The 115,710-nt window shown below is 41.5% G+C and overlaps 6 protein-coding genes across 6 annotated transcripts; 1 reads left to right on the forward strand and 5 right to left on the reverse strand.

Annotated features, from left to right (window-relative positions):
- Positions 1–22,640: 22,640 nt before the first annotated feature.
- Positions 22,641–48,450, reverse strand: LOC118796347 (brevican core protein-like). The gene is made up of 14 exons (XM_036555180.1): positions 48,156–48,450; positions 37,394–37,476; positions 36,484–36,876; positions 35,402–35,576; positions 34,026–34,153; positions 33,268–33,561; positions 31,520–32,707; positions 30,106–31,191; positions 27,284–27,391; positions 25,451–25,609; positions 24,920–25,002; positions 24,218–24,362; positions 23,771–23,953; positions 22,641–23,397 (listed from the first exon to the last, which is right to left on the reverse strand). Exons 1-14 carry the CDS (start codon positions 48,158–48,160, stop codon positions 23,270–23,272), a joined length of 4,158 nt encoding a protein of 1,385 aa, XP_036411073.1. The 5' UTR covers positions 48,161–48,450; the 3' UTR covers positions 22,641–23,269.
- Positions 48,451–55,470: 7,020 nt separating this feature from the next.
- mrpl24 (mitochondrial ribosomal protein L24) lies at positions 55,471–60,741 on the reverse strand. The gene is made up of 6 exons (XM_036555235.1): positions 60,667–60,741; positions 59,671–59,861; positions 58,429–58,524; positions 57,770–57,873; positions 56,966–57,096; positions 55,471–56,579 (listed from the first exon to the last, which is right to left on the reverse strand). Exons 2-6 carry the CDS (start codon positions 59,851–59,853, stop codon positions 56,443–56,445), a joined length of 651 nt encoding a protein of 216 aa, XP_036411128.1. The 5' UTR covers positions 59,854–59,861; positions 60,667–60,741; the 3' UTR covers positions 55,471–56,442.
- A 3,352-nt stretch (positions 60,742–64,093) lies between these two features.
- Positions 64,094–74,832, reverse strand: LOC118796379 (hepatoma-derived growth factor-like). Its single transcript, XM_036555228.1, has 6 exons — positions 74,376–74,832; positions 67,734–67,810; positions 67,202–67,340; positions 66,851–67,018; positions 65,923–66,165; positions 64,094–64,437 (listed from the first exon to the last, which is right to left on the reverse strand). Exons 1-6 carry the CDS (start codon positions 74,460–74,462, stop codon positions 64,417–64,419), a joined length of 735 nt encoding a protein of 244 aa, XP_036411121.1. The 5' UTR covers positions 74,463–74,832; the 3' UTR covers positions 64,094–64,416.
- Positions 74,833–77,909: 3,077 nt separating this feature from the next.
- prcc (proline rich mitotic checkpoint control factor) lies at positions 77,910–85,600 on the forward strand. The gene is made up of 7 exons (XM_036555203.1): positions 77,910–79,111; positions 79,513–79,560; positions 79,793–80,317; positions 80,827–80,919; positions 82,057–82,203; positions 82,619–82,684; positions 83,116–85,600. Exons 1-7 carry the CDS (start codon positions 78,725–78,727, stop codon positions 83,200–83,202), a joined length of 1,353 nt encoding a protein of 450 aa, XP_036411096.1. The 5' UTR covers positions 77,910–78,724; the 3' UTR covers positions 83,203–85,600.
- Positions 85,601–87,529: 1,929 nt separating this feature from the next.
- On the reverse strand, positions 87,530–92,749 carry mrpl9 (mitochondrial ribosomal protein L9). The gene is made up of 7 exons (XM_036555226.1): positions 92,471–92,749; positions 91,097–91,256; positions 90,718–90,842; positions 89,985–90,038; positions 89,199–89,297; positions 88,877–88,960; positions 87,530–88,262 (listed from the first exon to the last, which is right to left on the reverse strand). The coding sequence occupies exons 1-7, from the start codon at positions 92,567–92,569 to the stop codon at positions 88,059–88,061; spliced, it is 825 nt and encodes a 274-aa protein (XP_036411119.1). The 5' UTR covers positions 92,570–92,749; the 3' UTR covers positions 87,530–88,058.
- An 8,839-nt stretch (positions 92,750–101,588) lies between these two features.
- LOC118796354 (leucine-rich repeat and immunoglobulin-like domain-containing nogo receptor-interacting protein 1) lies at positions 101,589–103,436 on the reverse strand. Its single transcript, XM_036555190.1, has one exon. The coding sequence runs from the start codon at positions 103,434–103,436 to the stop codon at positions 101,589–101,591; it is 1,848 nt and encodes a 615-aa protein (XP_036411083.1).
- Positions 103,437–115,710: the final 12,274 nt, after the last annotated feature.

The following is a 115,710-nucleotide window of genomic DNA, read 5'->3' on the forward strand; positions in this document are numbered from 1 at the left end:
GGGGCGACAGGCTGTGAAATCAGGGTGAATTGGAACCCGAGCGATCTCTCTGCAGGACATGTCTGAAAAAGCCCCCCGTCAGGCCCAGACATGAGCGTTTGCCACAGGGGGCAGAAGCGGGGCCTGTTTGATAGCCAGGTGTGCCATTCTGCAAATGGGCCTGAGAAAGTCTGCTTCACCCTCTTGCGTGAGCACTGGTGGTATTTTCTAATGTTTCCCAAGCTGCTCTCTCATGCAAGGGGAATTTTTCCCCTTCAGATATCATTACAAGAGAAAACCCCCACAAACCACAAGACAACTGTGGCAAAAACAAACTTCTTTTCTGGGATTTATCTCAATTTCTGTAATGAGTTGTAAAATTGTTTACAATACAATTTTTGTGTGTGGTTAATGTGCAGTCACTGCAGTATGCCGCATATTAGTGGTATGGAGGTAAGTCATTTTGAAACTCTATAGTAATAATGATTTGCTCTTATCTGATTGATATATAAATTTAACTTTTAACCCAACCTGTGCTGTGCTTGACAATTCAATGTGTTACATGATGTCTTTGTATTTTAAACGTTGTCTTATCTTAATTCGTTGAAGGTAGATTAGATGATCTCGATGTAGGTGATCATCATTTATCAGTTCCTATGGTAGCATTTGGTAGTGTTTAATCCTTGGAGTGTACCGTTACTGTTGTGGTACAATTCCCAAATACTCCTGGCGTAAAACACAAATTCAATGTTCTAAATGTTATGTAAAATGTTGCTAACTAGCTACACCTAATCAAAACATAGAAATTACTGTACATTATTTACTCCTCAATTATTAGGATTATAATTTAAAAAACTCCAGAAATCCTACTTATTGTCATTGTTAACCAAAATGTAAAACAATAGCTCTCTATATGAGAATTTCTGGAGTGATATCCATTTCGTCTAGCTAGCTTTACATTTGAGTGGGTCTGCAGTAGCTCACTAGCTTTCACATATTTAAAAACAAAGGGCATAAAATTTTATACTAGGAATATACTGTGTTTTGAGAATATAAGCGCACAAGGTGCCATCAACAGTAATTATTATTAATGATATCAAGCTCTGCTGTTTGATACAAGCTAACTGGCTAATACACAGCAATGCCCACCTTGAACAAAAATGCTTACTTAAATATGCCTTTTTCCTTCTGTTTCTGCTTTCTCTCCTTACACACAGCAGCAAAGCAGCACCTACAATCAGGCTGCCAGCTTCTGGGGTGAATGACACACACCCATTCAAAATGGTGTCAGGCAGCTGGGTAATGACAAAAGCACACTTGCATCATCAACTGGAGCCAAGACCGTGCTTCCATTTCTGCTCCATTAATAAAAAAATAACATCAAATATAATATCAAAAACAAACAATTAAGTCTGTCTCAGGAAAAAGATGCTCAGGATTTATGAAGACATGAATCTTGTGTGGCATAACTTTTTTGTGTAATTCACCAATCTACAAAAGAAAAGTTTTATTAACTATTACACAGACATACATAATCCCATACTTAGCCCTCCAAAGGTAATACAAAACATCATTCGTAAGTACTCATATGCCATTCATATGAAACTCCATAACAATGAACAGGGCTGATAAAGGTCGAATAGGGTATAAATATTCAATCCTTCTTGTTCACCCATAAACGTTTTAAGATATTTTAGGGTTTTGATGTAGACAAAATTATTTAATGATTTTGATCATTATATATTATGTCATGTATCATATATGTGCATTCTCAAAAATATATTGAACAAATCATTTAAAATCTTAACACTTAGGTCTAAAATTAAATTTTTATCAAATGTTCTACCAAGATTATAAAATGATCATTTAAATTTAAATCTTGCCCATTTTCATTTCTATCTCAAAAATGAAGTAGAACATGCTGTTTAAAGGTTTGAAAAACATACATAACTCACAAAAATAATGAATAGTAGTTTTCAGTTAATGAAAACAAAGTGGTCCAGAATGATGCCTCTTGACAGAAGCTCGTTACGTTTGTCTATACCGTCGAAGAAGGAATTCTGGCGGATTCTGTATCTCCAATTGCTTTCGACCCCAACAGCTGATCCAAGGTCATCTCCTTGCTACTGATCTCTGTTCATAAGATTGGGGATCAATGATCCTGAGCCCAATGATAATATATTAAAAAAAAAATCCAAGGGTCATTTCCCCAGGGAAGCAGGGTGTAACGGAATTGCACACAAATCAGTGCGTTTCAAAATGTTAGCTCCAAGTGGCCACAATTGGTCAATGCAGCCTAATCTGAAAATATGCTCGAAATGAATTATTGTTTTGCACAGGAACTAAAATACATGGACAAGTATTATTTTTTTAAAAACTAATGTTTCAGATTGAAAATCTGAACACTTAACTTTAGATTTAAAACCCCCTGGGTGCTTTAATGCTTAATTCAACAGTTAAGTCTTATGTCTTAAAGTCTTAAAGCGTATATTTTTACTTTATTTACACTTATTGGCACGTCGCATTGGCTTTTATAACAAGATCAACATTTGAAATGCCTCAAAAAATAAACTAGTGTGATCTGCCCAATTTAGATCATTAATAGACAAGAGGTATCTCTTATCAGGATCAGATTTTTCAGTCAGTTATACTTAAAAATCATGCTCAATTTAAACAACCATGCACATGTATATAAAATTTTATTATTCTTGTATGTTGCAGTAATATGCTTATTATGCCTATGTATAGACAAATCCTCTCATGTATGATTTTGAAAAATATCAAGCATTTCGATTAAATACGCAGCCTTACCAATATGAAGCTCAACACCGGTATCACAATCAGTAATTGTCCATTTCGTCTTTTTTGTTGTTGTGTTTGCAGATATATCTACATGGTGTATACATTGAGACAACAGAACAATTTCTTCATATGGACTATAACCTTTTAATTTAATCTTCATTGATGTTTTCCAAGCATTGTCCATGTTCAGCACTTTTGTTCAATTTTGTGTTGAAAAGCCGATTTTTCTTCCGCCTAGCCCCCGATGCAATATAGATGGGGTTCACTGATTCTAAATCTCGTGCCTATTTATTTGTATTTTTCAAATGGCTCAAGGATAGGATCAAAATATACTTGGCCTCCGTGGCGACTAGCGTCGTCAGATTGGCAGTAAGAACGGCATTACTTTACCACATAGCTGCAAGCAGGTGCATGTGGCCCGCATTTGTGTAACGGTTGCAACGAAACGTCATTTGAAGGGGTTAAATGTAGGAAGTAATAAGAAAATTAATTGATTTGGTCATTGTGACTACAAATAACACGCATAAGGGACAGAACGTGGCATACCATATGAATCGCACATTAAATAACAGAACCGCTCAAGGGGAGGAGGAGAAAATATTATTAATTACAGTCTTCAGATGGAGAGCCGCTTACATGCAACCACGACATGGTTGGGATTAATTACAGCCAGACAGCATGCCGTCTTATTTTACACGCCTCCTCTCCTTCGTATTTTCCCAAACGCGACCAGAGGCGCCGTCTCCTGGAACCTCGAGATATAACCGCTGTTACTGCTCTCAGTTTTGACTGACACAAAGCAAAGCGGTGCGTTGGAAACAAGATTAAAAGGTACAGCAGCACAAACTCCAACGATTACACACGCGTATATTAAACAAGATTGCAAAAACATTTAATAATAAACACCTTTAGCGTGATATACATTGTAAGTTTGCTGCTTTAATGAAAATAAAGATATAACCATTTGGCTCCCATATCGGTTAAAATGCAACTCATATTTACATAATTTCCCTAGATTTGAAACGCAAGCCATTTGCAACAAACCATTGCACATGCGTAAACCGCCCAAACTGAGGGTACGTGAGAACTGTTGTTTCCTGCGTCTGGACTCTTCCTATTAGTAGATAGCGAATTTAACCACGGTTAACGTTTTCCAACGTGATATTTAAAATAGCAAAACATATGCCTATTTTTGTCATTATAGCCTACTTTTTCAATGCGTATATATATTATTAAATAGATGCGGTGTATGGATGCCATATATGCTAAATCAAGGAATCAGCCTAAAGGTTTACAGTTAATTACTAAATAAACTCGTCTACAAATGATCTGGAATGTGCCGCACCCACCAGGTTTTTAAATATAAGATTTTGACATCCGTTTTTCTGCCTGTTTAGTGTGTACATTCTTTATGCATCTTGTCACTATACGGAATACTGACACTGTTGTGTTTTTCCTCTGTCCTGTGTGTTATAAATTTCACATTGTAGCGCTTCACTAATAATGTCTTAGTTTATATTATGTAACATTTATCCATTGAGTATCAGCCCGTACAGCCCAAAGAGTTTGACTTGGTGACCATTGGGTACTGCTGTTACTATATAATTAAATAATGGGTGGGGAAAATATATCAGAATGGTGATCAATTTAAATGCAAATGTGGGTTCTTCTGTATTTCCGTTTTCTAGGACACGCCTCAATTATTAATTTAATGTGGGTTTTAGAGTGATCTAATTAGATTGTCCAGCTACAAATTATTTAAAAGTTTCTTGCAAACAACATGAGGTCCCCCCCCGGGTCAATGTTTGGTATGTTGGCAAAGAATGACTGTCAGTCATGGCTCTTCAAAAGACTCCGAATAATGCCTTCAAAGCGTTGACTCTGCATACCGCCATAATGTGGTAACCCTACATTTCATAATATGAAAAAGACGCTACAGGACGATCGACCACTATTTCGCCATTCCACTTTATTGTGAAGCTTCGCATTGAAATATCAAAAGCGATCGGAGACACGGGCCTCACGCTCAATGGTTCACTTTTTTCCCGAAAAACCAAACCAAGACAAAGAGTCGGTAATTCTAAGAACATTATAATCCTATATGCCGCTCTCATTGCCGCTGAAATGAAAACGACAGGTGCAACCTTTTAACTCGGCCAATCTGGACTACGCGTCTCGCAACAAAGGCGCGGTTCCCTTCCTAGCATTCACCCTATAGAACTTTTGCATGCGATGAGGCAACCTCATTAGAGGACCAGTCGTTTAACGCCCTTGGCTTGAGAACCGCACTTCTCGTTCAATTCAGTTGAGACGGCCTAAATCGTATGACCTTAACTATCCGAAAGGTGCAAGGTCTTCGTCGTGCATGCGCAAGATAGGAATGCCCAATTTTTTTCGGGCAAACAAAGATTCTTTGTTTTAACTCTTTTCTATGCGTGTGCATTCTAGAGGTCCTATTCTGCGTTTACGGTCATTACCTCGAACTAGGGACCAAATTAAGGGGAAATAAAAAAAAATGTCAGGGAACACAGTGTCCGAGGGCCGCCTTTGCTCGCTTGTGCCTGTGCCATTCGGGCCTGGAACGGCGTAGTTATCTTTTGAGGCAGTAATTAAGCGCGCTCATTAGGACACGATGGGAGGAGCAAAATGACGCGATTCTGAAGCCATCAAGTATGGCCACACAGTTAACCACACACTCGGGCCTCTGAAATGAGTTGATACCGCGCACAACATTAGTAAACGTTAATATTAGGATGAAATTATCACAGCATTTTTCCCAATGATAATAAAAGAATCATGCCCTTTGGGCTATAGGACTACCAAAAATTCAAAACACAATAAAAATACGTGTGAGTAAAAATATATTGCAAAACATACGGCAGAGTCTCCAATAACAATAATAGTTTGAGGGAAAAGTAGAAAGGAGAAAGGCCGGGTTGCAGTCCTTTGTTTAATAATAATAAAAAAAAAAAACACACCAAGCTGTCTTGTTTGAATTGAAGCATCCTATCATCATATGTAAACTAAATAATTTTGTAACACTGCATCACATTTTAAATGTTAATTTTCATCCGTTACAATATCACATGGCAATGACTTTTTATAATGTTATATCATTATAAATATTGTTAATAGCAGAGTGGTCTTTTACATACCAATAGTCATGACCATTGCTATTTCGTTATTTGATGTCTTAACAGGAACATTATTTCAGATGTAATTCGAAACAGCCTATATAGTTATAAACAGCCTAACTGTATCACAATTATAATTGTGAATAATCGACTATTTATGAAGAATTCACGCAAATGTAGTTGGAATTAAAACAGTGTCACCTCGAACTGAGAGGCAGGATATGTGCATATATAGCATACAATAGGAAAACGACTCATTTTAACTGGTGCATTTTGTTTGCTAGTGTAGTACATGACTTTGTAGGATGTACCTTGATGTCGCCAGAATAGTACAGGTAGGCCCAATACAACCAATACTGCATGTAATAGAAAAAATAGATAATAATAATAATAATAATAATAATAATATAGCAGAAAGAATGCAGTGTGTACGAGACGGCAAACTAACGGCAATGATCATGGATGTATTATTACTGCATAACTTACATTTGTGCTTATCCGTTATGTCTATTCTATATTTGCATTTCAGTTATTTTAACAGGATATTTTAGTTACAGCTATAATAATGATGACGATCACTATTGATGAGTAGATTTAGTACTTTCAAGCAATAATACATTTACAGCATTGTTTTGATAATTGAACGTACAGTGTAATTACGTAAGTAGGCCTGTTCTGATATTAATAATTGCCAGTGATTATACTACAACTGCTATTATTATTTATATAGTTATAGCTACATTTTGAGGTAGGATCTGAACAATTCGCTTCTCTTAATAATGTTTTAAATAAGTATTCATTTAGGTCGCGTAATTTTCCGTTTATAATAATCTGGACGGTGACAGAATTTGTGCTAAGAAAATTATAGATGTTCTGGGTGTTGCGATGATTTCATAACTGTCAAGGGTCCAATCAACAATCTGATCCATAATCCTTAACTTAATATGCCTCAAAAATAAATATGAGTGAAGCCATATTTACAAAGTAAAATGCGCTCAAAGTGGGAGCAGGCGGGTCACACTTTACCAGTGTAAGAGAGTGTAGCGAGCCAAGGCCAGGACGGGGAATCGGAGCCGCTCAGCGTACGTACAGTTGGTTTTTGTGCGCTGAGGAGTGGCTAATGAGAGAGGACAAGCGACTGACGAGTTGGTGATGGGTAATTGGCACGGAATCGTGGGAAACCGTAAACAAACAGCTGTCATTGGCATTTGGTTGTCTCTCTCACCCATTTCTTATGAATAGGTGCCTACATGGGGCATACTGGCAGCTGGGAGCGGGAGAGCTTGAGCGGACGACAAACCGTAGGATTAGTCTACTTTCTGCGTCCCAGCATTGCCCGCGAATTACAAAAAAAAAAAAAAAAACTTCAGAAATCAGAGCAGCAAACGCACGTTCCTATCATAGTTTTGCATTATGCTCCTTTTGACGCATAGCTTATGCTTATATATTCATAGTAACTTTTTAAAGACAATTTAAACTCAACACAATATAAATGTAAACGATACATTGACATCTAATCTAAACCGAGCCTCATTACTGACAACTGTAACTGTCCACCTTACATTAAGTATACATGGTTCAAAGAAATGAATGCTTCAAGACCAGGTAACATTTACTTAAAAGCTTCGTATTTCCCAGTGCATGAAATATATGGAGGGTGAGCGTGTCTGTGATTACATATACGTTTAACAATAAGGACATCATTAACAATTATATGGGCCAACGTGTTCACGACATTATTTGTGCCTTGAATAAATCCGACAACACTGAAAATTGCTTCTAAACAGATAAGAACGGATGCGTGTTACTCAAACTAATACATTTTTATTAAGGTTATGCTTATGATGGTGATGGTACTACTTTCACATTTTGAAAGCAATACCTTCCTTTTTACTGCCTTTAATGTTAACTTTGAAACTGCCGTTTCGTGTACCTGTACTGAGCATGTCTTTAAAGTAAGGAAATATATGTTGCATTGTGTGCATGAGCATTATTGTATGCATCATATGCGTATTAAGTATGGATGTTTGTGCATATGCTCTTAATTCTAAAGCATAAATAAGAGTTGCTCTTCATTTTTTTCGCTGTATGTAGTAAATACTATCGCTATTAATTCTATAAAGTATTTCTGATTCTCTGGAACGTTTGACGACACACCCTGAGAGAAATCACAAGCCAGAACTTAAAATAATATAACAAAGAAAATAAATACACTCAACTATTAGTCAAGCCCTCTCAATAAGGTAAAAAGGTAAGAAACTGGTGGCGTGTACGGTTGTCTGAGCGACACCCTGAGGGTATGCGTTTTCACCGTTGTCGGGGTCAAGATCCTAAAAATGCCGGGGTCAAGTGATTGTGTCGCGAGGGACAAACGCGGTGAACGCACAGCACGGCGGGTGGTTGCACGCATAGGTTTTGTTATAGGTTTACTCCCCTCCAAAGGGGAAAAAATGTCGAGTAACATAAGCGGCGTAATGAGAGGGGGCAATGTCTATGGTTTTCTCTACACAATTAAAACCCACAATCGGAGACTGCGTTGCGACGAGGGTGAAAAGGCGACTCAGAAGTGTTATATGTTTTAATGAAGATCAATGAGGGCTAGGGGTCTCCGGACATGTGCATCGTGTCCAGTTCTCCCCAACGTGTTTTAAGTGGCAATTAACTCAGATGACTATTAGTATGTATGATTGACACATCACAGAGAATATGCAATAATGGCGTATTCAAATCAGCTGTTCTATCATCTCAGTTATTTAAAAATTTGAACTGTAATGTATTCCTAAAACTAGGTCGGCTGTGTAATTCAAAGTAAACATGTACTTAACCCCATAGAATGCAGTTATTCTCGTAATTATTTTAAGTGTAATTGTACTGTAATTATATTTAAATGCAACAGTTATATATTAACAGTTATGGTCTCTACATTTGAGAGGGTTATGCTATAACAGTTGAACTGATTCATTTATTTGATTTATTGAAATAGTTTATTTTGTAAGTTAAACAGACATGCTCATGTTTCTCGTTGGATTACTTACAAAATAAATAAATTCAATTAGTATTGACATCACTGAAGTGACTGAAATGAACATCATAGTGCCACCTTACACAGGTCTTAGATCAATGCAGAGGAGAGGTTGCCAGAGAAAATGTAGTTAGTGCCAGAGCGTCCTGGATCCATGTGGTTAATTACGAAACCATGGGCCAGGGGTGCTCATAGAACCAGTCACTGACAGCAATTTACACCAGAAAAGAATGTGATGTCACAATCCTGAACCAAAATCATTATTGCACCCTCCTCCCCCTATTATCAAGATCACTCACCATCCCACAAGGTACCCTGAATTCAGAAATTAGGACACATCTTCGTTATCTTACCAAGTAGGGTGCCTTCACGTTTGCATAAAAACCTCACAAAATTAAAAGTACGTTTCCCTACACTATAGATACTGCTACGTAGCAGAAGTCGCCACCACACAAAACCCTAAGATGATGTTTTAAAGTGCGCAAAAGCTACTGCAGTAGAAAATCTCTCCAAGTATCCGGGAGATCCTAAATTTTCTCATTCGTTACAGTTGCATTCAACCAAGGGCTACACACTCCCATGCATTCAATGTAATATGATTCAATTTAAACATATTACACGTTCAAATGTCAGGGACTGGTTTTTAACTGTAACCTGTCTATATATCAGTAGTGCAGTCCGTTGCATCCGTTGCACAATTAATGCGACTTCCACAGGCTCTCCAATTTTAAAGGATCATCGTATTCGCCAATCATGAAAGCGGTTGAATATCATTATTCGGACGCCACACGTTTTGGTGGTTTAGAACCGTATTTTTTGTGACTCAAGGTACTGCTGTGCATCGTAGGTGTTGGCAACACTCTTCTTCATTAGTTTATCCCAACTCTAGAGTTATTTGGAAGTGTGCATTGAGACCCGTGCCTTCAGCATCTAACGCGAGGCTTCATTAGATCACTGGGCTTGACCTCATCCCCACCTGTTCTCTAAGCGTCGTGCCCCCGGCCTCTCTTCCTGCCTTCTGGGTAACTTTGATCCTACAATGTCACGCGCGATAGGAAGCGCTACGGTGCCACGTCATGAATAATACTTTTTAGTCCTTACAAACTGGATATTTATGGATACAGTTAACTCTTTGCTCCGTGCGTAATGTCACCACACATTCTTTTCGTGTATATCTTTAAAGGTATATTAATCAATTTTGACACAACTGCAATGGTTTTTTAATCAGTCAGCATTTCTCAAAAAACTGCAGCTCATAACTCCAAATGATTTGTTGCCACAGTATTTTTCTTCTTAGCCATCAACCACATCAAAGCCCGTGTATTGTCCACAAGAATGCGAATCATCATTCTGTGTTTAGCACTGTATAATCTAGTACCATGTGACCGTGAACAGCAGTGGTGTAATATATATTAAAATGCATTAAACATAAAAAAGGTAAGATTTGGTTGTAAGAGTCAATGGCCAAAGAAAAGCATGACTTAAAGGTTTTTTTTTTTCAGGTAACATCTGATAAATTTGGCATGACTGTTGCTGGATGGGTAAGTGAAACTGTAGCTAGTAAGCTATTTACATATAACATATAAAAGGTAAAAAAAAATCTTTCACTGGATGCTGGTGCTAGTTTGTATATAAGCTAGAATCTTATAAATTATGCTGGATAGCTTGCTTGCCAACTGCTTATAAAGCCTTGAGTGTCACTTCCTTTTTGTTTGGGAATACTCCACTTGTGTTTTAGTAAACCATTATATGCACACAGAAAATAATATTTGTATTGAACATCTTGTGTTCCTTGGATTACAAAGGGGTAGAAGCATGCCTTGCATCTGAAGTTATCACAGTGAATGCCAGGAAGTCACATAGACTTTGCCTTAATGGTGCACTATCAGCATTGGCAACACAGAAGTGAAGTGGTGATTGCAAATGAACTACAGCGAAAGAAGATCTGGTTCAGCAGACTGCATACTTTATATGAAATATGAAATCAAGAAATGGCAAATTGCCCCATATATGATGCACAGTAGCATGCACACAAAGATATTATGCCAGAAACGCTAATAAACTGGGACTTTGGGGTGCACTGTGAAGATTCTCAGAGGACTAAAACAGAGCAGGACTCATAAAGGACCCGTCCTCTAATACCAAGTGCCCAGCCTGTTTTTATAAACTTATACCTTTCCCGACTAGCCTAGCAGCTTAAATAGTATCACTACTGATGGAGCTGGGTGATCTGAGGCCCATTGGGCTTTGTGCACCTTTAACCTATAGTTTAACCAATAACCAATAAACATAACCAATAGTTTTGAGCTCCCTCTCCTTATCCACTCATCCCTGCCACTTTCTTCCCAATATATTAGAGTGCACAGAAGGAGACCAGCCTAGTGTGCCAATATCATCAATGTAGAAACTTTGCTGTGTAACAGGAGTTAGGACAGTTTGGCTCTCCAGCTAGACTGAATTCTACGTAGTCAAAAGGGTTTTGATTGTGGGTTTTGAAGTGGGCATACAGTGTGTACAAAACGGAACAGGAATGTCAACACCAAACAAAAATGAAATCCAATCCAAATAAAATCCAGTACTTCTGTTCAGACTGCAACAAGACACAGGATCTGGAGCAGGGAGGAGGACATGTCTGAAGCAACGGCTGTGGTCCCTGACACTATTGCTGCTGGAATGCTGTGGGAAACATTCAGCACGATTGGACAAATAAGCCCCTGTCACAGCTGTGTTTGCTAATCGTTTTAGCGCAGCAATGTTCAGTCGTGGCCCTGGGTATCCACAAGGGTAAAGGTTCAGGGATAGCTCCAACCCAATGCCCATTAAAATTATGGCTCCAAATGAGTGATCAGGACCTGAGGTTTTTTTTTAAAAAAAAAAATAGCAGAAACCTATGGATGTCCTAATGAACTCTGCTCTTTAATTTTGACGTCAAAAGGGACTGACACTTTAGGGGTTTCATGTGATAAACCAACAAGTGTTTTTTTATGTGTGCATGTATGCCAAGAGCTGCCAAATGGCTCAGCAAAGGTTTGATTTATAGAGACCACCCCTCAATGGGTCACATCAACCCAAATGCAAACCCCAGCCAAGACACCCTTGTTACCCATGCCCCTGACTTCAGCTTCCAGAATCCTGGCTGTAATGCCAGTCTTCATGTGCCATCTTGAATGGACACCCAACCAAATCCAGAATCACAAGCCTACCAAGTCTTAAAAATGGAAAAGCTCTGAGGGGTCTAAAGGGGGTGGAGGGGGAAAACTCAGTCGCCCACATACAGACCAAAGCCTATGCTAGTGCATACAGAACCACCGCCAGCAGGTGGCAGTGTCTTCAGCCCTGCAGAGGGGCAGTCGGTCTGTCTTTTGAGACATTCTCCCATTGAGGTACCTGGTCAGTGCTGCATAATGCGAAAGGCACAGGAAACCATGAGTTGGGAAGTGTTCATAATACTGATGTCATTTACATGAAAATGAACACGAAGTATAAGATACTCACAACTATCTAAAATAGTATTTTTACTCTATTTTAAGCCAAAGACAATATTCTGACCTACATGGATGCTTGTCAGATCAGTACCTTAAACTTTAGTTTGCTGATCCTCCACTCAGCACTGAAACAATGATGTGGATGTACATGATTACTGCTGTTCCTGTATTTCAGGAAAATAAAAAAGAACAGTGTAGAGGAGTTTCAGAATGAATGAGATTGCAGGAACTGTAAACCACAAAGATATTCATTAATGTAGTAATAATAATGTAGATGATATGATAAGCTGCACAGATAAGAACATGATGGATTTGGAACCATGAAGTTGAACACGTATACTATCAGAAAATGAAGGCAATATTTAACAGCCTGGAAAAGAGACTGAATTAAGAGAAATCAAGTGATGGCACCTGACACAGCCAAAATGTACTGCAGACATGTGAGGCTGGAAAATTGTCCCTGACTATCAAGACTCACTTAACTCTATCTCTTGGTTTATTATACATTTACCCTCATACACATTTACACACACTTTTGTTTTTACAGTGCTTCTCTATTGCATACATAACCATTAATGAGTTAAGGCTTACATATTTATATAAAAATGATAATACTGGCAATTACCATACAGTGTTAAATTCTGGTTAGGGTGCTTCAGATTCTCCTGTTCTCGACTCACCAGCACCACCTAATGGTACATATGTTGTGCAGCACATGTCCTTAAAACATGCATGACATGGTTGTTTGTGCTTACTCTCCCTCAAACATGGTTACATTTCATGCACTGTGCATATCATACGTCGCCTTTTTTTTTTTTTTTAATTCCCAGAGCACCTGGCCCACATTTCCAAGTGAGCATTGGCAATCCCTATCTCTGTCCGGAAGCTGCATCACATATGGTGTATCCTTGCGCCGCATCCAGGGAGGGATGAAAAGAAAATAGTCCCCTTTTTTTTCCCCTTCCCCACCACCCACCGTCCCTTTCTTCTGCCTCTACCCCTTAGTTAATATGCAGCTTGGGCGCTGTCCCGCTCCTTTTTCATTTTCCCACTAAGACAAAGGGGGATTGTGCACGGACCTTTTGTTTTAATGGCTGTGTCCCAGGAAGTAGGATCGCACTCTGCGTGTGTATGTTTTAAAACAAGCGGAGTGGCTGTGTGGTTGGTGGTGGGGAGGGGGGAGCAGTGGTTGGGATGGTGAAGAGGAGGGGGGGTTATGCAAAAAAAGTGGTGTTGCTTGTTTCATTCATGCAAATTGGCATCCGAAAGAGATGCCGAGCTCACAAAGGCTGTTTGTAATTTGGTAGAGGAAGAGAATGGCAGAGGTTGGGGTGGGGGTTATGGGGAAAGGATAGCGACGGAATTCCCATCGGCTGTGGCCGGCTGCACGCAGCATTTCGGTCTACCCCCCCCCCCCCGCCCCGAACCCGTCTTTTCATGTTTTCATTTTTCCCCTCTCCTCCGCTCCCCCGACCCTGTTGTTCGTTTAGCTGCGATTTGTTGCTCGTTAATTAAGGACCGCCCCCCCCCCTCCACCATCACCACCACCACCCCCTTCCTCCCTGGCTCAATCAGTGCAGTTGATATCCTTCAATCTGGCACCTCGCTTTTTCCCCCAAACAGGGAAGATCTAATATGCAGGGGGCTTGCCCAAGCACGAGTAATCCCACAATATTTTTTGACATTATTTTAGTAATATTTCAGACAAGCATGCCCTGCTTTCTTTATAGATCTTTTCATGCCTTACCATATCCCTGCCTTCTCCAAACAACCTTTTGATTCCTTTTATTGTTTTATACACCGACCGTACACACCTGTCGTCCAGCGGCACTTATTTCCAATGGGCTTATTTTTGGCTATGAGACTCGCATGGACCGGTTGTATGCTCACTTTCTAGACTGCAAATGCATTGCATTAAAGGAGGGGCCCCCAAAAGAATGTGTCGATCAGTGCTGATAAGGCCAGCACCTGCTGCCTGCCCTGGAAGGGCTTGGTTCAGAGCCTAGTGGTCTTGGGTTCTTGGTGCCCATTCTATACCCATTTGTCATTTTACCATCTCATTTCATGAGAGCATGAAGGTGCTCTCTGGTCTGTTGTCCAGCATAGCCTCAGTTTCACTGCACTGGATACAGTTTAGACTACGTGTATAACATAGTAAGGTAAAATAAATTATTCAGGATTTTTTTCAAAGATGTCCCTTAGGATGACCTGCACAACTTACATGTTAAATTATTACATGTTGTTGATATATAGGGAGTGATATTGACTGAAGTGATACATGTTAAGTATTAGACTATATTACACTATCCTCATTTAGCAGACTTTTATTGAGAGAGACTTATATAGGTTACAATTTTATCCATTTTTACAGCTGAATATTTACTGAGGCAATTGTGGTTCAAGTACTTTGCCCAAGGGTACAGCAGCAGTGCCCCAGAATTGAACCAGTAATGCTACACTGCCACTGCCACTGATATTGTGCCCATGAGAAATTATCCTCTCTCATGAGCACAATATCAGTCCCCCTCCAGGGAATCAAACCTGCAACCCTCTGGTTACAAGCCCATTGCTAAACCACCACACCTGTGATATATATTTATGGATGCCAAGTGATCCAACATGTTGCAGCCATGTCATCACTGTGGACTGTGGATGACTTTTTGGATGGAGCAGTGGGATGGGGGCAAAGGCAGGGGTGGGGCTTGTCAGATTGTGTGTGTGGGGGGGGCATCTCAATTAGTATCGCCACCTTTCACTCGACCTTGGTCTGAAGAGCCACATGCTCTCGGAAAAAAGGAACTCAATTAAGAGTTCATGAAGGCCGACCTCACTTAACCCCCCTGACCCCGGGGTCACGCCCCAACAGAGCCCCCCCTCGCTCCGTGCATTTGGAGGCGTGCAGCGGCTGCACTGCGGAGGAAAAAGCCGTGGCCCCTCTCTTTGTTCCTGGCGTGTCCCGCCTGCCTCCCTTATTCAAGGGTTTCAATCGCCCGTCCCAGAAGCCACGTCCCCTGCTGTTTCGGACAGATGCGGCCAGGGTCTTCTCAGGATTGAGCACAGAGCTGTCCTGACCTCGCCGATTTCCCCGTGTTTAGCTGGCATCCGAAAGTGACTCCTTTTTTCCTGCTAATTGCTTGGTCCTATCCACTAGCCCCCACTGTGACTCTGGTCCTCTTGCCCACTCTTGTCTACCTTCCCTCTAACATGGAATCTCATCTAATATTGACTACAAACAAATATTCCTACAAACAGACAATTCATCCAAACTCTCTCACTTCACTTTTCTCTGTCCCCTATGGTAACGGTGGAGCCTGACTGATCCAATCAAAAAAATGTAAAATCTTACACCACAAATCCATTCACCAAATTATTTTTAACAGAACAAAAATGAAAAGGAGATTCTATTATCCAAAATATTTCCACAAACCCATGAAAACTTTTTCTGCTTAGGTTTTTTTTTTTTAATTCAAGCACTGTTTCTGAAAAATGACAGGTGTCCAAGCTTATGTTACATTTTCTGTTATTTATGAAGTCAAATTATCATTAAATACTGCAAAATACCAGCTAAAATAACACTTGCTTTGATTCATTAATCAAAGTTTATGGCAAGTCACAAAGTAGGTGGAATGAATAGCCCCCTCAGTTCCACCCACTCACTGCCAAAACTGCTACCTCACACTTTTACCACCATTCTGGTTCAAAACCCCTCAGTTTCCAGATTCCAGATTCTGAATTTGAAACAAGGGAGGCTAAAATCTTTAAATTGCTAGTCATCCTGAACCTGTTTTTGATTGTTTCTCAAGATTGACATGCATTGAATAAGGATCATCCATCAGCAGCTGACACTCTTATTAGACTATGTTTCATGTGATGGCATTTCCTTTGTAAACTTTGCACACTTCACATGAAAATTTTGATCAGAACACAAATATCTGGGAAGAGTTAATACCAATTTCTAATCTGTTTTACAGTCAAAATTATTTCACATAACCCAATTTCTTCGTCATAATTAAAATGATCTAATGCTAAGGGCACAAATGTAATGCTGCCATATTAGATGTAACCAAGTAAAAAGGGAATCAGTTGTAGATGGGGAACCTTTGTTTCAATTGGTATACTTGTTAATCACATTAAGTATTAAAAAACAAGCTCCAGGGAGTGCATTTAATTTAAACTCTGGTAGTTTGTGGCTTCACCTGTTCCAGGTTTGTTTTACAGATCTGTCCAGTAACTGACTCCACACGACTCTATAGCCATCCAGACCCCCATCTCTGAATCATCTTCTCGTTTTGCCCCAGCGGGCACTGGGGGGCACTCAAATCAGTCAGAGCCGGGTGGAGTCTGCAGAGGGGAAGGCTAGGCCCAGGCTTTGCTGGAGTAAACTGCTAATCCCATTACAATCAGCCTGAGATGGAGAAAAGGGGGTCTCCACCCTGCCGGGAGACATTGTCACCTCTAAAGAAGCCCAGGAGGTGACTACAACAATCCCAACATTCTGTCCCTGCTCTAACATGGATGAAGGCTTTTTTTTTTTTTTAGGAGAGGAACGTTAAATCCATGGGTGATGTCCATGTATTTGTTGCCAGGGTGGTAACCGAACATGGAGGAAGAGGAGGGCACCAGGAGAAATTCAAAATTCACAAATGCACTCTGCCTTATAAGCGCTAAACAAAAGTAGATCAGATATTTGATTTGAACCTCGTTTTAGGCCAGTATTCCTATAAACGAGTATGAAATGCTTGATATTTGGGTTGCATTAAAATTAAGGACTTCAACACAGTAGCTGTAAATCATACGTGCTGTTTATAAAAATATCAGGGGATTAGCCTAATTCTTGAATTGATGAACTCAAAGATTTTTAGCATCCGTAAAGATTATCATACATTTCCAAGCCAATGACGTACACAGCAAAGATCTCTTTTGTTTTTATGCTGATGTCGATCACGATGAAAAGCGGTTTATGTACACAGATTCAGGTGTCTTGGTGAAGACAGTGTAATGTTTGCAGTAGTTTTGTGGACTGCATACATTAGAATAATTTGCATAATCTTGATTATTATTACTTTTTTGCAATTTCAATTGGAGCTTTAAGACGTAATTAAGAGCTCTTATTAGTGTCGATTCATTAAGGCGGCTGCCCACCTGTCTTGGTTCATGGGAAAGGCCGACTGCGCTAGTTCACGCCACGGCGCCATCACAGAGTGGCAATCCGTTTGGGCTGGCTCCCTCCGCCATCGTACACAAACACGCATAGGCTCCAGGCGCGGTTAATAACGCCGTATCAAAACAAGCCCCCCGCTTCCCTTCTGTCGTTTGATCCCAGAAAAAAAAAATGAAACTGTGTTAATTACGCGGTGGAAAAAAAACCATCTGGATTTGGGCATTAACCCATTCTGCACCGATTGTGGGCATCATGAACTATTCATGAGGAGATTAAAACACTTTCCCCGTGCGCTATCGGTTGGAGTTGGAGATTTTTGGCTTTCGCCGGCGGGAAGCTATGTCTCAGAATTGTCTGATCTCAACCTTTTTCAGCTGTTGTGATGTGGGCTTGCTGCATTTTATACAAATCGTTTACCAACGCCTCCATAATGTTTGACATCTTTAAAAACATATAGCCCATGTGAGTCTAGGCTAACTTTGAAAAAGAAAGCCAACAGCTTTAAATCATCGGTTTTAACATCTTAAGAAATTTCGGTTCATACTGCATTCCGCCTAAATCCGGCTCTCTGACCGGTAGTACTCCACACTGCTGCCCATTTCTCCCCACTCACGACAGAAAAGGGGCAGTAAGAATAGACTCAGAACTTTAAAACTAAAAAATAAAATAAATAAATAAATAAATAAATAAATGGAATTCGTCTTTTTATATATGTTACGTTGTGAAGTTTTCTTCTGTTTGTCTCTAAGAAACAATAGAAATAAAAGAATAGAAATAAAAATAGACATTCACAAACTGGAAAATCTCAATCTACAAGTTTGCATTTTATTATGCGACAGTTGTTCAATGCTGTTAAAATGAGAAATGATTTATCAATGATTCTTTGATCCATAAATACTAATACTTTGATAATGCTGACTAAATATAAAATAGACAAGAAACTGATCATATCATCATTAAAAAAAAACTAGTGGTAACATATTTTACTCAAATTCTTTTTAATGGAAACCTATGAAGCTATAGTAATTTAAAAGCAGATAATACATTGAAAACATTTCATCATATAGGCTACTTCAGTTCATTTTTTTCGAGTAAATTGGAAAATATTTGGAAAAAAATGCGGATTTGGTGTACGAAGGTCTTGTTTTCCTGCAACACAGCAAACTGTGTTGCTCTTTTTTTATTATTTTTTTTATTATTATTATTGTTAATACGCTGATATCAAAAATGAAATATAAGACAAAAGTGGTAACGATAGAGTTATATGTTAGAGTAATAACACGCGTTTTAATCGCTCTTACAGTTGTAAAAACTTTTTGTTTAATTTGACAGATCTTAGGCAAATCCACACATTCCTTTTCCCTAGGGGCGAAATGTGTAAAGTAGCACACTATTGCCATCTGGTGGCTGAGTGTGTAAATAAGTGTGTTTGAAAATCTGATGGCAATAGCTGTTTGTCAGACAGACCCCTCGCCCTCACCTGCCCACTGACAAGACAATCAGTTTGCCCTTCAAGGCACCTTTTACACAATTCAAACGATCAAACTTTTCCAGCACTTATTATGTAAGCCATTGGAAATTCTTATCAGATCATTGCCTAACCTCTCAATGTCCAGGTCACTTTCATAAATTGAGTTTAATTGCTACTTTTCATTTATGTGTCTGGGGGAAAAGAACATTTTAAAATGCTGTAAAAAGTAAAATTGCTGTTTGCAGTTACCTGTGTTTTCTCATTGGCCATATGAGCACATTTTAACTGGCTAACAGTCAGTTATATGAAAGTACAAGAAACCAATACATTTTTATCACACATCAGCATATTTAGGCATGTGTCAAAATGTATATTCCATACAGTTGGAATTCATGTAAGACCATACATTGGCATATAATTCTGATAAGGGGAGAACAAGACTCTGAAGTGGGTGAGCTGAGTATATTTTAAATTTTGTGCCCAGACTGAGTCATCTTACCTTTGAGAGCTGTTTTTCACTTGAGAGCTATCGGCTGTTCATCCTTTGCAGATGTGCTGTGATTGATGTTTTTGTGGAAGATGCAAGTAGCCCAACCTTGGGTCACTTCACACCTTCAGTTTATAAAAACTAATTAGTATTTAGCCTCACTATTGTTTCAATAAGCAATTAAGCTTAATTGAGACAGCTGCTCCAACTTTGTTTGAGAGTCAGATATTAACTGAAATATATTGAATGAAAACCTTTTGTTGTGAGATATTGTGAGTGCAAACACACCTTGGACAACACATATCTGTCTTCAAGGACTAGAATCAGGTAATTTTCAGGTCATAATAGACCCAGATCAATATTTAAGCAACAGCTCTCTCAAACCTTGGAGACAGTTTAAACAAAAGCCAGCATATATAGTGTTCCCCCTAGACAAACCCTAGGAAATACTAGGTTAGAGTCCTTATCTTTTTTCAAAGGATGTTTAACCTAGGCAATGTACTGTTCTAACACTACAAAAGCTGAACATTAAACGAAAAGAACTTGGCAGACAAGACTCAATGGATACGCCTCCCTCTAGTGGTAAAACATCCTTACTGTAGCAAGTGTTCACTCAGTAACAGCAGGGCAGTAGCTTTTGTAGGGTTTGTTTCATGTGCTGTAAGACTGGGATCCCATAGTGTCCACATGTTCTCTATCATTCTATATATTAATAAGTATTCAAATGGAATTGCAGATTTTGGAGCGTGGATTATCAGATACTAACCAGTCCCCACAGTTACAAGGGAAGTTGTGTTTTTTTAATAGACTTGTTCAGATCTGTAAGGAGAGAAAGTATTAATTTTAATAACAGCTAGCACCATGGTGCTCTGGTGAGTAAATTGTTGAATGTATATAATAATACTGTGAGACTCAATACTGTGAGAGATTTCATAATCACTGAATGCAGGACTGAAATATTGATGCCAAACAATCTGTTACCAAATAAATGAAACAGCAATACAAAGAGTGTACAGTGAGGCATGGCTTGGTTTAGGTATTTTGAATTTGCATCAATTGGTAACGAGATTACTGATACATGGTGTAAGGACAATTTACATGTCACTATGGCATGCACAGCATATATATATTTTATGGGTGTATCATATCCATTAAAATTATGACTCAGATATATTGACTAAGATATATCACCTTGCATGGCTCATCAGACTCAAATTAATCGTGACAGGTTGTGCACTGTATAATTAGTTCTTTGGTTTTGAACTTTGCATGTCTGGGCATAACTGAGAGGAGTGCAGGAGAATGGTGGTGCATTGGTAGGATATGATGGATGTGGGACATGATGGATCTGATATCTTGGAAATCAGACACACAGAAATGCACAGAGAGATCAAGAAACACACACAATACCAGAGCTGATGTTGGTATGTCACTCAGTGATATTTGCCATCTTGAATTAAATCATTAAATAAAGGCAAATTTGCAGTGTTGTATTGCAAGTATGTGACACCAGAATGTATATGGCAGGGGATAGGGGCTATTCAGGACTTCAGAATTTGTTCTCTCTGTGGGAATGGAGTGTCAAAGTAAGATACTGTATAGCTTTCTGTATATGTAATAAATATGATGCACTTCACATCCAATTCCATCTTTATTCATCTCATGTGTCTCTATCAAAATCAATTTAGTTTTTTGGATGTGCCTTATAGTGTATGCCAACAAAATGACCTGTCTTTGAATGCTAATAAATAAGTAACTTGAAATGACACAATTCTGCACCAAGAGCTCTTTATTCAAATTCATTGCTCAAATGTTCCTGTGGAATTAATTCAAAATTACATTCATTGCAAATTTAGGCTTCATCTGGTTCACATGTTTAGAAATTTTGAAAAATTCTTCCTTTATGTACAAATGCAAATGCTATAAGAAGTTAACTGCATTAATTGAGAATTAACTGCTGACTGACATTAGGGTGAGGCAACTGGGTGTTGTTACTTAATTCTACAAAACTTTATTACAACATAAAGCTTTTCCATAGAACTGTGTCAGTAAGGTTATGCTGTACTTGAGGAAGTGTCTAGGTTAAGAAATTCTTAAAATGGGATTCAGTTAAAATGGCTGGAAATATCTCCAACAATTCTTAGTACTAAACATTACTTGTATACCAAAGGTCTTTTAAAAAAAATAACAGAGTTTGAACATCATTCTTGAGTATTCAAATTCAGTTCAGAAGTAAAGATCATTTTAGAAAAATTGCTTTGGAGTTACAAGACATCATCAACGCACACACATATACACACACACACTCTCCCTCATCCTTATATGATGGTAGATCGAATGTTGGTAGTGATGTGAGTTTGAGGCTTCATCAATCCCATAATAGTGAGAACTATCATCAGTCATTTACCAGCTCATACAACCTAATCAAGATCCTTTCATTTATATAGGCAAACAATGATTGGTTTCTGTCAATAACACACAGACAACACTATAGTTTCAGCTATCAGGGGTTTCATGAAGCCTCAGTCTCCCATCAGCCGTAGTTGATCATTGATGTCTACAGTAGGATCCATCAGAACCAAATCCCATCCAAAGTATGCAATAAAGACCTGAAAGAAGAAGCACCAGATAGTATGGCAAGCCCATAAAAAGTAGTGTGGGGTGGGAAAATCTTAGGTCTCTAGGGGCAGCACCCAAAAATCCCATGGATCTATAGGGAAATATGAGTTGATATCTTCAGTATATGTGGAACGAGTCAGAGAAAATGATTTCATGTTACTTAATTTTAAGGTCCACAAATATACAGCAGGCACAAATAACACTGGGCCTGTTTGTAGAAAACAGTCTTGCAGGTATTATAATTGCCTCTAGAAAACCATCAAACCATGGTGGTTTATCCAGTTCTACTCATTTATCGAAAGTGTTTGAGCCTCAGCTGACTGCTACTAGCCTAATACATTAATCAGGGAGTAAATGGAGACCTTTTCTTAAAAGGCTTTGGTATGAGTCATTCTGGGATTGAACCCCAATTCCATTTTCAGGGCAAATTTTTTACCCGTAAGGTCATTGATGAAGTTCTAAATGAATATAGGTGAGTAGAAAAGTGAGACTCATACATATAGTACAAATGACAGACTCATTCAATCCTTGTGGACCAGAATTGCCTTACACACAGTACACCTGAACAACAGATATGTTTCAGTCCAAGGGAGTGCCCATTGCACTGTGCTGTATACAGTGGACCCTTGCATTCGGATGCTACTGTGGCCCTAAACTGGGAGTATCCCTGCACAAGGGCACATTTAAGGCAAGGGTGCACACATAAGGAGGTATAACTCGATCCAGGTTATTGTCAAAAACCTGTTAAGGATTTTACTTTTCTCCAGCACGGTTGCTGCCCCTGACATTTTCAAGTGGAATATGTCCAGCTTTTAAATGAGCCACAAGGCCATAGCATTAGCTCATATTGACACCCATATTTAGTATGTGTCTTTTTGCCTTATTATCAATATGACAATATGTCTCCAAATGTTGACAATAACCTTACGTAGATTATACCTCCATATTTTAAAGTATAAAGACATAAGGTGAATCTGAGCTGTTTGAGAGTAGTTCAGAGATAGAGGAACAGAGTTGGGCCCTTCTCTGAGGTGGATACAGGGGGTACAGGTTTAAGGGAGGGGCATGTGGTGTTTAGGGTGTTTTGTGAAAAGGTGGGGTGAGAGGACTCAAAAATTCCATTTGATGTCCCAGAACTGTGGCGTGGCCTTCTCCGTGGCCGTGTCCTCCACGGTCTCCTCCTCCTTTTGGGCAGGGAGTGCTGTGACTTGCTCTCTGACTGATGGGTTTGCCGGATCTAAAACAGAGTAGTCATATGATGTTAGGCAGCAACTCCAAAGCTCTAGGACTTTTATTCAGAAAAGGCTAGGGCTTTCATCCAATGAATCATATCATGTATTGACATGAAATATGAGTATGTGTGTCTCATTTCGCCATTTTCCTCTGCGCCTGTGCCCCACCCACTTTAGCACTTTACATAACATTACAGTATGCTCATATTTTAGTACTGATTTTCAACTTGAGTGGTATTCATTTTTCTGCATATGCTGCATCTATGTTCTAGTTGTTTTTGTTGCTGTTGCTGGTGCTTGTTCCCCCATTCATAACCTCTGGTATAAATTTGTCTTCCTTACCTAGCACCCCACCCCAATAAGCCCCCGCCCTCTCACCTGGAATACAGAGGATCTGAGGCTCCTCCCACTTGCCAGAGGGCAGGCACTTGATGACGGGGTAGTGCCTCTGGAGGAACCCCTCCGTGCAGTAGTAGCGCACCACCGAGTTGGTCTCGTAGCGTGACCGCGGCTTGCCGAACACTCTGGCGTTGGGCACAAAGGGGGGCTGGCTGCAGGAAGCTGCCCGTGATACACAAAATCAAGCACCTCAAGCCATTTTAAACAGAGCAATGCTTTTAAACTAAAGTCACTGACAGAATGCCACCAAAAACGTACAATTTAAAAGGGCTATTCTCTGATATGGTATGCCTAATTCCTACTTCATTCAGATTCAGTTCGTTTTCTAAGTAAGTTAAATATTGGCCAAATTGTACTGTCTGAACAGTCGTGACAAGGCACACAATTGACTTCAACAGCAGTCTCGTTTCAACCCACAGTACTCACAGGTGCCTTTCTTGCAGGTGTAGGACAGGTGATAGTTGCAAGGAACGTCACTCCAGCGCCCCCCATCATGCCATACCATCACTACGCAGTCCTCCCCTGACAGGAAGTAGCTGTCCGGCTGCCCCTTGTACCAGTTCTCATACAGCTGGGGAGAGAGTCTGGAGATAAGTACTGTAGCGCATGTAAACATACAGCAAGGGGCAGGGGTGCTGTGGGGGCAGGGTGAGGATAATGACAGACACTGGTGGAAGGAGAGGTTACAAGAACTATATCAGTACAGCTGGAATGAAAGATGGAATTTGGGGGGGAGGGGGTGCTGAGGGAACAGAGAAAGATCAGAGGATTAGGATGAGGACTATACAAATTGTCATCGAGTGGTGGAGAAAGAGATTGGGGAGCTAGGGTATTAGTTCAGTAACAGTTCCCTTAGTGTCCAGCTGTGTTCAGTCTTAGACAAAGGTAACCAGTCTGCTGCTTAATCTGTCTTTGGATGAAGAGAGAATTGGAGTGACACATTTAAGAGTTAAGTGTTAAGTGTCAACTACTAACATGTTTTTTTTTTCAGTTCTCCCTCAGCTTTACAAGTTCAGTGATCACTGAAAGGAAACTAAGATATGGAATCAAAATAACACTTGCTTGCAAGTATGAGTCAAAGACCAGGGCATTGTGGGTAGATTGAATCCGGGCCTCAGTCTCACTCACCACGGGGTTGCCATCGGACCAGCGGAAGTCCCCCTCAATGGTTTTGTCATTCAGGCCGATCCATTGATACTCCTTGTAATTATCTGAGGAGAGAGGGAATAGGTGGAAAAAGAGGGTGGGGTTGTTGCAGTAATATTCTCATCACCCTGTAGAGTTAAGGTAAAACCAAAACACAAATGTGCCCTCAAACACATTCTTATATTCTGGTATTGTCAGTCAGCACAAAGGCAGTCACTGACACACTCTTCATAGTTCATATAAAGAGCTCTCAGTACTCTTCTCTGAAAAATGATCTGTGACCTGTATAATTTAAGAATTAAAATAATTACAGTGCTATACATTTTTATGATTTTTGTGTTAAAAATTGAAAATGAACACCAAGAAATTGGTTGGATATATCAAGTGCACACCAGGTCAACAGCCCTCAAAAGATGCTGGATTTTGTTCAGTCAAAGAGGCAGCCTAGCTTCCTTTTAAGTACTTGTGAAAAGGTGAATGAACAGGGGAGTGGTGCAGAAGTGTGTGGCTTACTGTTGATGAAGTTCTGCTCTTCGGGGGTCATTACGGACACCAGGTGCCCCCCGCACATGCGACAGTGCTGCTCCGCAACTTCCCAGCCCTGCCGGTTGGAAAAGTGCTTGTAGCAGAAGCCCTGGAACTTCTCCCAGCCAACCTCACAGAGCTCGAGGTCTGAGCAATACAGAAAGAGAAAACTGTGAGAGACAAGCATAAAGAGAGAGGGAAAATAAAATAAATAGATCAAGCTGTGAGGTCAAGAAAGATCAAGACTGGTCAAGACTGAAACTGAGGGAGAGAGAGAGAGAAAGAGAACAAGAGAAACGGAAAGAGAGAGAGGTGGTACAAAGATCAAAAGTGAAGAAGAAAAATAGTGAGAGCGAGGTAATGAAAGAGAAGAAGGTAACACAGAGACCAAAAAGAAGAGAGCACAGAAACAGAGAGAAATGGGACCGTAATGGGGCTGAGAAAGTGAGAGGTGTGAAAACTCAAGGGAAAACGAAAAGGAATGATTACATATCCTTAAGTCAGATCACGCAACAAACATAATTTGATGACATTTTTTGCACCTGTGTTCTCACCATGCTGGTAAAGCAACCCTCTGTATGTTGATTTCAAAAGAAAATTAAGATGGCATGACACAGGAAGTAAAATAAGCTGACACAGGAAGTGATTTACACAAATTGCAAATGAGACCCTCCTTTGTTACTACAGGCTGAACTTGCTGCATGTCTGTGTCTGTGCGTTTCTAAGGAATCATAATCAAGACACCAACCATAACGTTTTATAAGCCCTTCACTGCAAGGCACACTTATTGTCGCTATGTGCAACTTTAGTGACTTCCTGTTTGAATAAACGTTCTTTAGTATGACACGTCCCTCTCCTTTTCCATATTTGCATGTTGTGCCTTTTGTGTGAGTTAAAATTTGTTTGACAGCTGAGACCACAGAATAAAGAACAACTAGGTGGGGAGAAAGGAAAACAAAGATGGTGAGTTTCAAAGGAGAGCAAACCATGAAGCGCAAGAATAAATAAGAACTTCAGCATATTTCTGAGCCTTTGTAAAGTTTAAACCTGTGGTATATTAATGGAGTTTCTGCTTCCCTGTGCCTCTATTGATCTTCAGCTCAGTTCGATCAATAATGCACCCCCCTCTTGCCTGCCTCCTCCATTTTGTCTCGTTTCATTCAATCTCACTGGAGGAAGTTAATTTGCATTCCAAGCAATTTGTAAAGAAAGGTTTTAGTCAGCTCAAATGAGTACAAAAAGAGGTGACAGCAAAACGTAACCAAGCACAGAGGCTTTTGCTTGACTGCTGAAATTGTGTGCTGAAAGTGCCACAACCCAAACCTTTAAAACAGCAGGTTATTTTCAAACATTAGCAAACTATATCAGCCGTTATTATGGTCTCTTATATATCAAACTAGTATATCCAACTAGTGTATGAAATCTGAAAAATTAATGGAATGAACATTTATGGAATATAGGCTAGTTCAGTGGTTGGCCCATATATTTTGCCAAGCCTGGCATTTGCAGGATATGGAGAGCTGTGGAACTGTTTCACGTCTTATGCACACAGCTTGATTTGCCAGCTTTCAGATTGCATGGAGCACCCTACTAAGGCCCTAAAGCATCGGAGCAAAGTATTTTGTTGCCCAATACAGGCTGCATGACATTGGCAGACTCTTTGGTATGACGGTCTTTTTGCAATGCTGGAATCGGCTCTGATTGACCAATAGTAATAGCATGATGCAAGAACCAGATGCATAGATGTTGCTGGGTGGTAATATGTCCTTTGGCTTGAGTCTTTTTTTTTTTAAATTAATTTCAGAGGTGTTACCCCCTTACCCGTCTGACAGAGATCCCCTCCATAAGTTGGCAGACAGAGGCACTTGACGGACCCCCCTTCCTCGACGCAAGTACCCCCATTGGCACAGGGGTTCTCCAGGCAGGCGTCTGAAACACAGCAAGAGAGGGCAATACTGGCACCGCTCTGCCAGCCAGTCCTTACCAATGGTCTCACGTGGAACGGGAGGGTTTGTCTATAAAGTGCTCCAAAGACTTCCAGAGACCTATTCTCAGCTGGGTGACGGAAGCAGTAACAGCAAGACAACAGATATGGCTTGATAGGTGTGCTGGCCAGCTGATGCATACAAACCAAGACAAAAGGAATGTGTGGGTGCCAAAATTCCAGAATATTTCTTCAAGTTCTGACATGTGTCCAAGTGATGACATCACAAACTTTATGCTTCTTCTCCCCAGACTGGATTCCCTCAAAATGTAATCCATTATGTTTCAGATGTGTAACAGCTATGTCACACTAAAATAGAGTTTCGAACATACTGTTTTATAGTTTAATAGTTTATAGTCAATTCACTACAATTCGCTGAGCTACTTATGGGATGTGGAGTTCAGAGCTCATTCACACATAATCCATACTACAAATCTCAAACTCAGAGATTCGCTTTTTGTTTTTTTTTTCAATGTTTTGATTATTGAGTGCACCTATAGCACCTATAACAATAATCACTGTCACACACTGCTGTACTTCACACTTCAGTCTGTGGCTTCCAAGACTGTGACAGCGCAAATTGTACTTGAGAATCAATGCCATATTAAATGGCAGTCATTGTGAATAATCAAAATATACTTACAATTTCTTCAAAACACTGTTCATTAGCAACATCTTGTCTGGAGATTCAGTGTGTATGAATTGTGAGTGAATTCACTTTTTAATTCCTTTAATTGGAAGAGTACTGTAGACTCCTGAATGTCTGAAGCCCATTCATTAAAAATAATTGAAAATATATATTTGTACTGAAATGCTAGTCAGCATGCAAAGATGACCATCATCACTGCAACCTTGCATTTGTGCTTACATATGCAGGTCAGGGCAGTAGAGCGAGACATTTGCTACTGATTGCAGCATTGCAATATATAAAAAAGAACCTACAAAATGGATTTTACATTATACTTTGACCTTTAATGTGGTTACACTGTCCCCTAAAAGCATACCAGCCATTATGTCAGTGTGCAAATATACCTTGAAATGTGCATTATGGTTTCACACTTTTTTAAGAGCAACAAATCAAGGTCACATTTCATAATTACAAAAGGGACATTATATAGCTTATCCAATATATGTTTCATATAAAATCTGCCTCATCAAAATAATTGCCATAATCCAGTAGATAATATTTCCCTTTAGTTTTAAATGCAGTGTACCAAGGTAACTTGATCTGCTGTGAACAGCTCAAACATTGACAAAATTCTGATTTATTCTTTTCTGTTTCAGTTGTTTCTCAAATGGATATGACAATTTTCTTGACAGGACTCAGGTTACTTCTTAATGGATCATGCTAGAAAGTACAACAACTGACCATTCATTTGTCTTCATAAAAACAGTTTTATGTGTGTCAGCCTCTCCACAGAGAAAGTAGTAGCTATTTCTTTCTTTCAGGAGTTAGAGGGATTCACAACAGCATTCTAAACAAGCATTAGAGGACATAGAAAACACCTGTACAGCTGACCTCTGTTAGAAAATGAAAAAGATTTGATTGAATCCTTAGAAATTAACACATTTACTTCAGAGACTATACTCTGCAATATAAAAATGTGTAGTCATTTTGTTAACACCACTGCAAAAATATTTTGGTATCAGTTATCAAAATGGTAGAATTAACATATACTGCTGAGGACCTAGAAACACAAAGAACTGTTAAATTGTAGTTCAGTTATCTGTTAAGTTATCATTCAGGGCAGTTGGTTGCTTCAATAGAGTGACAAAATCTTGTAGGTTTATTTTCTTTCTTTCCATACAAGTAACATCACACAGATTCATGTAAGTGATCAGAGGAGCTCTAAGGAGGGTATGAGCACCCTCTTCCTGGAACATAACAGGAAATAACCGAATAGATTCCACCCGAGCTGGTTAATGACTAAAATGGAACAATGTGTCACCTCAATCAAAGAGAACATGTGATACCTGTTTACATGTGAAATACAATGGCCATTTAATTTAATTTGAATAGAATTGACACTTTGGCAATTCAATTAATGTTATTGTATTGCAAGTTACCATAGAAGGCTGAGCATTAGGATAGATGGGTTATGTCAGTATTTCACCAGAGCTTCTCTACTTACTCTGAAAATTTTCAGAATTAATGGTCCTTTATATGTTTAGCCATACATTGATTTTGAATAGTTTCAGGTATCTCTGGTCCTCCACACTAATACAGACACGAAACAGCTACACAGAGAGAGAGGGTGTCTCTTCTTCCTGGAATTTCAGGGGGCAAAAGGCTTTTAATATCATTCTTCCTTTTTCACAGAAACCACTGGTCCAAAAAATGGATTACTTCATAGAAGTCGAGGCATTAAAAATTTTTTGTCGTGCAACAGCAAGAGATTGATTTGTCTGACAAACGTTTAAGTGGAGTTGTCCTTTATGTCAGTGCCCAGTTGAGTGGGGTCACAGAGGAAGAGGATTTTTGGGCAGGGTTGGAGGTGGGCAGTGAGCCAGACAGAGAGATACACAAGGAGTAGAAGCAGGTAGAGGGAGGTGAGTGGGAGTGGGTGGAGGGAGGGGAGTTGGAAGGAGACTTAGTGCGTCATCGAGTTGAGAAGGAGCAGGAGGTTGGTTAGAGTGGTTAGAGTGGCGAAGACGTTACCTGAAATGTTCCTCCCCCTTCCCACCGCTGCCCTTTCATTGGGCAGGCTGGCAAGAGTGGGTGGCTGGGTAGGGGCTAATTCCAGTTCATCCTCATCCCTGTCCGCTGTGGTGGTTTGGCCCTCAAAAATGGCCTCATCCAGGTCAGCCTTTTCCAGGAGCCCTTCAGTGGCCCTGGGGCTCTGGGGCTCGGAGGGCCGCTCGGTGGTTGTTGTAGTTAGGGCAGCTGGGGTTGTGGTGGCAGTAGTGGGATAGCCAGGTGTGGCGGATTGAGTGTCTGGCTTGGAAAAGTCAGGCTCAACTGAGGATTTTGGGATGTGCTCCTGGGTCTCATCAGGATGCTCCTCCCCACTGTATTCAAGGTCAGAGCGGGACTCCTCTGGTGCAGTTGGGGAAGGCCATGTGCCCCAGCTGGTGGTCTGGGATTCGTCGGGAAGAAGTGTCACCACTGACACAGGGGCTGGGGCCTTGGTGCCTACCTCATGCTCACTGTCCTCTTCATGGTCAGAGGTGGTATTGGCGCTCTCAAGGACAACTGTAGGTGTTTCGGTGAACTCAAGGGATAGCACAGAGGAGGCTGTAGACAGGTACCTCTCTCCATAGTCAGTGGTATTATCAGTGTCAGCAGGTGCAGTTGCGTTTGTATCTGTGAAGTTGACAAGTGGTGCAGATGAAGTTATGGACAGTCTGGGGAAGTCTTTTCCAGGGACTGGATGTCTCTCAAGCGAATCATTTGAGGACAGGTCAATCTGATCCACCAACTCCAGCTCCTCCTGATGTTCCTCTTCAGATGAGGCACTTCCTTCTGGGACGAGGGTCTCTAAATCGCTGGGGGCGCTGGCCTCCACCTCCACTGCCCAGGGAGAGGTTGGGCTGGGGGTGCTGAAGGGGACAGCAGAGGAACTGAGCAGGGTGACTGTGACACCAGGTTGGCTTATGTCTTGGACCCCAGAAACTGTCACGGTGGGTACAGAAGACCCGCTCTCTGTCACATCAACTGGGGCTGACCCCTGGTCAGCTGAACTAACAGACGCTTCCACCGACGACTGCCACACGACTCCTGACTGCTCCTGTATGGAGTCCTCCACTGTAGGGAGAAAATTTTGTTCAGTTTAATCACCACAGTACTCTGTATGCGTATAATAGTGATCAATATTGTTGATTGATAGAAGATCCCCAAATGGGCTTCATGAATTGCAGAGTGGATTATCTGACCCAATTTTTGATAAATAACCTGTCACAGTGTGCTCTTCTTGAGAAAAAAATAAGAAATGAAATATACATTCTGCCATTGTTTAATTCTCTCTTGTCAATGTCTATCTTATTGACATATTTTGATGAAGGAAATTTACAACCCTACAGAAAAATACTAAGATGTGCATCTCTAAAAGGAAGTATGTTTAAAAGTACACTACCTGTGGAAATGTCTGTGGACCCTCCCTGCTGTGAAACCTGATGCGTGCTCAGGGGGCCAGAGCTGACTTGGTCCCCAGATTCGGCTGAGGCAGAAGCACCCGGCTCCTCAGGCTGGGCCACCACCACTTCCCAGGGTTCAGCGGGTCCAGGGAGGGCGCTGGCAAGTGCATCCCCGGACCCTTCCAGTGCGGACCCTGCTGAGGTCTCCTGAAGGGGGGACAGAGTGGACAAAGCCGGGCCCTGGGATGTGGCCGAGATAGAGGTCTCTTCAATCCCTCCTGCCATTGGCTCCTCAGGCCCGCGTCCATCACCAGTGAGGTTGTGGGGAGGTGATGGATAAGCTGATGGCGTGCTGGTCTCCGGTTGCTCAGCAGGGCCCTTGGATGTGGGGACCTCACTCTCCAGGAAAATCTTTAAAGAGCTGTTGAAGTGGCTGAGATCGCCCCCCAGCTGGTCAAAGACTATCGTGGGTGTGACGTCTTCCATGCTCTCATTGTGGACTCCTCCCAAGGTGTCATTGGACTCCAGGTTCATCTCCGGCATAGGTTGGTAGTGCTTGGAACCTTCTGAGGGCTCATATTTTGATTCCAGGTTTGTTTCTGGCATTGGTTGATAATGTTTGTGGTTTGTAGTTGAAGGCTCACCGAAATCCAGGTTTGTTTCTGGCATGGGTTGATAATGTGTATGGTTCTCAGTGGAAGGCTCAGTGAGGTCTAGGTTTGTTTCCGGCATGGGGTGATAATGCTTGGGGTTTTTAGCTGAAGTATCATTGGATACTATGTTGGTTTCTGGCATGGGTTGATAGTGCTTGGGGTTTTTTGCTGAAGGCTCACCAGATTCTGGGTACCTGCTCACTTCAGCAGTTAGCCAGGTGTTGTCCGTGGGACGAGAGTCTTTAGGATGGGATGCAGGGGTGGGAGGGGTCTGGGATTCAACCGAGAAGGGGAGCCCACCCTGGGAGGCAATGGTGGGAGGTGGCACCTTCACAGCTTTCTGCCCCTCATTTGGTCCACCGAACATGGGGAAAGATTCCAGAGCACCCTGCGCCTCGCTCTCTACCTGCTCCGTCACCTCACCCAGGCTGAACTCCTCCAGCGGATCCATCAGGGTCACTATGTCTTGGCCAAGGTCCTCTGGTTCTGTGGCCATGTAGTCTGTGGGGGCATCAGTGTGGGGGCTTCTGTTACCTGTACAAGTGGACGAAAACTAACTAAGGGACAAATTCTCACGAATTTAGCAGTTAGTTTATCTTCATCCTGGAGTCACCTTCCAACCCAAGACTGAATCAATGGATTCTTTTAAGTGTAGCTGTTTTTTCAGTAGTCTTGTCATTATTTTATTTCAGTAAACCTCAAATACAATGCATGAACTATAGCATTAACAATAGCTTCTAAACCATTTCACCCTGCTACCCATCACAGATAGTCATTTCTCATATTGATTTTTCTGCTACGAAAATGTGTGGCTGTGGATGGATGAAGTGGACCTAGAGACAGCACTTTGACTCACTCACAGACTGACTCACATACTCACATTCACTGACACAGTGAAAATGTTTTATACCTAGAGGGTGACAGTGCCAAATAAGCAGTCACAGTAATTGAAGGGTTCCAGTTCAGTTGTTGCTTTAATAAAAAAGTTCTTTTGCAGCATGAGGTTAAATAATCTAATTTTATGTATGGAAAGAACTGCAGGATATGATCTCAAAGTTCCCACCTCCTGTGTGCTCCCCCCTCTGACCCCTCACCTCTGAAGCAGAAGGCATCATGCCGGGCATGCGGCTCAGGGAAGCCTGTCTGGTTGAAATGGCGGTAGATGGTTTTGACCCCAGGCTGTGACCCTCCACAGCGCTCCCTTGGGGTGACAATGGGGTAGCGTACACTTCCATCGGCTAGCCAACCAGGGCTGCAGTGGTCCAGGCCCTCGTTCCAGGCCGCGTAGAGCTGACCAGTGGAGGCCAGCTCTGCCCCCGACGCCTGGCAGAAGGCCTTGGCCTCATCCAGGGTGAGGCGCTGTGGAGTAGTGCCAGGAAACACCTCCCCTGAGAATGTGACCATACAAAGACAATTAAATGAAGACAAAACAAACTTACCAACACTCCAGCACATTGTTTTTGGAATTATTATTGTGGTATTTTAACAAAGTTTACATGAAAATGATATCCAAATAGGCAGTAACACCATATTACGCTATTTTACATCATCATGGACAATTTTCCTTTTGAACCCCATTGCTGATGTTCAGTTCCTATAGGTTATGTCTATGTCGCTCATACATACTTCCACATGTTTTATTACATCATCGGTTGTCAGAGGTATTTTTTTCATTTATCAGCTAAAACTTAAAAATAAACCATATATGTAGTCCACTGAAGCCATTGGTTTTGTGAGGATCTGTTCATCATAGCTACATGTCATACATACAGAGACACAATTTGTACTGTTGTGATTCTAGAGCACATTTCTGGAGCTACAAAAGATGAAAAAGGCAGAGTGATCCCTTTACCATCAATATTTTCTACGTAGCAGTACACATCAAATAGTTCCTCTGGGTCCTGCATCCCATAGTTCCTCACTCCTGGAAACCCGTCCATGTCTCCATAACAACCCTCCCGTGGCCTTTGAATGGGGTATCTGGGGGCACAAGGAAACAGTCCAAATGCATTCCAGATGCATGTGCATATGTTTGTGTATCTGAGTGAATGATTGAGTGAGTGCGTGAGTCATTGAGTGATTTAATCAATATATTAAAACTCTGATGTACAGAAATAAATATCTTTCCTTTGACCACACAGATCATATCCACTTGTGTACCTGTATATGCCAGTGTCATGACAAAGGCCAACAGAAAAATGGATTGTTTGATGTATATTTGTGAATACATATTTATAAAACTGCATAATATGTGTGTGCATATATTTACATTTATTCATTTAGCAGACGCTTTTATCCAAAGCGACTTACATAGGTTACAGTTCTTTACAATGTTATCCATTCATACAGCTGGATATTTACTGAGGCAATTGTGGGTTAAGTACCTTGCCCAAGGGTACAGCAGCAGTGCCCCAGCGGGGATCGAACCGGCAACCTTTCGGTTACGAGTCCTGCTCCTTAACCACTATGCTACACTGCCGCCCATATATATATACATATATATATATATATATATATATACAGAAGGAGGAAGCTGAGTATGAGGGGAATGAGCAGTATGAGGGGAAAGGACTGTGCAAGGTCCAGATTAAAAAGCATATGCCCTGGCTGTTCTCTGTCAGCTCATTTTGAATAACCTTGGCCAGCTCATCCCCTGCCCATCATGTGGGATGATTACTTCACTGAATGAGAATGAGAGACAGTACAGGCTGGAGGCAGTAGCAGCTTTAGCTCAGCCACCACTGGCTGATTTCAATCAGATACACAGTCTAATTGTCCCCACGCAAGAATGAAGCTGAGCATTACTGTGGCGAAGGTTGTTAGGGCAGACTTTCAACTGACATTAGAATGACGTTACAAAGACGTCACTGCAGGAGTACATCAAGCCAACTGTCAGACTACTAGGTCATACCTTTGCTGCAGATAAATGGTATATTTCTAATAATTTTTTTTTACACGCTGTCATTTGTTTTGTGTAATTTCATCATTCACAGATATTCAAATCTGATATGTTCTCATAGGATTTCAGAGTCTTCAGAGTGTTAACCTGATATTCGTCACATATTCACATCTGACACGTTTATATAAGGTTGCAGGTTTTAGTTCACCTGGCATTTAATCATGTAGGCCCATGTGAAACATTATTAATTGGTAGCAGCTTGGAGCTGACCTGATATGTAACATACATTCCCTTATGATGTTTACACATGGGTGTGGGGTTTGACTCACCTGACGGTTTGGTCGGAGAGCCAGCCAGCGTCACACTGCTCGTAGCCGCTGTGATACGCTGCCAGGAGCTGCTCTGGTGTGGCCATGTGAGACCCGATCCCCTCACAGGCCTGCTGGGCCTCCGCAAAGGAGAAGGCATAGCGGCCAGAGGCATGCCGGTAATGGAACACCACACCTGTGCACATGCGTGTTCACACACACACACACACACACACACACACACACACACACACCCATACATATGAACACACAGATGCAGATACAGGTGCACGGATATACAAATGCACATGAATGTAGACATGCCCAAATGCACCCGCATGCAAACACACACACGCACACATAGACATGTACAGTATACACAAATGTACACCCATGCACACACACACACACGCACACACTCAAATGCATACCCATGCAATCACATAAATGCACTTGTATGCACAAGCACAGGAAGCCAAAGACACAAAGCTTCAGTGGGGAATGTTGGTAAAAATCTGATGATTGATAAAGTATCCTGTATCAGAATATCTTTAACACAAGAAATGTCATTATCATGAGAGAGCACAGCAGAAAACACCGTTGCTAAGAGAAAGAGGTGTACATTATTTGGCAATAAGGACTTCTGAATTAACAGCATTTCAATAGGAACTTAGACAACTCCTACACCAAAACCAATTAAAATCAGCACCTGCTATTCAACAGTTTTGAAATGCACATAAAGTGCAGACATGTCAATGGTCTGTTTATAATTCCTCTTGTTTAACCCAAAACACAAGAGTCTATATAAAGCTTGGTGTCATTTATTCAAATACAGAGCTTTCAAAGAACTCCCCCCCCACCTAAATTCCTCTCAGAATTATGCTGCTCCAAAATCAATACTATTCATAGTGTACTACGACTGCCATTGCTGTAGTAGGAACATTTCACCATCTCCTGCTTCTCTCACCTTCTCCTTCAGCTCCCTCCTGTTACCTTTGACCTACTCTCAGGTTTGGACTACTCTTATCTTACAAACCCTCTACTCCCTCTGGAGCAGCAACACTGACTCATGTTTTGCTTGTCTGGCCCTGCCCTTTTGTTACCTTTGACCTTGACTTGGACGAGGTCATGGGCGTCCTCCAGGCCCTGCTGCACCTCGCATCGGTAAAACCCGGAGTCGTTGTGGCGCAGGCCCTCCAGCCGCAGGGTGAGGTCGGCAGGGGACGAGGCGTAGTGGAGGAGGGAGGCCCGCTCCCTGTAGGCCTCGCTGACCTTTACCCTGTCACCCCGAGCCACCAGGATCTCCGTCTCTTGGCCCGCCGACAGGACGCTCCATTTGATCCGGGGTGCGGACAGAACGGCCCGCCGGCCCGGGGCAGAGGTGGAGGGTGGTGGCTGGGACAGAGACACCAGGCAAGGCAGGATCAGGGAGCCCCCCAGGGTGGCGGATGGAGGTGGGGATTTGGGGATGGTGACATGCAGGACTCTCGTGTCCTCTGGAGAGGGGAGAGGATATTGGGAGGGAGAGAAGAGAAGAGAGCTGTGGAATAAGACATACGCATTGTGAGAGGAAAAAGGAGAGTGAGAGAGGAGGTGAGAGGAAGGGAGAGGGAGAGAGGGGGAGACCACAATCCCAGATACTGGATGTTTCCAGATGGGATAGGCACAGAGCACAGACATTGACAGACATGATCTTAAATTCATGATCATTGCCTTAAAGTAGCGATCAGTGTTATTTAAGCAGCCAACATGATGCAGAGGAGTTCACTGTTAGATGACCTCACAGTCTCCACTGCATGGAGCAATGAGCTAATGTCTCAGCAGACCTGGGGTACTGTGGAAAGAACACGACTCAGCATTATTACCATACATCTCAGTTCATTTTTATGTCATCAGTTCAGTTCTGTGGCTGTCAGGGATATGCTTGCTTAAATTGCTATCCATGGACTCAATCAATCAAAAATACACATGTTATATTAATAATATGTATTTAAGTAAGAGGGGGGGTCATACCTGCTCCTTTACCTACGTTGGAGGAGGATGCCAGGATTAGCGGACATATGGCACAGAGAAGCAGTGGGAGGGACATTCCAGATCTGCAGGAGAGGAGAGAGAGAGAGAGATGAGAAATGGGATAGAGAGGGAGATGAGAAATGACCGCAGAATGTTAATGTCAATGGAAATTTAAATGACTGAGATTGGCAAAGAGATAAACAGGGACACACAGATCGATAGAGAAAGAGAGGGTAAAAGAGAGAAAAGAATATGGCTAACACGTAGAGGACAGAGAGGGAAAGCAGCCCGAGGGCACAGAGCAGAGGGGCATGGCTGAGAGACAGCAGCCATGGAGGACAAGGATCATAAGGAAAGATTAAAGGGAGGGGAGAAGAGAAACTCTGCCAGCTGGGTGAACTCCATTCAGAAATGGGATGTGAACAAAAGGTTCATGGTGTCTGAGAGGACACGTGTTCTGTTCCCTAGAACAAGTCACACAGGCCTTAAAAATGCATTCATTTTATAACAGCCACAGCAGCTACTCTCCTCAAAACACAAATGGGAAATCTCTGTAGGCAGAGGGCAAGCTGCAAGGTTAAATCACCGAGGTGGGGCTGCTAGCTTAGCAGTACTATTAGTCTCTGAAGAGTTTGCTCCTGCAAAGGCTTGGGGAGACAGCCCTAATTACAGGCGCATTTTGTCATTACGGGCATTTTTAGCACTCTACACATTGGTGCTGATGTATTGCTCCCTTTAGAGAGCAGAGATCCTTTTGCACGCTATTTTCCCTCACACAGGTCGGATTTTGGGGGTACAAAAAGTAAAGGAACCAGTAAATGTTCCCGGTGGAGTTGTTACTCTTATTCATAATACCATATTCATAATATTTGATTATGCAGCAGGACCTTCAGTCCTTCTGGTTTTGCACATTAACTTATTTAAATTTGTTACTCAAAGTAAAGCACAACATGTCATGGTAGTTAAATTGAATGCAAGGAAAATTTGAACACTTACTATGGAGACAATTTCATACTTGCTGTAAAACAGATGTGGCACTGTTAATGATGCAACAGCTCATGCAGAAATGCACTACACATTTCAAGACTGAAGTACTACCAATAATAATAATAGTAGACAACATTCTTACAGTGTCTTTCAGGGTACTTCAAGCGCTCTACAGAAGTGTGGCTTAGTGGTAGGTGAAATGGACTGAGGAGGGTTGCCAGCTTGAGTCCAAGGTGGAGCACTATGGCTGTATCCCTGATAGGGTACCTAGATTAATCTGTGACCTCAAACTATCAAGCTAAGAACTATGAACGGGCTTTGAGTAAACCAATAAGAATGTCCACCTAGGAAACAAAATAACGGAAATAACATGCAATAGTTATTGGAGAAGGCAGGGGCAACGTCTCCAGGAATATTTAACGGTTCTTAAACTCCTTGATGGCCATAAGGCAGCAGCTTTTAAAGATCGCTCTGTATCTCCACCCCCAACACCAACAGCCTGATGAATGCTCCAAAGAACCAGATGATTCAAATGGGTAATTAAGGCCCATTTACAAAGAAAACTGGGAAGCCCTTTGGCCCTCAAGAAATGGAAATAAAGAGAGGCTATGATTCACTGTTTCAACATGACTACTGTGTTGTGCACTTCAGTTAATGTTGTGGAAGTACAGACGTGCTGATACCATGGACACTTTCAATCCCTTCAGAAGCGAAGCCTGCTCTGAAACAACAGAGTTCCCTGTGCTGTAGCAGGCAAAGAGCTGAACTGGAGAAAAAAGACTTTTTGAGTAGCACAGACACAGAAGACATCTGACAATATCAGAGAGAAAGAGAAACAAGCATGGCTTGTACTCAAAGACACTAAGACTGTGTATGTCTTCATATGTATTAGTGTGTTTTTGTTTCTCTGCCTCTGTGCATACATCCCTCTGTCTCTGTGTTTCACTGTGTTTGTGAGTATGTATATGTCTCTCGCTCTATCTGCTTGTCTACATGAGTGCATGTGTGTGTGTGTGTGTGTGTGTGTGTGTGTGTGTGTGTGTGTGTGTGAGCAGTCCAGCTGGCCTGACTCAGGCGTTTAGAGGTGGTGCATGTGAGCAGAATGCTGATCCCAATGCCAAAGCCCACCCCTTGTTTACAACCCCCCCTCAACCACCCCAATCCTTTTTGCCAATGTCATGAGGTTCTCTCCAGCCGCCAAGGTTCCAGGAGACAGCGCTATGTTAACACGATTGGATTTATATATCAGTGCAGGAACAGGGCTAAAGGGCTTCCGTTGCTAAGGGAAGTCTTTTGACTACATCAGGCAGAAAGTAGTGTAAATACAAAAGGCTAGCCGCCAGAGGTATTGGGATGCAGTGCCTGCAGGGGAAACGAATGGAAAAATCCTGGAAAATGCTTAGTGAGCCATTCATTCACAGGCTGAAAAAAAACATTTAAATGAACTGTGTTATATCCAATCATAGGTCCACTTCTGATATGCTCTGTCATCAATGTGCCAAGAACTGCTGATACAGGAGGATCTAGTACCCAGGTATTTATGCACAGCTCAGTAGATGAAACTAAAATATACTAATTTTATTACATTCGATTCTCTCTCAAAGATAACAACTACACCAGACACCAACAGTATGAAAAGCAGCAATTGTTTATGTTTCTTAAGGAATAAAATACATTTTTGCTGAATGGGTTAAATCAGCTGGCTGGTAGCAATTAGTAATCCCTCATTTCAATGACGTACACTAAAGACAGCAATCGCTGGAGTCAGACTCAGGATCTTTTATGTGTTTTATGATCTCTTTTACAAGCCACCAGAAGCAAAATTAGAGGAAGGCAGAGAAGCTGGATGAGGCCAACTGCCACTTAACTACCTTGTTTGTTTGATTTTGAGTGCGGAAATGAGGGTGAATACCACTGTAAAGTATTTAAATGGGACAGGAAAAACTGGAAACCAATGAGGAACAGAATGGTAATGGCGCACTTAGTAGGAAAATTTAAATGATACAATCATGATAAAAGAATCAGCAATTATGGTCGTGGTGAAAAAGTTAATAGTAATGGCTCTGATGACAGTTTTAGACAAAATTTCCTTGACAATTTCTCATTTGTTTTTGTATTTTTTCAGCATTTTACACTTACAGTTACTTCAGAAGTACTTCTTATCCGGCTGCTCTTTTGATTTATAGTAGTCTAGCAACTAGAGACACACTTGCTTCAGTCACCGATCTTCTGTTTGCAAGCGACAAAACTCACTCATCATGTGCATTAAAGTGTGTTATTGTGCAGTGTGGGGTAAGGAGTGGTACAGTTACAATGTGTCATCAAGATTTGAGATTTGAGATTACGTATTTGAAAAGACTTTAGTTTTTCAAATATAAATCTATACGTTTCTGCACATTTGAAAACCATTGTCAGAATAGTTTAATAGTGGTACACTTCCCTTAATCTACAGCGTACCACATCATGGTATATTTTTAGCTGGAGTCATGGCAATTTATAGCATCCACAGCTGCTGAGGAAATTACATTTGCCTATTGAAAACTGCGTTTAGTGGAGTCTGCCGATGCAATGTCACTGCATGCCAAGGAATACACACAACGTGGAAATAAACCCTGCCCAAGCCGGGCACTGCTCCAGTGCTGGACTCGGGTTTGAAAAAAAAAAACACAGCTCTTGGTGAGGGGGGGCTGGGTGCACATGAGGAAATGAAAGAGAGATCACGTGCATGTCGTTTTGCAGGACAGACAGCAAAACCAAACGGAGACAAAAAATCGGAGGCAGAAAACCAGGCCAGATGTCCCAAACTACCACTTAAGCCGCTGGAAAACGCCTGCCCTCCCATTTGTCCCGCTGTCAGTTTCTGGGAACCGAAAAAAAAAATCCAGCAATTTTCGAGCGACCGTTAATGGACTGTTGAAGGAGACTTCTTTAATCTGGTTCAGTCTCTTCTCCCCCCACCCCCTTCTTCTCCACGCATGGCTTACATCCACAGCCACAGCTCCCACAGCCTGGATGGGAAAAGGAGACGGCTTCCTCCGACTGGACTGGGAGCGCGTCGAACAGCTCCTGGCAACCGCAGAGCTGCTTAGACAGGCACCATCACTGAGAACTGTCGCCTGGAATACTCAATGACTTCATTTCAAGGACTGGCAAAGGGAAGGTCGACTCAGGTTGGGTAGTTGTGTGGGGGATACAACGACAAGCAGGTTTGTTGGGGGGGGGTGGGCAGGGGTTGTGAGAAGGGATGAAGGCTTAATGTCTTCCCTTTCAAGTAATGGTCCTAATTTCTCTCTGCTTGGATGTGTGGGGGGCCCCTCCAGCTGTTTCTTGGCCGTCGTTCTCTTTTCTCCTCTCACACTGGCAGCAGTGCATTGAGAAACAGTGAATGGGCCACCATGAATGAGCTCATGCCGGGAGCCCACACAAACTCTCCCTTTCCTTCCCTCTCGGTCTCGTTTTTCTCGGGCCAACACATCTTTCTTCTCTCCCCCATTTCCCTCCGGCCCAACCGCCACCCAGCCCACACCAGTGCCCTCCTCCCTCCGAGGCCCCGGTCGGCCACCAGTTCCCTCCCGTCCTCCAATCCCGCCTCTCCTCACCTCGGATGACTCCGTCGGCCCATCTCCCCGGGCGACCCGTTCCGCCCTCAGAGATGCGGAGCTCAAAACTCGGAAGGGAAACGGCGTGGGACCAGACAAAAAGGTGTAGGCGGGGGTGTTAATGGGCCGGTGACGCTCTGAAGGAGCCTGGGAGCACGTGCTTATTAGGCTGTCTCGGTCACATGGAGACAGGGCTCATTTGCAGTCCTCACACAGACCCATTCGCCCATTCTCAAAGAGCAGCCGCTCACACACTCAGCTCCTCAAGGGCAATACTTGATACCTGCAGTAGCATCCATTCGTGTTTGTGCTACTCATTTTCTGGTACAAATTTCATATGAATTAGTGACAACAATGATAATGATGTAAACCACTGTTTTTATCTACACAGACCCATTGTCATTCTGTCTGTAAAGTGAAGCCTCCTTTGTTTTTCCTTTTAGCTTGACTTTTTTCTAAGAAAACACATAATTGGCCCAAGACCTTTGTTTTCCATTTATTGAAATCATCCTGCAGTTTGTAAGGATGGTTTTCCTTAGATTCATAGTTTCAGGTTTGACTTTATTTGACTTTAACACTAGCTGGGCTTTGACTCTGAGCTGTGACTTATCACCACCGATTCACCAGTTGGCCACCTTTGTCTAGGCTGGAAAATGCAGTATCTCTGTGATCATCACCTCCAGTTTTGCCCAGCAGTCTTAGTACTGACCTTTGAGAAGTTTTCATTATTCAGTATGCAATTAGATTCAGGAATGATCGCAAATTAATGTGAACTGGGTCTCATGCCATTCCATCTTTCCCCTTTACCATTACTGAGGGCAGCTTACAAAGCATGAGAATATTTTAACACCAAACAGTCTAGGATATAGATGCATTTGAGTGCAGTAACAGCATGTGTGTTTGAATATAAATAAGCCATTTTTTTATACAAGAAAATAATTATGGCTCAGATTAAGAACGATCAGATGCTTACCTGCAAAGAAAATAAATCACGGCCAATTAGACAAGTGAATGCTCAAAGTACATTTATAGCATTTCATGAAGCTATGACAGAAGAGAGGGAAGAATTGGGGAAACACAATGGTAGCAGTCTGTTCACCAAGCAGCTGGAGAAGACAAAGAATAAAATTTAGCACAAGAAGACGGAAGAGTTGAGTGTACCAGTACAGTAAACTAAGGATGATGTCAGAGGACTAAGGGGAGCGTATGAGAAAATTATAGACTAGAGACAAGAACAAGGTTTAGAAGGGAATTTGAGTGGCAATGGCGAGCCAGTGGAGGAATGTTTGAGACACATATACATTAACCCATTTTGCATGATATTTTACAACCACTTCACAGATCAAATTTCTCTTATGATTTTTGTTATCCAAATTAAACTGAATATAATACACTGAAGACAAATTACACTGAAGATATACAGATGTAGGGAAGGCTCAGGAACATCAGATCTTTCATTTACTCAATTTGCAGCCTTATGGCAACCCAAGGTTATTGGAAAATATTTTACACTGTTGACTGTGTTATTGTTACTTACAGTGCCCTTCATAACTCCCATAGAGTTTTATGATGTTCTTGCCCTTCTGAGGGGGATTTTGACCTTTATTCCTGGCAGAATTGCTCTATGTTCTTCAGATCTTTTGGTTTTCATTTGTGAGATTTCTTGACTAAACCACTTAAACCACAGTTTAAATGACAGATTGGATTGTGCTTGGGAAATTGAGATGTCCAGTTGCAAATACTGATTTTGTGCTCATTTAATCATTACTTAATAGATTTGGATGGATGCTTTGGATCAGTGTCATACTAGAATGTCAGTTTCAGCCAAGTTTGAGCTTCTTGGCAGAAGGAAACAGGTTTTTGGTCCAAATGTCCTTGTATTGCTTTTAAAGTTCATGACTGCCTCTATCTAAACAGGGGCTCCAGGACCTGCAGTATTTACAGTGAGCATTTTTTTCTCAACACAAGGTACATCATTTTACAATTATTTGTTACATGCATGGACACAATGGATTTCTTCTCTGTGTTACTTTCTTTCATATCCTGGAAAAGCAGGAAGCCTTTGGAAGCCTCTCTTTTTCAGATGCTTCCATTGAGTTTCAAAAACGCAGAATGTTGGTGTTGATACGTTTCTTTTCAAATTTTATTAGATTATTTAAATGTCTGAATACATGTGACCCTCATGTTTTCTGGAATATATATATATATATATATATATATATATATATATATATATATGGAGAACATTGTTTTTGCTTAGCAGATGACCTGATCAAGGGTGAGATACACAGTTTTCATTGTACATACTATCTATTTTTACAGTTGGATATATTTAGTAAAATAATTCAGGTTAAGCACCTTGCTCAAGGGTATAACACCACTGCACCAAATGGGAATTTAACCTGGTTCACCCTGGCTGATGCAAGCAACAACCAGACTGAATATTCCCTCACATTTCTAGTTTAGAACTGCCAGTACTTTCCTTTCCGCTCTTAGTTCAAGAGCACATCTGATGACTCACTATATTTCAGGCACACCAATTCTTACTCTGTCTGCTTTATGGATTTTAGATATAAAATTAGATGATTATAATTAAATTTTAATAATTAATAAGGTGCCCCCAGCAAATACTTTACCCATTCAAATAGAAGGCCAAAAGGAAAAAACAGCAACATCACAAAAGTATAGTTGACTAAAATGTGTGAAACTAAGGTTAGGGAAAGGGGCCAGTATGTCATGGGTTTGAATCCCTGGCTGGACATGGTCTCTCTATTCTTGACCAAGGTACTGAATTTAACAGAAATTGCTTCAACACCCAGCTGTATAAAGGTAAAAATAGCACCATTTTAGTCACCCTGTCCACTAGCATTCCCTAAGTAACTAAATAATGTGCTGTAAAAATGGCTAACAAAGCACTTTCACAGTCACTGAGAGAGGTGATCACCTCGGATCAGGCTGCCATCTGCTTGGTGCACTGCAGTATCCTCTCTGTCAAATAGCGTGCCATCTCCCTCTCTGAGTTCTCACCCTGGACTTAATGTTTTAATAAGTAGCTCATGGCTTCTGCTCAGGCTGATTAACGACACAACTGGCAATGGGATCCAACAGCAGCAACCTCAGCCTCAGTAATCTACTGCCTCTGCCAGACAATAAACTAAATGTAAACACTTAGGTCACTTATGGGACTGCTCTGCTGGATGTTTAGGCTGTTAGTGTTTAACAACTCATGTGTCTGTGAGTGAGTTCAGAATGGGGAGAAAAGCAGTACAGCATCTACCATCAAATATGAAGGGAGGAAGGTGTGAGGGAGAGGCTGTACCACACAGAGGAATCAAAGAGTGAAGAAAAACCTATACCACAGAGATGAAGGAGTGAGAGAAAGGCTGTACCATACAGAGAGATGAAAGAGTAAGGAAAAGCCTGCACCACAAAAAAATGAAGGAGTGAAGCACTGAGGGAGTGCCACTGAGAATGCTGTGCGAGGGAATGAGCTGTAGTCCATACCACACCAGCTGAGGAGAATTAGGGAGTGTGGGAGAGCCTGAACCACACAAAGGAATTTAGGAGTGAGGGAGAGTGTGTACCACACAAAGGAGTGAGGAGGTGAGGAAGAGCCTGAACCACACAAAGGAGTGAGGGGGTGAGGGAGAGCCTGAACCACACAAAGGAATTTAGGAGTGAGGGAGAGTGTGTACCACACAAAGGAGTGAGGATGTGAGGGAGAGTCTGAACCACACAAAGGAATTAAGGAGTGAGGGAGAGCCTGTACCACACAAAGGAGTGAAAGAGTGAGGGAGAGCCTGTACCACACATAGGAATGAAGGGGTGATGGCAAGAGAGAGTGGCTGATTCTTGGCACTTCAGTTTGAAGCTTAAGACGAAGTCTGTGCGCAGTCTGTGCTCCAGTCATGTGATGTCTAAAATACCTCAAAGAAAAGCTGAGGGTGGAGTTCACCTTGGCATTTCTCCATAGTGCAGTCCAAGTCCACGTTTCAGCTGGAGCTTCGCTGATGATTATTATTATCTATTGCACTGGCAGACAGCCTTATCCAGTACATCTCAAGTAGCTTATGGTTTTTATGTATTACCCATTTATACAGCTGGATATATATACTGTAGCACTATGTCAGACTACCTCATTAGGAGTAATTGGCGCCTCCTACCTCTCCGGACTGCATTTGAATCCAACTGTATCTAGCTATCTTAGGATTTATCCCTTGCCTTTTAGTACACTGACATTGGCTGTTGTTGCTGTAATTGAAATTTATTATTGTAGCATTTATGTATTATTATTATGTATTAGCATTATATATGTGACACTGCTTGTTGTATCACTGTGTAACAAGCTGACATTTCAGATGTCATTTTACTTTTTTATGTATTGACTATTATTCATGTGTCCTTATTATATGTACTTTTGCTTTTTAAGTCACTCTGGATAGCTGTGTCCTCCTGATGAATAATGAGGTGAGTATGCAGCTGCTTGGCCGATGGTGTGTAGAGCCCTTGTCCGTTTTAGACAGTTAAATGGAAACCTCCAGATCCAAGCACAACACAAGTCAAGAAAACCTTGCTAAGGGGTACAACAGTAATGTTGCACCTAGGATTCAAGTCTTCAGCCCTCTGGCTACAGATCCGTTCCATAAATTATTATGTCACAAAGGCAAGAAGGCCTTTACGTGCCATGCCAAAAACATCAATGTCACAGGACACTGAGCTGTTCCTACAGCTTGGTCCCTCATAACAATGAACCCAGTCATACCCCTCTTCACAGCCCACCATAACCATGATAACTGAACAGTATGAGTTTCCAGCGACCTGAGTCATGGCATCACTGTAGCCAGGTGCCCTCTGTACTGTCCTTGTTTGAATCAGGACATGATTCACCAATGTTTGCAACCACATGTTATATAGGACTACCACTTCCTGGAAAGACACCTTCAACCTGCAGTGGTGAAAGACTCAGGGCGTAGGATTCTGAAAGATTGAACTGAAAGCCAATGGACAGAAATCACCATCTGGAGCTAGCCCATTAAAACAATGAACCCTGCCCCTGCCAGGGCTAGAACTTCAGTGACTCCATAGCGGAACTGGAGTGTACATGAGATGATGGCTGGCCATACCATAATCTAGCATCTTTACTGTATCAGTAAGTCATTCTAAGTCATTACAATCCCTTCTGACGTCAATTCACAAGCAGTGACAGTGATAGAAGACGCAACGTGTACCAAGGAATTTGAGACGAGTGTCTGTGACCAGTTTTAACGTACGCTTGGCAGAGGTGGAAGGAAAATACTAAGGATAAATTATTGCCCCGGTAAATTTTTCATGCCACTTTCTCTTATGACATTTCTGTATCTTGGCAGAGAACGCCCAAGATACCTGCCATCTAGCTGAGCAACTGAAGCAGATTCACGAGTAAGGCATTTTTAAGGCAATACTTGAAAAAGTAATCAGTCTAACTTTACAATATAAAATTATAATTGTATTCTGTTTAAATTTAATTGCATTACTTAATTCCAGGAATATTTAAACCTGACAATATGTTGCTAAGCAGATAAGCAATTAATGTGATTAAAACAGACGTTTGCGTTTTAATATAAAACAACGCACTGCGAAAAAATAGGCTACTTCCAACTTAAAATGTAGATGCTAGTGACTAACCATGCCGCAAAAGGGAGTGCTAGCGCATAACACGATACAAATGGCGCATCAGAATAAAAAAAAGTAATAGATATGCACGAAATTAAAACTGTATGAGAAAATAAAAACGTTTTAAAACAAATGGGGAAAGAAGTGATTTTATGCTAGGCTACTGATCTGCTCCTCATTTTTTGCTATTTTCGGTTGTGGACAGGTGGACGGAACTTAGATACAAACGGAGTCTGCGCTTAAACTCGCTTTCGTGATTTAAACAGAATAGAGACATTATTGCAACACGAACTTGTTTAAACCTTGAGTGAAGAAATTAAGATGGGCACATGCATAAAATTCTCATTCTCATTCAGGACGTACCGCACCTGCAATGAATTAAAAACGAGCTGACTGCCTATAGCCCACATCAGTTGCGCAGTAGGTTACCTGTCGTGGTAATTACCATAAACATTTTTCAACTTAGTGTCAAATGGACGATGTAGAATGAGCCAAGATTATTGAATGGGTAAAACTCGACCTACCGCATTCTTCCGACACAGATGACACTTTGTGGTTGCGATATCCCTTTATCTTATTGTATTTTTCTCTGAAGTCTATACATTCGATGTATATGAAGTCTTCTCCGTTGCCCTACGGTGTTCGGTGTGAGCGAAAGAGATAAACGGGTAAAAATGGGACTTTCCTGCAGAGAATGATTTTCAGGATAAGGAGCAACCTGGGCTCCGTCCGATCGCGAGGGAGGTGAGACAGAAAGGGGTAGAAAGACGGGAGAGGCAGAAATTGAACCCTGAACAGCCCATTTTTTTCTTCCTACATAACCGGCTTTCTTATTTGTCTTACAGGGTGATGGAGAGAAAGTGGGATGGGATGAATGTCGAGGGAAAAAAAATATTTTGCAACGTAATCACGGCGCTCAGATCTGGATTACCCAATATCAAGACAGCAGTTTAGTTACGTCTAAAATAGGGCAAGAGAAAGGGGTATTAGAAACGTTGGTGCCAGCAGACATGTGACATTTTCACTGCGAACGGGCAGAGGGAAAGAAGTGCAGGGGAAGCAGCGCGCAGAGATAAGAGAGGTGGGGAGTTTGAACAGTGCGGCAGTGCAGAGGAGAGTAAAGTTGCTGATGCTGCACGCTAGAGTCAGAGCTGCGCTCTCCTGAGAAGGAGCCGGCGGCCGGTCAGAGCTTCGCAGCCACTGCGCTTGCGGGGACTTAGCATCTCGAAGCTCGAAGCATCATTTTAATAACTGTGTAGTAAGCATTACTGCTAGGAAGAATAGCCTTTACACAAACTAATATGCAGTTTAAAAGGTTATGCTACAAGCAATTTGAATTTAGTGATAAAATACATTGAATCAACTGGACCACTGCAAACTTGCGTCTGAGGGCGTGATGCGAGTTCTGCACATGGCCATCTGGATGGTCCAGTATATGAGCCAATCCACACATCATAAAGAAGTGTGATTCTACACAGATTGTTCTGGAGCATGATCATTGGCATCAGTTTGTTTGGAAAAGTGCTGGGGACAATGGCAGGTTCGATGTGTTCTAAAGGCTTTCAAAAAGTGCTGGGGACGAAATGGGCCTTGACAAAAAGTGGTGGGGACATGTCTCCAGTGTCCCCAGCGTAAATGACGCCTATGAGCATGACGCTGTCAAACACATGAGTGTCTAGTAATCATGTAAACTGTCAAGCTATCAGCAGCTGTTCATTCAGCTGTTACAGCTCAGAAAAGTTTGTGTCTATGAACACACATTTTTGAGGTCTCAGTCTTTGTGTCTGTTCTTCTTGTCAGTTTTGCACCTATTTATGAGTACAGTGTGGAGTGGCCTTCTGACAACAGTACTGTCAGTAGATGTTACATAAAAAAGGAAATCAGCTGCAAATAAGGATGACTGACCCCTGGGGTTAATATAAGACTTCATTTTTTGTGTTTTTGCTCTTCTCCTCATTGAACTTGTATCCTCTAGGGGCCGCGGTATAGCATAGTGGTAAGGAGCAGGACTCGTAACTGAAAGGATTCCGGGGTACAATTCCCTGCTGGGGCACTGCTGTTGTACCCTTGGGCAAAGTACTTAACTCAGAATTGCCTCAGTAAATATCCAGCTGTATAAATGAGTAACCTATGTAAGTCGCTCTGGGCCAGCCGTATTGAGGGTGTTTGTAAACTACAGACAGCACTCTACACTGATTACAGTAGCACCTGGACCCTAAACATCCCCCTTCCAGGCAACTCAACTGGGCAGCCATAATAGGCATAATAATGGCACAGCATCACTGCAAGCTCTGCTGCAGTTGTTTCCCTTCAAAATCTTCTGAAATTGAAACCAGATGTCTTACAGAGGCAGGCGCTTAAACCCAGACTTGTGAGTCATACAGACCAACCTAAACACATCTGTGTACAAGGTGAGCTACTCTGGGAAAAGAGATCCCACCGATCTCACTAATGGAGAGAATGTAAACGGATGTGAGAGTGGAGAGGCTAGCAGAGGGTAGTGTAGAGTGTAGATGGGAGTAAGAATGGAAAGGCAGGCGTTTGGGTTTGGTTTAGTGCAGAGCTGTGGTAGGGAAAATTGGGCAATTTGATAGTATAATGGAAATGTGTTAAGAGAACGATGCTAAATATAGTGTACTGTCCTACAAAACAGGGGCAGTATAGCATAGAGTACTGTAGAGTTTTCATGAGAAGGTACTGCTGGTTGAAGAAGATGAGTATGCAAAGGTTGATGCTGGGATTAAAGTAGAGAAAAGTAGTATTGTATTGCAGAGTAGTGTAGAGCGGTGCAGTAATGTTAAGTAGAGGAGTGTATATACAGCAGAGAAGTGCAGTACAGTGTCAAACATCACAAAGTACAGTAGGGTAGAGTAGAGTAGAGTAGTGCAGAGTAATAAAGAGTACCATAGCGGTGGGAAATTAGGAGTAATAGAGGAAGGTTAATGTAGAAAATTTGGCATCGTGGTACTCTCACTGTAGCATTCTGTAGTGGTGAGGAGGAATGGGCTATCGTCAGCAGGGAAGAGTGAATACTGCTTTGTAGCAGCCCTCCTCCCCTTGGCAGCAAGCACAAGGTGTCAGGCCCTGGTGGAATCTGACACCAAAGCACGGGTGGGACAGTCAATAGCAGCACAGCAGCTGGGACCAGGGGCCAGCAGGGTGAAAGCACAGACCATAATGACGGGAAGAGGCCATTACTGCTGATTTCAACTTTTATGTCTGGGTCTCTGTTTGACTTTGGCTTTCTCTTCCTCTGCCTCTCCATTCCACCATAGCTGCGCATCTCAGCTGAAAAGGGAACTTGTAAGGTGTATCCCATGCACAGGCTAGACTCAGCAGGCTTCTCTGACGCACCACAGGTCACCACATTTCCTGATGTCACCTTCTGGAGTCAGCTGAGGACACTCCATGTCAGTCTCAGACAGTGGAGTCCTGGGTTTTGTGGCACGGCAGTGTGTGGGTCATTTGTGTGGAACTGTGATTGACATTATGGGGGTCATCGGATTGCACTCTGTATGGAGTCAGAGCTGTGCCATGCAAATCATACTGGGATGACTGAGGCTGATGGGAACATCCTTGAAGCCTCCACAGGTCACACTGATGTCACATCCAGAGCATACCATGCAGATCCAGAGCATCCAGACCAACAGGAAGCCAACAGGTAACAGTAAATCTTTACAGTTTTGAGGGCCATCCAGTGGCTTCACAGACCACCTCTGTACCCGTTAGTCATCATTAACAACTAACAACAATCGTATATCAAAGGCACAGAAAGGGCAGGCCCGCAGGCAGTGGGTCTGTGGCTGGCACTGGCACCTGGCACCGCATGAGGTGAAATCACATGGCAAACCCTCTCCAGAATGCCAGAGTGCCAGGTAGGTGCAATGTCCTGGATGTAGCCAGAGTGCCAGCATCCACAGTGGCAAGCAGAGGGTGTTAGGATGACAGTCGCTGGTGAAGCAGTGTCAGTCAACAGAAGAACTCTTTGTACTTCGCACCACACAAACATGATCCAGGATCCAGGATCTGCTTGAAAAAGCTTGCCCTTATTCTTATTCTATTACATTTCATGTAAAAAAAAACATTGAAAATGATCCGGTGTCAGTGCTTGCGAGCAGGACCAAACTACATTCAGTAGAGATCTGGCCAATGATGACACTTTTGTAGACAACCTAGATATATTTCAAGGGTGCTTGATGATGAACTCCTTTTCTGGTCTTAAAGTGGAGGAGTGACACACCAGTGTCTGTCCATTCTAAGTGCCTCGGCAGACTAGGAGCATGACAAAATGACAGACTGCACCAGCATAGGTACTGTAGCAGCTGCAGCTTGTTACTAATCACCATCTTTATCCTACGATCCTATCAATAACCACCCAGTACAGTGGTCACTCCTGACACCCTGCAACAGTACATTATGGCAGACTACCCCCTTCAGAGGTATAACAGTCATTACAAAGAATTGTCTGCAGATGGTCTACATCACTCTATAATGTAAAATTATTTATTAACATTATTTGATTGAAATATATTTTGACAACAAATACCCTCATATTTAGATCTACTTCCCTTAGTAATTTAATGTTTAGATTTTATTTAGTCCAGTGTGCGCAATTGATAATTCACGTGCCTTTTTTAAAGGCATACAACTGCAGCATTTCACCTGGGACCTGCAATTTTTTGGTTCAAACCTAAACCTTAAATCATTTCATCACATGTTCAATAACCAAGGTTTTGGTTGGCATAAAAAAACAATGAACACAATGCTTTCCCAGGATGGAAAACCTGCTGTACCATTCAGCCATTGAATGAACATAACAATCTCTATTAAAGAAAAAAAAAACATTTCTAAAGTTACAAAATGTTAATCTGTTTTAAAGGAGAGATCTTAAAGTGGGCCCAGGCATCATACTAAAAGTGGCTGGATTCAGAATTATCTGTAACTCAGCTCCTGCAATTTGAAGTTCATCAAATGATCATGCATTACGTGGCCGTTGGCACTAAATCACTAGCATACAAGGAGGAAGCAGCAGCAAGCAAGCCAAGCATGCCCTGTCCCTGGCATGGTCACCCGGTAACCCATCCACAATAAAACATGGCCATCAATAACAGCCTCCGCAAAAGATCAGCTGTTGAGTCATTTTTCCAGCCATTTCCCCACCTCTCCCCTTGCATAAAAACCTCAAAGTAATACTTTCTGCAGACTCTTTTTTTTTTTTCAAATGACTGCGAGATTAGTAATACCTTAGGCAAACCAAGCCCTGCACTTCAAATAGCGGTGTCTTCCCATGAGTTACAGTAAGTACACAGCATTCCCAGCCAAACCGAGGCAGACACCGTTCAACTCTTCCATATTCGACATTGCACTGGAATGCGCAATAACCAAATCTGACAGGATGGGATGGGCACCATTCATCGTGTGCGGTGTCAATTCTCCAGTATATATCCAGTATAACTGGCCAACTGTCAGATTTCAACAGTTGTTCTGCTACTGAATGTTGGGCGGCTCCATGTTATCATGATACAATAGAGATCTTATGATAAAACGGCATGAAGGCAGCTTTGTTGTGGGACACTGGATTTGTCTGCAACTGAAAAGCGCCCAGGCATTTTTAAATAAGCCTCTCTGTAACGAGGTATTGCAGTAGTGTAACACAGAGGGGGTGTGTAAGCTTGTGGGCTCCTTCTTAATATCCTGAATCATCTGCCTTTTCAGAACAGCAGAACATACATACATACATACATACACTGACAGAGCCCAGTTTGGTCAGGCATCTGTGGCAGAGAGACAAGGATTCAGGACAGAGTCCTCTTGATCCCTGTGGCTTTATCATTCCCCACAAGTGGGTGGTGGTGTGTCCGCCATTTGTTGGGGGTGGGGGGTCGTCACTTTTTATCTTCTCTGAAAGGCATCTTTTTCAGATGGCTGCATGCCAGCCAAGCCCAGAATCAAGAACTTGTTAAGGAGAGAGTAGCGATTCTGATGCAGAAGATCACTTTTAAATTCACCCTTTTCTTCAGATGGCAGTAGCATCCAGAAGGCTCGGCCGGGTTGGGAACGGGAGGAGGGGTAAGGGTATAATTAATGTTGTGGTGTAGAATTCACGGCAGACGAATAATGCTGACTCGCTCTCTCCCCAGGCAGGGACGGTGCCAGGGTCTTTAATAAGGGGAATAGTGTCCAGTGAAAATGAGTAAGCTCCTTCTTCTGGGACACACAGGCCAGGCTGAGCAGGCCCTTCAAGCCCACTGCTTTTTTGACTGTATATCCCACTGGGTGACTTCTGATGGCAAGAGCACACAACAACCAAGTTTCTCAAAGTATTAAACTCCCAGAAAAAAAGTATTACTTTTTCCATTACCAAATACAGGCAACCAAGTATCTTTGCAGGCTTGCTCATGGGAGCATCACAAAACAAACCAAAATCCTTGTAAACCCCTGACAGCACCCCTACAAATCTCAAGTCAACATAACCATTTGCAATGAGTCCCCTTACCCCCACTTGAACCCAAACCGACACCTGTCCTCAGAGGGCATCTCTACTAACAGAGCTGTTTTCAACAGCCAAGCCTGCTGGTGCACTGCCAGGATGCACAGTATCTGGGTACCAGTCACGACACTCAAAAAACTAGCTCAAGCCCTTTCTGTTCAATATGAGAATCAAGTGACCCTGTAAGTGTAGGTCTTATATAGACCAGATTTTACCTACTACAATCAAATTAATGGAAGACGTGCAAAACATTTGATTATCCATTTGCACAGCAATCATCAGTAAGTGAGTCCGATTTGCATAAAAATATTTTTAAAAATACAAAAGGCAAACTTGTTTTCATTAACCACTGGGTTAGTCTACATACAGAATTAGTCACTTTAATAAAACAAATGACTATTAGTTCAGAAGTTTCAAGTTGGGTAGAAACCCCTTTCAGAAAATGGAACAAAACACAACTGCAGATCATTTAAAATATGTGTCCATTAAAATTAATGGAATTTTTAAGTATTTTCAAAAAAAATTGATTGTTGTAGTGGATCAATACAGCTCATGGTATCAGGCCTAACTTTCTGGAGGTACTGTGAAAGTAGTGTTTGGCACCATCTTGTGGCCTTGTGGAGAAGTTAAAAGGACTGCCACAAATTACCATTGCTAAGCTATGATGATTGCTGATATGGGTATACAAGAACAATGATGACAGACAGATGGTTACAAATGAATGAATTCTATAAATTTAATGAAATTTTTGAAAAAGAATCAGACCTCCAGTGAAAGGGTACCTGGCAAAATGCATTTGATTATGGCATCTAATAGGTCTCCGAAATGGGCATGTTATAAAATACCTCCCCTACTCCAAACATCCCCACCAAACTGGTCCCCTCCTGTTTTTTATGACTTAAACTGATATAGTCAACAGAGATGAGTCACTGTGAATTCAACATCCTTGAAAACTGATAAAGATCAGCTGCTGAGATCAATCATCTGCTGTTGTCACATTTTAATTTTTGGGTATAAAAAAGTGGTGAGTAAGGTGTCAAAACAGAATTATTTAGTGAGGCATTTCCCATTTCCCCCTCCCAAGCCTATTTTAAGAACAGCCAATGCTTTAATTTTTCCTGGCACTGTGTGCTTCATTTAACTGTCAGTCCGAGCTTTGACGACCTGCCACATCCTGGCTGTTCTTTTCCCAGTCTGACCAAGAAAAATGGTCTTCATGACGACGTCCAACAAAATGTTTTGCCATCTTATTGGTCAGCAGTCAGGACAACCTTACAACAGAATCCCCACAAATAACCAACCAGAACAGACCCGATTAATAACAGAAAAACAACCCTTTCAACCTGAAATTTATTTGGGACATATTTATTTTACCATGTATGGAAAATAATCACTTTAGACACAAACTTTTAAAGTACATGACGAATACAGGCCAACTGTTGTCTGATTTTCCACACTTTAAAGCTATAACAACAGTAGACAACTGCTGCCATTACATAAAGGCTACTTGCCTGAAAACACAAATGGGTTGATTGAGTAGGATACCAAGGAAGGGCAACTTATTTTGCTGCCATTTACTGACATGCTCAACAGCCAACCTGTCAATAATTACTTAAAACTGGCCTAAATTATTGGGGTACATTGGAACTGGAGTGATACTATAAGAGTCATTCCACCTAGAATGAGCCTCTGCCTCACATTATACTCTCATACCTCAAACTGTTAGAAAATAATCCTTCATATGATCAAATCTGACATACTAGCTCTTTAGGCCATCATTTTCTAATATATTCCCAGACTCCAATACCACAGAAAGTAATATATTTTCTCATTTCTGTGTGCAATTTTGCTCTGTGGAGGTCTCTGTGTCCTTGTTAACTCTCACAAAAAAATTCAGCCATCTACGTACATAACAAATTTATGCTTTAAAGCCCAAACTTTAACATTTATTGCAGGTATATCTCACAAACTACTTGGAATACAGCAACTAACTTTCAGATTTTTTTTCTTATGATTGAGGAATATTTGTTAACAATTTGAAGTAAATCTAAGATGAAAGTGAGCCCCCCAAATATTGCTTAATATGAGGTGGAATGACCCATAATGCTCCAGACCACATCACACATCATGAAAGTTGATCCATTTGCAGTCTGACCACAGGTCTGCCCCAGTGGTAGGTGTTTGACGTTTCAGATCCTGTACTGTTGTGCTGTACATACATGGCCTGAGCCATGCTGGAAGGGCTGCTCTGTCCTTCCAAGGCGAACACAGCCAATGTGAGCAGAACCAGATTCATATGGTTTACAATGTCCTTCGGCTCCTCAGTACCAGTAGCTCTTGTGGGCCCTCCTGGTTTCCTGGATGCCCATGCTCTCCATTACCTCCTCCTCTAAGGTCTTCAGGGAGGGTGTGTACGTCTTCTCCAGTGTGTCGTCTGGTGACGTGTCCTTAGGGCCATCTAGGGAGACAGCAGGAGCTCAGGCTTATTAGCTTCCATTTCCAATATATTTAATAACCTTTTTGATGCATTTGGCATTTGATGCATGGATCATTCTTAATTTTGCTCACTTTTTAAGAACTGAGTGTATTGAGGTGAACTACACTGATATATATGAAAAACAGCCCATGGCTGGCAATGGCGTTAAGATTTTCTATCACACAGATGGGGTCTGTGCCTGAAATCACGAAAGCTGAGGTGGCCCAGGTCAGTTAGGAGGGGGAACTATGCAGAGACTGTGTGGAAAACCCCTCAGATGACTGAGAATCAGCACTTGGAAGACAGGGGCAGAATTTAGCATCACCCTTCCACACACCACTCTGCCTCCTGCAAGAGTCACCACTCACCCTTCCACTGTGAGGGCACTATGCCGTCCTTGCGCTGAAACAACGGTTTGGGAATTATCCGCCCGGTGCGGATGGACACACGCACCTTCTCCCCCTCTTCCGTGAACCGCCACTCTACCTCTGTGGGTTTCCTGCACGGGAGCAACGTGGCATGTAATAGGACACTGAATTGAAGAATCACTGGTGATGAGGTTCTGAGGTCATTTTTAAATTCCCACTGGAAATCATGTATTGTACAGTACTCTGTGAATATCACAATAAATAACAGCTGACTGACTGCCTCATTTGCTTTTCCTCTGAGCTCTTTTCTTTGCACAGGTAAGTGTTGTTCATACATTCAGCATCAATCAATCAAATATAACCCCAAGGCATTGCCACAAAGCACATCACAGTAACTGAGGGAAGTATTTATCAGAGAGCTGACCTGACTGATTTGTAAATATATATATCTCAGGTACAAAGTAGCCTCAGAGGGCAAACCACTGCCAAGAGATCAATAAACAGTGATAAACAGAGGATCTGCCATTTTATTGCGAACAAAAAACTGAATGCAGGGGGCAGCCTGGGTCTGGAAGCAATGCACTATGCCCCACTGCCTCTCCTCTGCTGTCAGGTGCTGAGTAGGGTGATACCAAAGGACACCCCCCCACTGCACAAACTCACTCTGAGTGTGGAACAGCAGCAGTGCTGGTACAAACACACAATCCTTCCATCACAAACTGGAAGTGCAGAAACTGAAGTACAGACGATGAAAATAATGCAGATGCGATAAGTTCCAGTTCAGCAGACTCCAGCATGACTTACCGGTCAGTGGGATCAACGAGAGAGATGTCTTTGAGCAGCAGAGGGGCTTCGCTGGGGACGTAGGTGCCCCTGTAGTCTGCAGACTTCCCTATGTATCTGTAATGCTGAAAGGGAAAAGGCAAGTTGATGCCAAAGATTTGCCCTCTACCGACAACAACTTCAGCACCAAGTCCCCAGCAAACAACCACATTTAATGCAGGGAATCGATCATGGCTTAGGTCAGTGTTCCTTTTTTGGGTATATAAACAACTGCACTTGGTTAATTAATACATTAGTTTTGAGAATTACTTTTAAGGATTTATGATGAAAATGAAATAGCGAAAGTGTTAATTTGTACGCAACAAGCAGTTATAAACTGCCTTCCTGGCTGCCACTGACTCAGCATGTGGCTGGCACATTCCCTGGCTTGATTTCATTCTGAAAGCAAGCAAACATTTTGGCTTTTCCAGACAACTTCCAGATTAAAGCACATTAAAAAATACAATTGTTTGGTAAACTATGGAAAATTTCTTTAAGGAACTGGTCCAGCAAAATGAAGCACATGGCAGGTGTGTCAGTGTAGGGTCATTGATATGCAGGTGTTAACTGGTTTGAACAGCTAGATGTGTGCCACTGCAATACACTGTGTGGGCCTAACTGCTGGAGGCTTTTGTCTTTACCGTGTTGAGTCCCTCCAAAATGACCCAGTTGCGGTTCCGAAACACTTGTATAACCTTCCCCTGCTTCCCCTTGTCCTTCCCAGAGAGGATCTCCACCTGAACGGAATTAAAGACAGTTCTGTAAATATCTCAGTAGTGGTTTCCAGTAACTACACTGGCCTGCTGTGTTGCAGACCACACATGGTCTCATTTTTTCTCCTTTGCTCTCCTCATGTTTAAATGTCCTATGGATTCAGGTAAAGGGACCCAGTCCATCTATGCCAAATCAACTGATTCAGAGCAGTAACTAAAATCATTAAAAGGTCACATTCAGTGGTTTTGGTAAAGGCAAGGATATCAGATTCTACTGTTCCTGTCTGCTACGGAATGCTAGCATTCACTTAAGAGGGAAATATGCCAAAAGGTTTGATTATTCCACAGAATGTATTTTAAGCTGATAGAAGGCCACCCTAACCACATCATTCTGTCTATACTCCAGTCTCTAGACTGGTTTTGAACACTCAGACACACATCAGCTGTATCTGCTTCAAATAAAGATTCTGGTAAGCTATTCTTTACATTAATAACTCTGTGTGGGGGAAAAGTACTTCCTTGTGTCAGTATGATTATGTATGTAATTTTCACCTTTATCCTTTTTTTCTGAATTCAGCTCAAAATTGTTTTGTTTTAGCTTATTAATCCCTTTAAAAATAGTTCAAAACTCAATCAAACCCCCGTTCACCGTCTTTTGCGGATGGTGAAGAGAATAACTGTGTTTAGTCTCTCTTGATAACATGTATAATTGTTACCTCAGTCACTTTTGTTGCCCTTCTTTTTACTTTTTGAGAGCTTGAATGTCGTACTTGTCCTGTGATGCATACTACTACTTACTTTTTAAAAACTCATTTGATTTTATTTCCCTTTTCACTGCTTTAGCACAATCTCTAGATCCAAAGAAACCAACAGTAGGTCAGCTATTACATGGAACAACTATTTCAGCCTAACAAAGAAATCTTTAGTATGGATCTTTTATTAATGTGGTTTCTAAAGATATACACACCTGCTTTAATGTATAGTCTTAAGTCTGGGGGGGGGGGGGGGGGTATCCATTTCTATTCACAATTCAAGGTAAAATTGATTATGGTAAATCATGAATTATAAACTTTTTTATAAACTTTATTATCAGTTTGGCTAGACAAATTGCAGTAGACTGAATGAGCTCCTTTAATGAAATGGATTTGGAGAGGAATCAGTTTCACTTACTGTGTCACCCCTGAAGACGTTCCACTCTTCGTGAGGAATACGGTCGACAAACACCTTCCTTCTTTGTTTGCCTGGAGGATTGAGTCTTTGTGCAGGAATCGTCCAGGGACGGTTTGTGCCGAAGCGGTAGCCCGGTGGCACTTTGACCCGCGCGGCCATCGCTAGCAGCGCCGTTAACCGCATTCTCCAAGCTGCATGAGAACACGGTCATACAGCATGTTTATATTTCTATGATAAACTACCATCCTATGGTCTGACATCAAATGGGCGTCCAGAAAACGACGTAATCTACATAGAAGCGATTAGGGTGCGACTCTTCTGCACGGAAAAGCCGTGACTTGTTACTGTGAATCAATGGATGGAGCAACTCGTGCTCCATCAATCACACTCAATTGTTCATAAAGGATTTTGACAATTCAGCATGATTTCACATTCACATAACTCACTTTTAGTCGATGTAGAGACATCGATGTTTTCAGCAACTTGATAAGGTAATTTGAAACTTTACTACTTGAAATAATGGACCTGTTATGCGATTGAGGTGAAGCACAACGGCATGCATTTACGCCGTGGTTACCTTATTTACAGATACTGACCGGCTAGACTTTTTTTCTGGCTATACTAGTGGGAAAAGATTAGATGTCATTACCAAGCCTATAGCTAACGTAGCTAAGGAGCTAACAAAACATTAAATAAGAAATTGACTACAACTACCTTATTCGCTTTACCACCTTTACCAAGTAAAAGCGATGTTGAAGCAGCATAAGATATTGAATTAAAAATTTCAACGAGTAGCGACCTGAAGTCAATTATGTTGATAGCGAGCAAGCTAGCTAGCGTTTGCGTTCATCTACATACCTACTCAAGACGACACGAAAATAATGCAATAATATATTCCACGTATATACTGTCGTTGCTCTTACTATCACTAAAAGCACATATGATAAAATATATAAATCTGGGTTGGTAGCTAAAGGCTTAGAATATAGACATTACCTTTCCGTCAAGCTCCTTTCCAATGTCACATCACATGTATGAAGACTTCAACTCTGACCTTTCACCTTGTGTGTGGAAATCCTTTCAATTTTCCTCATCTTCAGCTCAGATAGAAAGGCTAGTTAGGTAGCTAGGCGACTGATTAAACAGAATGTCGTAGGTTTTCTTCGTTTAGATAATAAAACAAAAACATATTCAAGTATGAATGATGAACCGGAAGTATTTTTAGAAATAACTTGTCATGGCGCTGCCTTGCCCGTGGGCAGTTACCGTCAACATTGCGCGCCGCGTTAAATAGTACACAATGACTTTAACGTCCACGTTTTAAAATGCAGCAATTTTATCCGTTGTGATGAATATTTAAATAATCATCAAAACATCACAAGGAATATATAAATTTGTGTTACGTAGGTATTGATCTATCGCTGGATAAACTTAGAAGGCGCTTCTGCAGGGATGTACATATATTGAATGTTTTCATTACGATAGACGTAAATATAGCTCCAGGTAGCGGTTTTCAGTCCGTTAAATCGGTTTGCCCGTCGCAGTCAGCAAGAATTTCAGTTCTAATCCAGACCGGCATTAACGTTCCCCGGTCTTATGTGCTTGTGTTCTTACCCAAGTAGGCCTTTCTCCTGTTTTTGATGGCATCCTGTGTTCCTTCTTGGCTCCTGCCAACAGTCCACTCAATCAAAGGAGAATGTCACGTTTGTACTCATGCTTTCTCCTTCTGTCTCCTATACTTATTTAGCCTGATTCTAAGACAGGCCATTTTTATTAACTAGGATTTATGACACATATTGGTCAGGGGAACATATAGTTTGCAGTGTGGTGCATTCACCTCGTCAGGTTTTAGAAATCATTTCACATTCATACCACGTTACCAAATGCATCATTAACTTAAATACTTTTAAAACCAAGAGAGAGAATGCATTGTAAACAAAAGTACATTAGGAAATAACAGAGGCTACAGTGGCTAGGGATAGCATGGTCTTTTGAGCAAATCTGTGAAGGATGACATGCCTGTTAAAGTATATGGTGTAGAATTCCTTTCTAACCTCTCAGGCCTTGCAAACCTGAGCTAGTAGATTATTACATTATTATTATTGGCATTTAGCAGATGCTCTTACCCAGAGTGACTTACATCAGTTACAATGTTATCCATTTATACAGCTGGATTATTTTGCTGAGGCAGTTGGGAGTTAAGTACCTTGCCCAAGGGTACAACAGCAGTGCCCCAGCAAGGCATCAAACCGCAACCTTTTTGTCACAAGTTCTGCTCCTTAAACACTATGCTACACTGCCACCCAGTACTCTGTAGTGACACTGAAACGTCTTGTAAAGTGCCTACTTAACTGTTGAAACTGTTTTCTTTGACTTTAAAAAAGCTTTCTGTGGGAACAAGCCATGCATTAGTGTCGTGCCACTGTTGTTGGAGTGCCAGTCAGTCAAATACCATACCTCTAGCTTGTTCTCAGGAGAATGAGTGATTCACTTTAAACTGTAACATGTAGCAATATCTAACAGGTGCTTGAAATTAATTTCAGTTTGTATAGCAGGAACCCATACACATTTATGGATGAATCATAGGCAGTGTGTGGCTTGGCACACCACATTCACACCTGTTATTAGCCCTTGCAAGGCTGATTTCTAAATTCATGGTACATCCCCCTAAACATTTTCTTTTTGATGTTTACAGTACAGTCCTACAGTAAAGAACAAAGACACAGAGAGGAGGGTGAGTTTCTTAATCAACTTGTTTTATTGTTTTAACCAAATGGACTGAAGGCTACAACAGAACTAGGCTGAGAGCATAGCGGAGTATCATTCTGCATATGAGGAAAAGAAAGGCATTTTTATGTCTGCATTTTCCCCCCACTACTTTAACAAGGCTCGAGGGAGGGCATGGGAACAATTCAATGATCAGGCTACAAAACAGCATTAAATTATGTCGGTTGCAATGTTTCCAAAAACAAATCCCTTAAAAAAAATGAATTTGCCATCCTTGATCATCAAAAGTCATGCGGTCAGTCAGTATACAATGAAGGAAGTTTTAAAGGGGAAAAAGGGACAGCAGTGTTGAAATTCAGTGAAATGAAAGCCTTGAGCAAACGAGTGGATTTGGGGCTAGGCACCAGTCAGTACACCCCAAACAACACACAGGGAGGGACCTACATTTAGGGACTCCCAAAATAGCATAAATCACACCCATGATGTTCATATTACAACAACGGTGCATTTCTTACACAAACACACACAAAAAACAAACGTCATTTCACTCACATCAACACTCGAAACAACAGAACCAATCAACCAATCAGAAGGCTCTCTGTTCAATTTGAGAACACAAAAACATTAAGACACTTTGCTTTGATTTTGTCAACACGTTTGTAACAAATGGGACAAAGGCTTTGGCATTCTTTTAATAAATCATTGAGATATAACTTGGGATAACTTCCCCAAAGGTTAGTGCAGGCTTCAAAAAGCACTTTAAAACAGTAAACTCCACAACCAGCAAATAACATTAGAAAATGTATCAATGGGGTGACATTCAGTCAACTTGATTGCAAGTGTATGTATTAAGGACCAAACCATTTTGCTGTAAAACCTGTGTATGAATGATCAAGTTACTGAGAGGGACAACAAACAAAAACAATGAGAAAAAAATTGTGAGTGTGTACCCTCTAAATGGACACTTTTCTTTTTGAACTTTGCTGCATTTTTTTACATCATGAAATCATCTGTTACATCTGTAACTCGCAGTGTGTGCGGAACCTTGAAAACCTCAACTTCAACATTCAGGAATGTTTTTGTTCGTTTTCTCTACACAAGGACTTACTCTTGATGTTTGACTGAATCCACAATATCGCTTCCTTGAAGTTAAGTGGGTTTACAGGAAAAAGGGCTTTGGCAGTCAAGTTTATGTTCTTATATTATTACGGTAAATAAAGGATTAATAGCATGACACCAATGCGATCTAGATGTCATTTACTGACATATATCTTGGAACATTTGGTCATCTCTGGCATGCCATTTAATATTAACAATGCGATCTGCCCAGTGTGTAGACAGCTATGCACAGTTAAAGCAAAAGATTTTAAATGCTGTGCAGTACACCATTCATGAGGAAAAAGAAATCACTCTAACCCAAATCAGGTCAAAAAAGGAAAAAAAATTGGAGACATTATGTATACATCTTGAATCCCAGAATTCTATTGCAGGTTTGTTCATTTTCATAAAGCACAACAACATAGAGCAATTAGCTAATATATATCAAACTAACAAATTCAAACTACAAACAGATTCAAATAGGATAAGCAATGGAGTGATTTTTTTTTTCAAATGGAATAACATTACCCATCCTGTAATTGACATTAAAATTTTTTTTGTTCTTTTGAATTAACTATTGAAAAGAGAAACAGGCAGGTGTTCAGTCTTAATTAATGTGTGTTAACACCTAGTGGCCAAACTTTGTAATTGCACTTAAAAAACAATACACCCCTTTTCCCAAGGCTAAAATGTTCATCACTACTGTATTATATCTGGTCTCTGCAACTCAGTTTAATTGTATCCCAGATAAACAACATCCAATACTGGCATGAGTTTGTTTTCACTTTGACAATATTTAAGTTCTTCACATATGTCTCCGTTATTTAAACTGCAGAAACCTAGACATTCTGCTGCTAATTCTTTAAATGCTCAGTCTCCAAAAATGCTTGGTAGTACGGGGTGGCCTCAGAAGCCAAGGTGTTAAGCGCTGTCTGTCAAAGCCTGGGAAAAGAGACAGAATATATTAGATAACCGAGAGCTACAAACATGCCAAATAAAGCTGCCAAGTCACAGAGTGATGCTCTGCTACACTCCTTGCCTTCTCTGGCATGCTGTAGCCTCTGCCAGACTGATAGCAGAAGAACTGAACCCTATTTTGCTCCCTGCAAGACCCAGCCCCTGGCTTAATTCCAGGTGTCTAGTGGTTTACTGTCACTTCAAAATTAAACATGATGCATGGTTTAACCATGCATATGCATTTGGGATAAGTCATTTAACATCACAAGTTTATTCTGAAAATTTCTTAACTGGGTCAAATGCATGTTAATGTGAAATCTACACATAATACCAGTAAGCAGTCACAGACATTTTACTGCAGTCACGCATTTTCTAAGAACCCCTGAGGTAGCTAGCTACATGGTACAGTTTGTCTCCCACAACACCTATAGCCAGCCACTGATGGAATCACAGTTCAGAGGATTTGGACAGAAAGATAGCTAACTGGAAGCCAAACTGTGAGCCAGTCCGAATTAGCACCAACTTGGTACAGCCAGGACATATTCTCCTTTGCATTGCTTTTCCCTTACTTACTAGCTAGGTAGTGAATTATTGTTGTAGAGGATAAGTACTGAATTTAGCTAAGCTTGTGTTTTTGTTTTTTGGCCATCTGAATAGCAAAACAGCTACTGGATCACATATGTTTGCTACCAATGTGTAAAGCCCTGTTAAATTTTAATCAATAATCAAACCACCCCATCAGCCAGAGATATACAGCGTTTACACTGACATAAGAATGCCTACAGAGGGGAAGAAAAAGATGCAGCAAAAGTTGCTTTAAGATTGTATAATTGTGAATGCATCCCTACTCTACCAGTTAGAGGTGACAGCCCAAAATATTTCAGGCATGTTTGGATGGTGCTTACCCACATAAACTCATTTTTCTGAATTCATACCAGCCAAATTAAATTAAACTGTTGGTTATGACTAAACAACGTGAATGTGAATCTACTGACAAAAGAGCAGTGTCCAGTTAAATCGGACACCAGCACAAACCAACCAACTGGCCTCCCTTCCTTTATCATTTTTGGCAGTTATCACTGAGTTATCACCACTGTTAACAGTGTCATGAATGCATGTAAAACAATAATACTTTGATAAATATGCCAGTATTTTTAGCCTTTATACTGTCTAAAATATGGAAAACTGCAATCTAATCACTAAACCATCATTATACAGGAGACCGGGTCCTTGTTGCTGGTGTATGATGGGTCAAATTCATAAAAATGATATGCTGTTTGGACTAAGAACCTTTTGCATGGATCATATTGCAAAGACTCCATCCAACACTGCAGCAAAAAAAATCAATACTGTCACAAGGTCACATCAGTGACAGCTGCTGCACACTTTAGCAGCAAGTATGAGTCTCACAAACAGGGTCTAAAGGTCCAGTACCTTTAAGAGGCAGCCAATAAGTATTCATTCCCTCACCTTCTCAGCTGTTAATTGGCCCTCAGTTGGCAGGTTAGCCTGGCCTGCTGGCTTTGATTCGGTGGGTGCAGCTGCAGCAACGGGTGGAGCTGTCTCAGTGGGCGGGGCTACTGGGTCAGGCATTTGCTTCCCCGCATTATCATTGGGCTTCTGCTCGGTGCAGTCTCCACCCAGCCCTTCAGTGTCAGGTGTCACTTTCGTCTCGCCCTCCCCTTCAGAATCCTTAGGCCGTTTTGGGGATGTCTATAAAGATAACACCAGAATTAAAAGCAGGCAATCAATAACCTTCCTCTGTAAAGTGGTGATATTTGAGAGTGTATAAACTGGTACACAATGTAAAAAATTAAATATATGTATAATGGCAGAATAAGAATGTAAAAAAGCACTGAAATGCAACAGAAGGGAAGGGAAAGTACAATGTTTTCAGGTAGATAGCACAAAAATCGTCTTATCAAGACAGCTTGTTCCTGCATTCGGCTGTAGGATCATGTTTGTGATAATGTGAGTGAACATTTTATGAGGAAGGTGATTTTATGACATGATCAAGAAATTGCTAATAACAGAAACAGAGTATTCTGAGCTACTGAGTGCTTATTTCTCTCAACATGAGGAAAACTGCAAACCATTTGGCATATTACAATAAGCATATCTTCAAACAGTTAAAGCTGGTCAAGATTAAGCCAAAGTGTTTTGTTTTGAATTACACACAAGCCCATTTTTTGGATGAAGACATAAATTTCAGAGGGCTCCCAACTTTTTATACTTTGCTAAGCCCTCAAATACACAAACTGATTAACATAATCAGGAAAACTCCACAGCCAGTTGAATTAACAATAAAAATAAATCCAATAATCTCAAACGGCTTTAAACAACAGTTCGGTACACAGGTACACAGCACGTAGTGGTTGATATTGATGTTACACCGTACCTCCAACGAGTCCTCCGCTTTCCGCTTGGCTCCTCCCTTCTCGTTCTTTTCGTCAATGACAAGATTGCCCTCATCCTCGTCGCTGCTGCCATCTGCAGCCCCCTCTCCTTCCCCCGGGCCCCCTGCCGGCTCCCCTGTACTTTTCGGTGTGGCCTCCTTTTTCTCTGGCTGGAGAGAAGGAGGGGGGTGACAAAGGGAGACAATGGAAGAGAATGCATAAAAAAGGAATTCCATCTGCAGTTAAAAGGCAGGCCCTGGCAGGTACAGCTACGCAAACAAATTACAGAGAACATCAACTCCGTCCGCACACAGATGCTTCTGCGTGCTCTTCAACAGCGTTTTCACACTCACCTCGTACCCTGCAGCCTTCACTGTGGGGTTGTTCTCGATCTCCCAGAGGCCGTCGCTAAAGCCTTTCCTCTTGGTAGGCTTCCCAAACTTCTCCTTGCACTCCTCATATGGAAACAGGTCCTTGGGCCCCAGGAACGCCCTGACGGGACAGGGATTGCAAAGCACGTTGCACACAGGCAACAATCTTACACACGAGACTTACTGTTGGACTATGACTCCATTCTAATCCTGGGAACGTGCAGACTGGCTACCTCACCTGAAGCCCATAACCACATGCAATAACTTGTGAAAGGTTAACCTGGTTCAATCCTGATGGCCCATAAAATATCTATACTGTATATTGAAATATATTTTACATAGTGATTTTTTTGGCTCAATAAATATATTTAAAATAGGAAAATTATCACTGAATTGGTATGCTGCAACATATTTCCACATGGGGATAAACAGCTACATCATGGAAACTGTCCTGGGGGACAGACATCCAGGGCAATAGCTATAGAACTCTGCCCTGCATACACCATGTACTCACGTCTCGTGGGTACCAAAGAAGAACACTTGATACTTGTTGGAAGGGGACTTGACCGCACCTTCTGGTGGCTCATCAATCTGTGAGATGGACAAAGAAAAATTTCACATTCAGTCTTTGAAAAACCACACTTTAATCAAGGATGTTTATTTTGAAATCAATGCATACTAAAGACAGCAGTTAGCAATCAAAATCCTTCACCAGTCAGCTGCTTCTGGTTGCAAGATGCACAGCATCTGCTACATCTGATGTTACCATAAGTGTATGGTCTGCCTATCCATCTCTCTCTCTCTCATATAAATATATATATATATATATATATATATATATATATATATATATATATATATATATATATATATATACATACACATATACATATATGTTTCTATATACTTATAACTACAAAATAATAATATATTTAATACATTTCTTTATAGTAAAATGACAACCCAATATGTGAAAAAATGAACCTTTTCACTGTTTTGTTAAAATAAATGAAGCTCCTGCAAAGAAAAGGTCAAACTATTAAGTCTTGCTTCATACTCAATGTGGATTGGATGCATCAATGTAAAATGTGTAAACAGCTGTTCTATATATCAACCATATATTCAGATCCCTAAACTCCATCTCTGCCTCTGCTGGAGCTATAAATATTATTTGATGGCTTCTTACAAACATTCTTGAAGGGACATGGTCTAAACAAAACATCCACAGCTAGCACAGCATCACAGATGGCACCTCTGTCACCAATCGGGCACTATTAGACAAGGAGGAACAGATGACAGAAAAAGTGCAGGAGCAAAATGTCTGGTCATAATGTACAATATCTGTGTAAACACTGGCTGCCTATATTCAAATATGGTGAACTTTGACCTGGTCACTGCCCCAAACTGTCTGAAAGTAATGAGGCAGCAAGTTAACATTAATGTAGTTAGGTGGCCTTTTCATCCAAACAGAAATGGAACAGCATTTATTGCTATTGTGGTAGCTAAAAGCTATGTCTATGCCAACAACAGCGCACATTTCAAAGGCCATTTAAGAAAAAAAAATATTTCTGTTTGACAAGCATGGATTAGCTAATAAACTTGTGAGTGAAGCTAATGTTAGAATGCTACAATGAAATTAATGTTAGAGTTACAGCACAAACGTCTGTCCCTTTTCATTCCACCTTAAAGGAATAAAACAGTTAACACAAAATGATGCTTTGTCTTCCATGCCATTATTTCCACTGCTTATTTATGCTGGACTGCCTGCTGCCATGTTGTTGGTTCACATTTATAGTTTTCACAAACAGCTGTAACCATTTTCTAAATCAGGAAACAACTCAATGTTTTTACTGAGATAGCCATGCGTTTTTATTAGAACTATATCTGTACATATAGGTATGCCATGAATGCCCTAGTGGTTCAACAAAATGAAAACAAACTAATAAAAAAAAAGATCAAGCATCAAATTATGTATTCTCACAGTACAACTACAGTATCCATGTCCACTTCTTCATATGCTCAACTAATTATGTCCTTAGAGGAGTCTTTGTATAAAGAAAGCAAAGACCCTTTGCTTATGCCTCTAGGCAGATGACAAAATTTCAAGGCAGTGAAAACTATTTTGGCACACATTCTTGAATACAACTGCTGCATATTTGCCCAAACTTGTTTTTGATTGGCTTTGATAACTGATATACACCAGGGTGGATCAAAAGTTGTGAGCCTTTTCCAAAAAGACTATCGTTCATCTGCTGCTCTTGGAAGAATCTCCCTGGCACTGGTGCATTATTCCAGGGATTCCCAGCATCAATATGCATTCATTGTAACACAATTAACCCCGGTGTTACCATAATGTCACCACTGGCAAACACTTTTATACCTAAATGTGGAGATTGAAATTGGAGTGTGTGTCGCTGGAGCAAGGGGCAAGGAGAAACAATTGTTTATCAGATACAGTATTTATGAGTAATATTTGTCATCTTTTTTCTATTTTCAAAGTTACAACTGGAACATGTAGAGGATTGTAGCCCTGATAATAGCTGTTACAGGTCTGTTGTACAGGTTTATTGCTGAAACTTGCTGCTTGCACACTGAAATTGTACATCATCTTAATTTTTATCTGGTTGTACGTCAGGTGCATAAAAGTTACAATTTGCCAAAGATTCTTCTAAGCAACTGCAAGTACAAGCTGCAATTCAGCACCTTCAATACACCACCTTCTTGGTGTCAGATTTCAAGAGGCAAACTTATAAGAAAAACACTGCTAACAAACAATGACAAATGTCCGTTCAATAAGAGAAATGCACTTGTACGAGCCGCTATTGAGCCGTGGCAAGTTAATGTACACCATTAAGATAGTTCCAGCAGAAATAGGCTAATCGCATTAACTGTAACTCAACAAGCAGGAAACCGAGACGACAATGGGAGAGTTCTCAGCTCCTGTGATAATATATGACAGCTCACGATAAGGTAAGCTGAGGAACAAGAATGAAATGAGATATGTTATGTTGCATGGTGTCAATTAGCCAGAAAAGCAAAAAGCACCCTAACTGCTGTATAATGTAGTTTTCAAACCATGCAATTTTCAAGAAGTCTCCAAATAAACAGAGACGGAGACCCATTGACATGTAGCAATCCTCTGAAACACACACCCAAAGGGTTGGTAATTACAGATCAATGCTTCTGATATAACAAGAGCTATTACTACTCATGTATCTCAGACTGAATTCCAGTAGGACAAGGCCCTGCACAGACTCAGGGGAGCCTGACCAATCATAAACTCTCAGAAGTGGGTCAGTGGGCCATCAACCGGTCCAGGAGACATGGGTCATGTGTGCAGTGCCGCCAGTCCAGGAGGGTGAGGAAAACAGTCCAACCCTTGTCATCACTCTCCATGACTGTTATTCAGTCAGCCCTCAATGTTAAGCCTCAGCAGTGGCTGGCTTTCATTCAGGCTGGCCATCAAACCACTGATCAGTTAAGGCTGAGAGCCTTTCATTTTTACAGCTGTCTTTGTACCACAGGTATACTGAATCATCTTTCCTTCTGTGTTTTCTTCCACATTTTCTAGGGAGCTAGATCTTACCAAGTTAACGGGCAGAGCTCCAGAGTGGTTCAGGCAGTAAAAGTGCTTGTTTCAAGCACAAGCTAAGCCCTACAGCCCGGGTTTCAAAACTGGCCAACATTCACTGGGAGCCCAGTGGAACAAATTGGCTGTGTACCACCAGAGATAGAGATGAGTAGGTCAGCCAGGGTCCCCTCATCGCTCCGCTGGATTCCCTGGGACTCACATGGGCACCTATGAAATGGTGTCAAGAATAAAGGAACACCTACTCAGAGTCAGGGGGATGAAGCTACCCTCTGATGGAATTTTTACTGCTGGTGTGCTGTGGTTATTGTGTAATAGTCACATGCGTGTATATCGGAGAACTGAACGCACTCTGCTACATACTCCTGTGTAGGTTCAGCGGTTGTCACTATAGTGGTGACGAATTTAAATGGCAACTACTAAAGCTGAGTGACACAGGTGAGCAATGAAAATTCATTCATTCATTTATTTATTTTAAAAATAAAGCTGACTGGCTTAGCTCAGGTTTCAAAAATGCCTAATTTCAGAGGCAAAAACTGTAACTGAATATCCTGAGCCATTTTTATGACAAACTAGCATAACCTTTGTTGATTATCATAAAGAAAAACTATTAGGGCCACCATTGACCACTTCATACCATTATACTATTTAAAAAGTCTGTTTGACAGTTGGAAAATCATTTGAAACCAGTGTGTATAATCAATACTTTGCCTGGCACAAGTTATCCAACAGCAGCAATGAACCTACATTTAGGGCAGAGTTTGCTTTTACACAATGCCACCCGCTGGCATAACACCCCACTCCCCCCCTTCATATCTAGACAAACCAATGAGAGAAGAGTGCAGAGCCGTTATGTCCCACAGCTTCCGACCTGCCCTGCTGGCGCCTGTCCCAGCACCATCTGCGGCTGCCAAATTACGATTACCATCCCCTCCCCTCCGCCTCTCTGCGTGTATGTGGCATCTACCACCAATGCTCTTGCTGCTGTTGAAAGCAGCTCTGAGGAAATGTTCAGGCAACCTCACTGCAATCATAGCTACACACAGACTACCTCCACCCCTCAAGTAAGCATAAAGAAACCCTCATGTTGTTGGGAAAAATGTAAATATCTCTAAAATGTCCACCTTCATTTTCTAATTTCAGCCTCTCAATCCAGTTTCCCACCTTTTTATCCTTTCCCTGCACACATTACATGCACGTTCCAAGCACTTATCTTGGTCTTGCCTTTCAGTTTGGTTTTAAGGAATGGTTTAAATTCCACCCCAACTGATGTGAATGAAAGGGAGCTGCACACTCCACATCTGTGTTCTGATCCAGACAGGGACCTCTGCCAGCCCTTAATCCCGATCCTTTTCTGGTACTGGGAGTAAACTGGAGGACAGCTCTTGCAGGAACATGTTCAAAGCATCACCATATTCAAGCATCCACACAGCAGAGATATTGCTTGGCAGAGATCTATACTGTAACCAAATTGCTGGGTTGTGGAACAGGGCAATAGTGTCACACCTGTGAAATAACCCTCCTCGGCAACAAGATAAAGGCCTGTCCAATCATCCTACCGTGTAATGGCTTAAATTAAACTTTTAAAAAAAGCTGTAACAGTTGGAACTCATGCATTTTCATTTGAAATAGAAGCACCCCTCAGTTTGGGCTGCCCCAGATGAAACTCTTGAGGGGATCATTGTTCCACAACCTTATCCCCCCCACCCCCCCGCTGTGAAATCTGCCAGGAAACTTGGCGGGGGGGCACACCACTGCTCTTGACGGTTGGGCCTGAGTCACTGCATATGCACGGGTCACCCGCCCGTTATGCTTGCGGTCTGCTTCCTTGTGGGCAGCATGCCAGACCTGCAAACAGCCACCGCAGATCACCTATCAGGCTGCACAGAGAGCACTGTGCAATGTAACAGCACGAGGCATTTCCCTAAACTCTCTGTGGAGACAAGACAAACTGCTTATAAATTAAAGGTTAACCATGACATCTACATGAAATGTCATCACTTATTACATTCATGTATGAGAAGGAGCATGTCACTTTTTACATTCCTGCAAAAAAACTAAATAAATGAATATCTGAAAATTAAACCCACTGAAAGTTTTTGGATATCCCAGGAAGTTGCATGGCTAATTTATAAATGTCCAGATGTCCAGCCACGCAACTCAGAGTTTTACAGGGAAGAATCCTACAAGCTCATCAAGTCTTATGTAATGAGTGTAAGACTACAGATGCTTAAGTTCTTAGTCAGGTTGACCCCAAACCGTGCAAAGGTTACATCTAAAGAAACAAAAAGATGATACAGTCTGACTACGGGAATTCACGTGTTACTGCTAACAGCCATACTCGTTTTTAAATCAAATGACATGATTAGTGGTAACCTAGTAGTGGTAGATGTAAATCACCATCTACTAGCAGTGCTTTCTCTTATTACACTTTTCCATTAATTTCAGTGGTTAAACACGTTTTTGTTTGCTTAATACCTTTACTGCATGTTTGGTTATATATAAGATGGACAAAATCGTTACACTTCTGACGTCTGATGTTCGCATGCTGAGCTGGGATCGGGTCCTCCAACAGCTTTCCTTACATCTCCATGCGAGCGCATCGTCCGGATAACATACACTTTGTCGAGGAAGTTCATACATCAACTGTTTGGTAACTGTTTGATACCGTTACGGTTTCCCGCCGACCAGAGTAACTTTCCGCAGTTCACATTCGCCCGCATCAGAAAAAACCAGGCGGACCCTCGATACTTCTAGCAAGTGCAACAATGTGATAGAATACAAGTGTCATAATCGACCACTGGCATTGCCAGTTAACCAGCAAGCTGGTCACATAGTTAGCTCATCAGCTTGGTAGCCGGAGTACTTTTAAGACACGTAGCTAACTAGCTACCACGTTAAAATAACTAACGTTAGCCAACATTAATTAGGTAGACTCTGTCTGTCAAACTTCAGAAAGATGAAGTAAAGAGTTTGCTGTTGTTAAGGTAAAACATAATACACATCTCAGGCAGCTTAGAACGAACGAATGGTTGTCATTTGCCCGCCCAGTTACACAAGCAAACCTAATTTATGTTTGCATGTTTACGTGCTGACATGCCTGAATTAACTGAATGGCCAAACTGCAGTTCTGCTAGCTAACGTTAGCTAGCTTTCTCTGCACCAGTTTACAGTAGGCCCCGTTTTGAACTGAGAGACTGAACTCTCAGTTAGCTAGCTACGTACCATAACTGCTAAAGACACCAAGGCAATTACCTAGATGTGAAAGTTGGCTAAAAGCACCTTCTGTTTCATGAATGACGTTCAATGCTATTTCACAAAATAACTGTCAATAAATACACATTATTCCCGCCCCTACACACAACTCCGTACGAGCGTGCTGCTAACGTTAGCTACCAAGCGAGCTAGCTAGCTACAGACAGTAGTTAGCGTCAATAAACTTTGTGCTGATAACAGGGGTGGTTAGGCCCAAGTCAGATGGCACTGTATAAAACCAGTACAGCAGTGTCAAGCGTACAACAATAAAGTAAGTTAACTACATTAAAATTATGTCATTAAGTTGCTTACCCTCGCTGGCCAGTGTGGATAGCCCTTCATTTTTGCAAACACGAGATCGCCAGGTTTGTATTCTCTTTGCCTATTCGACCTGGGCATATTCTTTTTTCCAATAACGGTAAAAGTAACAGCACTTTCAAAATAGTTTTGAAAAGGCACCACAGAAATATTGTACCGTAAACACAAGATATCTTATTAAATTAGCAGCCAGCTAGCTATCAAACGCTTCCCACATCAAAATAAATCAGGCGCAAAAATGGAAAATGTTTGCGAGCAAGGTTGCAAACTTTGCATAGTCCGCTCTTGCTTGCAAAGTTGACAAGATGCACCTCACGGATGTGTTTTTGTTTTTTTTTCCGTTCTTTTTGTGGGGAATTCCTGGTTCCAGAAGTCTAACCCACTCTCTTCTCAGTCTTCTTGTTTTTGTTTGAAATTGGAACTGCTTCCCTCCTCCGAACAGAGGCACCCCCTCCTGGTTCCTTCCATCGAGGTTGACTAGTAAGGCCTTGACCAAGAAACGGGCTCCATAGTAAGGCATCGCGCATCGATACAGAAACAAAGCGGGTTAAGGTAACTGGCAGGTGAAAACCAGCAGTGGCACGAACTTGATACTGTTTATAGTTTATACTAATTATCACATACACTCTTCAGTCGACGAGTGTAATTTCATCCTTATCCAAGTGCGTCTTCAACACTAACACAATTTTTTCTTTGTAGGCAAAGAAGAATTGTTAACGTTTGTTAGCACATCCTTTTAAATTTTTTGTTCAAGCGTAAGCATTAGGAAGACATGATACAAATCTTGAGTGTCAGAAAGCTCTTCAGTGACCATGATATGGAAACCTTGAAGGGGGTAATGTTATAGAATATAGGCTATATTGGCCTTGAGTAGGTTATTTAAGTATAACCATTTAAATAGAGCTAGCCCAACAATTCCATCCACTCCTTTGTTTATCAAAAAAGGAAGTAACATTCCAGTTACATAAGATGAAATCTTTCTGGCATTAAAGCACATAATTTCTTTGGAAAGTAATTTATTATTATTATTATTATTGTATTAAGATATATTCTAATATTTTAAAATGGACCCAATTGTTGTTTATTTGACTGAGAAAAAAATAACATAATCATATGCCAATAGTACTTATAGTGCAGTATTGATCTGTCTTGGTCATTTCTGTTTAATAAACTGCTTGCATAAAAACTAAATGTCTACATATATTCAAATTGCCTGGAAGTTGTGAAACCCCATTAAAATTATTTATTTGTAGCTGGCATCAGAAGACGAAAAATTGTAACAAAAAGGTTCACGATCCGTTTTAGCCCCTCCTTCACACAAGAGTATCAACAACAGAGAAAATAAACGTATGCCTACATCGAGATCCAGCTCTGCTTCAAAGACATTTTTGACATCTACTAATATAGACTGGAGTGGTATGACATTTGACAGCATGTGCCTTATACTAAGAAATAATACTGTCATGGTATGAATAGCACATTTTACTAATGCAGGCTTTCAAGTGCCAATGGAAAATTTGCAAACAGTGAAACTGTGTAAAGTGGCATTGAAACGAATGGTTCGCTTTCATTTAGCTGAATGAAGCTGCTTCTCAATTTCCTTAAAAATAACAGGCACGGGTTGTATAATTCCAGTCAGGGACTTGGTGGAAAAGCCTTTAGAGTAATGACTGAAGGAGGTTTTCACTTATTTTTAGAAATTATTCATATAATTTGGTTGTGATGACCTTCCCTTCAGTTGGCACTTTGTTGGTTTTTAGCCCAGGGGATCACAGACTTAATTAAATGCATAATCATGCACTGATATAGCATATGAATGTCCTTTTATTGATCAGATTTGTATCTTGAGTGATTAGTAGATAACAATTACCATGAGAAGTCTGCTCAAACACTCACCAGGTGGATAGGCTCAAATGTGGCCATCAGCTCTTTGGTCTTGTGTAAGGGTTTCATTATGCACAAAATTCAGAATAGATCCACTGATCTTTATGCTGTAAGTCGGAAGTTGTCCTTCTACTGTTATGTGGAGCACGCTGTCGCATGGTGTATGGTTTTGATGATATGGGCGCAGTGAATGGCATACAGTGTCCTTGTAATGTATAGAATTTGCACAAAATGTGCAGTATAATGCATTTAAACACAGCCTCTGCATCAACCACTGGAGTGCCTGCCATCTGAGGGGTGAGTTATGCTGTAGTAACTGGTTGCATGCAATTATCTACTCTGCTATGCCAAAGTTAACCACTCTCACAATGTGCAGTATGTAACAATAAGTGTGCATTCGAGACAATCACAGCTGCAGCAAGAGACATTTATCTGCAACTGGTGATATTGCTGTCTGTGCAACAGGAGCTAACACATGTCCTAAGAATCAGCTGTGGAGAATGTATCTGCCAACCATTGCTCCAAAAAGAACATGTACATCTAAACCAGTTCCAACTTTGCTAAATCACATATTTCAGTGTGTTTGTAAGATTCTTTCCAACATATCAGACAGACACAGGAAATTACATCCAGGCTCAATGTATAAAGGTAATGTATGAGTAAAGGCAGTGGGCACATACACTTATCTTGGTTTCATGTTTCACAGAAAATTGACATTAGTAGAGTATTTGTACTGTGCCATGTGTCCCTCTGGCTATATGGCTGAGGCACATTCAATGTAACCTTCTGTGCTAGTCCGTGTTGAGCTTTACGTGCCAGAGTCATCAGCTTTATTTCATTAGACTTGTTTGAGCTTTTTGCTTTCTGAAGTTATTCTAATCAACTGAATCAAGCATTCCAACCAAAATTAAATGGAGCAGTGGTTTAATCATATCATTTTTAAAACAATTAATCCATGAAATCCCTGGCAGTCTAAAATGCATTACATGCCATTTCTGATCCATTCCTCTCTGGCACTATGAATACACCTTTTACTGCGGCTCATCCCTAAGGAACACAAAACAATATTTAAAACGGATTGTTATTCTACGAAGGAACACATTCAATCAACCATAAACACTGAATGAATTCCCCAGTGATATAATCTGGATAGCAAGCGTGTGGGGCCCATTCTTCATAGTGTTCATTTGGCTGGTTGTGTTGATATGATGCAATGCTGAAAGGCACATGTAGACATGCAGAAAATACATTCTGTAGCAACTAACAAAGTATAGAACAGAGAAACAGCAAAAAGGTGACAGACCAGCTCCAATGGCTGTGGTTGTCCATGGTTGTATTTAAGACCTAATGCTGCTCATTGTTATTTTAAGTTATGGATAGCTCATCACATTGTCTGTGCCCATTGTCCACAGATCCACAAACTTTAAAGATCAGAGAATCTGAACAAGATGACACTCATGAACAGAATAATATGAGATCACTGTTGAATAGATTGTATGACACTGTTATGTAATTTCCTTTTAAATCCCTGCAGTCACATTTTCTGCCGAGAAGGAGTCCACATAGTCCGTTACAGGAAGGTCCAAAATAGCCCATTGTCAGACGTTTTCTGCGCTGCTGCGCACGCTGCACAGATGCTGCGCTGCATTGATCCTCCTGAATCCATCTGATGTTTTGAATGCCTCCGTAGGCTCTGAAAGCAATAGCCTACGTTACCCCAAATGTAAACACAACCGTGAATTTACTCATGGTGGAAAGGAATTCTGGATATCTATTACAAAGGGCCGGCAGCGCTTTCACATGGACAGTATGGAAAATATATTATATTCAAATGTGGAAGATATTACGACGGAACAACCAGTTGCGGCCTAGCTAGTTCGCTAGTAAATTAGCTAATCCCCGACCTCAATTTGAAACCAAAACTGGATCGCAGTACTCGTCTGGTGGATTTCGTTCGCACAAAAAGGAACCAGTAAACCGACAACGCTGTCACACGGTTATTTTATCTTTCGATAGCAACTGAAACATACAAAGCAAGATAACCTAAATTAACAGTAATTGTTAAAGGACAACTGGGTTGTTAGGTTAGCAAGCTGGCTAGCTGCACGACAGAACGAGGATTCGTACTGGAGACATGCAAAGACCATTTGCGCATATAGTCAGTTAAGTACAAAGCTATACGTTAAACATTTCAATGGTTTGTTAGTTTAGACGTATAAGATGAATTTTGTGCAGGAAACTTGGTTTCACCCGGAATTCTAGCCACCTAGTATTACCATTTAGTTAGCTAGCCAGCTATAATTGTATAGTTGGCGAGTTAACTAACGTTAGCTACCTTTTCTCCTCGAAAGGAAACTAGCTCCCACGTGGATACACGTGAAAGTGACAAGAGTGAATTTTAAATATATATATTTAGTTATATGCATTCTAGCTAACGCTAGTTGCAGTTAAAGTGAGTCATGTCTCTAGTTGCATACGGTAGCAGCGATGAAAGCGACACTGAAGACACGCCGGTATCTTTCGAAAAAGGAGGCAAAATTTCAGGACTTTTTGCAAGCCTCCCTGCTCCAAAGGGATCTACAGAATCTCCGGAACCAGAGGGTCTGAAAAGTACTGGACCAAACATTGGAATAAATCTCCCTCCCCCGAAAGATAATGCGCGTAATTTCAGTAGCTCTCAGCGATCATCCTCATTCTTATCAAACACAGAGCCTAAGCAGAATTTGGAACCCAAGAACGAAGAGGAAACGGCCCCGGGTTCAAGAGGGTTACTGTTAAATTTACCGAAACCGAAGAAGCGCACAGAGCCTGTGAAAATTACCATTCCAGAACTTCGGGGAGGAGACGTGAGTGCCAAGACAGTTTCGTCTTAAACATTCTTTTCGTAATTCTGGTGTTTACAGTCGCCAAGCGTTGACTAATGTTGTGCCATGGTGGCGATGAAAGATGCTGTAATATAAGGGTTAAAATGCCTCTCTGTGGGCTTCACCACCCATCACCAAATTTATGTGATGTTATGTGATGTAAGTCCTCACGCTTCCAGCAACATTAGAGGCAACGATCACACTATCACAATAGCAGATTGTCCTGTAAGTGTTTGAATGAAGATCATGTTACTGCCGGCACCTGTCCAAACTTTGAACATACAACAAGCTCGTTCTAAATTTAAAAACCCTCGTGGTCACTGTGTTTCACAGGTCTCTTGATTTCCATATGGTTTATCTAGTGTTTGTCATCTTTTCAACAGTCAGACTCAGATGAGGATGAACCAGTGAGCAAAAAAGTTCCTACCCAGGTAAGATTAAAAAGAGACTGTTTTGCAAATGCTGTTTTGTGAATTCCTGTACTCTTTATTTGAGGGAGCTAAATCAGTGGCCTCCTCCTCTCCAGGTCTCCATCAGTAAATTTTAGAATGCAATATTAAACAGTCCAGGGTCTTCTGTTCTGTTTTTGGAGCATGCATTCACAATGGCTGTGTGCTTTGTTTATTTGAAGCTGACGTGATTACCTCTGTTGCTTGTTGTCAGGCCTCGGGTGGTGGTCTCTCCTCTCTCCTCCCACAACCACGAAATCTGGTTGTCAAAGAGACCCAGCGGGCCTTGGTTCCACATGCCCTCACCAAACGCCCTCAGGAGCCGAGGGCCCCCGCCCGTCCTGCCGGTGTTGCACCGACCCCGGGTGCCAGCGCCTCGCCCTCCGCCATCAAGGCTGCCGCCAAGTCAGCGGCTCTGCAGCTGGCGCGGCAGATGGCGCAGGAGGAGGAGGGCAGCGACGAAGATTTGGCCCCCGAAAACTACTTCTCTCTCCCTGAGAGCTCTCAGCCTCCCCCTGTCCTCCCCACTCCAGAACCAGACCCTGCCATGGCCTCTGAGCTGCCCCCTCCCCCTGGGACAGAACCGCCTTTCCAGTCAGATGCCCCCCTGGATTTCGCTTCAGTCCCTCAGAATTACCCAGGTGCTAGTGGGGCCTGGGATGGCCAGCAGCAGGAGTCGTTCTACCCCCGGTACCAGGACCCTGCCAGTCACAGCCAAGGGCAGGAACATTTCTCTCAGGTAAGGCATATCCAAAGGCGTTATGACCGTATGTCACGGATTTTAACCAGCTCATATTCTGTGTAAGCATATTGGCCATTTGACTCCATGCGCTTTGAGCTGATATCTCCATAAATGCGTGCCTGTTGGAGGAAAAGTTACAGGTAGAATACTGGACAACAATGACTCATTCAAGTAGTACATGTGTCTTTAACAACTCAAAATTAGAAGAATGTTTGAAGATATTTCCTTATGGCTTGTATATTACATTACCATGAGGCATAACAAACAGGCAAATGCAGCATGCTTTTCCCCTGAGTTTACAGATTTAAGCAAGTTCTGTTTCTTTTCAGATTCTTCACATATGTATGTGCATGGCAGTAACTAAAATTAGCAAAGAATATTCTTTATCTACATTATTGTTTACAGAACATTTTTTCTTCTGTATTGAGCATCAGTTCATGTGAAGAGAGTTTTTACAGAATTATTTACTGCAGGTACCATCTAACCTAATGTTTCCCATTGGCCAGGACTACTACAGCGGGGGCTACTATCCAGAGCCTGACCCTGGAGTGACAGAGACGGAAGAGCCTGGATCCTCATCTCTTTTCGATGATGAGGCGGTAATGGGACTCCGCCTTTAAGCTCCTTATGCTCAGCTCAGACAAGACGATATCCCTCTTTTCCTTTCTTAGCACAGGCCCGAGATTTTCACAACAGGGAGTGGAATAATACAATGGAAAAATTCATGACCCCATTGAAAAAAAATTTCCCAGCCTTCTGTTTACGTATAGAGACATGTATAAATATGTGAACATAGGTGTGTGGTTTGTGAATGATGACAGTGTCATTTGTTTGACATTGATTGCACACCAAATCTTGCTCTTTTTTACAGGCGTTTTGACCACCTTGTTTCATTTAGTTTTGTCTAGCTACACCTGGGATATAGCTTACCCACAGCTGCAATAGAAATGTAGCTTAGAACAAATTTGAGAATATTCCCTCTGACTGCCATTTTGAATGCAGAAAAATTTAACATGACTGAATCATTGATGAAATTTTAAAAAATGAAGGAATCATTCAGTACAAGGTTTTAATCACTCTGATTGTCCTTGTCATTTAAATGCATAAGGTTTAAATTGCAGGCCGTACATAATTGTCCTGGGAGGTCAAATGTGAGTAACCTGTACAAGACCTTATTTATTTGTTCAGCAAACGCTTGTATCCTTGGCAGACTATAGTTTACATTTTTACATGTTAATACAGTTGAGTGTTTACTGAATCAGTTCAGGTTTAGTGCCTTTCAGAAAGGGAACAACAGATTTGAAGTAAATTGCATTCACCATCTAAGTTTGGGAATAGGAGTCTATTTCCTTAAACTATGCTGTACCACTACCAAAACCAACTAGTTAACACAAAGGAGCCTTATTTGCTCCTCCCTCCCTTCTGTGATGTTGTAACATTACCAGAATGTTACAGCAGTGTTGTCACTACTGCGTGAAAGATGGAAGTCCTGTAAATAAGTGAGGCCTTATAAATCCTATGGTAGGTAGAGCTGTCATGTGGTGTCAATCACTTGTTTGAATGAATCAGAAGGCTTTGCTCTCCACAGATAAACCGTCTGATTGGTTCAGGAGATGTGTTGCTGGTGACACATGAACACTCCACCCATTTTGGGATTCATGGAATCTCTGTTTACCTCCACTGAAAAAACAGGTCATAACTCACAGCACTGGGGTCCCTTTTTACTCTCCTTGCAGTTCCGTCGACTTCAGGGGAAGCGGAACCGGGGCAAGGAGGAGGTGAAGTTCCTGGAGATCAAAGGGGATGACCAGCTGATCGGCAGCCAGCAGTGGATGACTAAAAGCATGACGGAGGAGAAGGAGCAACGCAAGTCTTTCAGCAAGGTGTGTGTGTGTGTGTGTGTGTGTGTGTGTGTGAGTGTAAATGTAAAGAGGGGGGCTCTGCTCACCTTTTAGAGAGTTTGTAACATCAGTGGGGGAAAATTTGCATTCATTAAGCACATGGTTTGCAGAACATGAGTTGAGAGGGAGAAGGTTACACAATAAGAAACCGCCTAGGTTACTGTGTCCAAATCCTGGTCCTGGAAATGGGGGCTTTCCTCCAAACATCTTTTAAATATTAGTTTGATAAATCTGAAAATTCACAGCACTTCTGAATTTTTGTACTTGTCAAAAGTTATATGCTGTTGTTAAGTTTTCTCTGTTTTGTTTTCAAATGACTGTAGGGCTGTGTCTGTGTTTTTTCACTTGGTTGTGGCTCATTCTGTGGCTCCCTCTCACGCTGCTTCTGTCTCTACAGAAAAAAGGAGAGCAGCCTACAGGACAGCAGAGGCGTAAGCACCAGATCACATATCTAATCCACCAGGTAAGGGCACGGGGCATTATGAATACTTGATTTTGCACTCAGAATGCGAATATTGTGGATAATGTTACACCTGAACAAACCGAAGGCATTCAAATTCGGACCCTGTCTTGAAGCAGTGGGTTGGCAAACATTTTTCTTTAGCAAATGCATTCTGCGTTATTGTTATCCGTGATTGTTGTACCTCCACCTGTTGGAGGGGAAATGTAAAACACTCAGTTTTCCCAAGTACTGTTACTGTTAAAATATGATTTCTTAAGTATCAGAAGAAATAATCGCTAGAATCTTTGCTAACATGGTGTTACTTTATGCTGTTTAATGCTCAATTACAGAGGAGGGCAGGGCTTTTGTACTTGCAGACTATTGCAACATGACCTTGCAGCATCTTGCCTTTTCAAGTTTCTGGCATTAACTTTGACCTTTTCCCCCAACAGGCCAAGGAGAGAGAGCTGGAACTGAAGAACAGCTGGGCAGAGAACAAACTGACCCGCCGACAAACACAAGCCAAGTACGGCTTCTAGTGGCTGTTACTGCACAGGGAGGCAGGTCAGAGGGTGGTCTATGGCAGGGGTGCACAACCTTTCTTTAATTTTTTTTTTTCAACAACAAAAGCAAGTTGTGGCTTCAGACTAGCAAAGGGTGACATATCCCCCCAACACTTGTGTGTACCACCTTACTGAACATACATTTATACATGTTTGTGAGAGATTTTGTGTGAGGAAACCTGAAAAAGCAAGAGTGTTTTTACAAAAGGGATATTAAAATAAAGTAACTCCGTGGGATTTAGTGTGATGCCAGCTTTGATGATGGTGTAAAGCTCAAATGTGGTGTTGGCTGCTCTGAGCGCTGTGTACAGATTGTCAAGAGCAAGTCTTGTATACATATGATTTGTGTTCAGCCTCACCAGGGAGCGCTTTTGCCTTTACAAACAAATGCTGCCGAACATCGAATTTAAATGTAGCGTTACTCTGCTCAAATGTGAAAACCGCTTAGTGTTCAGAGGTTGGGCAGATTCAGGAAGAGGTGTTTGCTCGTCAGTACTCTGAAGCATTTGGTCTATTTTGAGGTTGACAATAACAGATATCCTAGTGGCATCTGAGGGAAAAGTTTGAATGTGGATCAGCCCTTCTGAAATTGTGTAACTTCCTGTTTGCTCCAAGAACATGTGGATGGCAGTACCACTCACCTCTTGTTTTAGCTGGCCTCTTATGAGAGGACCACTGGAACCTTCAGCTCAAAATCAAAGGCACACACAGCTTCAGACTGACTGCTGAACTTTTCAGCTTCGGCTTCATCTTCGGACCTTGGTGTCTGGTTTAAGTTGGTTAGGAAAGCCTCTTCCAACCCTGGAATGTTTCTTTGGTGGTCTCACAGAAAGGCCATTTGATTTTTTTAACAGGTAGAGCATCTTTTTTAATAACTCCTTCCACTCATCCATCTCTTAGATGTGATATTCAGGATTTCTGTATGCAATATTTTGAAAAATTCCTGAAATTTCCCGTAATTTTTACTTCGATGAATGAACTCACCAGAGTATCCAGTGTAATCCATTAGTTCTTTAAACTGCAAATACTTTGCAGGCAGCAAGTCCTGTTGATTCAGGGGTGCTAGTTTCTTAAGACAGCCTGGTTCTGTGTGCTTTTTTAAACAAACAATGAAGCCGACAGCTGTTGGAACACCATCTGTAGCTATGGCCACCTTTGAACCCTCAACTTGCTTATCTTCCATGGTTTCATCTGGTGCAGCAGAGAAATCTGCAAGATTACTGGCTTTGCTTTTAATTTGTTCATAGCTTTCATGGGAATATAATCATGTTCATAACGCATCATTGCATGGTCATTCTGGAAGGATTGGGTGTTGTCTCAGAAAGACTGATTTAACTGTGTAGCTTTATTGTTAGGGATTTGATATTTTTTGTTCATGTTTCAACCTGGCAAATATCATATTCCTTGGCAGCTGCTGCATATGAAGTCAGTATTCCTGAGGTCATAGTACTTGATGTCCTTAAAGAAATTTGTCAGTCCTCACGCTGGATTGAACTATTTGGTGGTATCTGCCTTCAGCAGAGATACTTTTCTTCAGCACAGGAGTTCAATGGGAGGATTTTGTCAAGATACTGTTGCTGTTTTGTTGCTTTTTCCTAATGGATGGTGATGAAGCATAAAGTCGTCTCTGTAGTTGCACTGTGCCACTGACTTTACTTACTTTTTAAGTGAATAATATTAAAACAGAAGTGAGCATATGCAGTTGTCAGGAGTCTACTGTACTGTAAGTTGGCTACTATCACTTTAATGTTACAAGAGTGTCTTGGAATACATTTCACAAGGAAGACTGCACTAAAACCCAAACATGCTAAGTCAAAGTGTGCTTGCTTGCCTAGGAAATTATTTGGGACTTGCTGAGAATCAAAAAAAAACAGGGAACACCACTGCCTATGGGCAATATGTTGTGCACCCCTGTAGTATGGTTAGCAGCCTTTAATCTGAACACTCCCCCAAGAACCAGAATGGTACGCCCCAGACAAGTTACCATAGTGCACCTTGTTACACACATCCTTGGAGATTTAGACTTAAGAAGTGTTACTTCCTTTTGTTACCCTCCCTTTCTTGGATTTTTTGCAAACCTGCGCATTATTGGTTTATTTTTCTGTACCATGGTATTGTATTTAGGACTGTTTCCCACACACAGACTCTTGTCATCTGTAAGATTCTGGCTTGGGTTGAAATGTCTGGAGTTGTGACACAATTTTTCAAATGGAATTTGCCAGGGGATGTATAATAAAGTATTTCTTTGAGACCAAATTTTACAGTGTATTTAAACTGTCATTTGTAAGGAATTTCTGTGGTTACCACCTTTATGCTGAAAGCAGCTGTGTGGAATCAACAGTTAAATTTGCCATGACCAATTCAGATCCATTTGCTCCACATTCTCACCCCCAGCACAACCGTGCCCCCTTGCTCCTGGACCTGAGCTGACCAGGGCGTTTGCACAGTACCATCTGTCCCCAGAGACAAATATAACAAGCAAGAACGTTAAATCTAGGTTGATCATGCGGATTATGTTTGCGATGGGCAAACCGATGTGGGCCAGTTTCATTCAGCATCTTCCAGATCACCCGCTTCAGATAGGCAGCCCAAGCCAGCTTGCATCTCACTATTGACCTCCACCAATCTGACAACCAGTCAAGAGCTCCCATAACAATGAGCATGAAGAGGGGAATTGCCTAGTATGAAGCCCTCTAAAGACAGTATCACATAGATTGAAACATATTTCTGAATTTAGGATAGACAACTGATAGTAAGTATATGCCAAATTATTGATGTATTGTTTTTAATCCAATGTAAAATGTCTGATCAAAATGAATAGAGGTGACTTTTACAACCTTTGACACTGTAACATATGAGCTGTACTCAAATCAGTTTGAACGCAGTTGTATTTTACCTTGTCCTTTGTATGACAAATGTGATGTTGAAATAAAAGTCGCTTGATATCTTGGCTTCATATTGCAGGAATGTTGAATCCTGAGACTTCTGTGCATCTTGGTCTTTGTTACTAAGAGTTACTATGGGCAGCAGTTTCTGTTTCAGTCAACTGTGTTAAACTCATTTTTTTCAATGGGTAGCTGCTGGCGACTACTCTTTCCCCAATTACCTCCCAATCAGTATAATGAGGTCAGACAAGGTCTCTTTCCTCTCAACTCACACTTGTCTTTGAATTGAAAAGACAAGTCACATGGGTTATTTTGACCAATCAGAGGAATGCGGTCATATACTGCAACCTGAGGGGTGTGAGAGAGGTGCAACGTCACTTGGAACAAAAAGTAATACAGTTCAAAATTTCAAAAGAATAATTCTCTTCTTTTTCACTTCATTTAAAAGGTTGTATATCAGAAAAAATTCTGGGGAAAAAACACAACTCAGTGGACTCAAATCATAAATGCCGTGGATGCATAATGTTTCTTGTATACATTTTATGCTCAGGTGAAAATGTCCCATTTGCCAGCATAAGAACTATTGTAGCACTTCTTGTAGGCCAGCAGATGGTGCCATTGATGAAGATGGCACAGACATCATTTACTAAGCAAGGGTCAGGCACCAACCCTTTCTTTGCAAGAGGGTTTGGAACATTCCACTTGTGCCATTTATTTGAAAGGGTGCACATGCAGCTGTTAACATTAGGGTTAAACACATTTTATTTGTGGCAAGAGAACTGGCTAAAATGTATTTGAAAGGGTCCACATGCAGCTGTTAACATTAGGGTTAAACACATTTTATTTGTGGCAAGAGAACTGGCTAAAAGCCCCATCTCAACCAGCTTCAGGTGCTGACAAGATTGATTCAGCTCCAGATCATCTTGCAATCGGCGCACTGGCGAGACCAAAGGAGCTGCTGCTCTCTCAGCAGAGCACTTTCTTCCACAGAGCATGGAGCTGCCTGGTACTGAGTCAGTAAAGCCACACCACAGAATGAAGTCAATGAATGAAGTGTGTCTGTAATGCTCTTGTGTAGATAGGGACTGCTCTGTTCATGGAAATGAGTCCATAATCATGCAAATTTTCTTCACCCTAGCAGTTACTACTGGCTTGCTACTTTCAATATGAATTGTGACTGTGATGGTACAGATCATAAATCCACATTTCATAAGTCATAATGACAAGTATCTGACCCAGCTGTATAAACCTGATTTAACAAAAATTTTAAAACAATATGTAACCACTAAGGAGACAAACCCACAATCCCGGTAGGATTCCAGCTACAATGGAAAAAAAAAAAAAATGGAGCCAATGGCAAAAATTCTGGATTTTAATTCCACATCTTTTTACAATCAAAACAAGTGATGAATATTTCATAGCATGTGACTTTTTACAGGTCCATGTGTGATGGTAATGATGACTCAATGTTTCTGCAATCTCCCTTTAAGGGCCTGTCTGGTAATCTGATCTGTTTTATAGGTATGAAACATTTCCATGATGACTGAGAAGGATGAGCTGACTGCTGATGTAATGAACCCAGGCAGATCTGAGCTGCTGCTGTCAGTCAGTGGAGGAAGCAGGAGGAAATAAACCGGAGGAAATATTTTGTAATTTCAAGAACTGCACATCTACACAATCAAATGAAGTATACTTCTAATCTGTGTGATGTCTATGTAATCTCTGACCGCTATATGCACACAAAAAAAGTTCTGCCAAAATATGTCCCTTTCCTCCTACATCACCAGTTCAGAGATGCCTTAGTTCCAGTGACATCATCAGTAGCTGGGCAGGAGGGGGGAGTTCAGCTCTGGGCTGACTGCACTTTGGTGGCATCAAACTGTGGTCACTGAGTTTCAGGCATATTACACAGTATATAAAATGACAGACTTCGACTCAAACACCCTATTAACTCTCAGAGGGTTTTGTGTCATCGGTCCTGCGGTTGTCAGTGGTTGGTGTCACAGGGTTGTCTTTGGTCGCCTCCTCTGGACCGGGTGTTTGGGTGTCAGCTTGGCCCTGGCGCTTTAGCCAGTTCCTGTAGCGTCTCTCGCGTGGACTCTCAAAGGGCACCACTGACATGGGAATGCGCACAGTGTCCAACCCATTCACCTGCCAAACACACCAGCCATCAACGCCAGCACAGTTGTACAGCATACTCAGCTACTTCCCAACCCACAAACATAATTAAGGATAATTAACATAATGCTTATCCTAGAAATAAACTATAGTTATTTACTATTTTTATTCACTATATTTACTATATTAGTACTCTAGTAAGTGTAGTAAATAATAGTACTATATTTATTTAATTCCATGAAATAACTCACATTCCATCTACAATTCTTGTACTACATGGTTTTTGTTTTCATTTACCATCTTCAACAGATTCTTGATCTTATTTTGGACAATACTCAGGTTGTTACACTTGGTTTATACTAGTGGCCAACTAAAATCTAGCAATGAAACTATTCTGAGTCTCATATACCTCATTCTCCTCCAACGTTGCATAACCTTACTTTCAAGATACAGACCCTGAATGCTTACTCAAAGCAAAATCAGGGATGCGGGAACTGAATTTGAGTATCCATGCTGTGACACATAGTCTTTACATAATGATCATATGAATGCCAGTTTGTGGTCCAAATAGTGGCAGACCACTCAAACATTTCAAGTACTGAAAGAAAGCAGATATAAATGGCTGTTCACACAAAGTGAGAACGTACCGTGACCTCGCACCAGTACTCTCCCAAGCCTGTGATTGGTGTTTCTGGAAGGGTCAGGGCATGAGGTGGGACAACAACTCCGAGCTGGTGAATAAAAAAGGCAGAGTATGTAACTTTTGGAGTAACTTTTTTGAAGCATGACATCACATTTGTATCATGTTGCCCAGTCCAGTGTGATAACATGGTTACTGAGCACTACTTGAACTGAGCTTCAATAACCTTTACTGTTTCAAGAGCACTCCAGTCAAAGACTTTTGATTCAGGGTACTTAGAATGTACTGCTACTACACCGTATTTAGAATTCAGAAAAAAGCTTCCCTACCTTTTTGCGGAATTGGCGGCACACTATTTCTTTAGTGAGCACGTACTCCACATTCACCATTCCAACTTCAAGCTTACAGCTTTTCAGGAACTGCACTGTCTGTGGACACACACACAGGCTGAAGTTTTAGTAACACTGATCTGCACAGGCCAGATTACTCAGCCTAGTTCCTAGTTAGTCATCCTCACCATTAGCCATCCTACAGAGACATCAATGATCCTGAAACCTACATAGCTGCCTTAAAACCTTTTAATTAACCATCCCAAGCTGGGATTTTGTCTGGTACCCCAGAGGAAGCTGGGGAAAGCTGTCTGCTACTGTAAAACTTCAGACGTTAGACACTTTCAAAAGGAAACTTTACCTAGCAAGTTAAGTGAACGAATTAAGTGTGTTCAAATGCATCATTTAGAAATTATCCAGCTGTGTTGCTATGTCTGATTTTAGCTGAAATTTAAATGACATTATAACAAAAGTACAGTTAATAGACAAATGTATATGTAATTTTACTTATGGGCAGATGCTCTTATCCTAGGTGATGCACAAGGCACATATATATACAGAGCATGCCATAAAGTCATGAGGAACACTAGGATATGGGCATAGAATACTCTGGCATCATCATTGGCAAAGCATCAGAGTGAGTAAAAACTTACATGCTTACAATTATATAACCTACTGCTTGATATAGTTCCCTGTAAGATCTCTGAGGGAAGCAAAGGTTTGGGAGAATTCTACATTTCTGTTGATTTGGCAGGGAATGACCCTTGAGGGTGTGCTTGCACTTACCAGCTCTCCCGTGCGAGTCTGGATCCTTTCCTCCACCTTCCCTTCATGCAGTTTCTGTAAAGGGAAAGGGAGTCACCCTCTGGAGACAGTGCACCTACATCAGTGACAGCACTAGGGTCTCTAAGAACGAGCAGCTGCCCATTCTAGATACACAACAGCACAAATCAATGTGTCCTGACACAATGAAGAGCTACAAGTGACACTTATAAAAGTGCAGGTAAACGCAATGAATGTGGAGAGTGCTGGGTGAGGGAAAGTACAGATCTCAGCAGATTGCTTCAGTGAAACACTTGTCACAACCCTAACCCTAGCTACTACTCACATTTTGACACTGCAAACAATGTGACTGATGCTGTAGATATAAACTGACATTAAACCTGTAATCTGTGGCCATGAAGCTACTGCTAAGGAAGAGGCATGGGTAAAATCTAGTGATAAACCTTGCTGATGTGAAAACTTGCTACAATGTTACCATTTAGGATTAAGTATGGAAAAGACGGGTTTAAATCAAAGCATCCCTTAAATCCTTGCAGTTTTTATGTTTGCCAAACAAGTTTTACTTTTCTTTTGGTGATCTGGGCATGAGATCATCTTCTACTTTGACTTTAAGAACAACCTGAGTGACCCTCTTGACTGGTAACTGCGGTAACTTTGGCGTGGTTAAAAATGAATGTGAGTAGTTTAAACTGACACTGTGATGCTGAGACAGCTGGACAGGGACAGATGCGCTCACCCTTCTCTCCTCCTCAAACATCGCCTTGTTCTCTGGTGAGGGATACACCGCAAGGCCCTCAGGTAAAAGCTTATTGCGGCCAATGGATTTCCTCACAAAGACGGTGTCTCCTCTGCCGCCCAGTTCTGAAAGCAAGCACAAGGACAGGTTTTCAAAACAGAGGTGCCAACAATGTTATGCAAAGCCCGGTGCATATATCACTAGACTCTGAACTTAACTGTGAACTGAAACTATCCACTTTGCTCTTGAGCAGGAGCGAGAATCTAATTACACCTAGTGCTGTGGTTTCATTGCAGAGAATGAGTATGGAATTTGACAGACTGATCCAAAGAGAAGCCAGACAATGTGACCACATCCTGCCTCTGATTCAGATACTTACTGGGAACGGTCTGTGTTAGGATGAGCTCCATCTTCCCTTGCGGAAGGTGCTTGGTGTCCTCCACAAATCGGTAGACCCAATGACGTCGGGCGTAGAGCCTCGGGGGCCGGCCTTCTTTTGACAGCGGAACCTGCCACCATCTTTCAACTTTTACAGTGTTCTGTAAAGAGGCAGAGAGCACAGAAAAAGGGTTTCCATAATTATGTGTGTTGCAAACACCTAGATGTCCTGTGTGAAAGGATGAATTTAAGGGTTGCACTCAAAGTAAAAAACACAATTATCTTATCTTAATAAAGCAATTAGTGAAAAAGAGCAGAATGCAATCACGACAAAGTTAGACAATGCACTAATACAGTGCTGTCTACAATGCACTAATACAGTGCTACAGTGCTTTGGTCACTGACCTCCTGTTTGCTTGTTTTTGTTTGTTTCGAAGTTTTTCATTTTCCACAGAGAGGCGTTTAGTTTCAGCAACTAGTTGTCCACACACCCCAGTGCTGTTCCTTCAACGAATCACGAATGACTTCTTTCCCTAGCCATTGCCACTGAGAGCATTGCAACAAATTAGGATAACAGTTGCCCAAGAACTGAGCAGGCTGATTTGCAAGTCATTAAATAAATATTGGATATAATGTAATCCATTAATTGAATGCAGACTGATGAAATGAATAGATAATTACAACTGAGGCATTGCATTATGGTTATATTGAAAACCAAATGCATTATTGTCACGGATCATTTTTCCTTTAACTAGCTTTTAAATGTAAGCATTGCTTGTTTATTGCTGGGGGGCTCAATCATGTTGACATACTATAATTTGTTTATTACTTATTTGACAGCACTATAACTTCTTAAAAATGTACATTTATTGTGAAATTTGGCACATGATTGAGGCTGATGGTATGACAATGGCTACTTATACTGGCTTGTAATGGCTAAGTTTCCAAAGACATAACATGTAAATTAAAACCGAATTTTGGTTTTTCTTTATTAACAGTGCAGTATGCAATTTTTTTCCCCAAAATTTAAGTGAGTGTGACCAGCTTGCTGCTGTTGTCTATGGGGTGACGGTCATTCCGCAAGCGGTAATTACTAGCAAGGTAATTCTTGGACATTATAGTTGCGCAACAAATACATAACTTCAGCTCATTTGGTCTGGTTTTCCAAATGCTTTTGCCGATAATATGAATTTGCACACCTGTGACGAGAATAAACATATTTTTAACGGGGAATGGCTAGCTAGCAAGCCAACTCAGCTGGGTGTCGGTCTGTCAGCAGGTCAGGCTTTACTTCTGAGCTTAGAAGGCAGTAGGAAAGGCTCAGTCTATAATGTAACACATTAGCTGTCACTGACAAATACTGGGAAACGCTTACCTTACATGCTGTTTGCGAGAAGTTTTGAATGGGGGACACCGTCACTTTACTGAATTCCCGGACCAACCCTTCAAGGGCAAGACGGCTCCTGCACCACATGGTTAGCAAGGAAAAGTTAGATAATGAAGCACCTCGTATGCAATAAACAGAAAATCAACTCCAAGACACAGAATGTCTGTTCGATATATTGTATTCGGCGGCTATATGTAGCACTTAGTTAAGGAGCATATTAATCATTCTGGATATGCATCATTTTCACTGTAGAAGCGCAGAATTTATACAAGCATCACTGCGCGACGCCGACCGAGAAAGGACCTCCGAAGTAGGTGTCCATCGGAATTGCCGGCCTGATTTCAAAATGACAAGCTAGCACAACTGAAACTGTCAAGTAAACTTGTACAAAAATAGTAAACTTCTCAAAATTGTCAACTGTATTCTCACAAGAAACTATAACTCCGGACAAATATTACTATTTCCGCACAGGAATGAGTGGTCCATCTTGGTATTTCAACTTGAAATGCATCTATGAAGTTGGACTTTTTTGGGTGGGTCTACAATTAGCTACATGATAACCCTGAATGCTACCATGAATGTCTCATCTTCAAAGGAAAAGATGCATATTAAGGGATGTTTCAAGCTGAAGCCGCTGAAAATCATCCCTGAAATAAGTCCCAAAGGAAGGAGTAACTGATGGTGAATGCGATTACTCTGATATGCGTTCATACAGATTACCGATTTTCTGGAGGGTGGTCACAGCCATGTACTTTTTCCTGTGCCCGTCCATTTTTCATTCAACTTTTTGTAATCACCTTTTGTACTACCTTTACCATGACAGTCTCTGCCCTTCCACAGCAGTGGGACAAGGGGGACAAATGCAATCCTACAGTACAATGCCACAATTTTTCACAGAAGTCCACTAAAGAAAGCGGGTGCTAATTTGAGTGACTCGCAGCTTTCCAACTCACATTTGTTTATCTATCTTTTCATGGCACCAAAAGGTTCTTAATGTGCCTCTGGGAGGTTGGGCACACCTTGGATGTTGTAGGCGTGAAAGGGAATTAAGGGAGTGTGACTGAGTGCTGTCACTACAGCTCAGTATGCGCTCTGATTGCCATACCAACGAGCCTTGCTCTTTAGCGTTGCGGTCAAAGCTGCAGGTTTGGTGCCCCGTAGACCTGGGTTTGAGGCCAAGTGGGGTGACTACTCTCGCCCTTTGCTACATATGGTGTCAGAGTGGGATGGCTTGCCATGAGGCCATCAGAGGCGTGCCCAGTGTGTGAGCCGTATGAGGGACCCCCAGGTTAGGTTGACTCCCGGTGTGAGGGACCCCAGAGATGGGTGAAGCATTAGTGAGTGGGGCACCCTGGGATGGGAGAAGTATGGTGGGGGAATGCATGAGATACACCTCTGTACGTGAAGCACATGGACACGCTTCCCAAAGGGGAGGGCAGTGTGACAGAGTGCTGTCACTACGGCTGAGTATGCGCTCTGACTGCCATACCAACGAGCCTTGCTCTTTGGCGTTGCGGTCAAAGCTGCAGGTTTGGTACCCCGTAGACCTGGGTTTGAGGTTTGAGGCTGGGTGGGGTGACTGCTCTCACCCTTTGCTACAGGAAGAGAAAAAGCAAGTGGGTTTAAGGGAAATGCCAGTTGCAAACCAATAACATTTATCTTGGGCAGCAGTGTGGTACAGTGGTAAGGAGCACGACTGGTAGCCAAAAGATTGCTGGTTTGATTCCCTGATGGGGTACCGCTGTTGACCCAAGCTGTATGGTGATGTCATGCTGAATCAACAGGCTGGCTGGGATGATAAGGAGCTCCATGTTAGACAGGTTCAGTTTAAGGTGAAACTCCTTCATCTAGGCTGAGATGTCTGAGAGACAAGCAGAGATTCATGCTGAGACCATGGGGTCATCATGCCTAAAGAACATATCCTATACTGTCTCTGCCATATGGAATTAGTGCAGTTCAATATCGTGTGTCATTTTCCTGGTTTTGTAACTAAAATATCCTATATCAGCTCTTCTTATGTCTCCCCCTAAACAGATATGATTATATATGATATTATTATATTATATCATATTATATACAATTATACTGGATAAATCATTTTTTAATCCGGTATAAATGTCTTCCCCCTCCTCTCCTCCATAGCTCAGTTTTTAAAAAGAAATTTGGCCTCTGTCCTACTCATGGTGACGTGTACCTGTGACTTTCCAAGACCTGCATAGCCAGCCAATCAGCTGATTTTCATTTTTGTGTGGGCAAACCAAAAATAGAAAGCAAAGAGTGAAAGATACTTGTTCTAAGATCCTGTTTACCACAAGTCACTGGATAGACTCTAAAGGACTGACGAAAAAATCTTCCACCCTCTGTAGTACAAGCTCAGTGTAGCGCAAACACAATCACCAGGAATTCCACTCCACATTCAGATACACAATCCTTGATTCTTTTGCTCACTTGGAAGGTAATATGCAGCACAGCCAATACAACATGGATCTGAGTCTTTTAGTGTAAGTGTGAATATGTGACAGTCTACACTAGCCTAGCACTTCACTTTGTATCTTACTGACCTCTTGTAATACGTTGCGATAACTACTTTTACCATAGTGATGGACTTATTTGTAAGTTGCTCAGAGCGTCTGCTAAATGAAGTAATGTAATGTAATATGTGATGATATGAGTAATAGCTTCACAGCAAGTGAGAACTCATAAAGCTAGATCTATATTTGTTTATATCCTATTCCATGTCTATAGGTGAGTGTACCCCATTGGTATATATTGACTCTAACAATATGTACGAACAGTGTAAAATAACGATGGTCTAGATGTCTCACAACAGACTGCAATCTATTGACATATGCACTGGTAGTTTTCTGAGGTTAAGGCCTCAGTGTGTAAAAGTGTCTTATTACCAACAAATCAAACATTATTGCTAAAGTACATGCTAATACTATATACTTATTAGTTTTTCATTTTTATGGACAAAATCGTGAAAACTAAAATTTTAATCTTGAGGCCACTCAACTGGATTGTTGACCATATTGTGAAATCATTTCTACTTGTCTTACAAGTCATACTTGTTACCAAGCCATTCCCCCCATTGAATGGGGGAATGCAAGTGTATCTTGAATATGTATCAAGACTAAATTATATATTATTGGAAAACAAATTATACAAGAAAAACACTCAATAATTTGTTTTTTTAGTTAAATTTCTTTTACCACTTAACCATTTTTCCTTAGTGTGTGCTTTTGAGCATGTGCACACATGCACACACATACACAGCACCGACTGCTGATCCCTTGGTTGCTATTTCTTTCATTACTGGCTATTCGAAGAGATTATGGATTAAATCCCAACTTTGACCTGCCATTCGGTGGAATTAAGCACTGTTTGGCAGAGCACCACAGTGGAAATCTGAACAAAGGAGGAACAGCAGATTTCAAACACGACTGAATGACTATGGTATCATAATATTTAGTTGCTAGGCAGACACATTTTACACCTTAAACCTTTTACTTTTCAATGCATAACACAACAGTGCATATGCGCATCCAGTAGAACTTCTCAGATGCTGGACCTAATGACCAGAACTGAAGATTTCTGTGGCTAAAACGTTTTTTGTCGTTGTTCATTAAACACTTATAGGAGCATCAATCTATTTTGTGAGGGAATATGCAGATGTTGCTGCCCTGCTACACTGCCTGACCAATATGGGGAATTGGTCTGTATGGATGTGAGGATGACGTTGGCTTCCTCAGTTTGCACCAGGCACTGACGGAGGCTCTACTCCTGACCGTCCCCAGAGACCCTACATTGTGCACATGAATGATTGTGATGTTGAGGTTGAGGTGCTCCTGTCTCAGGGGGGACCTGATTCGGTAGAATGGTGCATGTCATCCTGTGCTATCAGTAGCAGTAGACTGCCCAGCTTGTCCACCAGCTTTCTAATTCATGTTTTCTATTTGTGTTTGAGAGGAATTCTTGTATATGCCTTTTAAATAGTGGAGAAATACACCAAGCTAGTATAGCAGGGCAAGGAACATCTCTATCCTATACCACAGTCTATTACATAGCTACTAATCACCTTAAAGTAATTAGGTTAACAGATTCGATGTTTTTCAACAAATGAAGCTAGGCTTGTGCTGTAGAGTACTCTGACAGTAATGTGAAATGGGCAGTTGAAGGGAACGAGGTCATTTGTTGTGTAATTTAACGTTGATATGACTTTTGAAAACCAACGCTGTAAAATTTTGAGTCGCAACGCAGCCTGATAATACAATCTGTATCTGACAATACAATACAATACAATACAAATCTGACAATACATGGAACGTAAATTGCGTGTGTGGATGCTGCATTTTGTGTTGCTCCGTCTACATTGTTGTTCCACCGCATGACATGCATTCCTCGTTTCTTAGGTTGTATGTTTTAGTATGTCTGATTGGAATTCACCCAAATGTATGACTTAGCTTTAAACTAACATCGGTTAAATACGGAACAGAAGCGATTATCTGCTGCAACGCTGACATTACACACTTTTTGCTGTATGACCCTAAAAACTGCAAGGGTGTATATACTGCAAAGATATTACATTTTATCGTGCTCGGAACTACATAAAACGTCATACATCTATGACTTGGATATGTAGATTAAGGTATGTATTACATGAAGCGACTGCATGCCCCTGGTAACCAACCACACAAAACAGAAAGCATTTCTTAAATTCTTAGGATATTGTTTTGTTGCATTGTATGGCCTGACTTTTCAACCAGACATTTAAGTGGCTAAATATACAAACCTATGCTTCAAACTCGATAGGATATGATATTCCCGCTGAATAGAGGACCATTAACAAAATCGGATTGGAAAATCGTGCGCGCTGACTTCAATGTACATTCATAACATTACCAAGTTGACCCCAGCAGGAATCTCATGTTTAGAATCCGCCCCTAAACCCTTTTCCCCCATCCTTCCGATTCTATTGTTAGACACACTCACGATGTCAGTAAAACATACAATCTGTCATCTTTTTGTAATCTGTCATATATGACATTTTTTTCAATGCAATTTCTGAATAGCCACAAAGCAGATGCAGCAACTCATATGAATTCGCCACGCAGCCATTAAGATGTGCCTCCACGGTGACCATAAGCAACATCGCTACCTCTTCTGGAGCCCGGGGGAAGAAGAAATAATTGTACCCACCTCTTCTGAAAAGAAATGGAACAGTGTCGTTTTATAAAGTCACGAAGGTTGGCCTACTGAATGTTATTCAGTGAGAGTTTTAGTTAATTTTCCACATATGAATTGCTCAGAGACTTATATATACGACACTTTATTGTCCCATTTCTACACCAACAGCACGGATTTTATCCCCAATATAGGAAAAGCTGTTCTGCTACCACACGGTGGCACCGTCTATGCATGCAATACAGCACTCATATGAATAAAACATTTTAAAGGATAAGTATTTTTAAAGATGTATGTTCTGCTCTGCCAGCGGATTTGATTCATGCATATGACAAGCTCAGGACCTTTATAAGCAGCGAGGTTCGAGGACCACTGCATTCAACATAAAATATGAAATGATACCATGCTCCAGACAGACCTATATAGCTAAGGGATTGAGACACTCAGAGGTAATCCAAATGGGTTTAAATCCCTGGGTATACACGTGATTATATCTTTTCTGGGTTATGCTGGGCTGCCGCGGCAGTGAAAAACATTTGCCTTCTGTGGGTGGAATCCACTTGTCTGAGTGGGGCGAGACGACTGTCTGGGCAGGAAAATAGCAGTACCACATAAACGCCTCCCGTTCCCTCGTTTGTCTCAATTAACGCAATAAAATCAATTGTTGCCCAAGACGGCGTTTTTCTTTTTCAACACGTTGTTGTGGTTTGGATAACGTCAGAATGTGGGGTCATATATTTGGAACGCGGGGTGTGCCATCGGACCTCCTTCACAAACTATACAGATTGGCATTAATCTACAAAGTACGATGGAACATGAGTGCCATATTTAGTAATAGAACAAGGCTTATCCCCCTGGTTTGGTCTAAGGAGTTGGGGACTTAAATCTTGGGATTAACTTTTGCGATTCAATTTGTTTTTCTTGTGCTGCAGCCATCTTTCACACTAATTCATTAACGGTCTGGTTTCTGAGGGGCTAAAGGGGAAATGCGCAAAACTGCTTTGCAATTCAAAAAACGTATCAAGATGTATTCTGATGAGTCTTAAATGTCAGTGACAATTGTCAGTGGACTGGCTTTGAACTTTCTGAAAACAGTCGCAACACGGCTTGTTAGCCAACTGAAATTCTTAACTGGTTCCGTTTAACATGTTGCTCATGTTCAAAAATTGTGAACTGACGGGTTATTAGAACCCTTTCGGAAGAGAAGACATGCTTCCTGCTGTTCAGCTCCGACAGCTTGTGACTGCCCAGCTCTACCCAGAAAATGATTAACTGCTACTGAGTCTGTGACTGCACCACAGAAAGAGAAGTGCGGCACTATCCGCCACACGAAACAGTCGAAACTTTGTAAATCACAAATTATCGGCCGTTAGAGGCTGGATGCAAGAACAATTACAGTTGTGTTGGTGTCTGAATTCGAATCGGATGTGTGCGTTGTGGTTAAATTAAAAAGTAACAGCAGCAACTGTCGTGGTCGCAATATTATTAATTCTACGCAATGCTGGATTTGTACGTAGGCCTACTGCAGCGTGTTACTAATAACAGTAGAATTTGTTGTACCATCACGTATTAAAATGGCAAACTCGATAGACCTGAGCACAGGAAGATTATTTAAAAATAAGTATTAGAATAATTATGCTCCTACTTAAGCGGCCGAAAACTTCTCCTGGATTCTCTCTACACCTTTGCGACGTCTTGGCGTTTGCTCTTGTTGTCACATATTACTTATCAGCATGTCACAGACTGTCTTATTAACTTTTTTTTTTTTTTTTTTTAACTCAACTGGCCTTTCAATAAACTATTTTTCAAGATATTTAGGGCAAGAAAACTGGGACGCAAAACGTACCTGACCCCTATTTTGTGTGTTAATTTGCCCCTGCTGAGAAGTAGACAGTCATACCTGCAGCTGTTGGAACGCCCAGCTGTAGATCGGGATTAGGGAAGAAAGTTGTTAGCCTAATAACTCTTACGTTTGTGACCGGCTGTTTGGGTTCCCAAAGCCATGCATAAAATGAAAAATATTATTGCATAATGTTACACTCATTTCCACAAATATTATGGTGTCAGCTTACCCCAGATCCGCTGGGAATGGTATAAAACGCCACTCTAGACAAACAGACGCACACGACACATGAAGACGGTTTTGTATTTAATAGACTTGAAATGATCTGAGGAACAAATCATTGCCCCTAAGGGCTGTCATTGCAGTAGCCTGGGGGCTTGGACCTCTTCCTGAAAAAAGACCACGAATATGGTTGCAAAACAGAGAACTGGACAATGGATCGTATTTCGTAACGAAGGAGGCAATCCGCACATGTCCTGTTTAAGTATGAATATACACAATGTAATTGATACAGAGGAATGTTTCACCCTAACTCTCAAAAATGGGGTATTTCATTTCCTCTTTTCAAGCTAAAAGTCCTTTTTTCTGTTTTTGTCAGTTCTAGAGAAAGAGGTTCTTCCTCTTTGAAATAAACAACAGGAATTGCGTTGTGGCCTCATAATTGTGCACATTCCGCTGAGAGAAAACGAATAAATAACGCGCATACTCAATCTTTGGACACTGCAGGTAATGTTCGCACTCAGGGCTGATGGAACCATACTCGGATGCACCTCATTTTAACATGCTCATTGGTGTATTAATCTGTCCACCAATAAAGTGGTCTGGACTGAGCTAAACGATTGAGCCATGATAATGGAGGTTACAGGATTTGTTAGCAGAATGAGGTAGAAAACGAACCATGTAGCAATATCCACTATATCCGGATTAACGTTAACCTAAGTCTCTACGGAGTCATTGAACCGAGAAATATTTTGCTCCCGGTAGCAGGTCAGAGAATCAAACTGGAGCTCAGGAGGAGCACCGTATACCAAATGGTCAATGAAAGCACCAGGATAGATTTACCGTTCAAGTTCAACTTTATTTATGTACCATTTCTACAAAAAAAAGAAAGAAAGAAAACCAATGAGGAAAACCTTAGTTCATAGGTAGCGCATTATTTTGCATGCTAATTTGCACCAAGAGATATACAGAATTAACAAGTGTCGTTACCATGTTGTTTTCTCAGTCATTTTATTGGCAGTGCAAAATAGTGATCTTTCTGAAGATGAGAAAACACCGAATATTGCTTAAAAATCTTCTTACACTTTGACAAAAAACATTTTTGTTCAATTAAATGGCAGTTAGATTACATCCCACCCACCCAGACATGCATACAAACACACACACACACACACACACACACACACACACACACACACAATTCTTTGCTCTAGCAGATAAATATTTGGTTAATGCAACATTGTTGCATGATGTGACAGTCTTTTTTCCCAAACCTCTCAAAAAAGAATATTTTGGTCTTTGTTTTCACAAAATCTAATTTCTTGAAATCCACACAACAGTAGGTGGCTCAAAACATGTTCATCTACAAAAGTGTAAACAGCTCAATCTTTTTTTTTTTTTAAGATCCGGTGTTCAGCATAAAGTCCTCTACGACTAAGAGAGAATCAGAAAGCAATGCAAAGTCCTGTTTTACTTTTCATATAAAACAATGTATGTCCTGCAACATCATACAACAATTTACATTTTTAATTAAAAAAAATGTTAAAAAAAAAAAGTGAAAAACAATAACCACAAATCAACGGCAGCAGCGGATGACTGCAGAAATGCAGTTTACTAATAATAGCATTTGTCAGGTTTTGTCACATGGCCTGATACAGAAATGTGGTGCCTTTTCCTTCCCCTTTGGCTGGAAGAGGCCAACCGACAGAGGCCTGACCCATCTTAACTTCTTGCTTGTACTACAGATATTCTGCTCTGATGTTTTGTGACCAAAGCAGTGCTGGCACATTGGCCCTGACCACCGCAGACTGCGGCTCCATGTGCCGTGCCTCCAAGCCGGAGAAAAGCCCAGTTCCTGTCTCAGATGAGCTTCATGGTGAACCTCCCAGTGTCTGCTCGGTCACCCCCGTGCCCACTGGTGCCCATGGATGTGCGGGGTACAAAGTCGATAGTTGCCGTATGCTTGATCTGGCCCTTGCTTTGGCTCCAGAAGAACATGAAGACAAAACAGATCACCACCGAGCTCAGGAAGGATATGAAGCCCATCGTCACCGCGATGATCAGAGTCTTGGCGTCAAAAGGGAACGGGTGTGGGCCATGGACGGAGCTGTTAGTGGCAGGGGGACTGGAAGGCAAGGCCCAGCCCTCTGGGAAAAAGGGGGCAGTGCGGTTGCGGGCGGAGGAGAAGCCGCGCACATGCAGGCCAACCGAGAAGCTTTCATTCCCAGCAGCATTGGACGCCACACACAGATATGTGCCACTGTCCTGCACCTGGGCGTACCGCACCTCCAGTGTCCCATTGGGCAAGACCCTTATCCTTCCTGTGGGGGTGACGACAGTCATCTGTGGGGTCAGCCAGGTGATAGAAGGTGCAGGGTCCCCATCCGCCTTGCAGAAGAACAGCACCGTGTGGCCTTCCTCCACCCTCATTTCCTGGGGCTTCCGGTTCAGGATGCGGGCCGGCCGGCAGGTGAAGAGCCCTGGAAGCTCTGCCTCGGAGAAGTCCCGGAACTCCCGCCCCTGGACCTTGAGTGGGGCGGAGCAGGCGGGCTGGCGGCCATCAAAGTCCAGCCGGAGACGTCGCCGTACCACCCACAGGAGGCGGCAGTCGCACGCCAGGGGGTTCCCATCCAGTCGCAGGGTCTCCAGGTTGCCCACCGAGTGGAAAACGCCCTCCTCCAGGGTGGCCAGCTTGTTGGAGGAGACATTGAGCAGGTGGAAGTGGACCAGTCCCCGGAAGGCCCCGGGTTCAATCCGGAGCAGACCGCTCCCTACCAAGTGGAACTCCTGCAGGCGGAGCAGGTCTCCGAGCAGGTTGCCCTGCACCGTGGTGATGGGGTTGTAAGACAGGTCCAGGTAGCGAAGGTAGACCAGGTGGTGAACGGGGGCGTAGGGGACAGCGGTGAGGTTGCAGCTGGTGATGGTCAGAGAGGTGAGGTTGAGGCCAAACAGACTGTTGGCGGCGAGCGTGTCCAGCCAGGGGCAGTGTGAGATGGTCAGCGTGCGCAGACGGCCGAGCCGGCGGAAGGAGTTATTGGGCAGCATGCTGAGGTTGAGCCGACGGAAACGGAGGCGCGTGAGGCCCTGCAGCTGGGACAGCGCCTCCGTGGGGATGGATGTCAGGTTGCAGCGGTCCAGGTTGAGCTCCTGCAGGTTCGAGAGGCCCACAAAGGCCCGGTGTGAGATGAAAACCAAGTCGTTCTCCCCGGCTTCCAGCCTCTGCAGGCTGGCCAGCTCGCGGAAGGTGTAGTCCAGGAAAACCAGGATCTCGTTCTCGCTGATGTCCAGCAGGCGCAGGCTCGGCAGGCCGGAGAAGACACCCACAGGGATGATTTTTAGCCGATTATTCCTGATGCGGAGGGTATGCAGGTACTGGAGGCCCTGGAAGGCCTCCACCTCGATCATGGAGAGGATGTTGTTGCTCAGGTCCAGCTCCTGCAGCTGCGCCAGAGCCGAGAACTGCCGCCGACCCAGCATCTTGAGGCGGTTCCAGGCCAGGTCAAGGCGCAGGGAGTCCCTGGGAAAGGCCTCCGGTATGGCTGTCAGCTGCCTCCCGGAGCAGTTCACCTCCAGCCTCTCCTGGCGGCAGTCGCACCTCTGGGGGCAGGGCCAAGAGAAGGACTTGACAACAGATGCGCCCGCAGCCACGCCCATCCACAGCAGGAGGGCGCTCCACGCCCCCCACCGGACGACAGCCTCCACAAACATCTTTTGTCCTGCCTGCAGGGGTGACACAAAGGAACGCAAGCATGAGACACTCTTTGTTAACATTCACTGGTGCACTCTCTCCTTTCCTTTGTTTTTCTCCCTCTCTCTGTCTCTGTCTCCCAGACTTATATACCCCTGGGGCTTAGCTAGGTAGTTTTAGCTAGCATATTGCTACCATCCTTTAGTGAAATACAATGGCTAGGTGGCAATTCCTTATATGTGTATGTGTGTGTGTGTGTGGGGGGATATGGGAATATGCTGTGTCAGTGTACCATTCCTGTGTCTATGTCTTTTTGGATCTGCAGTGGTGACTCACCAGGTCACTGCGGGACTGTATATTCTCATAACCAGTGATGTGAAGGTTGGGAGTTCATTTCTCTCTGGCTCCCTCTTTCACTGACCACCATGCACCTGTAAACAGTCGAGAAAGGAAAACAACAGAACAAAATGATTACTCTCCAAAAAACATCATTTAATGTAGAATTTATTTAAAAAAAACATTTTCAAAGAAAATGTAATACGCCTCATAAGTGCATGTTGATCAGAACATGAAGTCCTGAAGTCAGAACATCACAAGGATCTTTAGCTCAGTGAGTAAATATCTCTTACATGGGGAATTGCTCTGTTACAGAGCAACCCTACAGAGCCCCATGCGTGGCCCCTGAAGTGATAGATATCAAATATTCATTGGTTAAATGCTATGATTAAGAATTCATTTTTAGAGCATTTGTCCTGTGAAACATAAAATACATTTACAAAGTAGCCATACAGACACTCCTGAGAACTGTTAAGGTTATCCCTGCCCTCCCTAAGATGCATGAAACTGTATTTGGAAATTAATTATTATTAATTATTTTAATATTATTTTAATTATTAATAATTATTTTATCACTTCACACTCTTTCCTGATGTAAAAAAATAAATATCAGATTTCACTTATGAATTAATGAGTGACTCATAATAACATTAATATGAGAACATAATAGTTCTCAGTATAATGAATAACACATTTGTACTGTGGCCTTCACAATGCAATTGGTCAGTTCTGGCTCCTAGCGTGGGTCAGGTTGATCACTTCTGTTCCACTACAGTTCAGCCAGTCAGCTCTCAGAGGCTAACAGCAAGGACCTCATGTGGTCCCTCACCAGGGGCGATGCAGAGTTCATTTCCTGGCCGCTCATCTGAGAGGAAGCCCTAAGTGGGGTCAGAACCGGAGCTGTGTAGAGGCAGGTGCTTCCAGTAGGTCACGAGCAGCCAGGCCTGGGCCGAATGCTGCTGGGATTTGGCTAATGGGGATGCCTGACCCGTGTCGATGTCATTAACTAAAGCTTTAGTCCTGTCTGCAGCTGTACCGAGTGGCCTGCTTTATGCGATCATGGAGTCCTCTCCTGGGATTACAGGGAGCTGTTCAGTTCTGTTCAGCATGAGGTGTACCCTTACCCCCTTAGCAGATAAGATTATCATTTTTTCTCTTTCTTTTCCTCTCACTCTCACGTAATCCCGCTCTCTCAGTTAATTTTATCATGTTCATGACAAAGCTCACGTTGCGGTGCTGGAAAGTGAGTCTGTGTGCAGGTTTTAACCTGTTGGTTATTGTCACCACATGCATGAACAGTCATTAAATCCACAATGGTTCTGCAATCTTCCAGTTTGAGGATAGCTGAATATCCAGTAACCTAATTATCTGGTTATAGTATTTGAAGTGTTAGAGCCTATTGACACAGTTTGTATGTAATTTTAAGATGTGTCACTCGATGGAAAACAGAACACGTTGGATCTCATTGGATGAGGCTGGGCCAACACTGGATCCCACTAGAAGAGATTAGACCTTCCCATAAGTTAAGCAGAGACTTTCTGTGGATGCCACTAACTGGGAATGGGGCAAAACAAGATGGTGGATTGACTGTCCTGACTTTTTGACTTCTGTTGGGTCCAGGAAAGCCTTGTTTACTAAATTTATGTCCTTTACTGAAATAATGTGTACATAACATGACATCCTCTCAGTTAGCCTTCTATAAAATGCAGTGAACAATTGAAAACAGTAAGTACTTAATTCTACATAGCTGAGTAGACATGTCCACCCTGCCTACAACCCTGTAGGGTGGACACAGCTATTGCCTCAAATACAGATACTATTTTGCTCAGGATGCATAATAATTTGCTAAAGGCCTTTATGAAAAACATACACTTAGCTCAAAACAGTTTGATGCAATTTACCACTAAGGACAGCATGCACAAATGCACATTACCGATATATTCCAGTTGCAACAGTAGATTTGTCTAAGAATGGAAGACAGCACAACATTGCACAGCCTAACCACATAATGCAACACATGAATTCCAGATGAGAGGATGTCTAGCTGATCTGAGGCATTTGATGGATGACTCCATGGCACTGGAGTGGACCTAAGAGAGGCACTAGGGCAGTCATGAGCACTTGAAAACCATCTCTGAGCTCATCCCTTAGGCAACGCCGTACTCTCCTGGACACTCATTTTCACTCCAACAGACCCAGAAGGAGGCTTACAGGCTATGCTACATCAGTCTCCACTCATCACTTTTCTGCTCTCTCCCTGAGAGAGATGAGTATGCTCAAAGCACAGCACTAATCTTCAAATTAATAGAGCTCCCATTTTTGAAAGCGAAATGACAGAGGAGATCAGGGTTTGTGTGTGTGCCTGTGTGTGCAAGTTGGGGGATGGATATTACGTTTGGCACCTGGATCTATTGTTTGGCCTTAAAAATGCACCAGCATTCCCTTGTATCAAGGTACAGTGAAATGAAACAACAGCAGATAGGGGGAAAAGGAAACTGTGAGAGTAAGAGCTACAGGGAAGGGGGTTTGGGGTTATTGGTGTTTGGGGTCTGCCAGGAAAAGAACACATGCAGAGAAAAAAAACTAACGATACAACACCCGTGCCAAGAGGAGATAAGTGCCATTTCTTATGCTGATCTGTCTGACCCAGCTTTTTAGAAAAGCTGCTTTTAAAACAGTGTTGTGCAAACAAGTACTGCTTTGATGTGATTGTGTGTGTGTGTGTGTGTGTGTGTGTGTGTGTGTGTGTGTGTGTGTGTGTGCGAGAGAGAGACAGAGAGAAAAAAAGAGAGAGAGAGAGAGAGAGAGAGAGAGAGAGAGAGAGAGAGAGTAACAGAGTGTGTTTATGTATGTCCTGGTGTGCTTAAGGGTTATGGTCTGGGTGTGTGTGTGTGTGTGTGTGTGTGTGTGTCCTGCTCATCTCACTGAAATCGTTCACAGTGACAGTCAGATCAAGCTGCCCATCACCCTTTTTTCACAGACCAAAGTGTCTATAAGATATGTAATTTTTCCTTAATTTCTGTGGGGCAAACTCTTCAATCATCTCCTCAAAGAGCCCCATTTTCTAAAAATAACACAGTAAAAAGAATCACAGTGAGATGTAAATGAGCCATGGCAATACAACACAACACCATTAGATGCACTTGTATAAACACAGCAGCTGTGGACAGTACAATTTTCTACAGAAAAGGAGACACAAGGGCACAGGACTAGTCCCTGTATGTTAATGGAGCACGACCTCTTCAGTCACATTTCCGAGATTTAAACAGCTGTCTGAATAGCCAGTAAAAATGCCACTAAGATGCACGCGCCGGGAGCTTATATGTGGCATTAAACTAATGCTGCAATTGCTTGTTTCATTGAGGTTAATTTTGTTTACAGTCATTCACTCAATGTCAGGTCACAGCAGTCAACAACATACTTTACCTCAGCCGCTACTGGGAAAAATCACCCATGCAAGCAAGCAACAGAATGTTTCTGAACGTTTTAAATTAGCACAAACTACTAAACAAATTTAAACAAACAAATACAATTTAATCAAAAAAGAGAGCATCACCTACTATTTCATGTCTGGTTCTTAAGATTCCAGGATCGTTTGAAAAGGCAGTAAACAAGACTTTCGAAAAGGCAGCAGCATGTCACTTGCTTTGAGACACAGCCAGAATAATCCCTTCCTCATCTGACAGCAAAAAGAGCTTTCACCCATGGCCACACCTACCAACCAGGTTGATAATCTGGCCAGACCCAATCCCAATTTTGATTCATCACAGATGACCTGCAGCCAGGACTGAAACCAACTGAGACTGTTTATCCCAAGGGAGATTATGCACTGTGTATACCTTCCTTTTATTCCCAAAAAGAGTTCTGATGGCTACTTTGAATGCTGAACCAAGGGGTTCAAACTTCAAACTTCATGATCCCAATATCCTGTCAGTACTGGAGGAGAACCTTTGAAACCATAATGCAAACTGATATTCACATTCTTTTCTGCATTAGAATCTTCTAACCGAGTGGCAGAACTTGAATGTCAGAATGTAATGTACATAATGTAATGCCAGCTTTCATGTATGAATGATGGAAATTCTTTGCTGATGAGGTATAGAATTCAACCATGGAAATAATTTCTGTTTTCTATTATGTGTACCTTTCTATTACATGTACTTTATTATGGCATATATCTGCACATATATCCCTTACGCTTTTTTAAAAATGTGCTATATAGTTCAGTAACTGGTAGGTAGAACAGATGTGCATATGTTGGTTTGGAGGAGGATGATCTATGCACAGTAGGCCTGTAGGACAGCCTAAAGCTCCATTATGGGACCAGTACCAGATACAACACAATGCCATTGCAACTGGGCTTTATTTTTATCATACACTGCTGGCCAGTGGCACACGGGGTGACAGACTTCTGATTTACAAAGACAGACCCAAATCTTTGCCATGTCATTAACGCCCTTCGTTCTGCTGATTTCCTGCTTGTCAATGAATGAAATAGGGCCATGGATATCTCCATCGCCTCTCCCAGGCTCCCCTGGAATCTATTATACAGACGGGAAAGAATTCAGTCATTTTCCTTTAAGGAATAAGATACTAATAGAAGTACAAAAGGGGCTTTGCAGCTCAATTCTGAGCCCCCAGTTCAAACAGTAAACAGATGCTTGACGGGTAGGGAGCCGGTAAAAGAGGCCAAGAGGCCTGTGTCTGGGCACGGGTGCGTTGTATACTAAAAATTAGGGCGCAGACACCATCCTGGATGGCTGTGGTCATGAGGATTCCCCAAAAAAAAAAGATCTGCAAATGGCCCCGACGTTAGGGATTAAGTGCAAACAGGACATCCAAGAAAGAAAATCCATGGTTGGCATAGCTCACCAGGGGGACAGAGGAGGAGGTGTCAAGAGGGAGCACGCACACACACAATCACGCACATACACAAACACTCACCGACAAACTCCCACAAAAAAAAGGGCTTTTAAGCATAATCTTAAAACCTAGACATGTTAATCTAAAGGCCTGCTTTATTAATGCATAAATGTGAGTCAGGCTGTTCACGCTGTGTGGAAGAGTCACACTGTCTTTTAAGTCCTGCTCTTTTCCACTAACCCAGTTTATGGGGTGAGACAGACGGGGAGGCTAAAACAGCCCGTGGCTCTTTTCATCTTTTTTTTTCCTCTCTTTTAATGGGATGTTGGGGTTTGTGAACTTCCCAGCCTTAATACAAAATGGATAAGTAATTAACTTGACTTTTCTAGCCCATAAAGCAGCACGGCAAGCTCTGTGTGAATGCGGGTCGTGTGCGCTGAGTCTGAACCACGGCCACACTAGGAAAGGGCATCCCAGGACCATGAAGAATGTCTCTTACTGTGCATAACGTGCATTGCATCCATCACAGAATATTCCAGTATAACAGTACACTTGTCTGGCAATTACTGCACAATTGACAGCCTGTTGAGTATCACCTCTCCAGTCCTGACAGAGACCTCCATTCAATTTAACTTCAGTGCCATTTGTCCTTGAAGTGATGCATTTAAGCAAGGTTCATGCATTGTCCATTAACATGACATTACGTCTGTTAAACATTTAATGTCTTTAATGTTTAATAGGTAGCAGTGTGGCGTTAGTGGTAAAGAGCAGGACTTGTAATCAAAACGTTGTTGGTTTGATTCCTCATTGGGTCACTGCTGTTGTACCCTTGGACAAAGTACTTAACCTAGAATTGTCTCAGTAAATATCCAGCTGTATAAATGGATAAAACTTTAAACTATGTAAGTTCTGGATGAGAGTTGTCTGCTAAATGACAATAATGTAATGTAATGTTCTGTAAGATTGGGAAGAAATGGTATCTCATGAGAATGACAAAGCACACTGAGATTAGACTGAAGCTGTTGTTTAATAGAGTCTTGTCCCTGTTTGAACACAGAACCCAATTCCGATGTGAACCAGCTGCTCCTGAGCAGCAATGGGGACTTCTGCTAGCAAACTGCAGGGTAATCAGCAGAAATTACATATGGGATACACACTGTATAGACAAAACACCATCATTTGGATTCTCCTCAAGCCATTTGGCACTTAAAATTAGTGCTGAGTCATCTTGGCTTTACCTCATTTGTAAGGAGCATTTAATTCTATTATTGCCTTTGATTTAAAAAGATGTTAGCTGATAAGCAAATTGATAACATGGTCTGGTCTCAGAAAGTAACTCCACATAAACTGCCAGTGATATTGAAAGTGGACTTGTAACCACCCACAAACAGGTTCATATCTGAATAGCAGACTGCTACTGTACCCTAGAGAAAACTAAGAATGTAAATGGATAATATTTAAAAATGCAAGATGTCAGATACACTGGATTATGGTATCTGCTAAGCAACAAACTAAAGCGGAGACATCACAATAAACTGATTATGTAATGTATTTCCTCCCTTTTGAACTACTGTATACAATACAAAAGGACAAGGATGTGTCCAGGTGACGTAGCACTCCGAACACAAACAAATAACAGGTTGGTTAAACATCATGCAAAGCTGACTCATGTCAGCATCTCACATGTTACTCAAGAGCAGTTCCTCAGAGGTCTGTCTTTAACACTACTGAAAACCTGTTCCTAATTGTAAACATTAACTATTTAAAGCACTTCCCTCACCTCTTTAACGGCCTCAGACTTATAGTTTCATTAGCCAGCTAATTTAACTGTCAGTTCACGATGTAATATCCGTTACACTGAAAGATAAAGTAGCACACTGCCGAGTCATTCAGCATCTGAATAGCCAAAAAACAACTATCATGGGATTCATAGGATATGGGTGATGTTTCTTCTGTCTGTTGGGAGCTAGTGAGGTGTGTAGGGACCATTTCAGCATGAATAGGATACAGTTACATTTCTTGGAAATAATTACAGTGTGCATATTGGTTACCCACAAGACTCGGCAAGGAAGATTGCTGTTGTTCTTCTCCCACTTGATTGATTTTTGTTGTCCTCATATAACCCAAATCACCATTGGAAATACTTATAATTGCACTATATTCACTGTAAAACACAATATAATTGACTTTACTAACTGTTAAAAAACACTGAGATTTCTGTTATCAAATTCATAAATCAGCAGCGAACTAGAACCTATACACCTAAAACACAGAGGACCAGATTTAAACATCTGTGAGGGCAGGGTTATTCCACAAAACCATCACCAGGTGCAATGAAGTGCAGAAGCATCATCAGCACTAAACTAGTGCAATGGCACTACATATATTACACTATGTGTGTACATAATATAACCAATGGCTATTTTATACATGACCAGTCCCACAATGCACAGGAAGAGCTAATGCAATTGTTGGAGTTGCCCCTCACTGACAACAATTTAGACTCTCATGGTGTTGGACAAAGATATGACTGTTTTGAAAATCATTGCAACACATATTTTTACAATTAATAAGGAAAATTCAATTTTTTTTCTTCGTGTTTTTGCAAAATATGTAAATAGTTCAATGGTGACCTATTGAATTTCAAACCATATTCTTGGGTTAGGAGCACAGGCTGTACCGGATTGCTGATACATTCTGTAGTAAGTAAGTAAGTAAGAAAACATTTACTTTTGTTCCCAAGAGAGCTATGTAGTATTTGAAGCAGCTGCTGGCTGCTGGCTGCAGGCAAGTATATTTCCACATTCCAGCACTTTCCTGCCCAAGTGCCACAGTGCAGCAAGCTTAATTCTTCATTAGCAATTCCAAAGTTGGGTGAAAAGGGGGATAAAGTACTCTAGGTACTCTCTATCCACTCACATTGCATTAGTCATTGGTACCACCTTTAGCTTCCTAACGTTAGCATTAACGATTGTGAATAATCCGCAACTTCAGGATGAGTTATATATTTTTGGGAAATATATTCAGGCCAGTATGGTGACTGTGAGAAAAGCGGTGCCAGCTGCTTTTTGCAGGTTTGCCTTGATGCATATGCATTTTGGGGAAACGACTTGTTAACCTCCCTTCAGGCACAAGAGTATTGTTGCAGCTGCTTGGAATTTCCCCACATTCCCACATTTAACTATTTGCTGTCCCTTACACTTAAGTCAATATAATAATGCATGCAATGATATGCTGACTTCATCTACACATTGACAAGGTATACATGCATGAGTTAAAATATGGATTATGGATTATGGATTGTAGATAGGGCTTCCCAAAGACACTTTGGGCAGAGTTACGATTCTAAGTGTAATTTTTTGTGGTTGGCTTTAATGAACTATGTATATAATGTGGTAACTATTCATAGTACACATGGTGATAGAATGTGATACAATTTGTAATTACAATGTACTGATACCACTGTTACCAGAAGTCATGTGCATACTTGTACTTGTATTACTATTTTAGAAATAATAATATGTATGTAGTCTACAATAATAATATGTAGACTTTCTCTAGTTAAAATATATGTCTGTGTTGTTACACATGAATCATGCCAACTTTAATTACCATGGAAAGACAAGACAGGAGTTTAAACCTCAATGAAAAGTAGGTTAAATATATGTTCAGAAAGACAATTATCTGTCAAACATCTTTTTTGCTGGTACAAAAATGTACAATTATGTGATAAAGTGCCAGATGGCTGTATAAATTTGTGACACAACTGTATTGACTTAACAATGAGAGTGAAGCAGAAATATTTTGAATATTTTTTATATATATATTTTGAAATATTTAAATGTCGTCATCACAAGTATTTCTGCCGTATGCTGGTACAGCAAAACAAAGAGGACTGGCCATTGACTGTAATCGGATCCCTGCTTGTTAGGTTATCTAACACTAATCTCTTGATTGTGTCTTGCATAAACACACAGCTCCTCACAGATGTGCTGGATGCGCACAGGTTGGGGATCTTTTTAGAGTTAGATTCTCTCAGATATTGTTTGTTTAGTTGCTGATATTGATGGCTTGTCACAACTTGTGTTTAAACCACAACTTCACAATAAATATAAATCAGCTAGATGCACAGAAAATGGATGCAAGATTTTTCGCATTCATAAAACTGTCACAAGTTCACCAATAGCTCACTGTCTTAGCTTTAAATGATCCTTCCCATTTTCTGCTTGCATCTCATTGTCTCTGAGGATCATATACTACAGCTAAGAAGCAGATCTTGAATATATAACAAGAAGGGCATATAACTTAAATGGTATATGGTACTTTATTCTTAACTTTGAAAATTAAATGTTTTCAATTCCTACATTTGAATTTCAATTCTGGTATTTGAAGTTCAGTTCTTTGACTGCTGAACTTGGTGATGGTGCATAAAAACTAACACCTGCATGAATTTGCTGCTCAAAGAGCAAAGCATTTTACTGGGTAGATTGAATGGCTTCCTTGAGTCAAAATGTCACACAAAATGATATACAACCCTTTCATGGGTCATAAATGAATGTTATTGATTATTGTGAAATATCTTTTCACACTGGGTTTTACCATGAGAGATGGCTTCTGGGGCATTATTATTAATTAAAACAAGAAAGCCATAGCTGTTAAGTGACAGCCTTATCAGAATGGTAATTAAGTCATCCTGTTATCACAGACAAATACAGCCTTTGGCTTATAACAATGAGTAATAAAAAAGAACATCCTATAAGGGAACAGTACTCTATTTCCCAGTACAGATTAATGCATTCATAATCTCAAGAACAAATAGTTTCAGTGTGTAAAAATGCCGTGAGTCACATGTACAAAGCCAACAGTCTCTGTAAAGAAGAGACCATCTTCAAAAGAATCCAAGGTGCAAGTATTTCTTACAATTGTAATAGAACGTGGTTTACTATATGCATCAGATGAAAGTCTGAAATGCAGGAAAGTATCAGAAGGTACCCATCTTTTGGAAATCATTTATCTAACATAGTTACAGTGTTTGTTAGCATACTGATCTTCAGTCTTCCCCCTCATGTAGTAGACATGTTTGTGTTTTCTTTAAAATAAAAGAAGGCCCTTTGTTGTATGAACAATTTCATGTTTTTATTTGTATTATATTTGTGCTATTGTTGTATTACATTATTGTATATAGTATGGGTAACACATAGATTGAAACATTTGACATATTGGCTTCAACAATGAAAAGACATTCTGTTGGCACCTTTATATGCCTAACTCTAAAGCATCACCACTGGTACACAAATTGATTAGAGAGGGACTGTCAACCAGGCAATCACTACAGCTTTTAAAAAGTTAAATTCTGTAGCAGCAGGATAGAAAATAGAACTTCTCAACAGAAACAGATCAATCTCTTATTTCAGCCTTTAAAATAAAAACAGTGGTGCACAGATCAAATGAATTCCAGAAACTGCATACATAAAAGATCTGCACTCTACAAAAAGCCTCTACTCTTTAGCCTCATATTTATGTTCAAAAAGGTGTTGCAGATGTTTTATGAACATACAGTTCTGTTGACCTACAGTAATGCTTTAATTTCACAGGCTGCAATAAAAGTGTGATTCATTTCAATAGAGAAACAATAAGGATTAATGAATGTTGGTGACAGCGCACTCATGATGAAGAAAAAGAAGACGAAAGACCTTTCAATAAATGAGTGCTCTGCATTTTAAAATGCTGACAGATGACACCAATGTTGTGATTACAAAGGATTTCTGTATGTAGACCAAAGCCCTCAAAGGATTATGGAAGCGCTGAACAGCCCGCTTGTAAATTCTCTGTTTACTGTCAGAAGTGAGTTGCATTTGTTTATTGTTATGGCTATTAGGTGAAGGTTTTTGCTGTGGAGATGAGCATGTCTGTGCAAGAGATCAAAGGCCCCTCATCAACAAAAATGTATTCAAATATGTCCTCTTATGAAATAACCACCTATCATTGATGGTTTCATTTAAAGTCTTCATCTTGCACAAAAGATTGTATTAGCCTGTGGTCTTATGATAAGGCTATTATGGATTAAAATTAGAGTCTATAATATCTTTATACTTCATGATATATCAGCATTACTAACACGGCTGTTTTGAGAGCACAAGGGCATCCGATGGAGGAAAGGCTATTAATAGATAGTGTAAAGTAATGCAGCCAACTAAATAACAACTGTACCTCAAAATCTAATTGCGACAAACATAGGACTTTGCAACATACATACATCAATGTCCGACTGCAAGAAAATCAAATTTGCCGCCATCTAGAGGACAGTAAAGTTTTTTTTTTTTTAAATTGAACATAACACCTATTTGTAGACCCGTGCAGAAAATAACGCATTGAGGAAAGCTAGCATTACTCTTATTCCTTTGTGCTTATTAAAACAGGCAAATGGTTGACTATTTGCTTAACTGCATAATAATAAAAAAAAAACTGTGAATAAAAACAGATCTTGCGGTTGTGTTGCCTGTAGATTTGAACACTAATACCCGAGAATATACGCGTACTTTTGTAGCTGGCCATACCAGCATAGAAGGAAAAAGACAATTGTTCATGTCGGACATGGTGTGGCAGCGTCCAATATGAAGCAAGCTAACTGGATCTGCGGAGACACTAGGCCTCTCTCCAATTTAGCTGATGGCAGTGAGAACTCTCTAGCTCCGGAGCTGGCCATACCACGTTGGACTCAGTGTACTGTGGTTTTAGTCCACATCTCAGCATCCACTGAACGTTTGTGGAAGTGTGCTGTACTGGCAGTGTCATATTTATTGTGTGTATTACATCGCCAGAATTATTGGAAATGGGAGCTAACGTATGAATCTGCAGGTGAGAATACAACCAGAACTGAGCAGCAAAGCGACAAAACGTACATACAAAGCGCCGCTGAAAATACCTATAAATGATTGGGCTTTACAGTTTAATATTTTGTATGCTCTGTGATGGCTCATATGACTAAACTGCGGCTGGAAAAAAATACCACCATCGCATACCACACCACTAACACTAGTAGTAATGACAAAAACAACGGTTTTATGTATTCAAAAAGCTCAGCTCTGAAAACCA

This window comes from Megalops cyprinoides, chromosome 21, assembly GCF_013368585.1.
Source record: "Megalops cyprinoides isolate fMegCyp1 chromosome 21, fMegCyp1.pri, whole genome shotgun sequence".
Lineage (NCBI taxonomy): Eukaryota > Metazoa > Chordata > Actinopteri > Elopiformes > Megalopidae > Megalops > Megalops cyprinoides.

Bases quoted from the DNA above. Each gene is read 5' to 3' on its own strand.
- LOC118796347 (XM_036555180.1), bottom strand. The intron at 35,577-36,483 runs GTAACAAAAGGG...GCATGTGCACAG, and splicing joins CGTCCAAGTCAAGGTCAAAG to GTGTGGTGTTCCATTACCGG. The intron at 23,954-24,217 runs GTGAGTACTGTG...TATCACGGGCAG, and splicing joins CACCTGCAAGAAAGGCACCT to CTTCCTGCAGCCAGCCCCCC.
- mrpl24 (XM_036555235.1), bottom strand. From the start codon at position 59,853: ATGCGGTTAACGGCGCTGCTAGCGATGGCCGCGCGGGTCAAAGTGCCA. The intron at 58,525-59,670 runs GTAAGTGAAACT...AATTCCGTTCAG, and splicing joins ACGTCTTCAGGGGTGACACA to GTGGAGATCCTCTCTGGGAA. The intron at 56,580-56,965 runs GTGAGTGGTGAC...CTGTCTCCCTAG, and splicing joins AGTGCCCTCACAGTGGAAGG to ATGGCCCTAAGGACACGTCA.
- LOC118796379 (XM_036555228.1), bottom strand. From the start codon at position 74,462: ATGCCCAGGTCGAATAGGCAAAGAGAATACAAACCTGGCGATCTCGTG. The intron at 67,811-74,375 runs GTAAGCAACTTA...TCCATCTCACAG, and splicing joins ATCCACACTGGCCAGCGAGG to ATTGATGAGCCACCAGAAGG. The intron at 66,166-66,850 runs GTACGGTGTAAC...TTATCTTTATAG, and splicing joins AAGCGGAGGACTCGTTGGAG to ACATCCCCAAAACGGCCTAA.
- prcc (XM_036555203.1), top strand. From the start codon at position 78,725: ATGTCTCTAGTTGCATACGGTAGCAGCGATGAAAGCGACACTGAAGAC. The intron at 79,112-79,512 runs GTGAGTGCCAAG...TCTTTTCAACAG, and splicing joins CAGAACTTCGGGGAGGAGAC to TCAGACTCAGATGAGGATGA. The intron at 82,204-82,618 runs GTGTGTGTGTGT...CTGTCTCTACAG, and splicing joins AACGCAAGTCTTTCAGCAAG to AAAAAAGGAGAGCAGCCTAC.
- mrpl9 (XM_036555226.1), bottom strand. From the start codon at position 92,569: ATGTGGTGCAGGAGCCGTCTTGCCCTTGAAGGGTTGGTCCGGGAATTC. The intron at 89,298-89,984 runs GTAAGTGCAAGC...GTGTGTCCACAG, and splicing joins AGACTCGCACGGGAGAGCTG to ACAGTGCAGTTCCTGAAAAG. The intron at 88,263-88,876 runs GTACGTTCTCAC...TGTGTTTGGCAG, and splicing joins AGTACTGGTGCGAGGTCACG to GTGAATGGGTTGGACACTGT.
- LOC118796354 (XM_036555190.1), bottom strand. From the start codon at position 103,436: ATGTTTGTGGAGGCTGTCGTCCGGTGGGGGGCGTGGAGCGCCCTCCTG.